At 40.6% G+C, this 144,179-nt stretch overlaps 4 protein-coding genes and 1 long non-coding RNA gene across 9 annotated transcripts; 2 read left to right on the top strand and 3 right to left on the bottom strand.

Moving 5' to 3' along the window:
- Positions 1–20,921: 20,921 nt before the first annotated feature.
- LOC133629989 (uncharacterized) lies at positions 20,922–24,853 on the bottom strand. The gene is made up of 3 exons (XR_009821177.1): positions 24,808–24,853; positions 24,189–24,265; positions 20,922–21,065 (listed from the first exon to the last, which is right to left on the bottom strand). It is a non-coding gene; the product is annotated as an uncharacterized LOC133629989 (long non-coding RNA).
- A 37,950-nt stretch (positions 24,854–62,803) lies between these two features.
- On the top strand, positions 62,804–100,433 carry LOC133629986 (uncharacterized protein K02A2.6-like). Of its 5 annotated transcripts, none has more exons than XM_062021168.1 (13): positions 62,804–62,975; positions 81,037–81,261; positions 97,418–97,459; positions 97,549–97,623; positions 97,729–97,755; positions 97,874–98,064; positions 98,267–98,384; positions 98,539–98,630; positions 98,746–98,823; positions 98,913–98,985; positions 99,085–99,225; positions 99,429–99,499; positions 100,161–100,433. In XM_062021168.1, exons 6-12 carry the CDS (start codon positions 97,902–97,904, stop codon positions 99,433–99,435), a joined length of 672 nt encoding a protein of 223 aa, XP_061877152.1. In that variant the 5' UTR covers positions 62,804–62,975; positions 81,037–81,261; positions 97,418–97,459; positions 97,549–97,623; positions 97,729–97,755; positions 97,874–97,901; the 3' UTR covers positions 99,436–99,499; positions 100,161–100,433. The 5 variants fall into 5 exon arrangements, with proteins under 5 accessions (XP_061877152.1, XP_061877150.1, XP_061877151.1 ...); XM_062021166.1 differs by having other exon boundaries at positions 100,177–100,355; XM_062021167.1 differs by lacking the exons at positions 62,804–62,975; positions 81,037–81,261 and adding an exon at positions 91,388–91,706 and having other exon boundaries at positions 100,177–100,355.
- On the bottom strand, positions 99,899–102,780 carry LOC133629987 (uncharacterized). Its single transcript, XM_062021169.1, has 2 exons — positions 102,609–102,780; positions 99,899–102,377 (listed from the first exon to the last, which is right to left on the bottom strand). The coding sequence occupies exon 2, from the start codon at positions 102,208–102,210 to the stop codon at positions 101,293–101,295; it is 918 nt and encodes a 305-aa protein (XP_061877153.1). The 5' UTR covers positions 102,211–102,377; positions 102,609–102,780; the 3' UTR covers positions 99,899–101,292.
- A 17,857-nt stretch (positions 102,781–120,637) lies between these two features.
- Positions 120,638–122,992, top strand: LOC133630426 (beta-1,4-galactosyltransferase 1-like). The gene is made up of 2 exons (XM_062022006.1): positions 120,638–121,054; positions 121,957–122,992. The coding sequence occupies exons 1-2, from the start codon at positions 120,674–120,676 to the stop codon at positions 122,662–122,664; spliced, it is 1,089 nt and encodes a 362-aa protein (XP_061877990.1). The 5' UTR covers positions 120,638–120,673; the 3' UTR covers positions 122,665–122,992.
- A 14,797-nt stretch (positions 122,993–137,789) lies between these two features.
- Positions 137,790–143,474, bottom strand: amer2 (APC membrane recruitment protein 2). The gene has a single exon (XM_062021163.1). The coding sequence runs from the start codon at positions 143,349–143,351 to the stop codon at positions 141,363–141,365; it is 1,989 nt and encodes a 662-aa protein (XP_061877147.1). The 5' UTR covers positions 143,352–143,474; the 3' UTR covers positions 137,790–141,362.
- Between the last annotated feature and the right edge of the window lie 705 nt (positions 143,475–144,179).

Genomic DNA, 144,179 nt, shown 5'->3' with positions numbered 1-144,179 from the left:
TATGGCATTTATCCTGAAAAAAAAATCACCTACATATGCACACACACATATATATATATATATATATATATATATATATATATATATATATATATATATATATATATATATATATATATATATATATATATATATATATATATATATATATATATATATATATATATACATACATATATATCAACGCGGTCATTTATTTTGTTTGCGCTGACAGCTTTTCAAGAGTTCTTCTTCCCTATGCAAACGAGCCGACTCTCTCCTCACGCTGAAGTGATATGAACTGCTGAATATAAATGATGGGGATAGGGAGGAGGTGGGTGGGGGGATAGAGAGGGGGGGGGGGGGGTGTCGGCGTGATTGATAGACCCTCCCACTCGCCACCCTGCTAGACAGATAGAGATTCAGACAGACAAATGCATCGCTCTTCCTCTTTTTCCTCGACAAATCTAATCAGCGCCGGCATCAGCCATACATTATAAAAATGCTAATTTTCAGCAAATTAAAAAGCTCCAATCAGCCACTCAAACGAGAAGGCCTCAACTCAATTTCCCGTTGCAGAAATCACACCTTGCTTGCTCAACGCCACATGAATAAATCTATATCCACTGGCAGTAAGTTGCTGCGGCCATTTTTAAATTCCTCAACTTTTCTCCGCCGCGCACCCTCGACGTGTGATGTGCTAAAGCAGCCTGATTGGCAGCGCAGCTCGCACCTTCCACGTTAGCAGGAAACAAGGAGCAGGGGCCGCGCGCAAGAACGACATCATCCAAGTGCTGTTCGTAAGCAACGTAGACAAAAAGCAGGCTTTCAACAGCATGCCAAATATGTGCAACAACAAAAATGTATTTACCGTCCGCTCGCCTCTCCCCAGTGCCCGCCTGGCCAGGTATGTCAGTGCATGTGAGCTTCTGTGTGTGCGATTTTCTTTCAGACGGGGAGACTAGAAATAGGGTAGAAGCCATTACGCTGGGAGAATCACCCAGAGCACCCCGAAATGAGGGGCAGGGGCCTGTCAGCAAGCAGGGATGTGTATTTGTGTGTGCATGTGTGTGTGTGCGTGTGTGTGTGTGTGTGTGTGTGTGTGTGTGTGTGTGTGTGTGTGTGTGTGTGTGTGTGTGTGTGTGTGTGTGTGTGTGTGTGTGTGTGTGTGTGTGTGTGTGTGTGTGGCGGCGAACAGGGTCCAGCCGGTGACCTTGTTCCAATGAGCCCTCCGTGATTTATTTACCGTGCCCTTATCCGACCTCTCCTCCCTCGCACATGATCAAGTGTTCTGGTGATAAGGTAGAATCTGCTAATTATTTGGAGAAAATGGCGTTTTTGGTGCAAGGAGAGGTCTGTCACCCCGTCCGGGCTGTGTCGTATAGCATCTTATTTCCCCCTCCATTTTTCTGCTCACTTTAGCTCCATCTCCTGAGCCAATATGTCTGCCTCGCCTCCCTCCCTCCCTCCCTCCACCTCACACATCTTGTAGTGAGGATAGATGCTATCTTTATGGTGTCTTTTCCATCTTTTCCGTGTTTCTCCCTCCTTCAGCCACCCGATTGGTCAGAACTGGCAAAAATCTTGAGAAACACCTTTTTTTTTTCTTTTTTTTTTGTGGGACTGTGCGCGCATATGACCATAATTGCACGCCTCCCTATTTCTGCCCCTCACGTTTCCGTCTCCCGGCAGAGCGGCAGCAGGCTATAATTTGAACCAACGGAGCCAATTATGTAGATTAGCTCGCCCCGGGTTGACCAATGACCTCCCCCCCCACCCCCCACCCCCACCCCACCACCGCCGTTTACAAATGCGTACAATATGCAGATGATCCCCAAAATGCTTTCCCGGGGAGTCAAAACAGCGCTTGGACTAACATTGTTACAACGCCAACCAACACACTTCTGATAATGACCTAACCCTCCAAATGTAAATAATCCCATCCTCCATTTTGCCGGGTTTTCCTCCTCTTTATCCCTCCCTCCCGCCATACCGTGCTCACCTCCCCTGTCGTTGCAGCCGGTCTGTCTAATTAGCCGTGTGGTTTACCTTGGCTCAGTGGGGCCTTAGCCGGGTTTAAACAGGGAGATGGACGCTGTAACCCTAGACTGTAATTAGAGAGCGGCGCGCTGAGGGCACAGCACTGCTGACACAGAGCCTCTGTTCCACCGCACACACACACACACACATGCACACACACACCAAAGCTTGGGAGGCATGGAGACAAAAGGTTTGGGCATCAAGTGCAACCCATCCATGACACGCTTACTGGAACACAAACAGTTTGCCTCCATCTTCGTCCGTATTTCGAGTCTCAGCCGTGCGGTTGTGTTGCAGCGAGATGTCCCCAACAAACACACTAGCAATTATGTCTTCTCCCCTCACCTCATCTATTCTTACACGCCTGCTCTTTTTTTAAACGCCGCCTCTTGCTTTTTACCATAATGTTGCCACATGATTTATTACCGCTTTCTTCTGATTGTTCCAGCTTTTTTTTTCTTATTTTTGCTGCGGTGCCCGTTTCTATTTTCTCAAAACTTGCACGTCCAGAGCTGATTGCTCTGCAAAGTGTTTATCCCCCTGCACCCCTTGCAAAAGTTAACTTCATCAAAGCCAGAAACAAAGAGAGCCCCAATCAATGAAATTCATTAATGAAAGCTGAAATGCATTTGACTCGTTTCTAATTACACGCATTGTAGCTCATAATTGAGTGGGGTGAGTTGAGATTACTGTACTGTATGTGAATGTGCAGTCACAAAGATGGCCGACTATAGCCAGTACAGTGAATGTATGGTGTGACACTGCCCCCCTGTGGCCAAACAGCAAACTGCACGCACTCCCATTCACTCTGAACTTGTCCCATATCAGCACAACCCAAACAAGACTTTGATTCGAGTTCATAGTTAGACAGTTGCGACTAGATTTGCCTGACTTTACCGGCGTCCCCGGGGTACACGTCTTGGCAGTAAGTTCAACAACAAAGAAGAAGCGTGTGAAGCAGAAGCACAATTGACTTGATTCCCTTCTCCTCCACCCCATATTTATTCTTTCCTTTTTTATCTGTCTGAAAACATGAGGTGTTTTGTCAGGAATACATGTCAGCGCAACACTTCTGCTGCGTTCGCAGCTAAACGGTGATTGTAGTTGCACAGATTAGAGCGGAGCGTGACAAAGAGAGCGCGCACTTAAAGGTGTCAGTGTTGTTATCTGTTGTGACAGCTCTGTCGTCGGCACCGAGCGTGAACAGTATACTCCAGATATGCACTGCACAACCTAGCTGACCTTCACCTGGGCCCGAAATGTACACTTGCATCCATACTGCACACACTTCTAGTTAGGAAACATCCCAGAACAATGTGACTTACAATGGTACCTCAACGTAAGAGTGTTTTGAGATAAGAGCTGTTACGCTTTGACTTACAAGCATCCCCGCCATGAGTTGGCGTAGCAAATGTCACAGTGAACCCCGTAAGATCCGCCCAAGACATCTGGTCTCACTCACTGGCATTAGCTTCTAGCTAGAAATTGACATCACTTTGTTTTTCCTACCATGGCAAGTAGTGTTGTGGTATCGGTACCAAAATTATTTAGATACATTTTGGTACTTTTCTACAGAGCTCCTAAAGCAGGGGTGTCCAAACTTTTTCCACTGAGGGCCGCACACAGAAAAAATAAAGCATGCGGGGGCCATTTTGATATTTTTCATTTTCAAACCATAACAAAATATATGGATTTTTTTTTTTTTTTTACCTTTAGGGCTTCCAGGGATCATAAAGGGTCTAAGTCATTAAAATGTTTAAAAAAAAAAGGCAAATTATTATTATTTGTATTTATTTAACGCTTACAGTAAATCTCTACAGTGCCTTTTCTGTCAAAGACAACTTTGTTTTTTTATAATAAAACTGAAATATGCAATATTTCCCCCACTGCCCAAAACATTCAGAAAGTAATGTTTGATGTGAAGTAATTAGAGCCTTAAAAACATCAATAACGCGGGACACCATTGATTTTAATTAATTATTATTTTTGAGTAATCACAGTGAAAAGATAAATAAAATCCCATTAAATTTATTTGGGATCCAAAAGGTGCCCCACTCATATAAAGTGATACATTTTTATTAGTTTTTTGTTTTACTTTCAAAACTTAAGTTACAAGATCCACTTCAGATATATCTGTCGACTTTACGTTTGAACTATTATTTTTTTTGTTTTATGCTCTTTTGTCAAAGAAAACTATGTTTTTGTATGGCAATCACACAATATTTTCTGCAATATTTTCCATATAAAACATTTTAAAGTGACATATTTGAAATAATTGGAGCCTTGAATAGGTCAATAATTCATTATAACATTTTTATTTTTTTATTTTTTTAGCAATGGCAAAAAAGAGAAAAATAAAGAAAGACAAAAGGAAAAAAAACAGCCTGCATGGCAGCTTTGTGTCAACATTGCAACTTTTTCTAGTTAGATTTCACCTCATTCCACATTTTTTAATGTTTTTTTTAATTTTTGCAATAGCATTTCCAGAATGTGTGGCGGGCCGGTAAACAATTAGCTGCAGGCCGCAAATGGCCCCCGGGCCGCACTTTGGACACCCCTGCCCTAAAGGGACATGGGAGAATTTTTTTTTTTTTACATATGCATCTCATGCTCACGCAAAAGTTTCTTGTGCGCAGGAGATGTTTTCCCATGAGCACAAGAAACATATACTTGTATATACATACTGTATACATGTACATGTCATGTACAACACCTACTCAGTGGCCTAGTGGTTAGAGTGTCCGCCCTGACATCGGTAGGTTGTGAGTTCAAACCCCGGCCGAGTCATACCGAAGACTATAAAAATGGGACCCGTTACCTCCCTGCTTGTCACTCAGCATCAAGGGTTGGAATTGGGGTTTAAATCACCAAAAATGATACCCGGACGCAACACCGCTGCTGCCCACTGCTCCCCTCACCTCCCAGGGGGTGAACAAGGGGATGGGTCAAATGCAGAGGACAAATTTCACCACATCTAGTGTGTGTGTGACAATCATTGGTATTTTAACTTTAACTTACCGTATTTTCTGCACTATAAGGCGCACCGGATTATAAGGCGCACCTTCAATGAATGGCATATTTTAAAACGTTGTTCATATATAAGGCGCACCGCATTATAAGGCGCTGGGGTTACGTTATGCATTATGCATCCATTAGATAGAGCTGCGCTACAGGGAATGTCAACAAAACAGTCAGATAGGTCAGTCAAACTTTATTAAAGGCCTACTGAAACCCACTACTACCGACCACGCAGTCTGATAGTTTATACATCAATGATGAAATCTTAACCTTGCAACACATGTCAATACGGCCGGGTTAGTTTACTAAAGTGCAATTTTAAATTTCCTGCAAAATATCTGCTGAAAACGTCTTGGTATGATGACGCTGCGGATGTGACGTCACGAGTTAGACAGGACATTTTAGTCCAGCACCGCGGCCAGCTTAAAGTCGTCAGTTTTCATCGCAAAATTCCACAGTATTCTGGACATCTGTGTTGGCGAATCTGTTGCAATTTGTTTATTGCATTATGGAGAAAAGAGCTGAGCAAGCAAAGAAGAAAGTTGTCGGTGCGAAGCGGAGTATTTTGCGAGGGAAGTCAGCAACACAACACAGCCGGCGTTTCATTGTTTACATACAACAAAGATGCAGTCAAGATCGAAGAACTCGGACAACAGAGACTCTTACCAGGAGGACTTTGACTTCGATACACAGACGCCTGTAGAGAACTGGGACAACACAGACTCTTATGCCTGGTTCACACCAACGGCGCTTGCCGCGCTTTAAAGCGGCGAGCAAAGCGCCGTAATTTTTGTCAATTTTTCCACGAATATCCCGATCACCGAAGTAATGTTATGCTTTGATACGCTCTGATACGAATTCTTTCCCGCTTTGTTACCGTTCCTCACGATTTGATGCCGCTTTGATCACGCTTTGATACGTTTTATTACGCTTTATTGAACTTTATTAAGCTTTGATGCGATTATTATTTTGTGAATTTGATGAATAAATTGCGTGCGCACACATAATATAATAAAAAAGAGAAATTTGACAAAAAAATAAGAAAAAAATGTGAAAAACTCAGTATACTAAGTTTTCCCCACATTTTTTAGATGTATCTATTTATTTGATTTCTCTTTTTCTTTTATTATATACAAGATAAAACACATAATGTAATAAAAAAAAGAGAAATAGGATAAACAAATAAGTAAAAAAAAATGTGAAAAACTCAGTATACTGTTTTCCACACATTTTTTATATTCATTTATTTTTTTCAATTTCTCTTTTTTTTCCGTTATATTATGTTTTATATCTTCATTTATTTTATTTCTTTGTCATCTTAATAAATATCTATCTTTAATTTCTTATGCTAGTTGACAATAATAAAAGGCATTTCTTTTAAATGTAACATATTCTCTTTATTATTAAGGAAGATGTTATCAACATGTACAGCAAGCAACAACAAAAAAAAAAAAAAAAAAAAAAGCACAAATAGTATCACTGTTCACCAATCAGGTTACATAATGTGGGGTTCATATGACAAAGGGTACATTATGTTGTATGAGATGATACAAGAGAGTGGATCAACATTGTCCACAAAGTAGAAAGTTAAGAACCATTTTTGTTTACATTTGCATACAGAAAAATTATAGACAGTAATGTCAAACTGTAACATCAAACAGCAAACTCACAGAAGTACAGAAAAAATTATCATCGTATAAAAAAGGCAATGATGCAAAAGAGAATGGATTTGTAATCCTTTGTTGGTTTTACATAAAGTTTCAATGTCACTAGTCAATATCACAGTCACTTCCTATTTGTAGTCGTAGACTGGGGTCCGCGCTTTGAACCAAGATCTGTTAAGCTTTCCTACGTTTTTTGTCACGCTTTGCTGAGCTTTCGGCGCTTTATTCCATTCTTGACAGAGCGCCGAATTTTTTTAAACCATTTAAAAAATTTTGGCGAACTTGCCGCATGTCCCGCTTCACTACAAGCTTTCCCACGATCCATTACGACCCTCACGCTTTAATCACGCTTTGTTACGCTTTAACGCCGCTTTGCATGCCGCTTTAAAGCGCCGTCAAAGCACCGTTGGTGTGAACCTAGCATTACCAGGATTACTTTGATTTGGATACACAGACGCAGACGTGCTACCGTGAGTACGCAGCTGCGCTTCCAAACATTTGATCGCCTGCCCGTACGTGCGTGTCACGTACGTAACTTTGGGTAAATATATAAGCTTTATGAACCTTGGGTTAGGTGAACGGTCCTTTGGGCTGAGTGATTGTGTGTGTTGTGCAGGTGTTTGAATTGTATTGGCGGGTTATATGGACGGGAGCTAGGAGATAGGAGCTAGGAGCTAGCATAACAAACACCTAGGTCAGGGGTCGGCAACCTTTACCACTCAAAGAGCCATTTTGACGAGTTTCACAAATTAAAGATAACAATGGGAGCCACAAAACTCTTTGAAATTTAAAATTAAATAACACTGCATACAAAGCTTTTTTTTTCTTTAGGGCTATGTTTAAACCAGGGGTCTCAGGCACACGCCCCGGCCCGCACCTTATTATAACAATTTAATGTTAGTACGGCCCGCTAGTTTTACATTAACGGCGCTTGACAGCGTCATACTTGCCAACTCTCACAGTCTTTCCGGGAGACACCCGAAATGTAGGGCGTGTTGGCACTGCCTTTAGCGCCCTCTACAGTCTGTACACACAGCGTACCCGCTCGGCCACATGTTAAATGCAGCTACTAGGGATGTGCGTATCGATCCTGTGGTATCGATATATCGATACTCACACGCTACTCATTTGGCATCACTTTTCTGAAAAAAGTATCGATATAAACCAAAAAACGGCGTGTGGGGGGTGCAAGCATCACTTTCAGATGTTTTTGATGACTTACTTAACTTACTATGTGCTGGGACACCCCTGTACCTGGCAGAGTATAGAGCTGGCCCAGTCACGTGACAGGAGACAGCGAATGAGCGTCGTCAACGGCAACACACACACAGCCAGCCGACAGCGATGCAGCCAGGCATATCCAGTGTTGTCCAATTGTTGACTTAAAACAGGCATTGTTTTTTTTTTTTTTTTAGTAATGTTTACTGAATATTTTTGTTTAAATGATTATCCTAAATTCAAATAATTTCCACACATGGGAATTTACTGTTAGTTGAAAATTTAAAACAAGATAAGAAAGAGATACAATTTGGAGATTCTTCATCTTTGCATTACAGTTTTATTTTTTTCCAAGAAAATCTTGAATATATGATTGAATGTGATTTTGGTTTTAATCTGTTACATGATTTCTTACATTTGGAAAACATTAGCCTATTTCATATTTCATTAATTGCTAATTATATCACAAACTTTAAAAAATAACTGCAGCTTCCTGCAATTTGGATTTGACTGTTAATTGGAAAGCCCTAATATTTAATTATTATTATATATAATACATAGTTATTATTATATATAATATTTAATTTATTTTTCATATTTATGTTATTTATTTTAATTTTACTTTTATTATATATTGACCATAGTAAATGTGGTATAAATGGTCTGTATTTGTCTTGTGATTTGTCTTAAATAATAACAATAGTAATAATATTTTTGACTGACAAAAAATTGCCAATAAGAAATTATTGGTATCGGTATCGGTATCGATGAAAATGCAAGAAAAAGTATCGGTATCGTATCGAATCCTAAAAGTGTGGTATCGCAGCTACTGCTTTCACACGAAAGTGACAGCAAGGCATACTTAGTCAACAGTCCCACAGCTTACACTGACGGTAACCGTATAATTTAACACAACATTAACACTGTTACGTTACAAATATGCGCCACACTGTGAACCCACACCAAAAAAGAATGACAAACACATTTCTGGAGAACATCTGCACCGTAACACAACATAACACAACACATCGAATACCCAGAATCCCATGCAGCCCTAACTCTTCCGGTCTACATTGTACACCCCCGCTACCACCAAACCCCGCCCACCTCAACCGACGCACGAAGGGGGGTGGGGAAGGGGGTTGATGTGTGGGGGGGTGGTGGTGGTAGCGGGGGTGTACAATGTAGACTGGAAGAGTTAGGGCTGCATGGGATTCTGGGTATTCGTTCTGTTGTATTTATGTTGTTTAACGGTGCGGATGTTCTTGTGTTTGTCATTCTTTTTTGGTGTGGGTTCACAGTGTGGCGCATATTTGTAACGTAACAGTGTTAAAGTTGTGTTAAAGTTGTTTTATACGGCTACCGTCAGTGTAAGCTGTGTGGCTGTTGACTAAGTATGCCTTGCTGTCTTCTACGTGCGCAAGTAAAAGCTACATACACCATGTGGACGGGCTGGCACGGCGTTTGTACAGGCTATAGAGGATCAGAAAATGCAGTGCTATCATGGCATGCCCTTGATTAAGTTGTTAGGGTGTAAATTGGAGAATATTTGCCTTGGGAGATTTTAATTTAGTTGTAAGGGTGAAAACTGGAGAATATTTACCCCGGGAGATTTCCAAGAGAGGCACTGAGATCCGTAAGTCTCCTGGGAAAATCGGGAGGGTCGGCAAGTATGCAGCTGAGCCGCATCAGAGTGGTCAAAGAGCCGCATGCGGCTCCGGAGCCGCGGGTTGCCGACCCCTGACCTAGGTGTTTGTTATGTGGGATTAATTTGTGGCATATTAAATATAAACCTGGTTGTGTTGTGGCTAATAGAGTATATATATGTCTTGTGTTTATTTACTGTTGTAGTCATTCCCAGCCGAATATCAGGTCCCACCCGCCTCTCACAGCATCTTCCCTATCTGAATGGCTTCCACTCCCCACTAGTCCTTCACTTGCACTTTCCTCATCCACAAATCTTTCATCCTCGCTCAAATTAATGGGGAAATCGTTGCTTTCTCGGTCCGAATCGCTCTCACTTCTGGCCGCCATCACTGTAAACAATAGGGAACTTTGCGGAAATGTTCAACTGACTACGTCACGCTACTTCCGGTAGGGGCAAGGCTTTTTTTTGTCAGATACCAAAAGTTGCGATCTTTATCGTCGTTGTTCTCTACTAAATCCTTTCAGCAAAAATATGGCAATATCGCAAAATGATCAAGTATGACACATAAATAGATCTGCTATCCCCGTTTAAATAAAAACAATTCATTTCAGTAGGCCTTTAATAGATTACAAACCAGCGTTCTGACAACTCTGTTCACTCCCAAAATGAGTAAACAGCTGTTTTATTATTTTCCCCTAGGTAAAGTCAGTAATGTGGTATTTTGTTTATCTTTTAACAACAGCAAGGTATAACATGTAGTGCAACATTTATATCACATAGTGGAGGGAAACTTTTCCCTGATTCAATAAACACGTAAAAAACAGTGATACTGTTACGGTAAATCAAACGTTAGTGCAATCACAATATAGTAACACTCGAAATAGTGCAGAGCAATAACAATATATCAATAACTCAACATTGCTCAAACGTTAATGTCACACAACACAACACACAAAATAAACATGTTAAGCTCACTTTATGAAGTTATTACTCATCCACGAATCCCTCAAATTCTTCTTCTTCAGTGTCCGAATTAAACAGTTGGGCGGATACGGCATCCAACATGCCGTCATTAATCGAGTCAGTGTTGCTGCTGCTCTATTCCCGTGTTCTACTGCGTGACTGATCGTCTTAAGTCTAAACTCTGCGTTGTAAGCGTGTCTCTTAATAGGAGCCATTTTGGGGTCTTTACATAAACAAACAAATGGAAATGAAACGGCACGCCTCGCGCAGTCATATATCCCAGCATGCACCGCGCGCTTCTTCTTCTACGGGGGCGGCTGCTTACTGTAGAAGAAGAACTTATTCACAAGTAAGTCTCAGGTCTTTGCCCTCAAGTCAAGTCCCGAGTCAAGACAGGCAAGTCCCGAGTCAAGTCCAAAGTCAAGACTGGAAAGTCTCAAGTCAAGTTCCAAGTCCTGCATTTTGAGTTTCGAGTCCTTTCAAGTCCTTTTAACCACAGACTAATATATTTACACAGACTGTGTATGCTTTTAAAACACTGTATTTATTTATTAAAACAAGTGCATTTGAAGTTGCAGGGAAAAAAATAGTGCTGACATTGCACTTCATAATAGCACTATTAACAAGTCATTTTAAACATGTAACTCATTCCTTTACAGAATAAACACATTTGAAAAAACAAGTGCAACTGTACTTATTTGCACAAAAGTGTTAACATTGCATTTCCATGGCATATTGCATTGTAACTAGTTCCACAGCAATTTATATCCTGTTCTTACTTTATCTCATTGATCTCATCTCATACTGTATGTGTGTTGATGTGTGCGTACACATGAAAAACATAACACATACATGAACATAACAATAACAGAGTGGTACTTTTTATATGTCAGGGCCCTATGCAATATGTACACATATTCTAAATATAGTATACATTTTAACTGACCTTTATTTGACTATGTTTGTCATTTTGTAGGTGGCTAAAATACTCTGTGCTGCTGACCGCCGTCTAACGTTACGTTACTGTGTGTGATACATTGACAAACGTAACGTTATGTATAGGTACCTCATGCAACCCTGCTTAAAAAAAACACTTAACAAAAAGTATGAATAAGGTAGCTAACTGCAGTGGACGCAACAGATTGCCGTGTTTGTAATGACGTTATAACCATAGACATCTTATTAGCAGAGGTGTGGACTCGAGTCACATGACTTGGACTCGAGTCAGACTCGAGTCATGAATTTGATGACTTTAGACTCGACTTGACAAAATGTAAAGAGACTTGCAACTCGACTTAGACTTTAACATCAATGACTTGTGACTTCACTTGGACTTGAGCCTTTTGACTTGACAAGACTTGCGACTTTCCCCAAAACCCAAAGATTAAAAAGTTATTCAGAAGCGCTCCGTATCTTTCATTTTGTACATGTGTCTATCTATCAGCGTGTGTGCTGTCAGTCAGCTTGTGTGCTCTCAGTACAATAGCCAATCAAATTAGATATATGTTGTTTTCATCCCACAGCATTGATCCAATCAAATTGCAGGACAACCACCGAACAAGAGTTGTCAAACAACGTGCTAGTGAAAAAAATTATGCCAAAGTTGGCTTCGTTCGGGTATAAAGACTACGACTTGGTCAACAAATAACAAATTGCAGTATGCAAAGCATGCAGTTTGAATATTACAGACGGAGACGCAACAACTTCCAACTTCGTTCGACATTTGAAGTTGCACTAAGAAGGGTAAGTTTTGAATGTAAGCTAACGTTTATTGGCTAAGTAACGTGACTTTTATTTGCTGTGTAGTTAAATCAGTGAGGCTGTAAACTCACTGCTAACGTTATAACCATAGACATCTTATAAGGGTACGCAGCATCGAGCGCTACTGCCTACTGGCGCTGACGAGACGCGGGGCCGCCATCTTGGAGTGGTGATCCGCTCCACTAGTGCAATTCATTTGGCAGGAGCAATGAACTGTCAGCGCATTTAATTCATTTTACCTCACTGAATACCACTGATTTTCACACAGTTTTTTGTCATACGTGTAGCTATGATAAAGGACACATGTTTTGGCGTGTTTTATTATTCATAGTTTGCTTAACAGTAATAGAATATTCTTATATGCTATAAGTGACCAGATGTCCCAGATCAAAACTGGGAATATGATCCCAGAGAAGGGGGAAAAAAACGGTCAGCTATTTTTAAATTGAAGAAACAATATGATTATGTTATATATACACATGTGTATATCCTACATAAACAATGGATGAATACATTAGATATCTATATATCTTAGGGACCTATATACTGTATCTCTGTTGCTGCAGCAGCAGAGAGTTTATTCTGTCTTGACACTTTGTATTGATATTTTGTATCACATTCTTCCCTTAAATGATGATGTTTACAGTGATTGTTTAATATGTATTTTTTTATGTATGTCGCTTTGGATAAAAGCGTATGGCAAATATATAAACATAAACATGTATGAACACCTGAAAGTCTTTATATCAGCTAAAACCACCAATCTGTTTCACTGGATTCAGAATAAAACCAAATTCTGTCTTACCCAACAATGTTATTATTTGAATATTGTTACTTGAAGACTTATTCCTGGTTACAATTATACTGTTAAAAAAGTATTGTCTTATATTTTGCCTAAAATGAGAATGCCTCATAATCAGTGGCGGCTGTTGAATTTAATTTTAGGTGGGGCTGAAAGTTTGTAAACCAAACCCCTGTAGGAGGGTCATCCTCCCCCAGAAGATTTCTTTGTGATTTTCACATACAAATATTGAAGATCTTTGGTCCTTCTCAACTCTGTGGTAATGTTCTTTTCACAAAATACAACCAATAGTATGTTAATGTTAAATCTTACTTGTGAAAAGTAATCCCCCGATTCCTATTTTCAACAGTCCGCTCATTTGAGCAGGAAAACGCTGAACACCAGCCCGGCATCTTTGTTTTCTACCTGTCAACTGTCAGTTTAGAATGCTCGCCGGCTCCTCATCACCACTTCAAGATGGCGGCCAAATTGCTCGCGTCACAGCAGCCAATGCTGCGTCTACTTATAAGATGTCTATGGTTATAACGTCATTGCAAACATGGCAATCTGTTGCGTCCACTGCAGTTCGCTACCTTATTCATACTTTTTGTTAAGTGATTTTTTTTAAGCCGGGTTGCATGAGGTACCTATACTTAACGTTACGTTAGTCAATGTATCACACACAGTAACGTAACGTAAGACGGCGGTCAGCAGCACAGAGTATTTTAGCCACCTACAAAATGACAAACATAGTCAAATAAAGGTCAGTTAAAATGTATACTATATTAAGAATATGTGTACATATTGCATATGGCCCTGACATCTAAAAAGTACAACTCTGTTCATTGTTATGTTCATGTATTTGCTATGTTTTTCACGTGTACGCACACATCAACAACAATACAGTATGAGATGAGATCAATGAGATAAGGTAAGAACACGATAGAAACTGCTGTGGAACTAGTTACAATGCAATATGCCATGGAAATGCAATGTTAACACTTTTGTGCAAATAAGTACAGTTGCACTTGTTTTTTCAAATGTGTTTATTCTGTAAAGGAATTAGTTACATGTTTAAAATGACTGGTTAATAGTGATATTATGAAGTGCAATGTCAGCACTATTTTTTTTCCTGCAACTTCAAATGTACTTGTTTTTATAAATAAATACAGCGTTTTAAAAGCATACACAATCTGTGTAAATATATTAGTCTGTGGTTAAAAGGACTTGAAAGGACTCAAAACTCAAAATGCAGGACTTGGGACTTGACTTGAGTTTTTCCAGTCTTGACTTTGGACTTGACTCTGGACTTGCCTGTCTTGACTCGGGACTTGACTCGAGACTTGAGGCAAAGACTTGAGACTTACTTGTGACTTGCAAAACAATGACTTGGTCCCACCTCTGTAGAGTGGTACCCCGGCTTAGAGGTGACTCAGTTTACAAACCTTCTGGTATACAAGCGGCCTCTCGGCTAAATGTTATGCTTTAGATTGCGAGCAAAAATTCAGGCCAGCAAATGCTACAGTGGACGCCCTAAAGCCCTAATGATACAAGCAAACTGGCTTACTCGCTAGCATTAGCTTAAAGCTAGAGATCGACATAACTTTGTTTTTCCAACTATAGGAAGGGAGAAACCGGGTGTGAGGGACAGTGCTGAGAAGAAGAAGCGGATGATAGTCATTGAATTAAAGAAAGAAATCATCAAGAACATGGCAGAGCAATTCAAGTGCATCGATGCTAGTTTGCATTGTACTGAAGCAGAATGAGTAACGCCAGCCAAAAATGTTAAAATAATATCTAAACAGCGGATATTTTTCCTTGAAAATATGGAAAATCTGCTTCTGGGTTGTTTGACGGAGAAGCTGTTGGAAGGAGATCCTGTAGAAGTCCACTCTCCAAGGTAAATGCTGTACATTATTTTAGAAAACTACTACTTGCATTGTTTTTGACAATATTTCTTACCTGAAAGTTGTTTTTCTTGATTTGCCTCGATTCTAGTGTGGTCAGTATAGAGTCATAGCCATAAACGCAATGTTAATAAAAATTGGCATAATTTATTTCAGGGTTTCAGGTTTCGGCCTTGGTTTCCTCATTTTCGATTTCAGGCAAGAATTTTAATTCGGGTGCATCTCTAATATACAGTGGTTCTTCGGCTTAAAAAGGTGCCTCAGCTTACAAACTTTCCGGTATACGGACCGTCTCCCAGCTAATTGTTATGATTTAGATCACAGGCAAAAATTTAGGTCACGAGCCTCCCCAACACTAGTTGGCCTCGCAAATGCTACAGCGAACGCCCTAAAAATACAACCGGAACATCCGGTGTCTTAATCACTAGCATTAGCTTATAGCTAGAGATTGACGTAACTTTGTTTTTCCTACCACGAGAGGAAAGAAAGTGAGTGAAGCTGGGAAGTGCATTCATTGAATTGAAAAAATAAATTTTTAAAAACATGCAATTCAAGCGTATCAATGCTCATCTGCACCAGGGTTGGGGACCCTTTGGGACTGTGTGACAAGGGGTGGCACTTTCGTGAATTCTGCTGTGCTTTTTTGTGAACTTCTGGATCTGCCTCCCGGGAGCCTTTTGGCCATGGAGACCAGCTGCTGTGTCTCTGCCACACCAGAGTCCGTTTGGATGGACTGGAGGAGATGCGGATGAAGAGACAGGGCTGCGGAGCTGGCGCTGAGTGCCGGGACGGACAAGCTTCACAGTGTCTTGGCTGAATGAGCAGGTATTGGACACCTCGGTCTCCTTGGACGTATCCTCACTCATCCATGCGGACTGGACACTGGCCGAGTGTTGGTGGGCGGCCGAGGGTGGAGTCGGCTCTCTTGGTTGCTTTGTTGGGTCTGCTCCTGTCTCTGGCCATGCTCCCTCCACCCCAGCAGACGACGGCGTGGAACACCGCAGAGGCCACCACAGTTTATGTGTTTTTGTGGTTGTTGCCTTTTTACTTTTGTGGCTGGTTGCATCAGCTATGCCCTTTTTAATGTCTTTAATGTCCTTTGATGTTTCCCTCTTACACGCGTTTATGTGTGCTATGGCTATGAGTTTTTTTCCCCATTGGCCTCAGTCTGGACCACATCTCCAGGGCCCCAGGCTTAGACTGAGTATTTTTATTTCCCCCCCCCCCCCTCCCCCCCCAACGTTGACCTTTTTCTCATCTTTTTTGAAAGGGGCGCCGGAAGTTGGCAGACCCGTCAGCGATCCTGTTCTGTCTCCCTGTAATGTTTGTCTGCTCTTGAATGGGATTGTGCTGAAAATCTTAATTTCCCCTCAGGGATTATTAAAGTATTTCTGATTCTGATTATATTTGACGTCGACAGGTTTCTCATAATGTTGAAAAACACATTTAAAAGGTCGTCAACAGGTTTTTTATGCTTTAGCTCTGAAAATATTTGATTTGTAATAAATGATTCGTACTTCGAGGAAATTGATTTATTGCGGTCATGTATAGTTCTGTGTAATACATTTTATTGTATTGTTTTTATACAATATTTATTGTCTAAAAGTTTGATTTTAAAAGACATGTTACATGGTAAAAGGGTGCTGTTTTGAGGGGTCAATAAACTTTATGTCAATGCATTTCATTGGGAAACGATTTGAGATACAAGTGTTCTAAATTAAGAGCTCCGTCTCGGAACCAATTCTCGTACTTGTAAAGCAATGCTGACCTATCCAAAGTTGTGTGGGACTTAGCAAACTAGTAGTACATCATTATGCTCACTCAGAAACAAACCTAACGTCCTAAAGGGGAAGTAATGATTGCAGAAAGGGAAACGTGCGTCCTGGATGGAGTGCGTGATTGCGAGTGTGCGTGAGCGAGTGGGCATGGCTCCTCATCTCGCTAACCTGAGCTAACCACCCGGCAGTAACAAATGTTCCAGCTCTCTGATAGGGCAATTAAAATCAGCAGGGGCACCGTGCTGACGGGTGAGTGTGCGACATCCATCATCTGAAACAATCAGGCCTGGCGAGTGTGTCAGTGCGTGTGTGTGTGTGTTTGTGTGTGTTTGTGTGTGTTTGCGTGTGTGTTTGCATGTGTGTGTGTGTGCAAAGCCACAGGCCGTTCTTAATACAGCGAGTCCCTGTGACTCTCTAATAACTCCATGACATCAAATCATACAAGTCCTTATTTCCCAGGTACTGCACAGGAACTGCTGACATTAAAAGGCCAAGAAAGAAAATGTCCAAGGGACCAACCAGGAAATTGTTCGGAGAAGGCCTGGTCTTGAGATTAATATGAATACATTTTGTTGTGAATGTAGAATTAATTGCTCAAAAGATAGGGGTGCCCCGATACAACTTGTTCACTTCCGATACAATACTAATATTAGAGCCTTGCATATTGGTTGATACCAATATTAATCCGATGTAATATCAGCACGAATTACGGTACATACTTTTATTGTTTTGTAGTGTGGATATACTCCGAGAACAAAGATAGGTATGAAAAACACTTTAACAACAGATTAGACAAATTCATAAATGAAAACGAAACACTCCCAGATAACCAACACGGATACAGAGCCAACATCTCATCATCAATGACATTATAAATAAATAATAAATGATAAATGGGTTATACTCGTATAGTGCTTTTCTACCTTCAAGGTACTCAAAGCGCTTTGACGGTATTTCCACATTCACCCATTCACACACACATTCACACACTGATGGAGGGAGCTGCCATGCAAGGCGCTACCAGCACCCATCAGGAGCAAGGGTGAAGTGTCTTGCCCAAGGACACAACGGACGTGACTAGGATGGTAGAAGGTGGGGATTGAACCCCAGTAACCAGCAACCCTCCGATTGCTGGCACGGCCACTCTACCAACTTCGCCACGCCGTCCCGAAATAACGGAAGAGATCACAAATGCAATAGATAGTAAACAGTGTGCTGCTGAGGTGTTTATGGATTTAACAAAAGTGTTTGACACAATTAATCATAGCATCTTAATAAACAAACTAGACAGGTATGGAATCAGAGGGTTGGTCTTGAACTGGGTAAGAAGCTACTTAACCAACAGGAAGCAAGACGTGAAGATAGGCGAACACACTTCTACAGAGCTGAAAATATTTGTGGCATACCCCAGGGATCAATACTTGGACCAACATTGTTCAATCTCTATGTAAATGACATTTGTAAAGTTACAAAGGACTTGAAGTTAGTATTATTTGCAGATGATACAACTGTGTTTTGTTCAGGAAAGAACACACAAAAGCTAATACAAATAACAGAAGAAATGAACAAATTAAAAACATGGTTTGACAAAAACAGACTATCTTTGAATCTCAGTAAAACTAAAATAATGTTATTTGGTGACAGCAGAACACATTTTTGTGTGTAATAATAAATGATAAAATAAATTTGAAATCTCATGTTAAAAATATACAACATAAAGTAGCAAGAAACACATCAATAATTAATAAAGCGAAAATATGTTCTAGACCAAAAATCAAAAACCATATTCTTTACTGCTCACTAGTGTTACCATATCTGAGTTATTGTGTAGAAATATGGGGAAACAACTACAAATGTGCGCTTCATTCACTAACAAAAAAGATCAATTAGAATAATACATAATTTATTTATTAAATCACAAATATTGAAATTCAACGATTTGGTGCATTTGCAAACAGCTAAAATGAAGTACAAAGCAAACTATAACCTGCTACCCAAGAATGTACAACAATTCTTCTCAACTAGAGGAGAAATATAACCTTAGAGGAAAATCTAATTTAAAACATTTGTATGCATGTATACCTTCAAGACCTTTAGCATATCAGTATGTGGAATTAAATTATGGAATGGATTAACCAAATAAATCAAACAAAGCACCAATATGATTCAGTTTAAGAGACGAGTCAAACTACAAGTGTTCACTAAGTACACAGAACAAGAATTATGATGAACATCTTGAACCCCTTTTTTATTTTTTTTATTTTTATTAAGACAAAAATGATTTATGTATTTAATATTTGTTTGCTTACTATGATATATTATTTATGTATTATTTATGTGTTCACTGTTCTGTTACAGAGAACACGGAAAGTGGATACAATTGCTATAATAGGAAAAGGGGTAGGATTAAATAAGCTCTGCTTCTTCCTACTCCTTTTCGGACTTGCTGTAATGAAACAACTGGAAATGTGTGATGAATTACATTGTATTGTATGCATGTTCGAAATAACCTGAAACTGTACTGAACTAACCTTATGACAGATTTACGATTTTTAAGTGGAAACTTCATTTCGTTATGCGAAGCTATGAGAAGTGGACGGACTCTTAAACGTATTTACGTATTTACGGAAAAGTATGAGGCCGGACTCGAAGAACTGACCTTAGCTGCTTACTAAGCTGACTTTGTTGGATAAATGTGAAAAAAGGAGGTAGCACACGAGTGGAACAAAGGTAAATGACATAAAATTTTAACTATTTACTTTATATGTTGTAAAAGTAGTCAGTGACACTCATTTGTGTAGTTATTAGCCTCAACCTGAGTGAACAGAATGCTAACAAGCTAACGCTAAAGCCAACGTCTTCATGTTGTCGGCGTGGAATAAACACTGACACTTATTATTTATATTTTGTTTATTTATAGATTAAATGGACTAAAAGGAATCACCTGACCCTCATGAATTCATCATTTACAGAGAGGAAGGCTTTCTGACTGTTTGCGGACAAAAGCCTGACTTTTTATGAACAAATTGGTACTCTATATCATTTTGTATATGATTGCTCTGTATTCAATTTACTGACTTTTTAGTAAAAGAACTGTGACCTAATATTGTCTGTTTATTTACATGGCATCAGTGTAGAAATATACTAAACCACTCCTCCATACGTCATCAGCCGCATTTGTATAAACTACCCTGAACAGTGGAGTGCGGTGGAAACACAAACCACACACTTATACAGGAACCTATAGATCCAGGAACTAGAAGTTCCATGAACCAAATGTTCCTGAAGTTTTGGTGGAAAAGGGCCTATTATTTGATATTACTAGGGACTATAGTGCACCGGTATATTAGCTGCACCCGCTAAATTTGGGGAAAAAAAAGTTTCCCATGTATTAGCTGCACTGAACTATAAGCCGCAGATTGATTTGCTTCGTGGTATTTAGCTGAACCATAAAATTTAGTACACACCTTTCACAGCAAAATGTTATATTAGTTAATTCAATTAATGTGTTGTGTTAAAATCTACCTGAGTTTATATATTTCTCGCGGATTTTGAGTTAAAGTTAGACTTTTGACAGTGTTAATATTTTAACTAGCGATCGACCGATTTTCTGCACTGATTTTTGGCATTTTGACATCATTGTTTTTTTGAACAACTACAACATAACTACATCAGCAGATACAATATGTACACATATGATACCAGCATTCAGTATTTAAAAAAACATAATTAATGCCCCAGCACCAGCCCGTTTGCCCTGCATGAGAAGAGTTCCCTGTTTTAATTCACTGCAGCGCCCCCATGCCAAAAAATATTAAATTTATATGAATTAATTTCAGGGGGTGACGCTGTTTTACAACATGAGTTTTTCAAGGTACAAGAACCACTTAACTTATAAGTTTGGGGCACCACTATAATAGATTACATGTCTTCCAAAGCACTTTGACCATACCACCTATACAGTGTTTGTCTTAAAGTATGGAGAGAAAAAAAAGAGTCAGTCAATAAGTGCGTGAATCAGCCAAAATCCGACTTTAAACGGGCTTAATTAGCCATTTTAAAAAGGAATTGATTGGAAGTGCAGAGTTGATTTATTCAAGTTGTGATAATTGGGGCACATCATCAATTACAGTGGAGAAATTATAAAAAATAAAAAAAAAATGCAGATTGAACAGTTCTAAATGTCTTTTTTCCGAGTTGGTATTTGCTGATTCCAGCCTGGTCCAGAGGGGAATAGTGCGACAAGGACAAAACATTATGCATCTGCGCCAACAGGCCCTTTGCCTCCGAGTTCAGAGTATCAATGACCTGTCAAGCATGCACACCATTCTTGATGGAAAATAGATAAGAAACACTCACAAATAGCAAAGGTGTGTTGCTTTAAGCCAAGATTTAATTATTGACATATGCTGTCAAACGTGGCCCGGCGGTGAGAAAAGCGCACTACGAATCAGTGGCAAAACCCCACGACACATGAGTGACAATCATTGCTAGGCAGTCTGACAAGGTGACACTGAAGAATGTCTGACCGGTGACTGACATTCAGCACTTAGCTAGGCGCTACACAACTGTGGTTCATTTCAAATTAGCTTATCCATCAAGTTGGAAAGTAGCTGACTCCGAGTTTGGAACTTTCTTGAATGTCCTTTTGCTATTTATGCAGTCATATTAGTGTGGTTGTGCTGGAGTTTCAGGGTGCGTTCACAAACAAAACTCTGGATAGTTTTCTCTACTGGTGCAATCTGCATGGTCCAGTGCAGGGGTGTCAAACGTACGGCCCGCGGGCCTGATCCGGACTGCGAGATGAGTTTGCTTAGTATGAAAATGAGTGGAAATGTTTTGAATTAAATGAACTGCTGTTCTAAACTGGATTTCGCAATAGCAATTCTTTATATCCCCATGCCGCGAGAGCGCGTATGACTTCAGAGGGGGCGGAGCTATGTGCTTTGTTAAGATCGAGGCAACACTTCCGTGTTCAGACACTACCTATTTACACTGCTAATTTGTGATGGTATACAAAATGTGGATTGTCACGTTCATGCCTTTATTGTCAAATATGTTGTTGGTAATGTAACCTGTGACATTTATACCAAAATAAATGCTATAGATAATTTGTACATTCCGTGTTGTACTTATTATGACTGGGGACACATTTTCTGGGTGCACATAAATATGCTGCAATAATATGTATCCCCGTATAACTTCATGTGCAGATAATGACATGCGTCCAAAGTCACAAGTTCTATTGTAGATGATGCTACATAGAGTATGTACAGAATAAACCACATCATGTTACATAAATTAAGGAACATTTGTAAAATATATTAAAGGCCTACTGAAACCCACTACTACCGACCACGCAGTCTGATAGTTTATATATCAATGATGAAACCCTAACATTGCAACACATGCCAATACGGCCGGGTTAACTTATAAAGTGCAATTTTAAATTTCCCGCTAAACTTCCGGTTGAAAACGTCTATATATGATGACGTATGCGCGTGACGTCAATCGTTGAAACGGAAGTATTCGGACGCCATTGAATCCAATACAAAAAGCTCTGTTTTCATCTCAAAATTCCACAGTATTCTGGACATCTGTGTTGGTGAATCTTTTGCAATTTGTTTAATGAACAATTAAGACTGCAAAGAAGAAAGTTGTAGGTGGGATCGGTGTATTAGCGGCTGGCTGCAGCAACACAAACAGGAGGACTTTGAGGTGGATAGCAGACGCGCTATCCGACGCTAGCCGCCGACCGCATCGGTGATCGAGTGAAGTCCTTCGTCGCACCGTCGATCGCTGGAACGCAGGTGAGCACGGGTGTTGATGAGCAGATGAGGGCTGGCTGGCGTAGGTGGATAGCTAATGTTTTTAGCATAGCTCTGTGAGGTCCCGTTGCTAAGTTAGCTTCAATGACGTCGTTAGCAACAGCATTGTTAACCTTCGCCAGGCTGGAAAGCATTAACCGTGTATTTACAGGTCCATGGTTTAATAGTATTGTTGATTTTCTGTCTATCCTTCCAGTCAGGGGCTTATTTCTTTTGTTTTTATATGCAGTTAAGCCCAATGCTATCACGTTAGCTCCGTAGCTAAACTGTTTCGCCGATGTATTGTCGTGGAGATAAAAGTCACTGTGAATGTCCATTTCGCGTTCTCGACTCTCATTTTCAAGAGGATATAGTATCCGAGGTGGTTTAAAATACAAATCTGTGATCCACAATAGAAAAAGGAGAGAGTGTGGAATCCAATGAGCCAGCTTGTACCTAAGTTACGGTCAGAGCAAAAAAAGATACGTCCTGCACTGCACTCTAGTCCTTCACTCTTACGTTCCTCATCCACAAATCTTTCATCCTGGCTCAAATTAATGGGGTAATCGTCGCTTTCTCGGTCCGAATTGCTCTCGCTGCATTGAAAACAATGGGGAAATGTGAGGAGCCTTTCAACCTTTGACGTCACGCTACTTCCGGTACAGGCAAGGCTTTTTTTATCAGCGACCAAAAGTTGCGAACTTTATCGTCGATGTTCTCTACTAAATCCTTTAAGCAAAAATATGGCAATATTGCAAAATGATCAAGTATGACACATAGAATGGATCTGCTATCCCCTTTAAATTAAAAAAAATCATTTCAGTAGGCCTTTAATAACATCCTGTAATTTGATTTTGATATCATTAGTCATTTCATATTGTGATAGACAAAAAATTACACCAATGGGAGCATTTTAAAATTCCGCCAGACTCAATTTCACCTATTTGACTTATGAACATTATCACATCATTTATTCAGAAAGTATAAATAACGAAAAATTAAGATAGAATACTTACATACTTACTTACATACTTACATCATCTAAGTGTAAAAAAAAACATATGATTTGTTCATTTTCAGTATGTGCTTGTGCTATTTTTAAACAAAAGAAAACAATCGGAAGTTGTCTTTATTTTTAGGTTATCATGCCATGATTTTACCAGTTCGGCCCACTTGAGAATACATGTTCCTCCATGTGGCCCCTCAGCTAAAATTAGTTTGACACCCCTGGTCTAGTGTGAACCAGACTTGTGCAAAATTCCTGAGATTGTCTCTCAAATGAAATGCCATCCATCCATCCATGTTCTATCCCACTTATCTGTATTAGGGTCACGGGTAAGCTGGTGCCTACCCCAACTGACTTTGGGCAAATGCAATTTCATGAATTTAAATTGAGGTTGCAAACAGGAAGTAGAATTGCAATTCAAATCGGGAATTGAAGGAAGTACAAATTCTGTGAAATTCCAGTTTTGATCTATTCCAGAATCATGCTTTACAGTACATTCCATACACGACTGTTTTACATGTCATTAAATCTTACTACAATGAACCTCATGTACACATTATATGCTCAGTTTCATATATTTACATTCAGTTTGAGGTATGATAGATGGATTTGTTTTACCTTATGTTCTGGCAGCGTTGCTTGTAACATGACCCCAAGATGCAGAGATGGGAGGCGACGTGCAGGTAGGATGGTCCCTTTATCAGGTAGGGCGGCAAAAATCCACACAGGTAATGCGGAAATTAAGGAAAACACTGTGGCATCAACATGTCTGAATTGTTCACCAAATACCCTTTCTGCTCTTGTATATGACTTCCCATACTACCTGGCATGCGCCATTGTTACCCACAAGTTTGCTTGCCAACATAATCAAACATATCTACACGTCAAATAGTTAGCCTACAATAGCGTGTCGTCATAGTGTGAAAATAAAGGAACCCAAAGATAATATTGCTATCTAACCCTCATATCTCTCTGAACCAAACCTAGGATTAATCTAAATGGGAAAACAAACTACCCCCTGGGAGTTGGTATGATCTGATGTTGTCTGTGATGACATCATCAACCTCACAAAACCAGGAAATACCTGGCGGCTCCGCCCCAAACATTTCTGAAGATGAGCTTCCACGACTTGTAAGTATCTTGCAACAGGTATTTTAATACATTTATCTGATACAAAATGAAACCAGTACTCTTTTTAAATGCTAGCAAACCAATAACATAATGACGTGAATCAGACCTGTAGAGGCGAGTGATGAGTACCAAGTTCATCCACTCTGTCCCAGGCATGCAGAAACCATCAAAGCACACAATGCTTGGAGTAGTACAGCAGGTGTGTGCCTGATTGGCAATCAGGGACAGGTGCGGCAGCCAGCGCTCAGTGGCAGACAAGGAAGTCCACAGGAGGTGGAAACTCGAAATAGCGCTCGAACAGAAGTAGCACCAAAACAGAAAAATAGTAAACCTCAGTCCAAACAGTCATGGAGAATCTTAACAATATTCAATCTGAAGATAGTAGGGGTGGGCGATAATGCAAACTTTCGTATTAACTTTATTCCAAGTAAACATAAGGCTAGTATTGCTGATACTGAAACTTTTTACTTGAAAATCTTCAAGATGAATCAATAATGTTGTGCTTTTACTTTTCATTTGTTGATCGTTATCTGAATAAAAACATATATACTGTATACAACTAGAAAACCAGGCCCTACCTAACAAAAATAAAAAAATTTTGAATACAGACAGTAATCCGGATCGCCCCCAAAATGTACGTAATTTCCAGACTATAGAGCCGCACCCAATAAATCTTACAAGAAAACAATGATTTATATAATAGCAGCACCGGACTATAAGCTGCAAATACGTTTTGAAATGAGTTATTTCCATGGAAAGCTTTTGTAAATGTGTTATTACATACCTTAATTGTTTGCAAACGGTGCCTGTAACACGGCAGTAAAAATTTCTGATCAAACAAAACAGAAGTCATGGTCATGGAGCCACTAGCTGCGGAAGCTAGCTCTCCAATCAGCTAAACAGACTCAATAACTCCACGGTGACGTTTTGGTGGATTTCTGGAGGAATTTGTGAAGCTGAAACAATACAAAAAGAACGCAAGTGTAAGTTAATAATACTAACACAGACACTTGTTAAATGTGTTCGCATATTAGCTAATGCTAATGACGCTGGCTTCATTACAATACAATAGCACGCACAAATATGCATGAAAGCAGTCTTTCAGACATCACACACGGCAGGGTTGGGTAAGTATGAGTAGTTTTAGTTATATTGTGAAATCTACAAACTTTGCTTGGTGTGATGAATGAAGAATCCTTTCGAGCAGAAACGCTATGGACTGTTTTACTTTCGGTTCAAGGCAAAACAGGAAGTACATTTTCAACCTGCAGTGCGAACTCGTCCAAAAGGTGTCGCCATAGCACAAACATCCATTTTTCCATTTCCTACCGCTTGTCCCTCTCGAGGTCGCAGGGGTGGCTGGAGCCTCTCCCAGCTGCATTCGGGCGGAAGGGGGGGGTATACACTGGACAAGTCGCCACCTCATCGCAGGCCATAACACACAATTAAACTTTGGTTTAATTGAAACTATTGAACACCAAACATTGAGGCTGTAAGGCAAAAAAAGTCTGAAATTACTGTTAATTGTTTCTTTTCACAACATCTGTCTATAACTTTTTGAGCTATCCATAGCAGAATAAACAACAACGGAGCGAACACTTTAGTTTGTCTCCGCTATGTTTGTCTCCGGGGGGGCCGCTAGCACACACATAAACACACACACACATAAACACACACACACACACACACACACACACACACACACACACACACACACACACACACACACACACACACACACACACACACAAAAACTGAAACTCATAATGTAAACATATGGTAACCAAAAGTAAGGTAACCTCAATCCAATACTAATTACCCTTGGTATCGATATTACCAATACTTGTGTCAATCTGCCCATCCCAACCAGATAGCCACAATATTTTAGTAGCTTTTTTTAACATTCTAAACTGGTAAGAAAAAAAGAAAACATAGTGGAATATTTGACTTTTGCCACATACACTATTTGTATTAAAAAAATTAAACAAAATATATATATAAAAAAAAATAAAGCACATGTTCTTTACTGCCCATTACGAAATGCAAAAAAACTCTTCATTATGTTTTTCTTTTTACTATTGGTCTTACTGCTAGAGGGAAAACAACCTTGACAAAGCAATCATGACAAACCACGTTTGCTGACTGGAAAAGGTATTTATTTTATATTTAAAAGTCAAAAAAGAGCATTACAGACACCAACATATTTTCCTTTCAATTTTGCCTTCAACAATGTTCACAGATTGAGTCATGAACAATCTGAAATTAGTCCACTTGATCACCCAAAGTACCAAAAAAGAAGAAAAAAAACTGTCACTGTAAGCTGATGAGTCCTTATTATAGAAATTGTGGGTTTCAGGGAAAATAAACAGAAAGACATCATATAAGCCTATGCAACTAATTTGACAAGTTGTATGTGTCTCTTTGGTATTCAAAAGATGTACTATATTTAAATGAACGGGGGGGGGGGGGTTTCTGAGTTTTCATTTGCAAGCAGGAACGAAGCTTGGCATCAAAGTGGCGTCTTATTCTTAGCTGTTGATTGTCTAAGAGCGTAATTAATACAGTAGCTAATCCAACATGCCATCTAGCCAACCCAGAAATGTCCAATCAAATTTAGTGCTTCCACCGGGCCGCTCAAAGTCCACATCCGAGCGGCTTTGAGACCACCGAGTGAGCCGCCGAACCGTGACACCATTAACTAGAAAAACACTTGGAATTAGTCACAAGAGAGGAAAAGTTGCGGGCCTTTTTGTTTCGTTAATTCCCCGTTGACAGCAAAGTGCCTGGAGAAACTTCCCGGGGCGGAAAAAGATTACTTTTTATCCCTAATTAAGGCAGCTTATTTGCATAGCTCACCAAGTCATACTATATGCTAATGTCCATTGGAGAGTGCTGCATGGGCACTTAATGTGGCCTAAATATGTCCATAACTACATATTAATGGTATTTTTAAGCCTGATCGTGCATCTTATATTATGTTGGGATCGGTACTTCATTGCATCCACACACTGCGTGTGTGTGTGAGTTACGACTAATTGCATGAGTTTTAAAATGACACAATGAAACGAGATAACATTATGCCATAGCTAATACAGATAGTATGCTAATGTGCCGCGATTTTACAATATACAGGGCTCGTACACCTTTTCCATGGCCAAATTCAAGCACTTTTGAAGGACTTTCAAGATAAATGTTCCAGTTTTTCCAGTACCCTTCAAAAGGCGAAAACCAGTGTGAATCAATCCATAGCCTTTTTGTTTGAGGTCACCAAATGCTGTCTGTAGGAAAAATACGGAACATCTGCTAAACTTTAAGCCTAACATTGAACCAGCAGTTATCATTAACTGAATGGGGCATAGAAAATGAAGCAGTGTTTCTGTTAGGGTTGTACGGTATACCGGTATTAGTATAGTACCGCGATACTAATGAATCATTTTTGGTACGAAACCGTCTCTGAAACGTACCGGTCCCGCACCCCCCCTCACCCACGTCAAAGTCACGTCGTGTCATTGCTGGTTTACGAGCAGAAGAGCATGTTCGGCAGCACACAATCACAGAGTACTTACAAGCAGACAGTGTGTAGACAGAAAAGGGAGAACGAACGCATTTTACCTTAAAAACTAACGGTGTCTAAGGTGAAGTTATAACACTGAAACGCCCTCAGGAAAAGGTGATTCAAGACATGGCTAGCTGGCTAGCGGATAATGTCCATCCGCCGCCGGCAGTGTTCTAGCTACTTCTAAATCACTAATCCTGGTCTCCATGGCGACAAATAAAGTACGTTTCTTACAAGTATCATCCCTGCAGGACAAGGAATAGCTAAACATGCTTCACTACACACCGTAGCTCACCGGCATCAAAATGTAAACAAACGCCATGGGTGGATCTACACCTAACATCCACTGTTGTCATGACGCGGAGTCGAACACGCGTTTCCTCTGCAGCTGGAGCTGCAGGCACCTCTGCTAGCCCCTCTGCTGGCAGCATGCTCAGACACGCCTCTGCTCGCGCTGAGCACAACACACCCACACAGCAACAAGCCTGCAAACAATCACTTATCAGCACAACTGGACTTGACGAGGGGGAGCGGCATAAAGACCAGCGGACCCGAGGAACCTTTGCCAGAACGTCGCTAATCTTCCCAGTAAGCATCACGTCTGGCATTCCCTCCCCTGTGCTTTGCTATTTGCTCTCTCTCCGTGTCTCCCTTGTTCATGTCCCTTGTGTCTTCCGCAGTGACTGACTTCCTTGATCCACGACCTCCCTGCTCGGACCCAGACCACGCTGCCTCACTCCTGCCCTCGACCTCTTGCCTGTTCACGAACTGCCTCTTTGCCTTGCCCCTCTGGACTCGACGAAAGTTACAACCAACACTCACAGACAACAACCCCTGGTAACATTTACACTATTAATATTACACATAGTCTACACTCATTCACTTTGAGTAGCATACACACGCCACGTAATCATCAAAGGTTTGAATAAACCTTGTGAACCGCAGTTGTGCCCTGGTTGTCGCCTCTTTCCCTTCTCTGTACATAACAACTGTAATTATATCAAGTACAGGCATGTATCTATTCGATACTACTATGATTACGTCGATATTTTTCTGACATCACAACATCTTCTTTCGTTTAAAAAAATGCATATTATGTTTATAAACTCAGGAAATATGTCCCTGGACACACGAGGACTTTGAATATGACCAATGTATGATCCTGTAACTACTTGGTATCTGATTGATACCCAAATTTGTGGTATCATCCAAAACTAATGTAGAGTATCAAACAACAGAAGAATAAGTGATTATTACATTTTAACAGAAGTATAGACAGAACATGTTGAAAGAGAAAGTAAGCAGATATTAACAGTAAATGAACAAGTAGATTAATAATAAATGTTCTACCTCTTGTCCTTAATAATGTTGACAAAATAATAGAATGATAAATGACAATATGTTACTGCATATGTCAGCAGACTAATTAGGAGCCTTTTTTTGTTTACTTACTACTAAAAGACAAGTTGTCTAGCATGTTCATTATTTTATTTAAGGACACACTTGCAATAAGAAACATATGTTTAATGTACCGGTACCCTAAGTTTTTTTGTTAAAATAAAGCCAATAATGCAATTTTTTGTGGTCCCCTTTATTTAGAAAAGCACCGAAATAATTGTATTATGGTTGAATGTGGAAATACTGTCAAAGCGCTTTGGGCTCCTTAAAAAGGGGTAGAAAAGCGCTATACAAGTACAACCATTTACCATTTAGTACCGGTACCAAAATATTGGTATCATTACAACACTAGTTTCTGTAGACTATTCAATGTCATTGGTGTTTGCAAACGTTGTTTACTTGTTTGTTTGTATCATAATTCATGTAGACATAATTCCTTACAAGAAATAACATTATTGTTTACTTGTTTGTTTGTGTCATAATTCATGCATACATCATGTTCATTAAAACGACAACCTCCCGGCATGATGAACCGATGCACCACTGTCCTCTTGGGTGCGACACAGAGCCGTATGACAACAACCTAATGTAAGGGCTCGTGCAAAGCCTACATATCAAGCGTGTAGCTTTCATTTTTGAGGAAACTGTTTATTTTTTATTCCATTTTAGAATTAGTCTATTGAGTCAGACTGCCGACAAATATGATGAACATATTCCAAGCATTTACAAGCACTTCACCCAAAATTCCATCATTTTTCAAACCTTGAAAACACAACATTAAAATCCAAGCATTTTGAAGGTTTTTAAGCACTTGTACAAACCCTGAATACAACAAACAAACAAAAACTTTTGCTTATATAAATAGTTCTGTATGAATCCATCGTTTTTACCCTTCCAAATGACCATTTTCTAATCACTTTGAGTCAATAGATTGGGCAACTTCCAGAAATAAAATGGAACCCGGCTGCACCTTATGCATTCCGAGAAGCACATCACATTAGTAACAAATAATGATCTATTCTACACCCTTTCAGTTGAGGGCAATCATATGTATGAGGCAAGCAAATTGGCGGGAAAAAAGGGCGGAAAATCTATAAAAAGAGATACCTTTTTAAATTAAAAGGGTGCAACAGAGAATTGCAGGTGGCTGATACTAATTGACTCATTCTATCCTGCCGTGGGTCTGGATCGTGGCTGCAGTGAAATGGATGCAGTGTCTATGATCTTTCACTTTTGTCTGGCCATTTGCAAGCCTCACTTATCCTACTCCGTGTGATTTCATTTGGATTGGAGTGCTTTCCAGGCAAGAATATCAGCAGATGGGGTCAACCTGCAAACCAGGAGGCTCCACATTTCATGCGCTTCTTATGGATATTAAGTGGCAAGATGTAAAACAAGCAAGGCTCTCGACAGCGATTGCCAACGCGTTAAAAGCCCGGCTGTGCGTGTAGGTTTTGACACAAAGAAAAGCGAGGCGGGGAGGCGGAGAGCGGCAAATGTGGCCGCACATTTTCTTTCAGTAGGAGGTCGTATGTAAGAGTGGTTTTCTGGTAATTGGGGTTTACAAAAAGATAGGGTGATTGAAGATTGGAGAAACTTTGTTGGGTGAGCGATAGGGACATAAGCCTTCAGTTTTCTCCTCCAGTTGCCTCTTGTTTCGTTACCCTGACTGCCTCCCACGTCTTTGACGGCCTCTAAGCAAGTGATTCTCAATTATCTTCGATCATGCCCCCAAATGACAGACTTTTTTCACGCCCCCCATTGAATTGAAATACCATTGGGATGTGCATTTTTATACTGACACTAATACAAATTCCAAAATGCCTGTTTCTCAATCCCCTCAACACCACACCACAGATCAGTGACGTGCAGTCAGGGGAGGCAGGTGAGGCGGGGCCTCACGTGCCATCATGGAAAGAAAAAAAATGTAAAAAGAAAAAATAATAATTGAATTGTTACATGTATCCAGTGATTTTACTATAAAGTTATTTTCCATTTAACTTCACCAGTTTTAGATTATTTTTATTCAAAATCGCTGAATTTTCATATTTGCCGTTCAAATACTGAGAAGAGACTTGCGGTGAGTCACCAGACAGTTGAGGCACGTCACTGAGTTGAGCCTCACCATGGATTGCACAATGACTCGGCTAACTGCTGGCCTGCTGTGCAGTGAGACCATATTGCTATATGAATTATAGTATACATTCCCATAGTTTAGTTAGCTGAGGTATATAATGTACAGTGTATTTTGTCAACAACTGTATGTGTGTAACGTATTTCTTGTGCTGAGCAATCATAAAACGGCTGCAAAAGACGCACTGTGTGAGGCTCGCAGTAATCCCGCCTCCTGGTGGTAGAGGGCGGTAGTGATCCCAGAGATCATTCTTGCGACTACTCGGCTGCAGAAGAAGTGACAACAAGCAGCAACAGTTAGAAGCGATCGTTTATTTTTTCCTCTTGCCTGTACTATTAACATGGAGGATTACATATCTAAAATAAAACAGTTTTCTAAACTGGACTTTCAATCGAAGCAGGAGGTAATAATTAAAGGATCATCTCCATCGAGACAGAGAGACTTTTAAAGCTGAAGAAAGATAAGGAAGACTTCTATAAACAAGTTATCGATGCTTTTGTTCAAAAGGAGCTGCGCATGGACTTCATTTATAAGTAAAGGTAAGACCATAATAGCGTTTTTTTATTAAATGTGCTTTTTTGTGTGCTACAGTTTGTATGTGTAAAGTTAAGTTAAAGTACCAATGATTGTCACACACACTAGGTGTGGTGAAATTTGACCCATCCCCTTGCTCACCCCCTGGGAGGTGAGGGGAACAGTGGGCAGCAGCGGCGCCGCACCCGGGAATCATTTTTGGTGATTTAACCCCCAATTCCAACCCTTGATGCTGAGTGCCAAGAAGGGACGAATGCTGGTATGAGCTTTTAAACATAACCCGTTAACTGCTGCCAATCAAATGGTGAATAAGATACTCTTTAGGGTTCATATGTTTGTAAATCTGACTGTGATGAAGTGAGTGCCTCACCAGCCATGAACCTCACCGCACGTCACTGCCACAGATGTATTCACCATTTTTATATAGCTACTGAAAGTGTCTGTCCCGCCCCCCTCAACACCTTTTTTACATGCCGCCCCTGAGTCAAAATGCTTTTTAGAACCTGATAATATTGATGTATTTACTTGTACAAATTATTGTATTGGTTGCATGCAATCACCTGATTATCAAAAAAATAATAATCAAATGAGCTGAAAATCACGGCCTCCCAACACCCCACTGCTAGAAGCACAGTGTTAAGCAATCATTTCTGCAGCATCATGGTTGTGCAAGGGTTGCACCTGTGTCTGGTATGTAATGGACATTTGTGCTCAAAATACTTTGGAGGACTTGATAGCTTACATGTGATACAGATATTAAAGTTGTATAATCATTAGACAAACAATCAATGACTTAAGCAATTGGTTGCTAAGTCTAAGATGGTTGGCTTAATGGCGGTCAAGTCTTTCAACCAATTTTGCTCAAATTTCACGAACATTTGCCTGTCAGTGCCCTACAAGCATGGACTCAATTATGTGGTGATTTGGTTTAATAGCCTAAAGCACAGGTGCCAAACTCAAGGCTTGGGGGCCAAATCTGGCCCACGAAATGATTTCATTAAGATATGATGTGAATATGGTGTGGCTTGACGTTTCATTTTATGTGGTCCGCCGCACTATTTTATATGGCCCGCCTTGTCATTTTATGTTATATGCCGCTTCATTTTAATGTGGCCCGCAGCGTAATTTTATGTTATATGCGGCTTCATTTTATGCAATCCACTGCACCATTCTGTGTAGCCCGCTGCATTGATTTACGTGGTCTGCCACATCATTTTATATGGCCCGCTGCATAATTTTAGGTGGTGTGCCACATCATTTTATGTGGCCTGCCTGGTCATTTTATGTTATATGCGGCTTCATTTTATGTGGCCCGCCGCAACCATTTTGTGTAGCCCGCCGCATTAATTTACGTGGTCAGCCACATCATTTTGCATGGCCCGCTGCATCATTTTATGTGGTGCGCCACATCATTTTACGTGGCCCGCATCATCATTTTACAAACCCAAAACCAGTGAAGTTGGCACGTTGTGTAAATCGTAAATAAAAACAGAATACAAGTATTTGCAAATCCTTTTCAACTTATATTTAATTGAATAGACTGCAAAGACAAGATATGATTTTTTTTTTTTTTAAATAATCAATAACTTGGAATTTAATGGCAGCAACACATTGCAAAAAAGTTGGCACAGGGGCATTTTTACCACTGTGTTACATGACCTTTCCTTTTAACAACACTCAGTAATCGTTTGGGAACTGAGGAGACCAATTTTTTAAGCTTTTCAGGTGGAATTATTTCCCATTTTTGCTTGATGTACAGCTTAAGTTGTTCAACAGTTGTCGTATTTTCCGCTTTATAATGTGCCACACATTTTTAATGGGAGACATGTATAGACTACAGGCAGGCCAGTCTAGTACCCGCACTCTTTTACTATGAAGCCACACTATTGTAACACGTGGCTTGGCATTGTCTTGCTGAAATAAGCAAGGGCTTATCATCACAGATTTCTTCCCCTCCATTTTTCTGCATTCTTTTGTATCTGTAGTTATCATTACGTATATGTATTGTTGCATTTGAACAACTGTATTGTTGATAATAGAGGTAAATGATTGGTATTGTTCATTATCAATAGCGCTATTTCTATTGGTACGGTATTTGTATTGCTCCATTTGTAGTGTAAAAGGGCTCATTGTCATTTCTGTATTATTATTTATTTCACTAACTGTTTTTTTGCTATCACTTTTACCATCATATTTGTACATATCGTATTTGCTGATGTTGCTCTATTGTTGTTGTTGTTGTTGTAATTGTTGTGTTTGCTGTTGTTGTTTTTGTCTCTCTGTCTAATCCCCCTCTTGTCTCCACAATTTCCCCCTCTGTCTTCCTTTTTTTCTCTTTCTATCCCCTCTTGCTCCAGCCCGGCTGCACAAAAATGATAATATAAATACATTTAATAAAGTCAAATACAAATAAGGCAACAAGAGAAGTATCCCACACTTCTCTTTTGTAAAGTAAATCTGAACAGCCGATATGGGCAACAATATGATTTGCCTGAGAAGCTGGACAGGGAAAAAAAAAAAAACAGATGTGTAAGTTACCCATGCCTTGGGCCCTAATGCACCCCCATACCATCACAGATGCTGGCTTTTGGGGTGGCATAGCGTAGTAGGTACGGGGGCGGTGCCACAAACCTGAGTGTTGCAGGTTCGCTCCCCGCCTCTTACCATCCAAATCGCTGCTGTTGTGTACTTGGGCAGGACACTTCACCCTGTGCCGCTCACACTGGTGAATGAATGATGAATAAAATGATAGGTGGTGGTCGGAGGGTCCGTAGGCGCAAACTGGCAGCCACGCTTCCGTCAGTCTACCCCAGGGCAGCTGTGGCCACGAAAGTAGCTTACCACCACCAGGTCTGAATGAATGATGGGTTCTCACTTCTGTGAAGCGCTTTGAGTGTCTAGAAAAGCGCTATATAAATATAATACATTATTATTATTATTTTGAACTTTGCGCTTATAACAATCCGGATGGTTCTCTTCCTCTTTGTTCCGGAGGACACGACGTCCACAGTTTCCAAAAACAATTTGAAATGTGGACTCGTCAGACCACAGAACCCTTTTACACTTTGCATCAGTCCATCTTAGATGAGCTCGGGCCCAGCGAAGCCGGCGGCGTTTCTGGGTGTTGTTGATAAATGGCTTTCCCTTTGCATAGTAGAGTTTTAACTTGCACTTACAGATGTAGCGACAAACTGTAGTTACTGACAGTGTTCCTGAGCCTGTGTGGTGATATCCTTTACACACTGATGTCGCTTTTTGCTGCAGTACCGCTTGAGGGATCGAAGGTCCGTAATATCATCGCTTACGTGCAGTGATTTTTCCAGATTCTCTGAACCTTTTGATGATATTACAGACCGTAGATGGTGAAATCCCTAAATGCCTTGCGATAGCTCATTGATAAATGCTGTTCTTAAACTGTTAGACAATTTGCTCATTTGTTCACAAAGTGGTGACCCTTGCCCCACCTGTTCCCAATTAGCCTGTTCACCTGTGGGATGTTCTAAATAAGTGTTTGATGAGCATTCCTCAACTTTCTCAGTCTTTTTTGCCACTTGTGCCAGGTTTTTTGAAACATGTTGCAGGCATCAAATTCCAAATGAGCTAATATTTGCAAAAAATAACAACGTTTTCCAGTTCGAACGTTACGTATCTTGTCTTGGCAGTCTATTCAATTGAATATAGGTTGAAAAGGATTTGCAAATGATTGTATTCTGTTTTTATTTACGATTTACACAACGTACCAACTTCACTGGTTTTAGGTTTTGTATGTAAAATGCCACATTATTTTATATGGTCCGCCACATCATTTATGTGGCCTGCAAAAAAAGGCTGGAAATAATAATAAAGCACATTATGACAAAATGCGTGTATTATATTTTCAATTTTGATAGAAAACTGTACAAATTGCATATGTTGTTCACTTTAATATTATCTGATCCTGCAAAGCAAGTTATCTATCAATCTGTTAGTATACATTTTAGTAACCAAAAATAGTTTCCTATGCAAATTGTGTAACACGGCTATTATACATTTGTATGCATACTGTATATATTCACTGTTACATGCAACCCTCTGACGGCAGCCATAATTGCGAAGTGGCCCTCAATAAAAACAAGTTTGACACACCTGGTAAAGTCTTTCATGGAGTGCTTTGATCTTAGGGGATGGAACAATAAACACTATTACTGATAACAGCAGTAAAACTCCCGATGGTTAAAAATAATGATAGACAGCACAGGATGAATGCATTTTTTTCCAAATGTTCACCACTGTATGTGCATCAGTTCAGAAGTATAAGAGTTGACTTTTAATGATGACATATGAATACATACATACTGCACACATATGGCTTTAAATTGTTACACACAACTTTGTCAATACTACTTTAGCCCGTGCTCCCAAGTCCAAAACACACGGTGGAACCACAGAATGAGTCACCCACACATCCGCCCCCACTTTCATCAGCTTCCTTGCAGCCCCTTCAGCCTGCTGGCACACCTTGCCTAATGGATTTTCGAATGCAGGTACACAATTTATTTTCAAACTTGACAGCTATTTTCTTTTGCATTCACAGACGGGAGCTCGGTCACCGAGTGGTTTGCTCGTGTTGGAAACAAAGCATAGACACTCCGCCAGAACTTGATTGAAAAGGTCAAATGAGAGCGTTTCCCCATGGAGGATTGTGAAAGGCAACCAAGCATTATTTCATTCACACCATCTTTTGTGCAGTTTTTTACCGACACTATGTACTGTATTTCTATTTTTGAAGCAGTGTCCACTCAGAGTACAAGTGACGTGCATATGAAGGAATGGGATTTACATTATTCTACCAGTGTTGTAACGATACCAATATTTTGGTACTGGTACAAAACTTTTCGGTGCTTTTTTAAATAAAGGGGACCACAAAAAAATTGCATTATTGGCTTTATTTTAACAAATAATCTTAGGGTACATTAAACATATGTTTCTTATTGCAGTTAAGTCCTTAAATAAAATAGTGAACATACAAGACAACTTGTCTTTTAGTAGTAAGTAAACAAACAACGGCTCCTAATTAGTCTGCTGACATATGCAGTAACATATTGTATTATTTATCATTCTATTATTTTGTCAACATTAATAAGGACAAGTGGTAGAAAATGTATTATTAATATACGTGTTCATTTACTGTTAATATCTGCTTATTTTCTGTTTCAACATGTTCTATCTACACTTCTGCTAAAATGTAATAATCACTTATTCTTCTGTTGTTTGATACTCTACATTAGTTTTGGATGATACCACAAATTTGGGTATCAATCTGATACCAAGTCGTTACAGGATCATACATTGGTCACATTCAAAGTCCTCATGTGTCCAGGGACATATTTCCTGAGTTTATAAACATAATATACATCTTAAAAAAAACGAAAGAAGATGGTGTGATGCCAAAAAATATCGACGTAATCACAGTAGTGTCGACTACAGGTAGATACGTGCCTGTACTTGATACCATTACAGTGGATGTTAGGTGTAGATCCACCAATGGCGTTTGTTTACATTTTGACGCCGGTGAACTACGGTGTGTAGTGAAGCATGTTTAGTAGAGGTGTCCGATAATATCGGCCTGCCGATATTATCGGCCGATAAATGCTTTAAAATGTAATATCGGAAATAATCGGTATCGTTTTTTTTTTTTATCATCGGTATCGTTTTTTTAATTGATTTTTAATTTTTTATTAAATCAACATTAAAAACACAAGATACACTTACAATTAGTGCACCAACCCAAAAAAACTCCCTCCCCCAATTACACTTCTTCACACTCATTCACACAAAAGGGTTGTTTCTTTCTGTTATTAATATTCTGGTTCCTACATTATATATCAATATATAACAATACAGTCTGCAAGGGATACAGTCCGTAAGCACACATGATTGTGCGTGCTGCTGGTCCACCAATAGTACTAATCTTTAACAGTTAATTTTACTCATTTTCATTAATTACAAGTTTCTATGTAACTGTTTTTATATTGTTTTACTTTCTTTTTTATTCAAGAAAATGTTTTTAATTTAGTTATCTTATTTATTTATTTTTTTTAAAAAGGACCTTATCTTCACCATACCTGGTTGTCCAAATTAGGCATAATAATGTGTTAATTCCACGACTGTATATATCGGTATCGGTTGATATCGGTATCGGTAATTAAGAGTTGGACAATATCGGAATATCGGATATCAGCAAAAAGCCGTTATCGGACATCCCTAATGTTTAGCTATTCCTCGTCCTGCAGGGATGATACTTGTAAGAACTGTACTTTATTTGAGACCAGGATTAGTGATTTAGAAGTAGCTAAAACACTGCCGACGACGGATGGACGTTAGCCGCTAGCTAGCTAGCCATGTATTAAAGCACCTCTTCCTGAAGGCGTTTCAGTGTTATAACTTCACCTTTATCGTTAGTTTTTAAACCAAAATGTGTCCGTTCTCCCTTTTCTGTCTACACACTGTGTCTGCTTGTAAGTACTCCGTGATTGTGTGCTGCCGAACATGCTCCTCTGCTCGTAAACCAGCGATGTCACGACGTGACTTTGACGCGGGCGCGGGGGGGTGCGGGACCGGTACGTTTCAGAGACGGTATCGTACCGAAAATGATTCATTAGTATCGCGGTACTATACTAATACCGGTATACCGTACAACCCTATATTGTACTATGGTATAAATATATTATACGAGGCTATTCTGGTGTCAGGTGAGCAGGGTTTGAATCATGTTACAAGCAGCACGTAATTGACTGCGATTTCCTACTGTCCTCCCCATGCCACAGCGGCAGTGTCTTCTAATTAACTACAGAGCTCTTGACAGCATGTTGCCACCTCCATCTGGGCCCCACTTGAAAGGAGCGCCACATCTTGAAGGTTCCTGTCACAATCACTGTTCTGCGGACGGTGCGACATGTCCGCCGTTGGCGCCGCCATTTTCTTCCAATCAAGCTCAGAGAAGTCGGTGAGGGACAGCTTTGGCTGGACATGTGTATTTTGGAGGGATCGACGGACAAGAGTCAAAGCGATGCGCCGAATGGAGGAAGTAACAGCATGAGAGGGAGAGAGACGGAGAGATGTTGATAAGACCGTTGTCTTATCTGCCACGCTCGGCTTTATTATCTGCCTGGCTTGGAGAGTGATGTCTTCCTACAACAGAGCCAGAGCCCGAGGGCGGCTGTCTTATTGCAGCGCTCATTTCTCATCATTTATTACAAAGAAAAACACGCACACAGACAATTAAAAGAGTCTGAGTTTGACAATGTAGTGGGTTTGTGGTGGATGAACAAAACGGCCTCATAGTAGAGCTTACAGTGGATAGAATTGCATCATGCTAAAAAAAAAGGTCCTTAAAGTGTAGGTCTGCAAGGAAAGGGTAGATTCAGACTTAGACAAACTTTAATGATCCACAAGGGAAATTTTTCCACACAGTAGCTCAGTTACAAAGGATGGAAAGAGTAAGGATGGAAAGGATAATGCAGGTATAAAGTAGACAAAAAATGTACCATAGTAGCAATATAACATATATGTAATATTTACATATTACATATACAGTATATGATATATACCAGGGGTCGGCAACCCAAAATGTTGAAAGAGCCATATTGGACCAAAAATACAAAAAAAAATCTGTCTGGAGCCGCAAAAAATTAAAAGCCATATTACATGTGTCATGAGATAAAAATTTAATTAAGAGGACTTAAAGGAAACTAAATGAGCTCAAATATAGCTACAAATGAGGCATAATGATGCAATATGTACATATCGCTAGCCTAAATAGCATGTTAGCATCAATTAGCTTGCAGTCATGCAGTGACTAAATATGTCTGATTAGCACTCCACACAAGTCAATAACATCAACAAAACTCACCTTTGTGCACTCACGCTCGACGTTAAAAGTGTGGTGGACAAAATGAGACAGAAAAAGTGGCATAAAACACGTCCTAGAAAGTCGGAGAAATGTATACATGTAAACAAACTATACGGTGAGTTCAAGGACCGCCAAAATAAGTAGGACAAAACGGCGCTCGCCAAATACTCGAATGAGTGAAGCATATTTAATATAAACAGTGTGATTTATAACAATTAGGGAGGTTTGTGTCATGTTTGTCCTCCTACAGAAACCATACTAAAACAAAAAAATACATTTTTTCCCCTCATCTTTTTCCATTCTTCATACATTTTTGAAAAATCTCCAGAGAGCCACTAGGGCGGCGCTAAAGAGCCGCATGCGGCTCTAGAGCCGCATGCGGCTCTAGAGCCGCGGGTTGCCGACCCCCGATATATACTGATATATTATATTTTGGGTAACACTTTAGTATGGGGAAAACATATTCACCATTAATTAGTTGCTTATTAACATGCAAATTAGTAACATATTGGCTCTTAATTAGTCATTAAGTACTTATTAATGCCTTATTCTGCATGGCCTTATTATACAACCAGTAAGCCATTAACTAAGAGTCTTCCCTCAATAACCTCAGAATTATTGCTTATTAGTAACCCTAACCCTAACCCTTATATGTTCCCCTCGTGTCCAAATACCGCATTTTTCGGACTATAAGTCGCTCCGGAGTATACGTCGCACCGGCCGAAAATGCACAATAAAGAAGGAAAAAAAACATATATGTCGCACTGGAGTATAAGTCGCATTTTTGGGGGAAATTTATTTGATAAAACCCAACACCAAGAATAGACATTTGAAAGGAAATTTTAAATAAATAAAGAATAGTGAACAACGACGCATAAATAACCAACTGAGAACATGCCTGGTATGTTAACGTAACATATTATGGTAAGAGTCATTCAAATAACTATAACATATAGAATATGCTATACGTTTACCAAACAATCTGTCACTCCCGATCGCTAAATCCGATGAAATCTTCCTCCCCGGTGTCGCCTCTGGTATGCGCCGTTTCCTTTCTTTCTGCTGCTCAATCGCAGTTCTCTGCTGCATATTTCACTACGTCCAGCTTGTAATCGGCAGTATATGATTTCCTTTTCGGTGCCATTTTAGTTCCGCCCTTCTCAGTTTTTATAAGTTACCTCCATTGTTGAAATAATCCATTTTAATAGCTACGGATGTAGCAGCAGTTAGCATCCCATGACCCACAATGCACTTCTGCCATGACCCGCCCCCGCCGAATTCTTATTGGTTGACGTGTGTGACAATGGCTGACGTGTGTGTGACAATTGCGGACATTTGCTTCGTCTCTTACGCGAATGAGATAAATAATATTATTTGATATTTTACGGTAATGCGTTAATAATTTCACACATAAATCGCTCCGGAGTATATGTCGCACCCACGGCCAAACTATGAAAAAAACTGCGATTTATAATCCGAAAAATACAGTAACTCTAAATGAAGTCTTTGTTACTTTATTAAGCAACTAATTAATGGTGAATATGTTCCCCATACCAAAGTGTTACCATATTTGTATATAATATATACAATATATAACAAAAATGACCATGCACAATATTACAGTATATGTAACAGTTGCAGCATAAAATAGAGAGTAGATCCAGCAGAAAATTGACATTATAAACAAAGAGAGCTAGCTAACATTAAAGTTGAAGTACCACTGATTGTCACACACACACTAGGTGTGTTGAAATTACCCTCTGCATTTGAACCATCCCCTTGTTCCACCCCCTGGGAGGTGAGGGGAGCAGTGAGCAGCAGCGGTGGCCGTGCTCGGGAATCATTTTGGTGATTTAACCCCCAAATCCAACCCTTGATGCTGAGTGCCAAGCAGGGAGGTAATGGGTCCCATTTTTATAGTCTTTAGTATGACTCGGGTTTGAACTCACAAACTACCAATCTCAGGGCGGACACTCTAACCACTAGTCCACTGAGCAGGCTGAGCAGGGTACTGGATTCAGTACTTTCATAGGTTCTGATCGAAGCCCAAATTGCCAAAGTGATTTGTGCTATGTGGTGAGTAGAAACTATGATACCATACAAATATTTATGGATTTTTTTTACTCCAATAACAATGTCCCTATTTGTGCATAATTGTACTCAGCATATTTTAGCGTGTGCTCTTCATTTTCTATGATGTGCGATATGACTGCTTCTACACCATAAGGAGACGCATCACACGCTTTTGGGTGCATAAGTCTTTTTGATTTCTCAAGTGCCTCTTCATACATAGTCATCCATTTCCAAGGGCTTTCTTTCTTCAGTAGAGTGTACTTGGGTTGCAACGGTGCGGATGGATCTTTTAGAAATTGTCAATAATAGTTCAACGTGAACAAAGTTCAGTGAATTATGTATGGCTGGGAGGATTTATTATGCCTTTCACTTTTTGGTGTGTGGGGTGGAGACCTTCACGTCCACAATGTGTACACCCTTACGCCATATCTTTCCAGATGACTTAAGACTTCACCTAGATTTTTTCAATGGTCCTCCCAGGAGCCAGCTGTGATCAGGATGTCATCCAAGAAGCAGGTCACATGGTCTAAGCCATGCAGGATCTGGTCCTTCACTCCCTGAAAGATAGATGGACAGATAGACAATAACTTTTTTTTTTATACATGAAGAGTTCATGCAAAAAAACTATAAACTCCATTCCGCCGATTTTGAGCTGTGAGTACCATTAAATAGTCTACACTAGTGTAACCAATATTTTGGTACCGGTACCAAAATTATTTTGATCATTTTTGGTACTTTTCGATACTTTTTTAAATAAAGGGGACCACAAAAAAATTGCATTATTGGCTTTATTTTAACAAAAAAACTTACAGTAGATTAAACATCAATCATTGGCACTTTAACTTTGTTATTGCAAGTTTGTCCTTAAACAAAATAGTGAACATTCAAGACAACTTGTCTTTTAGTAGTAAGTAAACAAACAAAGGCTCCTAATTTAGTCTGCTGACATAAGCAGTAACATATTGTCATTTTCCATTCTATTATGTTGTCAACATTATGAGGGACAAACTATAAAAAAATATTATTAATCTACTTGTTCATTTACTGTTAATATCTGCTTACTTTCTGTTTTAACATGTTTTATCTACACTTCTGTTAAAATGTAATAATAATTTAGTCTTCTGTTGTTTGGATGCTTTACATTAGTTTTGGATGATACAACAAATTTGGGTATCAATCCGATACCAAGTCGTTACAGGATCATACATTGGTCATATTCAAAGTCCTCATGTGTCCAGGGACATATTTCCTGAGTTTATAAACATAATATAAATAAAAAAGAAGACGTTGTGATGCCAAAAAATATCAACGTAATCAGTAGTATTGACTAGATACACTCCTGTACTTGGTATCATTACAGTGGATGTTAGGTGTAGCTCCACCAATGGCGTTTGTTTACATTTTGACGGTATATTACTGAATATGATTCATTAGTATCGCGGTACTATACTAATACCGGTATACCATACAACCCTAGTCTACACCATTCTCTACCAGGAGATAATATCACATTTTCCGCAAAAGCGACTCATATTTTGTATTTCAATGTTGAATATTCTGTTTTACTTCAGAAACCGACAAGCGAGTTGGTCTCTTTGTGGCAAAAACAGACAACTCTATCAGGACCATTGAAATTTGATGACGTTATTCCACATCAGCGTCCATGTTCGCTTCCTTCATGTCTGTTTTGCCGTGATTATAACTAAATTAAAGCATCATTAATGAGTAACTTTGATGAAATCAGTGTGCGTGTGGTGCCCTTGCCTACTGGTTGCATAAGGAGATGCTGTCCTGATAAATCTGAGTGGTCTATGAGCAAGAAAGGTCGACACGGTGCCATCAGAAAGATCCTGTCTATTGCCTGTGTACAGGATGTACAGGATCCGTGTGTATAGCCACTATACTCTCTCGAATGACGAATTGAATGAACTGTGTGTTTAATCTGCCGTATTTGAACACTGATAAGGTAAAACAAGATGCCATACTGTTGTCCCACATGGATCATCCAAAATAGGTGTTTGTTCGGATAAAATTAATTCATTACAATGATGCAATAAGTATTTCTCTGCAAAAAATTATCTGTTTTCACTAATTTTTTAGGGCCAGGCTGGCACCATAATATTAAAGTTGTTTGGAATTATCCGTTGTTGCTGAACATTTTGTACAAAATGATCGAAGTCCCCTTTTTGTAATAAATCAGATTTTGTTAGACACGATTCAATTTCAACCCATATTAGTTACATAAAAATTTATTTACTCAAAACAATGAACATGAATTTATCGGTTTTGTGCCTGAATGGATTCACGTTGCTTCGCCTCGCTATTGCGCGATCAGTGGCCACCAAGCATGGTGGAACATCGTAAAGAAATAACATGATCAGTGAAGCATAAAGACATAAACATGTAAGAAATGTGGGTTCGTACATACGGAATACGGTGTACATTTTATCGGTATAATTACATATAATCACACATAATTAGGATGAAATTATATGTGTTTTCTGTGATTAAAAAACAAAACAAGTAATTAAAAAACGCAAATCTGCTGGTTGCAAATGCTGAATCAAGACTGTACTGTACAAGGATCCACAATTTAGTTTTCTTTTAGTTAGAGCAGGGCCGAATAGGTTTTATCCGGCCCTCGGGATGAGCTTGCTAAGTATGAAAATGAGCCGAAATTTTGGAATGAAAGAAACTGCTGTTCTAAATGTGTCCACTAGATGTCACAATAGCAATTCTTTGTATCTTTGTAGATAATAATAATAATAATAATAATACCTGGGATTTATATAGCGCTTTTCTAAGTACCCAAAGTGGCTTTACATGTTAAAAACCCATCATTCATTCACACCTGGTGGTGGTAAGCTACTTTCATAGCCACAGCTGCCCTGGGGTAGACTGACGGAAGCGTGGCTGCCAATTTGCTCCTACGGCCCCTCCGACCACCACCTATCATTCATTCAACATTCATTCACCGGTGTGAGTGGCACCGGGGGCAAGGGTGAAGTGTCCTGCCCAAGGACACAACGGCATGGTAAGAGGCGGGGAGCGAACCTGCAACCCTCAGGTTTCTGACACGGGCGCTCAACCCACTACGCCATGCCGCCCCATGATGATGCTACAAAATGAGCAAACTACATAAATAACATCCTGTAATTTGATTTTGTTATTTTTTTATTTTGATAGATTGAAAATTAACACCAATGAGTTTGACTGATGAACATTATCACATTATTTATTTAGAAAGTATAAATAACGACAAATAAAGATAGAACACTATTAACCGCAACATGTAAGTGTAAAAAAAACACGACATTATGATTTCTACATTTTCAGAATGTCTTGTTGTATTTGTAAACAAAGAAAACAATCTGAAGTTGTCTTAATATTTAAGTTATCGTGCCGTGATTTTACCAGTCCGGCCCACTTGAAAGTGGATTTTTCTTCATGTGGCCCCCAATCTAAAATGAGTTTGACACCGATGAGTTAGAGCCATGGCTGAAAATATGCATATACTGCCCCCTACTGTTCCAAGAGTATTTAGCATGGCCTCTCTTAATCTACTTTACATTATTTAAAAATTATAATAATAATATTGAAAAAACACACAGACATTAATATTAATTGTTGGATATCCACTATACAGTCATTGGCCAGCCACAGATACATTTGGATAGATGTGGTGCTACCTGTTCGCCCTCACAATATTAACACCTTATAATGGGACTGTTTGTAAATGTAGCTTATCGTTACAACGTCGAACTGTAGGTGGCAGTATGCATTGTAACTCCATCCAAGGCCATGTCTACACTAAGTCGTTTAACCCCTTAAACGAATAATTATTTAGCCTAAGCACCGTTTCAGCCACACTAAACCATCGTTTAAGGTCCCCCTGCTCGGACATTTTTTTACACGGGTAAGTCAGCCGTGTATTTCTTGAATCTCTGGCACTTAGCTTTGTACGGACTCATTCATCGTTTACAAAGTGAGTTCGGAGAGGAAGTGACGCCAGAAAGACCGCGCCCCACACAGGAAGTGACATCAGAAAGAACACGCCACAGCCAGCTTCATAAGAGAGATGGAGGCGGATCATCCAGACATGCCTGTGTTTCTACTTCTTGTACATGTACAGGCGCTTTTGGAAATCACGAATCAATACCTTAAGAGAAGGCAACGGGCGATTGTAGCTATTTCGGATACTACATATCTCAGACGGCAAGAGAACTTTCGAACAGTCGGCTATGATTCTATTTACCGGAAAACTTGGTCCCTTCCTCCCGTGTATGTGATCGTGATAGGCAGTGTGTGACTACAAATATTGCTTTATGGATGTGACTGTGAAATGGCCAGGCAGCATGCAGGATGCCCACATCTTCGCTAACGCCGCCATTAGCGCGCAGCGGAAAGATGGAACCATCCCCTCGTGTCCCAAACTGTTTACCGCATTGTCTACTTTCTCATGTCGAATTAAGATTTGATTAATTTGTGATGGCTAAGGTGCGATTAAATACAATAGGGCCCCACAGCACACTGGATTCTAGTTAATTGAAATACCACAACACTGGATATTGTTCAAAGGAGATACCTTTTAATTTAAAAACTTGCACACAAAACACAGCAAACAAATGTAAAACACACAGCAAACTATTTACAATATAGCTCTTTTAGATAACTTCCCAGTGAAGTAAAGTCATCTACTGGAGAGCTTGGAGCAGATGGAGGCTTTTTTTTGTTTGTTTTTTCGTGCATACGTACTAGGTCTTAAACGGTGGCATTTTTGTGTGTGGACACGGATAAGGTTAGGTGTGATTTACCCTGGATAACCCTATCCTGCTTAGTGTAAACGGGGCCTTAGGCAGCTTAGTCTCGTGACATTTTAAAAAATGCCCAAAAGTTGTTTTTAGTACAGTGACTACGCTAAAGCAGTGGTCCCCAACCTTTTTGTACTTGCGGACCGGTCAACGCTTGAAAATTTGTCCCACGGACCAGGGGGGGGGGGTTGGGTAGTAAAAATTATTATTATTTTATTTATTTTTTTTCTCATAAAGAAATACAATCATGTGTGCTTACGGACTGTATCCCTGCAGACTGTATTGATTTATATTGATATATAATGTATATATTGTGTTTCTTATGTTGATTTAATTTTTAAAAAAAAATGTTTTAATTTATTTCTTGTGCGGCCTCGACCCGGTACCAATCGGTCCACGGACCGGTACCGGGCCGCGGCCCGGTGGTTGGGGACCACTGCGCTAAAGTTCATCCATCTCTAAAGTATTGTGTCTTGAGAAGATTCAGTAGGATATACTGTAAGTGCTGCTTTAGTCGTTCAACTACAGGCTTGAATGGCTTGTCAAAAAAACCTTTAAGACTGGCTCATAAGATTTAAAACGGTCCGTTTGCTTGTCAACATTGTCACTTTTTTCATGTTGCTTCTCCATTAGTTACATTCTGGCATACTGCCACGAACTCGAAAAACAAACAAGCGTTAAGCCTGCATGTTACACTTAAGTTTAGACATGTTTGAATTGCACTCACCCATAAACCGTGTACAGCCTGTAATTCTCAACACTTTTGTCCTTTGCTGACAACTGACTTCTGAATTCCCCCTCAATTACCCTTCACTAAACCTGGATTTACAGAAAGACAAGTGTCACAAAACGGCAACAACACCCCACTGAAGCAGAGGTATTAAGCGCGGTGTGCTAAATCTCTGCGCCACGCCGCGGGATCCATCTTGTAGTGTGAGGTGCATCACAATCAGAACTAATTGGACAGGTGTTTGCATGCCATTATGATGCTAAACCCTCGTGTCAGCAGAAGGGCCCCAAAACAGCACGACACCCCCCAAAAAGAGCAGCACGCGGGATTAGCTCGGTGGTATGGATGATCGGGAAAGCTTTTGCATGTCATAGTTGAGAGAAATTCAGACGGGGGGGTGTGAAAAAGACAGACAAAGAAGGGGGAGCAAGATTAAAGAAGAGAAGCACTCTCAGTGTGGGGTAAGCGGGACTCATCTCTTGTCAGCCACCCCTGGTGGAACTATATGTGCCCCACACAGAGACACTGATGCTCCGCCCCACTTGAAAACTACTCTCATTTAGCCTGAAACTGGCATTCGCTCCCGTTAAGATAATGCCAGGCAACTAGGAATGGCTTTTGAGACACTCAAAAGAGCAGTATCGATTTCAGTGAAGCAATCGAGTGCTGCAAGGGTATCTTATTCATGCTCTGTCAACAAATACGCCAACCTTTCCTCACCATAGTATAGAGGTGGTGGCAACGTGGTTGTGTCAGAGCTATGCCGTCTGGAACTTCGGTTCCTAGTTGTAACGGTACAGTGGGAGAAGGAGACGGCACGGAGACAGGGACGTTGTTAGCTTGCAGCGTGTTTATTGGATTATATAAAGGTATACAGGTATGAAGTGTGTGATTATCGATGATGGCTGAGTAGAACTGCACCAGCATCTCGGTAAGGTGCCGACCGAGATGCTGGTGCAGTTCTACTCAGCCATCATCGAGTCCATCCTCATCTCCTCCATCACCGTGTGGTTCCCCGGCGCCACAAGTATCGACTGCAGCGCATGGTATGTGCTGCTGAGAAGGTTATTGGCTGCAAGCTCCCATCCCTCCAGGACCTGTTCCCCTCCAGGACCAGGAGGCGTGTGGGTCGGATCACAGCTGACTCTTCTCACCCTGGACACAAATGATTCTCCCCTCTCCCCTCAGGTGGGAGACTACGGTCCATCCAGACGCACACCTCCTGCCACCTGAACAGTTTTTTCCCCTCGGCCATCAGACACATGAACAATAACAAGATCTGATAACTCAGTTACAGCTCATTTTATTACCTATTCTGTGTTATATGTGTTTTATGTTGCACGATTACACCAAGAAAAATTCCTAGTTTGTGAACCCGTTCTCAAACAATGGCAATGAAAACTATTCTGATTCTGATTCTGATTCAACCAAACGTATACGGTGTGACTATGTGTAGCAGGTATATGAGGAGTGTTACCAGGTGGTGTTGACGGTGCGTGTTGAGATCGGTGCGGAAGTCCAGAAAGGTCAAGGCAGGCTCGGAGGTCCAGGGACAGGCAGGAGGTCAGGGGCTGGAGCGAGGCGTCGCGGTCCAAAGGCAGGCGTGAGGTCGAGATCCAGGGAGGCAGCAGAGAGTCCAGAGGGTATCCAGGGAGACGAGACACACAGCTCGAAACCAGGGGATGACGAAGGGTTGTGTACAAGTACAAGTAGCTTTGATTGATTGATTGAGACTTTTATTAGTAGGTTGCACAGTGAAGTACATATTCCGTACAATTGACCACTAAATGGTAACACCCGAATAAGTTTTTCAACTTGTTTAAGTCGGGGTCCACTTAAATTGATTCATGATACAGATATATACTATCATATATACTATCATCATAATACAGTCATCACACAAGATAATCACAATTAATTATTTACATTATTTACAATCAGGGGTGTGGAGGGGGTGGGGGGGTTAGGATATGGACATCAAGTAGTGGACATAGAGAGAGAGAGAGAGATCAGAAGGCATAAGAAAAAGTATCTGCATTTGATTGTTTACATTTGATTGTTAGCAATCCGGGGAGGGTGTTAGTTTAGGGTTGTAGCTGCCTGGAGGTGAACTTTTATTGCGGTTTTGAAGGAGGATAGAGATGCCCTTTCTTTTATACCTGTTGGGAGCGCATTCCACATTGATGTGGCATAGAAAGAGAATGAGTTAAGACCTTTGTTAGTTCGGAATTTGGGTTTAACGTGGTTAGTGGAGCTCCCCCTGGTGTTGTGGTTATGGCGGTCATTTACGTTAAGGAAGTAGTTTGACATGTACTTCGGTATCAGGGAGGTGTAGCGGATTTTATAGACTAGGTTCAGTGCTAGTTGTTTAACTCTGTCCTCCACCTTGAGCCAGCCCACTTTAGAGAAGTGGGTAGGAGTGAGGTGGGATCTGGGGTGGAGGTCTAGCAGCTACGTTCTGGCATTGGAACGCAAGACGCGCCGGCTTATGAAGGCAGGATTCTCATCAGCATCAGCGGAGCGCACAGCAGAGTGAGAGGCGGAAGGTTAACTGTAACATTAGTAGGGCCACCCATGGCCGAAAGGGTTTGACACTCAGCGGTATTAGGGCCGAAATCTGGCTAACAGGGCTCTGGTGAAAACCCAGGAGACGTCAACCCTCAGGAAAAAGCGATTTCTGGTTGTTTTGCGCCAAGCAAGGTCGGCGCCTTCGCAAATGGAGTAAGTATTTATTATTAGCCTTTATTTAACCAGGTAAAATCCCATTGAGATCAAAGATCTCTTTTCCAAGGGAGACCTGGCCAAGAGGGCAGCAGCAAGGTTACATTAAAAACAGTAAACAAATACATAAAACATCACATTTACGACATTAAAACTTGCTCACATAACACATGTGCATACAGACAAGGTAGACTGCAGTCTTTTCACAGAAGCTTTAAACTCATTCAACGTAACAAGGGTTTGAAGTTTAATATTCGATTGTAGGTTATTCCAAGCCTTCGCTGCTGAAAACCTAAATGCTTTCTTGCCCAGTTCAGTTCTTACTTTGGGGACGACAAATTGCAGAACATTCATTGAACGAAGATTGTGACTTCCTTGTTTCTTTGTTAAAAGACAAGACAGATAAGATGGAGTAATACCCAGAATGGTTTTGTAGATGAAAACATACCAATGATTGAGGCGTCGAGCACATAAAGATGTCCAGTTAACCATTGAGTATAACACACAATGGTGAGTAAGGGGAGCGCAGTTGGTGATAAATCTCAGTGCACCGTGGTACACACTATCCAGCTTGTGGAGACAACCAGCAGTAGCATTCATGTACAACACATCTCCATAGTCAATAACAGGTAAGAAGGTTGTTTCCACCAATTTCTGTTTCACAGTAAAAGAAAAGCAAGACTTGTTTCTATAATAAAATCCCAGTAAAAGTTTCAGTTTTTTTACAACATACTGAATGTGCTCTTTAAAACTCAAGTGGTCATCAATTAAAAATCCTAAATATTTAAAAGCACATACTAACATAATGTGTTGCCCATTTCTTGTTAAAATGTTCTCACACAGTGCTGATCTTACAGTTTTTGATGTGGTAAAGAACATACACTTTGTTTTCTCTGCATTTAAAACCAGTTGAAGATAGCAAAGTTGTTCTTGTACTCTGTTAAATGCATGTTGTAGATATTTAAAGGCCTCAGCAGGAGTGGGTGCTGTACAGTATATGACAGTATCATCAGCATAGAAATGGAAAGTTGAGTTCGGAATATTCTGTCCAAGATTATTTATGTAAATAGTGAATAATAATGGGCCCAACACAGAACCTTGAGGGACACCCTTTTTCACTTGCAGTACGTCCGAGGAGGAACCTTCTATCTGAACAGCCTGAGTTCTACTTGTGAGGTAATTTGCAAACCATCCAACTGCTTGCTGAGAAAAACCAATAGCTGAAAGACGTTTGATTAAAATGACATGATCAACAGTATCAAATGCCTTTAAAAAGTCAATAAAGAGGGACAGACAGCACTGCTTCTTGTCAAAAGCTTCAGTTACATCATTTATAAACTTCATAGCAGCAGTAACAGTACTGTGATTTCTGCGAAAACCTGACTGAAATGGTGACAGGATAAAGTTGGTGTCCAAAAAGTCTTTTATCTGTTCCCTGATAAGGGATTCAAGCACTTTTGCCAGAACAGAGAGTTTAGAGATCGGTCTGTAATTATTTAGATTACTAGGGTCACCTCCTTTTAATAGGGGGATTACAAGGGCAGATTTCCAATCCAAAGGGATTTCATTTGAAATTAGAGTAAGGTTAAAAATGTGAGTCAGTGGTTCAGCTATAATTTCAGCTGCCAACTTTAAAAAGATCGGCTCCAACTTATCTGAGCCAGCTGGCTTTCTAGGTTTAAGTTGCTTTAGAGCCCTCATGACCTCTGTTGTGGTAAAGGGCGTAAAGTTAAAAACCTGGGTATTAAGTAAGTATAACAACGTCGCTGTAACCACCATTCCTTTGCAAGAGTCTCCCAATTTTCGTTGCTGCTGTCGGCGTCGGAGATTGACCTGCAGGTCTTACGAATTGCTATGGTCTAGGAGCAGGACTTCAAGCAGGCAATCTTTGCGAGTCCTGTGCAGAGGTCCGAATCACAACAAACAACATCCTGTACAACATTATGGTCTGTCGCATTCTTTAAGTGGCTCGCCTTGTTTTTTTATGTGGCCCGCCAAATCAATTTTATGTGGTCTGCCACTTCATTTTAAGCAGCCCGCAACATATTTTAAATGGCCCGCCACATCAGTTTATGTGGTCTGCCACCTCATTCAGGTGGTCCGCCAAATAGTTTTTTGTGGTCCGCCACATTTTTATGTGGTCGGCCACCACATTATTTTGTGATACACTACATCATTGTAGGTATCCAGCCATATTATTTAATTTGGCTCATCACATCATTTTAGGTACCTTGCCACATTATTGAAAATTGCCCATCACATCCTTTAATGTGGCCAGCCTCTTTTTTTGTAGATGAAGACCTTGTTTTAGGAATGCTAGTTTGTTTGAATTATGTGGAGAAACAGTTTTGGTTTGTTTTCTTTAAAATATATTGGTGGGAGGGAAAAAGTAATATAGCGTAATACATACAGTCGCAATCAAAGTTTACATACACTCGTAAAGAACATAATGTCATGGCTGTCTTGAGTTTCCAATACTTTCTACAACTCGTATTTTTACCAAAAGCGCCTTATTGCAGTGAAACTTGCCAAGGGACCTGTAACCAAATATTAACATTGCTGTATGTATACTTTTGACCCAGCAGATTTGGTTACATTTTAGGTAGACCCATAATAAATACATAAAAGAACCAAACTTCATGAATGTTTTTGTGACCAACAAGTATGTGCTCCAATCACTCTATCACAAAAAAATAAGAGTTGTAGAAAGTATTGGAAACTCAAGACAGCTTATGTTCTTCACAAGTGTATGTAAACTTTTGATCGAGACTGTATAAGACTTACAGGGAGTCAGACGCTGTTTTTAAACGTTATTACTGACCATAACACGCCAACAACAGTGTCCAGCCCTGGCCACAAGAGTGATACAGCACTTCCTACTCATAAATAAATTAAACAAACTAACAATTGAGCAAACGGGGGCTACTCTATTCCACCCACAAAGCCATCTAAACACCCACCCCAAACCCGCCAATAATACTCCACGTGTTACCTTTAATTAACCAAATATTAGCAATATTGTGATTATAAGCGCTAACCCAGGCAAACTATTCTTAAGTGGCGCATTGATCACAAAAAAGTAAACGACTAAAGGGTAAACGATTTTTTTAAGTAGAAGGAAATCTAAACCAGAGCTGTACGCTTACCTTTTTCATCAGTAACACCGGTGCTAAAAAAAAAAAAATAGTAGCACAGTATTTTTTTTAAATTTAGGATCCCAACATAAGATATGTTTTGAGATAAGAAAAAACAAAAAGCCTTGCAAATAATATAAGAAAAGTCAAATATAATCTTTAATCTTCTTTAAAAAAAACAACAACATTTAGTTATGCCCAATTCTTCAGCTACGAAAAACACAAAATAACGAAATGTGAAACAAAGTTCCCTGGTTTAAGGGGACATGTTTAAACATCAGCAGCAACATGAGCATGATTCACCTTTAATAATGGTGTTTTTATAGGTAAACATTATTATAGGACATACACACAAAGATGTTAGCCAGGAACACCAACCTGCCATCTACTTCATGATGCTGTGCTGTGTTCTGAAAATTACTTTTAAAATGTCATTAATTATAGTTACCCGTTACTTTACCATAAAGGTAATTGAATTACTAACATAACTACTCTTTAAAAAATGTAGTAATTCATTACTAGGGAAAGTAATTAATGAGTTACCGTATTTTCCGCACTATAAGGCGCACCTAAAAACCTCCAATTTTCTCAAAAGCTGACAGTGCGCCTTATAATCCGGTGCGCCTTATATATGGACCAATATTGAGCCACAACAGGTCTCGCAACTACAGTAAGCAGCCGCCGACTTCATTTTCCCCCGTAGAAGAAAAAGCGTGCGATACATGCTGGGATATATGACTGCGCGAGGCGTGCCATTTCATTTCCATTTGTGTGTTTATGTAAAGACCCCAAAATGGCTTCTATTAAGAGACACGCTTACAACGCAGAGTTTAAACTCAAGGCGATCAGTCACGCAGTAGAACACGGGAATAGAGCAGCAGCGAGAGAATTTAACATTAACAAATCAATGGTGAGGAAGTGGAAAAAGCAACAAGATGTGGATCGTAAATGCCTGGGCTGATATATCAGTCTCAACTGTGGTCCGAGCTTTCAGGAAGGCAGGAATTGTCACTGAACTGCTAAACAACAGCAGCGACACTGACTCGATTAATGACGACTTCATGTTGGATGCCGTATTCGCCCAACTGTTTAATTCGGACACTGAAGAAGAAGAATTTGAGGGATTTGTGGATGACGAATAACTTCATAAAGTGAGCTTTACATGTTTATTTTGTGTGTTGTGTTGTGTGACATTAATGTTTGAGCAACGTTGAGTTATTGATATATTGTTATTGCTCTGCACTATTTCGAGTGTTACTATATTGTGATTGCACTAACGTTTGATTTACCGTAACAGTGTCAGACTGTTTTTTACGTGTTTGTTGAATTGAGGAAAAGTTCCCCGCCACTACGTGATATAAATGTTGCGCTACCATGCTGTTGTTAAAAGATAAACGAAATACCACATTACTGACTTTACCTCGGGGAAAATAATAAAACAGCTGTTTATTCACTTTGGGAGTGAACAGAGTTGTCAGAACGCTGGTTTGTAATCTATTAATAAAGTTTGACTGACCTATGTGACTGTTTTGTTGACATTCCCTTTAGCGCAGCTCCATCTAATGGATGCATAACGTAACCCCAGCCTCTACTGTAACGTCTATTCTATGTGCCTTATAATGCGGTGTGCCTTATATATGAACAATGTTTTAAAATAGGCCATTCATTGAAGGCGCGCCTTATAATCCGGTGCGCCTTATAGTGTGGAAAATACGGTACTTAAAAAAACAACTAAAAAGATGTCTGGCCGAAAACAGTTGAGATAAGTCAGAGCAGTGTGTGCATCTGTGTGTGTGCCTTTAAAAGGTGGTGCTTCTTGCCTAGAGAGTGTGACGTCAGCAAGTCTGTGCTCAGACTCTTTAGCTTCATCTGTTTTTTTGTTTAGCTTAGCAGGCTAGCAGCGGTAGTTTGTCTGACGGCAGCTCTTTTGAATCTTTAGCTGGTTTGTGTTACCTCGGCTTAATAAATAGATTGAATGTGCCTCCATGGCTGTATGTTCTTGTCAACAAACGGATGGCAACTTGGCAAGTTTGTCACTTCAATCATTCATTTGGTGTTCAAATTCCCTTCGACCCTCGTAGTCACTAGAGCGCAGTGCAGTTTGTGTCAAGTTTTCAGGTGGTGAAATAAACGTTGTCTTTTACTGACCAGTAAGGCCATGTGTACATACATATATAACCCCTTAAACAAATTATTATTTTGCCTAAGCCCCGTTTCAGCCACACTAAACCATCGTTTAAGGTCCCCCTGCTCGGACAAGTTTTTACACGGGTAAGTGCGCCGTGTGTTTCTTGAATCTCCGGCTCTTAGCTTTGTATGGACTCATTGATCGTTTACAAATTGTTCGGAGAGGAAGTGATGCCAGAAAGACAGCGCCCCACACAGGAAGTGACGTCAGAAAGAACACGCCACAGCCAGCTTCATAATAAAGCAGTTTCGTAACTTGGAGCTAACCACTGGAAATATGGAGGTGAGTCATCCAGACATGCCCGTGTTTCTCCTTCCGTCTGTATAGTCGCATGTGGAAATCACACATGAATATCTTAAGAGAAAGCGATTGCAGCTATTTCAGATACACTTTTCAGACGGCAATAGAAATTTCGGATGTCAAGGTCAGCTGTGATTCTACTTAGCGAAAAACTTTGTCCATTTGTCGAAGGAGAGTCAACAAGAATGCGGGCTCCTGTGGATGTGATAAAAAAAAGGTAACGTGTGTCATGTTCGTGTTTGAAGGATGAGGCTGTTGATAGCAAGTAACTTAACTTTTTAATCACTCACGTTCTCAACAACATACATGTCTTTCATGCAGTCTTGTTCTACCACCCTGGTGGCACGGTAAGCAGCATACTAACCAGTACTGCTCCCTAGCGGTCATACCTGTAATAACATCTGATCATAACATCCCCCTTTTTCTAAGACAAAATGTATTGACATAACTAATCACATTAGCTGGGTCAGTTATTTTAACAAATTGTCATTTACTCTTGTTGAGTTTTAGTCCATACTTTTGTATGCGTTGCATAACTCTGTTCAGTCTTTCATTGTGCTCTTGGGCTTTGGATCCCCATATGATGATGTCATCAATGTAGACTCGAACTCCATCCAAGCCCTCGATGATCTGCTCCATTGCTCTGTGAAATATTTCAGGTGCTGACTTTATTCCAAAAGGCAGTCTGAGAAAGCAGTGCCTGCCGAAGGGCGTATTAAAGGTACAGTACTTTATGCTGCTTTCACTCAGTTTCAGCTGCCAGAAGCCTTGTGAGGCATCAAGCTTTGTGAAGTAGCTGGCACCTGACATTTCACTGATGATCTCTTCACGTGTAGGTATTTGATAATGTTCACGCTTAATGCTCTCATTTAGATCTTTAGGGTCCATACATATTCTCAACTCACCATTCTTTTTCTTTGTGATGACCATTGAGTTGACCCAGTCTGTAGGCTCATTAACCTTTTTGATCACCCCCAGCATGATCATTCTGTCGAGTTCTTTCTTTAGGCTGTCTTTCAGTGGGGCTGGAACTCTGCGTGCTGCATGCACAACTGGTTGGGCATCTTCTTTCAATTGTATTTTATATGTGAAGGGCAAAACACCAAAACCCTTGAAAACATCTGAAAAGTTCTGAACAATTGTTTCCATAGAGTCATTTGTTGGGATAATGCTATACACTCTTTTCACAAGTGCTAGTTCTTCACAGGCTCTGTCACCCAGAAGTGATTCACGTCCCTCATTCACAACAAAGAAGCATAGGTGGTGCACTTTTCCTTTAACTGTGACACTCAACCTGCATGTGCCCAAACATTTAATTGGTTGTCCATTGTAGTCTTTAAGTCCAGATTATTGTCTTCTTATTTGTGGCTTGTTTTTCATTGCCTTTACATCACTCATGCTTATGAGAGTTGCTTTTGCACCCGTGTCCAATCTCATGGTGACTAAAGTCCCATTTATCATTAGAGGAGCTATCCATTTATCTTCTTCATTGTCTGGTTTACTTATTTGTTCACTTTCCAAATGTACCATGCCAACAAAGAACGTGTCACTGAGATCAGGCTCATCTACTATGTTTACAGTTTTTCCTTTCTTCCCCTCTTTCCATTTGGAGAAGCACTGTTTAGCAAAATGATTCTTACCTTGGCAACTTGAGCATTGCTTACCAAACGCCGGACATTGTCGAGGCTTGTGCTTTGTGCCGCAGCGCTTGCAGCTTATCATCACGTCCTCCGACTGCCGTGCAGTCCAGGTCTGTGTACGCTGTCTCCGCTGATACGACACCGCTCCTACCGCTGCCGCGCTGTCGCTCTGTGCCGAGGCGACTGCAGACATCTCGCTGAACGTCCTCACGTGCTTTTGGGACAGCTCACTCGCCTGGCAGATCTTAATGGCTCCCGGCAGCGTCAGCTCCATCTCTCGTAGTAGCCTCTCTCTGACCTTTTTATCCTCCACGCCGAAGACTATCTGGTCCCGGATCATGGAGTCCTTCAGCGTCGCGAAGTTGCAGGACTGCGCCTTTAGCCGCAAGTCCGTCAGGAAGCTATCGAATGGCTCATGCTGCCGCTGCGTACGAGACCGAAACACGTACCTCTCGTACATCTCGTTCTTCTTCGGAGAACAGTGAGCGTCAAATTTGCTAAGCACTACATCCAACTTTCCATTATCGTCAGGAGTGTCAAACACAAACGTGTTAAATACTTCTATGGCCTGTGGCCCTGCTATTGTTAGCAGCAGCGCTACCTTTCTCGCCTCCGGCTTTGTCTCGTGTCCCATAGCCGCAATGTACAGGTGAAACTGCTGTTTGAAGGTGCGCCAGTTCTCGTCGACATTCCCCGTTAGTTTCAAACTCTCCGGTGGTTTTAAATCCATGTCGTCAAGTCGAGCTTACTCCTGGTACCATGTCATGTTCGTGTTTGAAGGATGAGGCTGTTGATAGCAAGTAACTTAACTTTTTAATCACTCACGTTCTCAACAACATACATGTCTTTCATGCAGTCTTGTTCTACCACCCTGGTGGCACGGTAAGCAGCATACTAACCAGTACTGCTCCCTAGCGGTCATACCTGTAATAACATCTGATCATAACAACAATAATAGCACCTCCTGGTACCCTAGCACTTCCAAAACCCTCAAATCTAAACTCCAAACATCTCAGAACAAGCTAGTCAGGTTACTTCTAGACCTCCACCCCAGATCCCACCTCACTCCTACCCACTTCTCTAAAGTGGGCTGGCTCAAGGTGGAGGACAGAGTTAAACAACTTGGACTGAGCCTAGTCTATAAAATCCACTACACCTCCCTGATACCGAAGTACATGTCAAACTACTTCCTTAACGTAAATGACCGCCATAACCACAACACCAGGGGGAGCTCCACTAACCACGTTAAACCCAGATTCCGAACTAACAAAGGTCTTAACTCATTCTCTTTCTATGCCACATCAATGTGGAATGCGCTCCAACAGGTATAAAAGAAAGGGCATCTCTATCCTCCTTCAAAACCGCACTAAAAGTTCACCTCCAGGCAGCTACAACCCTAAACTAACACCCTCCCCGGATTGCTAATAATCAAATGTAAACAGTCAAATGCAGATACTTTTTCTTATGCCTTCTGATCTCTCTCTTTCTCTCTCTCTATCTATATGTCCACTACTTGCTGTCCATATCCTACCCCCCACCCCCTCCACACCCCTGATTGTAAATAATGTAAACAATTCAATGTGATTATCTTGTGTGATGACTGTATTATGATGATAGTATATATGATAGTATATATCTGTATCATGAATCAATTTAAGTGGACCCCGACTTAAACAAGTTGAAAAACTTATTCGGGTGTTACCATTTAGTGGTCAATTGTACGGAATATGTACTGTACTGTGCAACCTACTAATAAAAGTCTCAATCAATCAATCAAATCAAACGTGTACGTTATATTACCTGGCCGTCGAGGGAAAACTACGGAAAACAGCAAATGTTTTGGACTGGCAAAGCAGACTGTATCAGTTATTGTCCGCCATGTATGTCGCGGTCTCAACGTCTAGGTCCAGACTATATAAAGTCATCAAAAACGAATGGACAATGAAGGTGAAGGCAAAAGAGTGAGGAGTGTCCCGACCAGATATCTAGATCCCTAGTTTGATTGATATAAAATGTTCTTTTTTACATTGTTTACGTGTCTAATAAAGATTCGATTAATTTATGATGGCTCCGGTGTGATTCACTACAATAAGGCCCCACAGCACACTGGATTCCAGTTAATTGAAATACCAAAACACTGGATATTGTTCAGATAAGTTAAATTTAAGAATTTGCACACAAAGCAACACTGGAGGTGACTATGACGTGCGCATTTTCCGCGCATGCTTATTAGGTCGCGTTGCGCCGGCGGACGGAGGGGGCAGGGTGTCTTAAACGGTGGCATTGTTGTGTGTGGACACGGATAAGGTTAGGTGGGATTTACCCTGGATAACCTTATCCGGCTTAGTGTAAACGGGGCCATAAGAGTGTGTGGATTAGGAGGAATGGGGCTCCAGCCTCACCCCCCTATTTGCATAGAGGAGAAGGGACATGCAGCTTTCAGCACACACAGAGTGATCAGTGACACTTCTGCATCAATCACTTGTTCATTTGGTAATGGTTTAAGTTTATTTCAAACATGCTATATAGATGGGTGTAAATTGTACTCTAATTTGATCAAATTCGATTTTAGGGGCAAAATGCTATTTAGTAAGTTAAAATCTGTATTTGCACGTGTGCTACTTTTTTTCCCCCAATACTCACACAACCTATTTATAGTCGCAAATGTGACTAAAATGCTCTCACTATACAGTGCCATCCAACCCATACTTGCCAAACCTCCCGATTTTTCCGGGAGACTCCCGAAAATCTCCCGGGACAACCATCCTCCCAAATTCCTCCCGATTTTCACCCGGACAACAATATTGAGGGCGTGCCGTGATGGCACTGCCTTTAGCGTCCTCTACAACCTATTGTGGCGTCCGCTTTTTCTCCATACAAACAGCGTGCCGGCCCAGTCACATGTTGTATACGGCTTCTACAGACACACGTAAGTGACTGCAAGACATACTTGATCAACAACCATACAGGTCACACTGAGGGTGGATGTGTAAACAACTTTAACACTGTTACAAATATGCGCCACACTGTGAACCCACACCAAACAAGAATGACAAACACATTTTGGGAGAACATCCGCACCGTAACACAACATAAACACAACTGAACAACAGAATCCCTTGTAGCCCTAACTCTTCCGGGCTACAATATACACCCCCGCTACCACCAAACCCCGCCCACCTCAACCCCCCCTCCAATTCGGAGGTCTAAAGGTTGGAAAATATGATCTAACCTCCATTTTAATTGTTGTCACTTCAACGATAATAGGTAATTATGCTGAGGCCATTAGGTTTGTTAATAAATTTCACATAAAGCACCCTGTCATTTATTAATTGACAATTTACCTGAAATGTTTGGTTCTCAATGGTGTCTCACGTGTTGGGCTCTGCCCTGTGAATTCACCCCTGTCACCCGCTCCCGTCCTGGTCCAACATAACGTTAACTAAACACGCACACAGCCATAGTAATGATACAAAAGCAAAAGGTTTAGTATCTCACTCATCAGTTTAACAGCAACACAGCAACCGTTTCCAAATAATTTATTTCACAAGTATCTCTCTCCTGTCAATGAAAAGCCCCTAAAAGTCAGTGGCCGCTGGGCTGAAGCCCATGTTAGCCTTTGCATTAAGGTGTGCCTGGCCACAAGATGACAGTATTCCTCAGCAAAAAATGATTCAGAGTGCATGAGATAATGGAGAAGAAAATACAGCTAACTTTGACCTAGGGTTGTACGTTATACCGGTATTAGTATAGTACCGGGATACTAATGAATCATATTCGGTACTATACCGCCTCTAAAAAGTACCAAAATGTATACAAACGGCATTGGTGGATCTACACCTAACATCCACTGTAATGATACCAAGTACAGAAGCGTACCTAGTCGATACTACTATGATTACATCAATATTTTTTGGCATCACAACATCTTATTTCGTTTTTTTTTTATATATATATTATGTTTACAAACCCAGGAAATATGTTCCTGGACACATGAGGACTTTTAATATGACCATTGTACGATCCTGCAACGACTTGGTATCAGATGGATACCCAAATTTGTGGTATCATCCAAAACTAATGTAAAGTATCAAACAACAGAAGAATAAGTGATTATTACATTTTAACAGAAGTGTAGACAGAACATGTTAAAAGAGAAAGTAAGCAGATATTAACAGTAAATAAACAAGTAGATTAATAATCCATTTTTTTACCACTTGTCCTTAATAATTTTGACAAAATAATAGAATTTAAAATGACACAATATGTTACTGCATATGTCAGTAGACTAAAGTAGGAGCCTTTGTTTGCTTACTTATTACTAAAAGACAAGTTGTCTGTTTCACACCAACAATTTAGAAGCACAACATTTTAAAGCACAGGCGGAGCATAAAACTGCACATAATGTGTAAAATACAGAAACCAGGTGTTTATTGCAAAGTGCGTCAGGGGGTTGCCTCCAGCCACAGCAGTTAATGCCAATGTTCATGTCTATTCCAAATGACTGTTCCTAATGTTTTTTCAACAGGTGCTATTATTAGGCAGGTATGATATCCGCAAGGTTTGCTTTTAGCACGCTATTAATCACGCAGCTGCTTTCCCCGTGGATTTAGACTTCATGGTAGTCCCACCATGATGCATTAATTTCCTTGTGTATGCGAACAAACACATGCAGGGCTGTCTCTGCATTGGGTACAGTGTGTGTGTGGGGGGGGGGGGGGGGGTGTCACTAGGGTCATTACAAAGAGGAGAGAGGGATAGATCAAGGCAGGCACTTTGCATACTTCTTTCAGTTACAGCATACTGTGTGTGTGTGTGTGTGTGTGTGTGTGTGTGTGTGTGTGTGTGTGTGTGTGTGTGTGTGTGTGTGTGTGTGTGTGTGTGTGTGTGTGTGTGTGTGTGTGTGTGTGTGTGTGTGTGTGTGTGTGTGTGTGTGTGTGTGTGTGTGTGTGTGTGTGTGTGTGTGTGTGTGTGTGTGTACATGTACATCTCCTGCACAAGCTTTGATGCCGTAAGCTTGGTCGGTTAATGTACTAGGGATAAAAAATACTACACCATGTAATCTGGCATTTATCCCTCGAGAGAAGGAGCCAAAATGTGACACATGTCAGGAGGGAAGGCGGCAAAGAAGAACAAGTGGGCGCAAAGAGGAAGGGTAATGGAGGTAAGAGACTCACGCAGGCTACTTATGTTATGTCTCACAAGAAGACCTCTCGCACTGAAGTACTGTAAATAAAAAATAACCAGTCGGCTGCTTGATCCTTGCAGACTTCCTACCAGAAAATGTTACTTTAAGTTATGACCAACTGCATGCATATCAACAATACAACAAGAAGATGTGTAATGCATTGAGAGATTTGAGAAGCAATGCTCCTCATCTAATAAATATAATAACTATCAGAGAGTGCAGACCGTTGCCAGGCTCTATCTACTAAAATAGCAAAGAGTCCTTTTTTACAAAAATATCCTGACCCCAGATAGAGATCCGGATCACCCCCAAAACCTAATCACTTGTTTTGTTATGCATTTTTTTTACATTTCCTTAATGTTTCATTAAAATCCACCCATAACTTTTTGAGTTATGTCATTTTAATGTGTAATGTGAATGTAAATTGTATGTGTAACTTTGCTGCCTCTTGGCCAGGGCTCCCCTGAAAAAGAGGTTTTTAATCTCAATTGGATTTTTCCTGGTTAAATAAACAATAAAACAATAACTACTAACACACAGACAGACAAACGGCGGCAAATACATATTAAAGCAGACTTGTCTGAATTAAATAAAGACTATATATAACTTAAAGGCGACCTACAGAATTAAAATGTTCCTCTCAAATGTTCCTAATAAATGTTGAATACTTGTGTTAAACAATGACAATGCAACAAATCATAAGGTTCATGCGATTGGTCATGAGCTTGCATGCAGTTTTAGATGTCTCTGACCGTTGTGTTTTGCAGTCTTCTTTTAAAGCTGGGTTACCTAAATTATATTCTTTAACTAAAAAAAAAAAAAAATCATATTAGCATCACACAGTATACCATAACCGTAATAATTTCTGAAAAAAATAGTACGCCTGCATGCTGTCTGTGCCTTATAATTAAGTATTTTAGTAAATAAAACTCCGGAAGACAAAATAATTTGTCTTCCTGGCGGTCAACCCCTCCAGATCCAATCACAGGATTTAAAGAAGGGGGCGGGGGGACGAGCAGAGCCCATGAGGGAGCCTCCTTATTGGCTGACACAATATATAGTGAAGAGTGTGCACGGTGCAAACTTATTTGTAGGCTGCCAAACACCCACCTGGAAAGATCGTAATTCCTGCGCTTGCTATTACAGCATATGCTGCTTAAAAACCCCAAAAAGAGGAATTTCGAGAAGGACGCTGTACGTCTAAAAAACCAAAGAAGAGCAAAAAGTCAAATAAATATTGGTCCGGCGTATTCAAGATGGAGTGCTATACGGGCCAGTCTTGGACTAACTTTGGACGTGCAAGTGGCTTTTTTCCTTCTAGACAGGTAATCTAATGTTACATTTTCCTATATTTTGTGTATCCTTTTGCATGGCGACGTGTGTTACCGATATTCTGCAACAAAATACAAACTTGGGTATCCTTCGATGCAACTTTAGACTGTCAGTGGAGCTTGGGATTTACAGTTTGAATTCTGCCTGGTGACACAAGATTCAAGTACCCCAGCTTTAGCTGTGGGCCATTTGTGATGTCACAAAATGACAGACATACTTATCTGTATGTGGGCATCGTAGTATCTGCTGTCTGCCAGTCTCCTCCCCCTCTGCTGGTGTTAATTCTTGTTTCATGCCCTCCCGCCTGCTCTGATGTTTATAACTTACCTGTATGTGGGCATCCTGGTATCTGCTGTCTGCCAGTCTCCTCCCCCTCTGCTGGTATTAATTATTGTTTCATGCCCTCCCGCCTGCTCTGATGTCGATAAAATCAAATTTAAAAAATACATTTTATTTAAATATCACTTTTCATGCAGAGGAAAGTTGCAATACAAAGTGCCTTCCACCGCAAAAAACAACAACACACAAATGCACGCATGAACACCCAGCACTATTGACAATAACAAGGCATGGCTTTCGGCGCCAATACTAGAGAATAACTAAAAATAATCTAGAAAATAAATGTAAAAAAAAAGAAATATAATTAATAAATAAAACAAAATTGTGAGAATATTAGTAATGATAACTGAGATAAATAAAACAGAAAATAAATACTTACAAGTGTATTTACCCACAACTCTTTACATGGGACTGTTTTGTCAAGATTGACCAGCAAGGCTCCAATTCCAGGCTACATTGGGGCCCAAAGCAGAATATTATTTATTATCGTCCTAAAACAAATGAATGGATTTTTGTGTACAAAATAAAAATTCTAACAACATTGACTCAAACCTAGTACACTGCCTTAGGACACAAGCACTAACTGTTAGGATTAGGTGAGCCATGCTTGCGACATGAATGACCCCATGGTGCAGAAGACAGCAGATGGCAGGCAGGTAAACATCTATTTAATGGCAACAGTGAAGTGCACAGGAAGAAGGGAAGAAACAATTACAGACTAAGCAGACTACCAAGTAATGATCCATCCCTGTTCAATGGGCAGGGCTGCCATATATAGCAGTCTGATTGGCAACAGGTGTGTCTGAAATGTGCCAATCAGAGACAGGTGAGGGAGTCAGCGCTCAGGACAGGACAGAGGTGCAGTGAAGGGGAATAGAAACCAAAATAAGAGAAATTTGCCATTACAGTCTTAAACTTTTATATTATTTTCAGTGACGGAGCAGGAAGCGGCTCTGAATTAATTTCATAATAAGTGCCCTGTCATTTATTAATTGATATTTTACGTGGGCTTCTTCACACAAAACGCACTGCGTGTGACAATCTGCGGATAAGGAGTAAGTACTAGTGAGTACAAAAGTTGGATTGGCCACTAAATTCTGGCAGAAAAGACGCCGCTAATATGACATTACTTGGTTTGAGAATTTAATTTGCAATCTGAAGGGTGCACCAAACGAACTGTTTTGCAGACCGACTCAAAAAGTGGGTTGTAAATGTGACTTTGAAGCAAAATTTACACCAAATTTGCACCAAAGCATATTAAATGCACATCATCTACACCAGGGGTGCCCAACCTTTTTTGCACCACGGACCAGTTTAATATAGGTATTACTTTCAGGGCTTTCCACTTGTGCCAGATAAATACAGCAAAAATAAGTGCACAAAAAATACAACTCACTATAACGCTGAATTAGTGGGAGGCCTGGGCTTGTTTCTTTGCAATGACATGAGACAGCAGATGAAAATCATTTTTTGGCTAAAATCTGTCACATTTATATTTTATAAGGTCATTAATGATATGTTGATTGGCAACATGAAAATTGGCCATAGTGTGTGAATGTGAGTGTGAATGTTGTCTGTCTATCTGTGTTGGCCCTGTGATGAGGTGGCGACTTGTCCAGAGTGTACCCGCCTTCCGCCCGAATGCAGCTGGGATAGGCTCCAGCCCCCCCGCGACCCAGATAGGGACAAGAGGTAAAAAATGGATGGATGGATAATGTGCATCGTATCATGTCAAAAAGTTATAAAAAGTATAACAAATGGCAACTTCCTATGAGTAGTTTTATTGTACATCTATAAACAAGCTTATTGGTGGCAAAAGTTAAGTCGGAGAAAAAGCAGTCGTTTATAAATGATTTAATGTTTCTCTGTGGCCCTGTCAGCAAATGTGTCACGGACAGGTACCGGTCCCCGCACCGGTGGTTGCGGACCACTGATCTACACCACAAAGAACTGTGTTAAATGCTGACTAAAATTACCTTAAAGGGAAACTGCACTTTTTTGGGGAATTTTACCTATCGTTCACAATCATTATGAAAGACATGACGACAAATGTTTTGGGGTTTTTTTGCATTCTAAATATTAAATAAACTTAAATAAAAGTCTGCTTACAGCGGAGCCAGTGGGGTCCTCTATTATGCCTTTTAAACCCAATAAATAACCACCCAAAAACCACCAACAACACTCCCTTTACATTTCATGAGTTGAATATTAACCAAGTAATAGTATTATTGTTATTATAAGCGCTAACACAGACAAACTATTTGTAGCAGCGCCGTAATCACAAGCTTGTGTGTTCATTTTGACATAATAAACTGGTGAGCTGTTTACTTGCTTCCTTGCTCCCTGGAAGTTTATTGTACAAAACCCAAAATCAGTGAAGTTGGCACGTTGTATAAATCGTAAATAAAAACAGAATATGACATGCAAATCCTTTTAACTTATATTCAATTGAATAGACAGCAAAGAAAAGATATTTAATGTTGAAACTGAGAAACTTGTTTGTTTTTTTGCAAATAATCATTAATTTAGAATTTAATGTCAGCAACACATTGCAAAAAAGTTGGCACAGGGGCATTTTTACCACTGTGTTACATGGCCTTTCCTTTTAACAACACTCAGTAAACGTTTGGGAATTGAGGAGACCGTTCTCTGTTGTCGAATTTTAGGCTTCATATTGCGCCACACATTTTCAATGGGAGACAGGTCTGGACTACAGGCAGGCTAGTCTAGTACCCGCCCTCTTTCACTACAAAGCCACGCTGTTGTAACACGTGCAGAACTTGGCTTTGCATTGTCTTGCTGAAATAAGCAGGGGCGTCCATGAGAAAGACGTTGCTTGGATGGCAACATATGTTGCTCCAAAACCTGTATGCACCTTTCAGCATTAATAGTGCCTTCACAGATGTGTAAGTTGCCATGCTTTGGGCACTAATACACCCCCATATCATCACAGATGCTGGTTTTTTAACTTTGCGCCTAGAACAGTCCGGATGGTTATTTCCCTCTTTGTTCCGGAGGACACGACGTCCACAGTTTCCGAAAAAAAAATTGAAATGTGGACTCCACAAAACAATTTTCCACTTTGCATCAGTCCATCTTAGATGAGCTCGGGACCAGCAAAGCCGGCGGCGTTTCTGGGTGTTGTTGATAAATGGCTTTCGCTTTGCATAGTAGAGTTTTAACTTGCACTTACAAATGTAGCGACGAACTATAGTTACTGACAGTGATTTTATGAAGTGGTCCTGAGCCAATGTGGTGATCTTCTTTACACACTGATGTCGCTTTTTGATGCAGTACCGACTTAGGGATCGGAGGTCACAGGCATTCAATGTTGTTTTTTGGCCATGCCGCTTTCCTGTAGTGATTTCTCCAGATTCTCTGAAACTTTACATGATATTACGGATCGAATATGGTGAAATCCCTAAATTCCTTGCAATAGCTGGTGTTCTTAAAATGTTGGACAATTTGCTAATGCATTTGTTCACAAAGTGGTGACCCTCGCCCCATCCTTGTTTGTGAATGACTGAGCATTTCATGGAAGCTGCTTTTATACCCAATCATGGCACCCACCTGTTCCCACTTAGCATGTTCACCTGTGGGATGTTCCAAACAAGTGTTTGATGAGCATTCCTCAACTTTCTCAGTCTTTTTTGCCACTTGTGCCAGCTTTTTGGAAACATGTTGCAGGCATCAAATTCCAAATGAGCTAATATTTGCAAAAAATAACAACGTTTATCAGTTTGAACGTTAAGTATCTTGTCTTTGCAGTCTATTCAATTGAATATAGGTTGAAAAGGATTTGCAAATTATTGTATTCTGTTTTTATTTACTATTTACACAAAGTGCCAACTTCTCTGGTTTTGGGTTTTCGTAGATCATAAATAATGCCCCTCATCTTGATAGAGGAAGGACAATGACATATTCCGACAAGTTGTTACAATTTGAAAAAACACAAAAAGACGCTTGGTTCACCCCCCTTTTCTTCGTGAGGATTATGAGTCATTCTTCACCTAAATATATGAACATCCCAGCAGTCGGCATCCTAATGACAACAGATCTTGTACAGTAAGTGATTTTTTTTAATGTTTCTTGGCTCTCATAAAGTCTGCAATGAGTAATAATCAGTGATGAAGAAAAAAAAAAGCAAAAGCTGTGATGCGTTTTGGAAATGAATGTTCCATGTATGCTTAAAACGAGCAAAATATGTAAATATTAAATGTTATTATAAAAGTGCCTGTTACAAAAATACTTACATCATGTATATAAACCTTAATGGAGGTGTTTAGATGTTTTTAAGGGCTTTATAGGCGGAATAGAGTGACTCCCACAGGCTTCATTGTAAGCTGACTTTTGATCGCATCTAATTAATAGTTAGAATGCATTAAAAAGAGAAAAACATGTGTTCTTGTCTTACATAAGGATTGTGGAAGATAAGTGGGTTGCATATGACGTCATGACCGTTTTTCTTCTTTGCGACCTAATTGACACAATGGTCAAGCAGCTTGAGCGTAGTAGCATTAAAACAAGTGCGAGTGAGAGTAGAGTTTGATCAGAAAATGCCATATTGCTCTTCTTGGGTGTTCCAGTTGTTAAAATAAATAAAAAACCAAAATAAATGGATAAAGTCAGGAAAAATCTCAAGTGTTTCAAAGTAAATGGCTCTTAAAAATACGACACGGATGACCACATTATAGCGTCTTTGGTGATATTTGTTGGCATCAAGAAGTTTATTAATAGTATTAATAAACTAGAAGAATAAATCGCTCATAGGATCAACAGCATATACTATATATTGATATCGCTAGCAAACATTCATGTTGAACAACAGGGAAATCTATAGCTAAATAATGACACAAAACATGAACTTCACACCATAAAAACAAATGAAAACATGAATTGTAGATGAGACTAATATCTATAGCAGGAAATCAACTGCAAACAAACATATTATTTTTCTCATTAGTGTCACGATCATAGCAGCACGGCACTCGTTATGTCAATCAAATAGGTTACTTAGCGATGCACAAAGTTCAACTTTGTCTTTTACGGATTATTGCTATATTTGTGGACCCCTCAGATGTAAATATTTTCTTCTTTAAATACAGTAAGTATCAGATGAAGTGTTGTGGTAGCAAGCATGCCGTCTTGGTTACCATAAATCGTTTAAATCTTTCAAAAATATATTTTTTTCTTAAGAGTGTAAAAATACACTCCATCCCATTTTAAATATTTATTTCATGGTTGCTTTTATATTTGCCTCTAATCCTTACAAAACGCCCTGCACTGATTCAAGTAACTAAACAGCAGCCTAATGGGACTCAGACCATTGCCTGAAACCTAGAAGTGCCTGGATGTGCCTCTAGGTCACGTGATTGCAACCCAGCAATAGGCCAAATTCCCCCCAAAAAAGTGTCGTTCCCCTTTCAGAGCTCTCTTTTTTTTTTTATGGGGGGGGGTGGGGGGGGCGCATTATAAAGAATTATATATATATTTTTTTAAACTGCTAGTCATGTTCTGCATTACAGACAAAATATATACTAATCGTGTTTCCACCATTATTTCCTGTTTAAGACTCTTATTTTGTAATTTCTGATTCCTGTTTGCCATCATATGTTTCACCTTTACTAGTGACATGCGATACCACTGATTTTTCTTCCGATCCAATTTCGAGTAAAAGTCTTGGCGATACCGATCCGATACTGCTACTTTGTGCAAAAATTGCTTGGATTTTACTGCCGTCATGTCCGACTCATGTCCTGCCCATTAAATACGCGTGGTGGTCAAGCTAGCTCTGTTATCAATGGGTACTAGGCAGTGGCGTGCCGTCACTAGAGGCAGGGGAGGCACGGCCTCACCTGCCATCATGGAAAGAAAAAAAAAAGTAAAAAGAAAAAAAAAAAGTAAATTGTTATATGTATCCAGTGATTATAGTAAGGTTATTTTCCATTTAACTTCACCAGTTTTAGATTATTTTTATTTTTATTTTCACATTTGCCGTTCAAATACTGAGAAGAGACGGTGCGGTGATCAGCAGCCAGTTGAGGCACGTCACTGATTTGTGCCTCAACATGGATTGTGCACAATGACTCGGCTAACTGCTGAGCTGCTGTGCAGTGAGACTGTATTGCTATATGAATTATATTATACATTTCCATAGTTTAGTTAGCTGAGGTATATAATGTACAGTGTATTTTGTCAACAACTGTATGTGTGTAACGTATTTCTTGTGCTGAGCGATCATAAAACTGGAGGCTCGTCTCATAACCCCGCCTCCTGGTGCCAAGCACCTCCGCCGCAGAATACACCCCCGACGACGGGAGCGCCGCGGCCACACCAACCAAAGCCCACACCCAAACCCTCCACGTGCAAGACCGAATCCACCCAAAAAAAGTCACTTAACAAGAAGCCAAAAAGTGCAAAAACAACAATGCTCGCGCGGCGCGCCGGAGGAGCAGTGAACAGGGAAACAACATTAGGTACACCTGCAGACGGCAGCGCGGATTTCATATTTCATTCATTCACAACTCTTCCAACAGGAACACCACTGTTCCCGCACTTATAAGTAAAGGTAAGACCATAATAACGTTTTTTTTAATTACACGTGTTTTTTGTGTGCATGCTACAGTTTGTAAGTGTCAAGTTAAAGTAAAGTACCAATGATTGTCACACACACACTAGGTGTGGTGAAATGTGTCCTCTGCATTTGACCCATCCCCTTGTTCACCCCCTGGGAGGTGAGGGGAGCAGTGGGGAGCAGTGGGGAGCAGTGGGGAGCAGTGGGGAGCAGCGGCGCCGTGCCTGGGAATAATTTTTGGTGATTTAATCCCCAATTCCAACCCTTGATGCTGAGTGCCAAGCAGGGAAGAATGCTGGTATGAGTTTTAAAACACAACCCGTTAACTGCTGCCAATCACATGGTGAATAAGATACTCTTTACGGTTCATATGTTTTGTAAATCTGACTGTGATGAAGTCTGTGCCTCACCAGACATGAACCTCACCGCACGCCACTGGTACTAGGAGCATTTAGCCTTTTTCTCGAAGAAAAAATGCCCTATGCTTATGTTGTTTTTGGCTGTACGAATCCTTCAAATGGCGAAGAGGCTACACCTTTCTTCAGAGTTCCTCCAGTGGTCATCAATAAGAGTGCAATATTTTACAAAACGACGAGAAAAGCAGCACACATTCCAGTCCAAGGGAGCATAGCCGAAGAATGCATGAGGGATCACTTATTTAAGTTTTTTTACTTTTAACGTTTACTATTTCCCATTTAAGTATTATCTTGATATGATTTGTATTTCCTAAACACATGTTTGCTATGAGTGTTTTGAGATAAAAGCAAATGTGAGCAAAACCTAAAAGATATTTTATTATTTTATATATATATATATATATATATATATATATATATATATATATACATATATATATATATATATATACATATATATATATATATATATACATATATATATATATATATATATATATATATATATATATATATATATATATATATATATATATATATATATATATATATATATACAAATATATATATATATATATATATATATATATATATATATATATATATATATATATATATATATATATATATATATATATACAAATATATATATATATATATATATATATATATATATATACAAATATATATATATATATATATATATATATATATATATATATACAGTGTTGGGTTAGTTACTGAAATCCAGTAACTAGTTACAGTTACTAGTTACTTTATTTCAAAAGTAACTCAGTTACTAACTCAGTTACTTACACCAAAAAGTCATGCGTTACTGTGAAAAGTAACTATTTAGTTACTTGTTTTTTTTTCCCTTTGTTTTTTTAAGGCTCCCATTAATGCCCTTTTAGCCTTCATTTCAGTACTGTTATTGCACTGGAGAATAATACAATCTGTTGATCAACTTGACATGCATTTGCATCACTGAACTCTGCTAAGCAATGTGGTCTACATACAACACACAAAGACAAAGATATGTTTCAAAGGGCCAATTTATTTCAGGCCAGAAAAAATTGACAAAACTATTTTAAATAGCTGCTGCAACATAATGGCACTTTAACTTTAACTTTAAGTAGATAGGATCTTTGATCCAAGACACAACTTACATTGAACTAAAATGTTATTTTCTTGACAAAAGAAAAGTAGTGAGAATGTTAAGACACTCGACTTCTGGCTTCACCATGATGTCATGTTAGTTGTTATGAGAGTAGCGTATGTGTGTGTGTGTGTGTGTGTGTGTGTGTGTGTGTGTGTGTGTGTGTGTGTGTGTGTGTGTGTGTGTGTGTGTGTGTGTGTGTGTGTGTGTGTGTGTGTGTGTGTGTGTGTGTGTGTGTGTGTGTGTGTGTGTGTGTGTGTGTGTGTGTGTGTGTGTGTGTGTGTGTGTGTGTGTGTGTGTGTGTGTGTGTGTGGCCCTTTAAAATATGACAGCGTGTGAGGTGAGTGACGTCAGTGAGTGAGTGGGCGAGAGAAGTGAGGGACCGGCGACAGTGAGTGAGTGCAGGTGCTCTAGCTTGGTGGATGGCTGCGTGCAATAAAGTCACAAAGTTGCAACAAACCGCCGGCCTCGTCATTCACCCTCAGCTGTAAAGACCCACTTCCGGGTAAAGTGAAGGTTGTTAGTACAGAACGTCTCCCCTGCGCCCCTCGACTACGGTATGGGAGCCCCCCCCGCCCCCACCCACAGAAAGCGCCTCTTCTTTTCCACCGCGGTCCGCAGCTCTGCAATAAAACACACTCAGATCTTCTGTTTCTAGCCGATACTACATAAAAAATAACGTAAAATAACGCAGTAACGCATAATGTAGTAACGGTAACTGAGTTACTGAATATAAAAAATAACGCGTTAGATTACTAGTTACCGCCGAAACTAACGGTGTTACAGTAACACGTTACTGTGTAACGCGTTAGTCCCAACACTGTATATATATATATATATATATATATATATATATATATATATATATATATATATATATATATATATATAATTTAAATATAAATAAATGTATTTTAATAAAATATATTAAAATATTTTAAAAAATTAAAATTAAAATCAAATTAAATTAAAAAATCTAAAATATAATAAAAAATAAATAAATAATAATAATAATAATTAACAATAATAATAATAACAAAATAAATACAAATAATAATAATAATAAATATAATATGTTATACTTATTATTTTATTGTATCTTTTAAAATCTTTTACCAAAGTCAACAATCATAAATGTAGCTTTCGGCACATACGCAATGTTGACATTGAGAGTTGTATTTAGATAAAGATGGAGAAAACAGGGTACTCGTAAACGACGTGTGCAACGGCAACAAACATGGCAGTCGACACAATAAATCATGAAATGCAACCTTAACCGAGCAAAAACGATGCATGATTTATCTGGGAGAGTCTTGATACCAATTTCCTCGACCCAGCCACACGCAAAGAAGTTGTACAACTCCATGCGTTTCCAAGTTTTCATCCGTTTTGTCGTGTAGAATGTTGACTCGACAAATCTTTTTTTTTTATAAAGTACCTATTCCATTGCATAGTTAGATTTTTTGCTCGTATCCGCTTTTTGCAGGAAGATTTAAACATATTTTGTATGCAGATAGTTTGCGCTTTGTTTGCTGTAAAAGACAGCCATCTCAGCTTGGTCGACCACCACTGGTTTTCATTTCCGGGAAGAAGTCACATGTCGGAATACAAGCAATTCCTGTGTCTGGTAAAAATGAAAAAGAAGTGTATTTTAAGTGTTGCTGCTCCTGGGGAATCATCCTCAAACAATGTAAAATCACAGGGCGAAACGAATGATGCAATTTTTCTGTATTGTAAAAAAACTTATTAATTTTAAACTCTGTACGGTACATTAAAAGGATACGAGGAATAGAGCAATTTGACGACGAAAGATGCAACAAGTGATGTTCCAATCGATTGGCAACCAATCATTACTGGCCAATTTCTGTGGAAAAGTTTGTGAGCGCCAGATCCCAATCAATACCTCTCATTGCTGAGCACAAAAAATGATCACTTGTGACTCATACCTTGCAGCTTGGTCTTTTTGTTGACAGACATAGCTACTGTGAGCATCTACTGCTAACTGTGTTTATTTCCATTCACAGTATAGAGCGGCCCCCCTACTTTCTTACAACTTTTAATGTCACTGTGGAAAAGTTAGTACAGTTTTTTACTTTTTCTTTTACTTAGTAAAGTTTACAAAGTGTGGATAGAACCGTGTTACAGCAAAAAGTAAGCAGATATTGACAGGAAACTACTAAGTAGATTAATAAGAGCCTATAGAGAGAATAATATTCAAGCAACAGAGGCAACTGTCGTGTGGCTCGAGCTATAAATCGATGCTGTTGATATCAAGAGTAATAGCAGTACTGTATATGATTGATACTAGTGATCAGCTGGATATTCTATTTTAACAAAATCCTTTTTTTTTTTTTTCTTAGTTTTTGTTGGTTCAAAAATTCAGGGAATTCAATCCCTGGAGACAAGTGGATGTATCTATATTGCCTAAACAATTGTATAAAATAAAACACAATAAGGAAATAGTTCAAATATTTAGTTAATAAACTTCATGTGTTTTTCTGCTGATTATAATTGTGATTAAAAAATAAAAAGCCATATCATTTTGTGATCTTAAATATTGTAAATTAACATTTATTGATATCCAATACAGCCCCTGTAAATAGGATTGATACCCACATTTGGAGTATCACCCACTACTCGCTCACTTTCCAAAAAAAAAGGTTAAGTTTATGGTTCCTTTCACAGATCATGGAGTCCAGTGGTTCTCAGAATTTTTTCACAGAGTACCACCTCAAAAAAATCTTGGCTCTCTAAGTACCACCATAATGACAACATTGAAATACAGTAGCACAGTAGGCCTAAGTATTCATTTAAAAGCATGGCGGCGGTTTTATTTATGAATATGTTTGGCCACTGTAACATTACACACAGTTTGAACAGTAACACCGTGTTTAAATATGGGAAAATAAAACACTGTACTTCCATCAAGTGATTCTTTTGCATACTATTAGATCAGGGGTCGGCAACCCAAAATGTTGAAAGAGCCATATTTGACCAAAAATACAAAAAACAAATCTGTCTGGAGCTGCAAAAAATGAAAAGCTGTACATACGTCTTATAATGAAGGCAACACATGATGTAAGTGTCTATATTAGCTATAATAGCCTACTATCAAAATGACTATGTGTCGCAGGCTGACGCAAAACTTTGTTGACAGAAATGCTAAAACGTAATATTTATTCTACACATTTTTACAACATTAGAAACCATTAGTAAATCAGAGGCTACTTAGAAGGTGAGATAACTCCTGGAAATTACTGGCTTTTAATGGCCAAAGGTATGGATGTGTGTGTCCAAGTTAAAGTAAACGGCAGGCTGTCTTCTTTTAAAAGATGTATTACAATCTTTGCAATCTGGGTAACGTTTGCTGTGGTCTGGAACAACATGGCCCCTTTGTGCATTCACGCACAGCATAAAACTTTTGGTGGACAAAATGAGACAAAGACGAAGTGGAAGATTTTACATGTAAACACAAACTGTTGCGTCACAGTCCATACTATGGTGAGTTCAAGAATTTTCATAATACTGAAAAAATAATCAATAGATATTATTTTCATAATACTGAGTGACTCATTTTATTTTCCAGTAATTTTCATAAATAAATGATGGACTGAATGACATGAATGACAGCACAGTGTGCCGCTGCGCTTGCACGTTACATACAGTACTTACCTAGGCGGAAGAAAAAGTAGTTCCCACCAACCGCCTTTCATTTAGGCAAGATTTCATTGATTGAGTTACTTTACACTGTGTTCCTGTTCATGATGTACATTATCTCAAATAACTTAAGTATCAAAAGTATCGATATTTTGATTTGAGAATCGATATCAAAGCATCAAGATCTGGTGTCAGCTGTATCGATATTTCAGTATCGATCCGCACATTCAAAACGTCATTTACTTTTCTAGGAGCTTTAATCATACCTGTTTTCTATTGTTAATTAAGATTGTATAAAGTTCAGTTTGGTCCTCTGCCTTAGTTGTTGGTGTGTTGCTGCATTTTGTGTGAGTTTTATTGTAGTTTCTTGATTATTTTCTCAAATTAAAATACCTTTTGACTGTACCAGTGATTATTATTCGCATGTAATGGGGTAACTGTTACTAGCTAGCCTGCTAAGGCTAACGTTGTCTGGTAAAGTTAGAAAGATATTGGCACATTAAAAGTAACAAAACCTCTATAAAACACAAACAATTCCTCTTTCTAACCAGTGTAAGGGAAACAAGCTGATTTTCAACCCAATACTTTGTCACAGGAGCAGGAAATATACCGCTAGTTCTTATGAGCCTCTCACGATGCAGCAGTGCACAGCGTCTTTCTAAAAAGTGCAGCTTTCGAAAATTAGAACGTCATCATTTTACACACTCTACGGTCTCAAAAACATAGTCAGATATAGATGGCCTCAATTTGATAAAAACCTATTAATATTACGGACGGATCATGTTTTGTATATTTTATTAAAATATATTAAGTTATTAATACTCAATAACTTTATGATGATACTTAATAAAGTGAAAACATAGATGACGTCCGGTTTCTTCTAGGTTCTACTACAAGTTTTATTTCGTACAAAAATATTTAGCTACATTTTCAGTCTTATTCTTAGTTTTTTCAATAGCTTCATAAATATGCATATCGTCTTTAAAAACATGTGAAACATAGATAGTGTTTAGTTCAGTAAACTAAGTCTTATTTTTCAACAGCTTTATGAATATACTTGTCTCAAAACAAACACATGACACATAAATGGTGTCTAGTTGAATATACTACTATTCTTACTTTGGACAAAAATGTATTTTGCAGATTTTTCTGAAAAAGTTTTAATTGTCAAAAACACATGACACATAGATTGTACTGTACTGTATGATATTGTAAATATTTTTTTTACGTAGATGGTCTTATTTTTGGAGGGGGCGGGGGAATCACTTCAGTTATATTTAAAGGGAAATTTCACTTTTTTTGGAATGTTGCCTATCTTTTACAATCATTATGAGAGACAACAACACACATGACTTTTTCTAGGATTCTAAAGATGGTAAAAAAAAAACGCTTGCCACATGCGGCTAATGGGAGTCACTGTTGTAGCCTTCAAGCCCCCGAAAAAAGCTTCAAAACCCTCTTGCAGTGTGTATGTAAAACATTGATATTGTGTGTCTATATATATATATATATATATATATATATATATATATATATATATATATATATATATATATATATATATATATATATATATATAATGTAAAAACATACACGTTCATAACAATATGTATTATTGTTATGCCAGAGTTTTATTGTCCCATGTTGCACAGTGCACATATTGGTGTATTGGTGGAAAGTGGGTAAAATTGAGTCCAAAGAAGCATGATTAAAGTGACCCGAAATGAGAACGAGGGCATCGGGGTGTTTGGTCCCTTGCCTAGCAACAGCGGCATGGATGGTGTCGACTGGGGAGCTCCCTGTCGGATACTGTTGTCAGTGGTGTAGGTGCTCCACAGGGGACTGTCCTGTCTCCTTTCCTGTTTACCCTGTACACCTCAGACTTCCAGTATAGTTCCAGGTCCTGCCACCTGCAGAAATACTCTGATGACTCTGCTGTGGTCGGGGAGGGACAGGAATTGGAGTACAGGCCACTGATCGCTGACATTGTGGAGTAGTCTCAGGCGAACCATCTGCTCCTTAATGTGGACAAGACCAGGGAGTTGGTCATCGACTTCAAGAAGAAAATTACCCCTGCGGAGTCCATCAAAATACAGGGATGGGAGGTGGCAGTAGTGGGGTAGTATAAGTACCTGGGAGTCCACCTGAACAGCAGACTGGACTGGAAGGACAACAGCAAAGTTGTATACAAGAAGGGCATGAGCAGACTCTTTTTCCTGAGGAAGCTTGGGTCCTTTAATGTATGCAGCAAGCTGTTGGAAAACTGTTTTCAGTCTGTTGTGGCCAGTGCCCTGTACTTTGCAGTGGTTTGTTGGGGGAGCAGCACCAGCAAAACGGACCTCAACCGGATTGACAAACTGATCCGAAAAGCCGGTCAAACTATTGGCATGCAGTTGGAGACGTTTGTGTCAGTGAGGGACAGGAGGACACTGGACAAACTGCTGGCCATCATCGACAATCCTGCCCATCCACTCCACCAGACAATTGAGGGACAGCGGAGCTCATACTTCAACAGGTTCCTTCAGCTTCATTCCCACACTGTTCTATTCAAGAACTCCTTCGTTCCGCATTCCATCCAGCTGTATAATCACTCGCCATACAGCAATAGATGATATTTGTCTATTACCTGGCCGCTTCTATGTTAGCTACCTCTCTATTTTATGCTGCCCTATTTTTATTTATATTTTTTTTGCTGCAGCTGTTACATATACTGTAATATTGTAGATGGTAATTGGGATGTTATATATTGTATATATTATATACAAATATAATATAATATAATAATATAATATATCAGTATATATAATATACTGTATATATAATATGTAAATATTACATATATGTTATATTTTATATTGCTAATATGGTACATTTTTAGTCTACTTAATACCTGCATTATCCTTCCCATCCTTACCCTTTCCATTCTTTGAAACTGAGCTACTGTGTGGAACAATTTCCCTTGTGGATCAATAAAGTTTGTCTAAGTCTAATGTACAATATTTACCGTATTTTGGTAATTGTCAGCAATACAGGAACTTATTTCTTCAGCACATGCATTTCTGTTTCCATAGCAGCGCGCTTCCGACTTCCAGCAACAAATGTGTGTTCCTGCTTCTGGAAACAAATGCGAGTGTGTTCTAATCATGGCAGACTTGGTAGCAGACAACAAAGATAACTGTTTTTGGACAAATGAATATTCACAACCTTATCTTTTGGAAGCCCAAAGTGTTGACTTAAACATGTGGACAATGCCGAAGAAACAAGTCTTTGTCAGAAAACCAAAAATTTAGCTGAACTGCACCAATTTTATCAAGAAGAGTGGTCAAAATTCAACCAGAAGCTTGTGGATGGCTACCAAAAGCGTTTTATTGCAGTGAAACTTGCCAAGGGACATGTAACCAAATATTAACATTGCTGTATGTATACTTTTGACCCAGCAGATTTGGTCACATTTTCAGTAGACCCATAATAAATTCATAAAAGAACCAAACTTCATGAATGTTTTTTGTGACCAACAAGTATGTGCTCCAATCACTCTATCACAAAAAAATAAGAGTTATAGAAATGATTGGAAACTCAAGACAGCCATGACATTATGTTCTTTACAAGTGTATGTAAACTTTTGACCACGACTGTATGTACTAGGAAAATATGAAATGTGGGCTAATAGTTTACAGATAATGTAATATGATTGTTCATGTTTTTCAGTCAGTACAGATTGGTGTCCTATCACACTGTTGTGCATTACAAACTCAAAAGCCATTCAGCTGCTGACACAAGAAGCGAGCTTAGCTAATGCCGTCGCAAGGCAATATGTTACTACGCTAGAAAGAGAGTTCCTCTGTGTTCGTTCTTACAATAACAATGTCGCTATAGCTTGGTTATTATACAGGTTACGGAATGTAAATGAGGTATTATTGCCAGTATTTGGATACATTTTTCAAGTGATTTAGAGGCACAATGGATTGATCCCATTAGCTGCATTGCTTGCCATCTAGAACAATTATTACAAACCAGAATGCAAAAAAAAACAAAAAACATAAAAACCTTTTGTCTTCTTTTCGTATTGTGAACAATTGGCAACATTCCAAAAAAGTGCAGTTCCCCTTTAAAGGAAAAGTAAATGAGTATGGTGTGAGCCCAAACCCGGTTGGTTCGCTGACCCCCACATTGCAAAACCCCTGCTTTAGTGCATATTTCCCCTTATGTAACCAATTATATTTGGGCAATTAAGTACTGTAACAATAAATCCCGAACCACTCCATTTTCAACATGCATTTTCTGCAGATAACCTGGCAGTGCTGCAGAAACACGTGTCACTCCACATGGTGGAAGATGTGAGCCAAGCTTTCAAAATGGTGTCAAGTGCATAAGAATGTTGCCGCGTGAGCTGGGAAGAAGCCATAGTTAATGACGAGGGAAATAAGAGTACATGATGGTAGTGTGTGTGTGGGCGTTTGAGGTTGCATGACACCTGCAGGGGGTGAAATTTGGTGAAGCCTACATGTCAAAAGACCCTAATTGTGCTCTTCTTTCTTTCTTCTCCTCCCTGACATCCCCCAGGTCCTATTGGGAAAACGCCAGATTCACGCCACCTTGGAAAGGTAGAGCAGTGGATAAGACGAGCAGAAGATGATGCTTCCTGTTGTTGCTTCCTCCAGCTCTCTGGCAACGTCAAGGCATGACGTTTCTCCAACTTTTGCAATCTCAGCCTCTTCTTAACCACTGCGACTGGGCATAGCCTGGAGGTTTAAGTGGCAACAAAAGTGCCGGATCAAACGCCTGAATGTAAGTTTTTACAAGGTTTAGGAAGGACCTACAACCGAGTTTGGAATTATTTCTAACAAAAACGACAAAAGTGATGTTTCGGTATCACCCCCATTTTCTGGTTTAAATCAGTGGTCTTCTCCTGGATTTGTAAGTAAAATGCCGTTCATCCGGCACAGTCCAACTCTGAACAATCTAGGCTTGAACCAGCAACCACAAAATTGAGAATTAATGGAGTCACATTATGATTTTTCCTTGTGGTCTACATAACATGTAATGGTGGTTCTTTGGTCAAAATGTTGCATAGATTGTGTTTTACAGACCATCTTCAAGCAGCATTCTGACCGTCTCTTCAGGATTCGCCTTTTTGTGGGCGGATTTATTTTTGTGTCTTCACATCGACGGCCTCTTCTCCCTGTCATCCATGTTGTCGTTTTTAGCGCTTCCATATCGAGTCTACTGACAGATAAAAGTTGGAACTATACGCTATTAGAAATGGCAACAGCAGACGATGCATGTGCATGTACTAGCCAGTCTGCCTCACAACAAGAAGATATCGAAAACGAAAGAGTTTACTGACTACAGTACAGACTCAGGCAAAGCTCTTCTGGTAAATCTCTACCATATACAGTACAGGCCAAAAGTCTGGACACACCTTCTCATTCAATGTGTTTTCTTTATTTTCATGACTATTTACATTGTAGATTGTCACTGAAGGCATCAAAGCTATGAATGAACACATGTGGAGTTATGTACTTAACAAAAAAAGGTAAAATAACTGATAACATGTTTTATATTCTAGTTTCTTCAAAATAGCCACCCTTTGCTGTGAATACTTTTTCACACACTCTTGGCATTCTCTCGATGAGCTTAAGAGGTAGTCACCTGAAATGGTTTTTACTTCACAAGTGTCATAGTTGTGATGCCTTCAGTGGCAATCTACAATGTCTTGAAAATAAAGCAAACGCATTGAAATGAGAAGGTGTGTCCAAACTTTTGGCCTGTACTGTATATATATAGAGAGAGAGATATTTGCTGACATCACAACTGGGAAAAATGTCAAAAATTGGATAAATTCCAAACGGTTCGTTTGGAGGAAGTGTGAAGAAAGGCAAGATTGTTTTATGAATATCTCCACTAAGTCTCCATGGTTTGATTTCAAATTTTCAGAAGTTATGCAGATCCCAAATAAACAAAAGCAGGTATCAATAGGTAAGAAAAGTTGGTTCCCCTTAAAGTCGAGCAGTAGTAGAACAGCGACCGTGAACTCCCCGAAGAATGAGCGTTAAAGGGCACCTATTATGCAAAACCATCTTTTCTTACCTATTGGTACCTATTTTGGGGCGGTATAGCTCATTTGGTACAGTGGCCGTGCCAGCAACTTAAGGGTTCCAGGTTCGATCCCCGCTTCCGCCATCCCAGTCACTGCCCTTGTGTCCTTGAGCAAGAGACTTTACCCACCTGCTCCGAGTGCCACCCACACTGGTTTAAATGTAACTTAAATATTGGGTTTCCCTTTGTAAAAGCACTTTGAGTCACTAGAGAAAAGTGCTATATAAATATAATTCACACTTCACTTTACTTCACTATTGTTGTGTGTTTGGGATCTGCATAAATCCTGAAAATTTGAAATCAAACCATGGAGGCCTGGCAGAGATATTTATAAAATAATCCTGCCTTCCTTTCTACTTCCGCCAAACCAGCTGTTTGGAATTCACACAATTGGTGATGTCACGCATTGGGAAAACTGTCAGCGGATTATCCATATATGGAACAAATGTACCCAGAGTGCCTTGAGCGTGTCCGCTATTGTGATCCATGCTGTAGTCAATAAGCTCCTTATTTTTCTCTTACCTCTTGTTGTGGGGCAGACTGGCTTGTACATGCACATGCATCCTTCACTGTTGCCATTTCCAATACAAAAAAAAAGTGTATATTTCTAACTTATATCAGTCAGTAGACTTGCTACGGAAACGGTAAAAACTACAACAATGTGGGCGGGGAGAAGACGCAGTCTAAGTGGAGCCACGTAAATAAGACCGCCCATAAAACGGCGCATCCTGAAGAGACGATCAGAAAGCGATTTGAAGACGGTGTGTAAAATATAATCTATGCAACATTTTGACCAAAAAACACCATTACATGTTATGTAGACCACAATGTAGTGTTTTAAATGTAGAAAAAAATCATTATTATGACCCATTTAGGTACAATAGCGTTCGGCATTGACCTAAAAACTAGGGATGGGAATCTTACAACTCAAGATGCGATCTACAATCAATTCACAATTAAATACGATTCTCGATTGAAACCCATTCTTGCAACATACTATTCGGTATAAAGATTAGAATAAAACCTTCGGCGAGTAAGCACAGAGATGGCTTAAAAAAGTTAATGATTTAATAAGTGTCATTTATAAAAATACCTAATGGAGTGCTTGATACTTTAAATACGCCGACATGAGAGTGGTGGTGGTGTGGGTGCCATGATCTCATTGGAGCGTTTTCGTTTAGTAATTAATGCATAATTAATGTCTAAAATGCAATTTTAATGTTGATGATGTGTGTTTGTTAGGAAAAAAATGGGAAGCATAAAAATACTTTAATTCAACTATTTTCCCTAAAATACCCATACAGGCTATAGTGTGTTTTGTACGATTACTCGAATAATCAATTACTAAAATAATCGATAGCTGCAGCCCGAGTGGTTTACACAAGGTACTATTGCACAGCCACCCCAGCTGGCGTCCGTTTCACTAGCCAATGAGCTAAAACCAACCAACAGTCTGTCACCTCACTGTCCAGCACATCTCTTCTTATCTCACAGCCATACAAGCTGCCATCCGTCACATAAGTATTTATGCAGACAATAAACATATGCTATGGAAACTGAGATAATACTAGAGAAATAACACTTAGGTCTAATATAGTAACTTTAGAGTAGTCCGTGTACATGTTGTATAGCTGGATAGAAACAACTGAGAACTGTGGCTCTATATTTCTGAGAGAATGTGTGTGTGTATATATATATATATATATATATATATATATCCATCCTAGAAAAAACTATTCAAAATACACAACACACATTGTCTAAAATAGCTGGCAAGCATGGTTGTGGTAGTGTCCTGTCTGGGGCTGCATGAGTGCTGCAGCAATGCGGTTCAAACATGAGGTCCAGTGTGTGTTCCAACAACTGTGACAGTGTTAAATAATACATTTGATCGTAATGGTTTGAACTCAATGTTTTAAAAAGGCTCTTAGAGCAAAACAACTGCAATACATATCATCCATCAGTTGGACGCATGAAAGCTGAATAAATCAGGAAACAGATTTTGTCGTACCATTTGCGCAACGAGAAGCAGGTGTAGTGTACTGTACAGTGAATGCTACATGCGCACACACACACACACACACACACACACACACACACACACCCACACACTCATATTGTCATGCACACAAACTACTTTGTTCCCCCGGGTAGAGCCGTCAAAAGCACTCTGATTTTGAATTAACACTGATTGGCTGTCATTTGCAGCGTGGCCCATGCAGCTGAGACCACTCAAAACGACACACACACACACACACACACACACACACACACACACACACACATACACACACACACACACACACGTTCTTTTATGGTCAGGGCATCATGTTTCTATAAACTGCTGTGTGGTTGTTTTAAGAGCGGCGGTAGAGGATAACTGTGTCCATTTGTGTGTTCACATCTGTCTGCATGACTGCTGTGGTTGTACCAAAAGAAGGGGGGAAAAAAAGGTTTTCATATTTTGGGGATGGCGGGGGCGTGCATACTTTCTGTAGTACTGTTTCTAATTTACATGAAATAGTGATCTGAAAATGTGAGACATTTTGATGTTAGAAAACCTTCAAATCCATTCACTGAGTTAGTATTTCATGTGTGCCTGCTTTGACCTGATCTGGTTTTAATCAAAATACTGAGCTGGAATGATGCTCAGTCCACTTATGTTTCTGATGTACAATTCTTTACACTTAATACCCACTAATATAATAACGCCGGTGAGCGAAATCCTGAAAGCAGACCCTTTAAACGACAAAAAGTTTTCCTTTCTTTCCATTTTATTCCTGTCAGGTTTGCAAAAATGTCACAGGGAGGCCACAAGCATGCATCTTAAGTCAAATGTGGGTTTAGAAAAGCAGCCTCACCCAATTCAGGATGGAATGACAGTGCCAACGAGGATTCATGCCCGCCCAGAATGGCTTGAAAAGTCCCTCCAAGTGGCCTACAGCATATATATGCATGCAAATGGGTCTCAATAAGCTGAATATCAGAAAATAAGCATAAAAGCAAAACGGGGGCGTAACAAAATAAATTATACTCAGGTTTTTAGTGCATCCATAAAGGCCTGCTGGATCAAGTTATTGTACAAATAGCAGGCCATTTACTCAAAAGTGTGTGGTTGCAATAGGAAGCAGAGTGTGTGTCAGATTCCAGATAAAAAAGGAGTGGAGCCTAATTCCAATTGATGGTGCATGAGCAAACTCTAGTGGCCAGATGCGATACTGCATTTATTAAGTAGGGGATGGGGTCAGTTACTCCATTGCCGTTTGCTTATCACTAAATATCTTTAAAAAGTCATTGCTGCATTAAATTGAAGCTTAAGGTGTTGGTTGGAAATGTGTACACCTCTCATTGTGACAACATTAACTAGCAACTTATAGGATAATATAGGATGGGATATAGGATGGACTTTATTTGTAACCTGACTCTTGCCAGATCCTTGTAGTTCGCTGAGCTCCACACAAGGATCTGGGACTTCTCAAAAGGAGATGTATTTCAGAAGGCGTGGCCTTGTAAAAAAAATAATTGTATGTGATTGGATAAACCACTTGTCCGTTATCTTGAATGACGTGCTACTTCAACCACTCACATTGAAATCAACCCGTGATTAAGATTAAAGATTAAAGTACCAATGATTGTCACACACACACTAGATGTGGTGAAATTTGTCCTCTGCATTTGTCCCATCCCCTTGGGGAGCAGTGGGCAGCAGCGGCGCTGCGCCCGGGAATCATTTTGGTGATTTAACCCCCAACTCCAACCCTTTGTTGCTGAGTGCCAAGCAGGGAGGTTATGGGTCCCATTTTTATAGTCTTTGGTATGACTCGGCTGGGATTTGAACTCCAACCTACCGATCTCAGGGCGGACACTCTAACCACTAGGCCACTGAGTGCTGATGAGAGCGACGTTGGGAAATCCAAAACAGAACAGCTGACATATTGGATAACGACAGAGCAAAAAGTTAGAGAACATTTACTGAAACAACGCAGCAATGTCAGTAGACGATCGATGTGGACACTATGATTGTGCGATGTCAGTCAGCATTGTTTCAAATAAAATAAAGACACATTAGTGACAATTGTAAGGTTTTTAACTTACCATCTATACGTGACGTGAACCTCGTCGACAACGATTCCCACTAGGTTATTCTGGTATACCTGTGATGTAAGCATGGTTCGCCATTTGTCGTTTAGCCACGACTCGGGACTACCGAATACGAGATGGCAACGTTCTTGGAGAATTTCGTTCTCGTTTCTTCCTCCCTGCTGCATGCCTGTTACCCCCAATAATCCAGCCTCACGGATCTGATTTTCTACCAGAGCAATCGGCGGGGAGACAATTGTAACGACTGGTTTTATAAGGTAAAAACGCATGAAAACAAGAGGGAAACATCGAAGGACATAAACGACATTAAAGAGCACAGAGGTAATGCAACCAGCTGGCACTTCAGCGGCGCCATTTCTTTATACAGCTTCGAAAGTTAAACACAAATAAAAACCAAAAAATTAGCTGAAAATAATATATGTTGCGCACATATGATTGCAACATTCACAGACAAGGAACGAAACAAAAACACAATTTCTTACACCACTTACACCGCGGTGGCCTCAGCGGTGCTCCACGCCATCGTTTGCTGGGGTTGGACAGGAGCAGACCCAACAAAGCAACCAAGAGAGGGCGTCCTGGGCTGCTTACTAGCCCCCGGTCAGTGTACAGTCCGTGCGATTGAGCGAGAACCTGTTCAGGGAAGTGTCCCATACATGCTCACTTGCTCATTTAGCCAGGGCACTGTTACGATTTAGAAGGCCTTGAAGGATTACTTGTAGAATATTCAAGCATAATATTGGCAACACTAAATTGGCCCTAGTGTGTGAATGTGAGTGTGAATGTTTGTCTTTGTTGGCCCTGCGATGAGGTGGCGACTTGACCGGGGTGTACCCCGCCTCCTGCCCAAATGCAGCTGGGATAGACTCTAGTCTACATATTCCGTACAATTGACCACTAAATGGTAACACCCGAATACGTTTTTCAACTTGTTTAAGTCGTGGTCCACGTTAATCAATTCATGGTGTGACCCATAACAGGATCCTCCTCTTATGCGAGACTCCAGGTGAGCTTCGGGGTGCCTCGGGGTGAGCCCTGTGAAAGTCTTTGATAAGGTATGGGTCGGCGATATAAGAGGCCGGTACCCAGGATTTATCCTCAGGTCCATAGCCCTCCCAGTCCACAAGGTAGACCCATCCCCTCCCCTGTCGCCGGACCCTGAGAATCTCCTTGACGGTCCAGACATGGTCCCCATCCTCGAGGACCCTAGGAGGAGGAGGAGCAGGGGTGGTGGGGGGGGGGGGGGGGCTGCTAATTACTGGCTTGATTTGGGAGACATGAAAGACAGGGTAAGATCTCATTGAATGTGGAAAGTCCAAGTGTACTGCGGCAGGGTTGATTTTGGATTTGACCGTATAAGGTCCAACAAAACGTGGTGAAAGCGTCTGGGAGGAAATCAGAAGGTGGAAGTCCTTGGCCCGAAGCAGCACCTGCTGTCCGGGCTGGTAGTCGGGAGCTGGAATGCGCCGCCGGTTTGCGTTGCGACACATCTTTTCAGACGCCTTCAATAGGGCAGCGCAGGCGGACCTCCACACTCTGCGGCATCGTCTCAGGTGGGCCCGGGTGGAAGGAGCTGCCACCTTGACAAGGGAGGTTGAAACCCCAGCCAGCACTCAAACGGGACATACCAGAAGCTGCACAGGTCATGGAGTCAAAAGAGTACTCCACCTATGGAACAAATTTACTCCAGGAGTTGGGCTGTTGAGCAGCCATACAGCGCAGCATAGTCTCCACCCCCTGGTTGGCCCTCTCTGCTTGACCATTGCTTTGGGGGTGGTAGCCGGAAGTCAGGCTGACCATGGCCCCGATCCCCTTGCAGAAGGCCTGCCAGACCCGAGAAATGAATTGAGGGCCACATTCAGGCCACAATGTCGGAGGGGATCCCGTGAATCCTGACCACATGCTGGACCAGCAGGGCCATGGTCTCAGCAGAGGATGGGAGTTTGGACAATGGTATGAAGTGTGCAGCCTTGGGAAACCTGTCGATGATGGTGAGGATTGTGGTGTTACCTCTAGAGGGGGGAAGTCTCGTGATGAAATCATACATATATATATATATATGCATATATATGTATGTATGTATATATGTATGTATGTGTGTATATATACACTGTATGTATATATATATATATATATATATATATATATAAATATACATATATATATATATATATATATATATATATATATATATATATATATATATATATATATATATATATATATATATATATATATATATATATATATACATATATATATACATACATTGTCCTGGGCATGACGTTAAAGTGCATCCGGCAGTGGAGGCTCCTCTAAGGGGTCTTGGGCCACTAGGAGGTTAACCCCTTTACTACTGTTACTCCAGGTGGCCCTTGGCAAAGGCCTAGTATCTAAATGCCCCTTATCCAGGGATACGGCGGAGCAGGTGGAAGACGGTAGATGTAAGAACCACCACAACGGCTGCGATGGTGAAAGAAGGCACCCCCACATCCATGTGGGCCCAGTTATGGGGAAATAACAACCCAAGACCTCAACGATGGAACAGGCGGAGGATGATTGCTAACCCTATGGAGCGTCACAACGGCTGGGATGGCGGATGAAGGCTGCAGCAGAAAAGGGTCCCCAGTCGTCTTGGACTCCATGCAACTGGACCCTGACCCGGATCTGTCAAGGATCGTGTGGTGACTGTCTGTGCACCAGTCTCACCACGTTAAACCAAGTCACGCACAGGCATCCTCCATAAAGGGATACCCCCCTACCAGGAGGATCGTCATACTCTCTTCGAGTGACCGCCGATGATGATGATGATGATGATATATATATATATATATATATATATATATATATATATATATATATATATACACTACCGTTCAAAAGTTTGGGGTCACATTGAAATGTCCTTATTTTTGAAGGAAAAGCACTGTACTTTTCAATGAAGATAACTTTAAACTAGTCTTAACTTTAAAGAAATACACTCTATACATTGCTAATGTGATAAATGACTATTCTAGCTGCAAATGTCTGGTTTTTGGTGCAATATCTACATAGGTGTATAGAGGCCCATTTCCAGCAACTATCATTCCAGTGTTCTAATGGTACAATGTGTTTGCTCATTGGCTCAGAAGGCTAATTGATGATTAGAAAACCCTTGTGCAATCATGTTCACACATCTGAAAACAGTTTAGCTCATTACAGAAGCTACAAAACTGACCTTCCTTTGAGCAGATTGAGTTTCTGGAGCATCACATTTGTGGGGTCAATTAAACACTCAAAATGGCCAGAAAAAGATAACTTTCATCTGAAACTCGACAGTCTATTCTTGTTCTTAGAAATGAAGGCTATTCCACAAAATTGTTTGGGTGACCCCAAACTTTTGAACGGTAGTGTATATATATATATATATATATATATATATATATATATATATATATATATATATATATATATATATATATATATATATATATATATATATATATATGAGTGTTTGTGTCAATGTGTATGTGTATATATAAATGTGCGTATGTATGCGTGTCTGTACATATTATAATAAAGTAATTGATATGTAATTAATAACTATTATAATTTATTATTAGAGTATGTGAAAGTTCATCTCCTACATAGTTTACTTCTGTGACGACCTGTTTAAAGCTTTGTAATCAATCAGAAATATTGGTTTGGGTTGCATTAATCATGAAATCTACAGGATGGTGACAAAATGCCACCTGGCTGACTGTAATATTAAAACACCCCGCCCGGGTAGTTTTTCTATTGAAATCCTGCCAGTCTTGCGGGTGTCCAAACTATGGCCCGTGGGCTCTATAAGAACCAATGGATTTTGAGAATCATAATTTAAGAAAATATTTTTAAAGAGTGGCAATTACATTAAGACATGAGTTCAAGAGGAAGACACTAATATGCAATACAGAACACAGACAGAGCAGGAAGAAGTATAAGGGGTATGACTGGCCGTTAGGGACATTATTCAGAATTACCTCTTACATACACTACTGAAATGCTCTCACATAAACTGAAATGTTTTTTCTCTCACACACACTGCTGAAACACTCTCACACACACCACTGAAACACTCTCATACACTACTGAAACACTCTTATACACACTACTAAATGCTGTCACACAAACAACTGAAATATTTTTTTTCTCACACACACTACTGAAACACTCTCATGCACACTACTGAAACACTCTTATACACACTACTGAAACACTCTTATACACACTACTGAAATGTTTTTCTCTCACACTACTGAAACACCAGTGGCGTGCGGTCACTAGAGGCAGGGGAGGCACGGCCTCACCTGCCATCATGGAAAGAAAAAAAAAAGTAAAAAGAAAAAAAATTAATTAAATTGTTATATGTATCCAGTGATTATACTAAAGTTATTTTCCATTTAACTTCACCAGTTTTAGATTATTTTTATTTTTATTTTCACATTTGCCGTTCAAATACTGAGAAGAGACGGTGCGGTGATCAGCAGCCAGTTGAGGCACGTCACTGATTTGTGCCTCAACATGGATTGTGCGCAATGACTCGGCTAACTGCTGGCCTTCTGTGCAGTGAGACTGTATTGCTATATAAATTATATTATACATTTCCATAGTTTAGTTAGCTGAGGTATATAATGTACAGTGTAGTTTGTCAACAACTGTATGTGTGTAATGTATTTATTGTGCTGAGCGATCATAAAACTGGAGGCTCGTCTCATAACCCCGCCTCCTGGTGCCAAGCACCTCCGCCGCAGAATACACCCCCGACGGGAGCACCACACCAACCAAAGCCCACACCCAAACCCTCCACGTGCAAGACCGAATCCACCCAAAAAAAGTCACTTAACAAGAAGCCAAAAAGTGCAAAAACAACAATGCTCGCGCGGCGCGCCGGAGGAGCCGTGAACAGGGACACAACATTAGGTACACCTGCAGACAGCAGCGCGGATTTCATATTTCATTCATTCACAACTCTTCCAACAGGAACACCACTGTTCCCGCACTTATAAGTAAAGGTAAGACCATAATAACGTTTTTTTTTATTAAATGTGCTTTTTTGTGTGCTACAATTTGTAAGTGTAAAGTTAAAGTTAAGTATACCAATGATCAGGGGCGCCGCTAGGGATTTTGGGCCCCATGAAAATAATCTTTACAGGACACCCATTATTTTTTCTGTATTATAATTTCATCATCATTAGGGGCCTCCCTGGGCCCCCCTCCATCATGGGCCCCTAGAATCCGTCTCCTTTACCCCCCCCCCCCCCCCCCCCCCTCCTTTTCGGCGCCCCTGCCAATGATTGTCACACACGCACTAGGTGTGGTGAAATTTGTCCAGCTGCATTTGACCCATCCCCTTGTTCACCCCCTGGGAGGTGAGGGGAGCAGTGGGGAGCAGTGGGCAGCAGCGGCGCCGTGCCTGGGAATCATTTTTGGTGATTTAACCCCCAATTCCAACCCTTGATGCTGAGTGCCAAGCAGGGAAGAATGCTGGTATGAGCTTTTAAACATAACCCGTTAACTGCTGCCAATCACATGGTGAATAAGATACTATTTAGGGTTCATATGTTTGTAAATCTGACTGTGATGATGCAGTGCCTGTGATATTTAGATTTACGCTGGCTGCGTGATGACGTCATCACGCACTAGTGGACAATGTGAGAACAGTTATGCCTGATCCATGAGACAGGTGCATGCAAGCGAGGTTGATGATTAAAGCATCCAAATCAATCTAACCGTCTCAATATTGAACTAGCAACAAAGCACACCTACAAACATTACAGTGGCGACGAGGACTCAAATGGATATTCGCGTGAAGACTGTCCAAAAGGAAAGGAGGAAGTTCCGATGCTGAACATTCACAACTCGCAACGTGAGTTATAAAGCTAAAAGCTAACCAGTTAGCACTTACAGTGGATGCTAAGAAACTAGCAAGGTAAAAATAAAAATGCTGAACTCTGCCATAGCAAGCCATGCCGCTATCCTGCCGTTTGACACGGAGATGGATCCAACTTCTGTCGGGACAAGATGGAGTAAGTGGATCCAACGATTTGACAACTTTCTAGTTGCAATGAACATTGTGAATGATGGAAGAAAAAGGGCTTTGCTTCTGCACTTAGCTGGGGAACGTGTGCATGACATATATGACACGCTTGCTGGCGAAGATGATGATTTTGAAACAACAAAAACGAAACTTGATGGATACTTCACCCCTAAGAAAAACACTCAATATCTTGTGTACAAGTTTAGGAAAGCCACACAACAACCGGGAGAAAATCTGGACACATATCACACGAGATTACGCATGCTATCCAAAGACTGTGAATTTATCGATATGGACAGTGAAATAAAAGCACAGCTCATTCAGAGCTGCACTTCCTCGAAAATCCGCAGGAGGGCGCTCAGAGACCATGAAATGACGCTGGAAGCGCTGCTGAATTTTGGGAGAATGTTAGAAATATCAGAACAGCAAGCAGAGAGCATAGAACAAGGTGCATCTACTGCTGTTAACGCACTTGATCACAAGTATAAACCACAAGTAAGTGATCAGAGGGGAAATAAAAATTATAACAAAGACACTGAATGCAGAAACTGTGGGGGGAGATATCCTCACAGAGGAGACTGTCCAGCAAAAGGCGAGGACTGCAATGCATGTGGAAAACCAGACCATTTTGCAAAGGTATGCCACTCAAATCAAAGAAAATCAGCTCAAGACAGAAATATACGTCATGATCACAATAGATACACCACATTTGGACAACAGGAAAACACAAGACGTGTAAATCGAGTGACTGCATCAGACTGTGGTACACGCAGGGATTCATCAAGCAGTGATGATCAGTATGTATTTTCAGTAAATGGTGAAGCCTGCCCCAAACACCCCAGAACACACATACTGCTCAATGATGTGCAAGTTGAAGTGTTGATTGACTCTGGAGCAGCAGTTAACATTATTAGTGAAAACATATACAATATGCTCAAGCCACAGCCAAAAATGAGTGCGGCCAAAATCAAGATTTTTTCATATGGGTCCAAACATGCTTTGCCTATTATTGGTGTTTTGAGTGTTGTGTGAAAGTAAAGGGCAGAAACATGCAAACAACCTTTTATGTGCTGAAGGGCAGTGGACACTCTCTTTTGAGCTATGACACAGCAAGTAAGCTTGAATTAATCCATATTGTAAATGCTGTGGACCCCACCATCAGGAGTGTGTCAGATCACCTGATTGACAGTTATCCAGAACTGTTCACTGGGATAGGAAAGCTCAAAGATTTCAGTGTGAAGCTACACATTAACCCAGATGTACAGCCAACATCTCAACCACACAGAAGGGTGCCATTCCACATCCGACAGAAGGTCGAAAAGGAATTACGAAAGCTGGAAGAGGACGACATAATCGAAAGAGTGACCGGATCGACACCTTGGGTCTCTCCAATAGTTACCCCACCTAAGCCTAAAGACCCGGATCAAGTAAGGATCTGTGTTGACATGCGTCAAGCAAATGTGGCAATACAACGTGAACGTCACCTCACGCCCACGATGGACGACGTGATCCATGAACTAAACGGTGCACGTATCTTTTCAAAATTGGACCTCAACAAAGGCTACCATCAGCTAGAGCTACATCCGGATAGCCGTTACATCACCACCTTTACAACTCACCTAGGCCTGAGACGGTACAAAAGACTGAGCTTTGGCATATCGTCGGCTGCTGAAGTCTTCCAGAACACCATCTGTCATGTATTGCACGGCATCCCTGGTGTCAAGAATTTAAGTGATGACATCATTGTGTACGGCTCATCCCAGAAAGCCCATGACGATGCTTTGCGAGCAGTTTTTTGCAGACTCAAAGAAAGCGGCCTCACACTGAATCGCAACAAGTGTGAATTTAACAAGCAAAGACTGGAATTCTTTGGCTTCATCTTCTCAGCTGACGGCATCTCAGCTGACCCTCGCAAAGTGGCAGCTATACATCGAGCATCAGACCCCAAAGACCCTGCCGAGATCAGAAGCCTTCTCGGCATGGCAAACTATTGCTCCAGGTTTATCAAAGACTTCTCTACCATTACTGCACCGCTCAGAGAGCTCACCAAGAAAGGAGCACCTTGGACTTGGGGTTCTGAGCATTCAGTTGCGCTACAAGCACTCAAAGAGCGCCTCACTAGTGACACTACCATGTCTTACTTTGATCAAAATAAGGACACTGAACTTGTTGTGGACACCAGCCCATGTGGTTTGGGTGCGATTCTTTTTCAGACAGACAAGGGAGAGAAGCATGTCATAGCGTATGCCAGTCGGGCACTGACGGAGGTCGAAAGGCGCTATTTGCAGACAGAACGAGAGGCCCTAGCGATTATCTGGAGCTGTGAGCATTTCCACCTATACCTCTACGGTAATCAGTTTACCCTTGTGACTGACCACAAACCGTTGGAGCTGATATGGAACAACCCAAAGTCAAAGCCACCTGCCCGGATAGAGCGATGGGGACTTCGACTTCAACCCTACGACTTTAAGATTGTCTACAGGAAGGGAGCTGACAATCCTGCTGATTATATGTCTCGACATCCGCTTACATCTCAGACTTCCAGAAACACGAGAGCTTCCAAGATATGCCAACTTCATATCGCAGTTGGCTACGCCCAAGGCAATGATGCTGGACCACATCAAAGCAGAGACACTGAAAGATGACATTCTGCAACAGGTCGGTGCACATATTAAGAACAATTCATGGCACACAATCACTGACAAAGTGCCGCATGCTGTTACACTTCAGCAGTACAGACATGTCAGAAATGAACTCACACTGTCAGCAAGCGAGGACCTCATACTCAGAGGCTGTAGAATTGTAATTCCATCATCTCTACAACGCCATGTCCTTGAACTTGCTCACGAAGGCCATCAAGGCATTGCCAAGACAAAGGTATTGCTCAGAGAAAAAGTGTGGTTTCCAGGCATTGATCAACAAGCAGAGACAATCATCAAAACCTGTCTAGCCTGTCAGGCTAACACTCCAGTCACCAGGACTGAGCCACTCAAAATGTCCAAGCTACCGGAGTCACCATGGCATTCAGTAAGTGCAGATTTCTATGGACCTCTCCCATCCGGAGAATACCTGATGGTGATTGTAGATGACTACACACGGTATCCAGTAGTGGACATTCTACATGCAATTTCGTCTAGTGTGGTGATACCCCGCATGGATAACATCTTCTCAATGTTTGGGATACCACGTGTCGTGAAGACAGACAATGGACCTCCATTTAATGGTTCCCAGTTTTCCCAGTTTGCTCAACACATGGGATTCCATCACAGAAAAATAACACCACTTTGGCCACAAGCAAATGCGACAGCAGAAAGATTCATGCGTACGATTGGGAAGGTGATTCGTATCGCTCCGATGCAAGGCATCCCATGGAAGCAACAAATAAACATCTTCTTACGTGAGTACCGAGCTACACCACACTGCACGACAGGAAGATCTCCGGCCGAGTTGATGTTCCAACGACGCATGAATACAAAGATACCATCAGCCTGCTCAGCAACCATTAGTGCTGATGAAGAAGTGCGTAAAAGGGACACTGAGGAAAAAGCCAAAATGAAGTACCGTTCTGATGAGCAACGACATGCAGCACCATCTTACATCAAGCCAGGTGACATTGTGCAAGTTCACAACACCGTACAGCAAGGAACCCCTCACAGTCACTAACGTGAAAGGCTCCATGGTGACAGCTGAACGGAATGGCCATACCATCACTAGGAACAGTTCGTTCTTCAAGAAGATCCATCCCATGGCGCAGCAAGACCAACTGCCACCACTCGACTACGACCTGGATCCTGATCCTAATGATGGCAATGATCACCCAGAACCAGCACCTACATCGCCTAGATATCCAGTCAGGCAGCACAGGCATCCTCCAGCCTATCTGCATGACTATTTTAGTGTTCTCGTGAGACGTGTAGAAACGCCACTCAACACCAAGCCAAACCGGAGTCAATGAAGAGAACGTCGTTGTAAGCTTGACCATTTACTTTTGACAATTCTTCATAGACAAGATGGTGAAAAACTAAAAAGAACAAAGAGACACAAACACACTTAATGTCTCTGTACATATTTGTCAACAATGACATATGAAAATGTAACTATAATGTCCCAAAATGTCCAGCAGAGGGAGACTCCCGTCTGTCTGAATGACTTGAACACATTGTATCTAGTTCGACAATTATATTTAACATATCGGCACTATTACACTTTTTAACGTGTCTGACATGTTAACTTATTAAAGACAACTTACGGCATTGCTTCTTCGCCGCTTTGTGTAGAAAGAAAGAAAGAACCACAGAAGACCGCAACATGTATGACTTGCTTTCGAACGAAGTCGACCAACCGGAAGTAATTTAGCGGAAGTGACATCATCTAACTGCTGTTTACCGATTATAGCATATACAATAAATATAAACAACTTTAGCTCCAAATTAAAGCCTTGCAGTCTATAATACGGAAAATATTATCAAGTAATTATGTAAAGAATATTAACAATTGACTTTAGGACAACACAACTATGAATGGACTGTTTAGAGTTACGGAGACACGCAAAGAAAATATATCCTTTCAATATCTTGTTTAGCCAGGTTGTGTTTATGAATGTTTAGCATATGTTCTGCATCAACCAGTGTATGCAATGTGAAATATGATGTTGATATTTTGAGTGTCCACACTTGTGATTTCAAGGTACTTGTCAACTTGACTCCTCAACTGGAGATAACTTTCTAGGTAAAGACTGATCTCTAAAATAATATCTCAGCATCCAGTAACCATGGTTAATAGATCACAACCATTTAATACCAATTTATCTCCCTCAGCACCTCACCATGGGGAAGGATGTATTCATATGCCTTCACCAGCACATGCATTTAACATGCAGAGAGTTACACAAGGTAGGGACTGATCTCTGTATACACTACACCCATAATTTCAAACCCTACTTTACGATTGAGCTGAAGTTCTGACTATTATGACCTGTACTTTTACCTTTCTTATAGTTCTTACCACCTTGGGGCACCATTCAGGTAAAATCTCAGCTCATCTTACTTGCTTATTTGTATACACTAACACCTGTGCATGCTTTTGTCCACGTTGTTCCTTTGACGATGAATAAATACCCCTTTTCTTTCTTTCTACATTAAGGGTGCCTTTTCATCTGATTAAATTTATAATGAACAGGGACATTGCGGTTGTCCCAAGTGGATGGTATGATGATAGGATGGTTTTCTGGCCCAGCTATAAAAACACCGACAGAATTGAAAGGGCCGCTTTAAATGAGGAGCAGCATGAGCCAAACTGGCCAAGATTTGACGTTTCTGTTGTCCGAACTTGTGGTATGCAAATTCATAATCTTCTTGTTTAAAAATAACGTCATAGTTGCTTCTCTTTATGCTTGGAATAACCTATTGTGTCTATGTTCTGACCAGGTCTCTTGTAAGAGAGAGACCTGATTTATCATCATCAATAATAATAATATTATGTTCAGCTCTACAGCTAATTTGAAACTCATGTTCATTTTAACATATTCAATTTTAGACAACTACAAAGACGCATTAAAAATAATGCAACAATATGGAAAGGGCTGCAACACCTCAGACCTGCAATCTGAGGCAGAGAACGAGGAGCTGCCAGAAAAAAGGAACAGGAAGCCAGTGTAAGTGTGTTCCGTCTTGTTTTTTGTCATGTTTCTACAGTAATAGGAAGGTTATTTCCGGTAGCATTCAAAAATAGACCAGAGATGCTTGTACTATATGTATATTTGGCAATTTTGGTATTGCAATAATCCTAATGATATGGTTACCCAACAGCCATCGTCTCGGGGACTCAGATGATAGCGAAGAAGACCCGGGAAATAGTGACCTCACATCTCTGGGGTTGGCAAGCCAATTGCACAGGCAGAGTAAGGAATAATCTCTTAACATCGAAAACAACAAAACCACCACATTAATATTAAAGATATGGTTAACATTCTTAGTGCTAAAGATATTCCCCTCTCCTTGTATCCCTTCTCCCAGCTCCACCGTCTCGCCGAGTGCCAGCAAGAGTCATGAGTACTTGTCAACTTGACTCCTCAACTGGAGATAACTTTCTAGGTAAGGACTGATCTCTGAAATAATATCTCAGCATCCAGTAACCATGGTTAACAGATCACTACCATTTAATACCAATTTATCTCCCTTAGCACCTCACCATGGGGAAGGACGCATTCATATGCCTTCACCAGCACCTGCATTAAACATGCAGAGTTACACAAGGTAGGGACTGAACTCTGAATTATTAGTGTATAGATAGGCCCCTTGGGTATTACCAGTCATGGTTAACTGATGGCTCTCTCACAATGCCCACCTCACTAGGAACGGCAGTCCCTCCTCGACTCCCTCCACCCCCCTCACCAGCAGCCCTCAACATGTGGCAGACCCAGGAGCCTGGATCCAGCCTGGCCTACAGGCCAACATGGCGAGGGGGAAGAATGGCCGACAACATTTCCTGCTCTGGTGAGCAATAACTGACAAATACCGGATGGTCATTCTGTGCCCCAAATTTTGGAAAAAATTCAAATTTACAAGCAATCACATATTTTCTTCAAACTTTGTCAATAACTTTTGTCATTAACTAAGGTCAATAGCTAATGTCAGGATTATGAGTAATGAGGATAAACACTGAAACATGTTAATTTTATACTGCTGTTTGTCAACAGCGCCTGAGGTAATCCAGATCCTTAGCCTGCTGGAAACTATTAAGCACAACCAAGACCAGCTGATTGCGAAGGTAAACTTCTTAAGCCTTGAATAGGTCAATAATTCATAATGACATTGATTTTGATTCATTATTATTTTTTAAAGAAAGAAACAGCCTACATGGCAGCTTTGTGTGATTAGAGTAAACATTGCTACATTTTCTTGTTACATTTCACCCGTTTGCTCTTTAAATACCACTTTTAATGTTTTTTATTTATTTCGATCGTATTTTTAAAAAATGTGCCCTGGGGCCGTTAAAAAATGACCTGCAGGCCGCAAATGGCCCCCGGGCCGCACTTTGGACACCCCTGGCCTACACGAATACAAACATAGAATGATAGTACAAATATAATAAGAAAACAATGTCAACCTCCCAAAGTTGGGTTATGGATATTTATTTATGCCCCCCACCCCCAACCCCCAGCCGCCGTCATCCAACAGAGCCAAACAAGTACTCTGATCAAGGAACCAAATAACGATATTGTTTAAACATTTTGGATGTCTTGCACACCTATACCCTGATCACAAATTCATAGTTTACGCACCTTATTTTAACCACCTCCAGTAACTTTAAGTCTTTTTTTTTTTTTTCAAATGTAATCTCCTTAATACCTATCACATATTTTGTATTGTGTAAGCATACTTGGCTTTGGATGCTTCCTACCATAAACATAAACATATCTGTCTTGTAATCTTGTTTGATTACAGGTGCTGTGAGTAAAAATGTGTTGACAAGGTCAGCCACGGACGCTGAGGTCACCAAACACGCCATCAGGTGGTTCAACTTGGCGGGGGATCGGGCAACGAGGAGACGAGTCCCGCTTCCACCTCCTCAGGAGGAATAAAGATGTATATGTATAAATAAACAACCTTTTATTGGACTTCTTGTCATTCACCAGTTATTCATTTTCTGATATGTTAGCTGTGCATGGAGCAGTGTTTCCTTGAAGTTGTAGCCTAATAGATTAAATATGTATATTTACTTTTTAAATATATATTATATATATTTACTTTATAGAGTGTATTGACCATTTTCTGTTTCTGCCTATTGACAATATTGTTAGTTTAAAAATACAAGGCAATGCATATGTAAGCCTATATTGCTGTAGTAGGGCTTAGTGAATTTTTTAGTTTCCTATTTTATCCTACAGCAAGCACAGAAGGGATTTTGAAAATAAGATAAAGGGGTCCAAAACGGCCAGATGAGCCAGGGTTTTTATGAGTCCGTTGCTGGTCCGCGGCGGGAGGTTAGGCTTTGATCTTGGGTGCGGAGCGGATGCAGCGCGCCGTCACGGCGCACCCGCCGCGGAAATAAGGCTTTGATCATGGGTACGGAGCGGATGCAGCGCGCCGTCACGGCGTACCCGCCGCGGAAATAAGGCTTTGATCATGGGTGCGATGCGGATGCAGCGCGCCGCCACGGCGGATCAGCTACCCGCCGCCGCGGCGGATACGTTCCTGAGTGCAAATGGACGCCGATGCGGGTCCGTTTCGCGGTTCCGTTCCGGAAAGCGCGATACCTGCGCGGGGGATCCGCCGCGGAGTGTTTTTGCTGTGTGGGTATTATGTTCTTTGTACAAAAACCCAGAAGACGTCCATTTTTCCTGAAGGCTATAAGGAAGCTTGTCCACAATAGGCCTAATTCCTCGTGACGTATCCAGATAGGACAAGCCGGTGACATAGCCGTCCTCCTTGAAACCTTGAATTTCCATGAGCAAATCTCCCAGTTCACGTAGCTTAGCGTTGTCTTTATTAGAAATTTTGGGGAAATTGTCCAGCCGATCAAATAGTGATTTTTCAATGATTTCAGGAGCAGCATAACAGTCACGCTGTCTCTCCCATGCTTTGTGTAGAGCCAGTTCTGGATGGTTTACATACATTGAGCGGATGCGTCTCATGTTCTCCAGACTCCTTACCAAGCCACTTTGTCATGAGGTCTAGTTCTTGAGTTGTTGTGAGGTGAGCACCGCTGACCGCTGTAGTGAATGACGACTCCCATGCGCGATAATCTTCTGGTTTATCGGCGAAGTAGTACAGTCCTGAGGTGATGAGATCTCGTGTTGCCAAATAGTGGGCCAACGATTCAACTGAAGACGACATGCTGGCTTGTGGAAACTGTCGGGGAACATAGGGCGGAGCATGTATGTTTGAGCCAGGTTGTCTTTTTTCTTCAAAGTTTGTCGTAGCTTTAACTGGCTTATTTAAGTTTGGTGTGGAAAAGTGGGATTCTTTATCGCTCTTAAAGTTTGTTTTATTAGGACTGGGTTGCATATATGGAGTATTTTCATTCAGATGCCAGGCGTTGATGGTAGCTTGTGTTAACGGACACGGTTGCTTATTTATTGCTGGACACAAGGCAGCTGGTGATGCCAACAGCTGTTGAAGGTCGATCTGTGATTGAACGTATTCACTGGTGCGTTCAATTTTTGCCTTTTCAGATTCAGTTTTCCTGTCATCGCCTGTGGATTGTGCTGCCGTAGCCTCCTCCCATACTTGAGCTTCCGCCTCAGCTGCATCTGCTTCTCGTTGTAGTGTAAGCACTTCTAATTCTGTGCTTATTCTCGTTGTTTCTAATTGATTATGAGCCTTTTCCAGTTTTAGCTTAGCTTCTTCCATTTTTAGCTTAGCTTCTTGGCTTGCGTATGACGCTCGCACTTTGGCGGCTTCTGCTTTAGCTCTAACAAGAGCTGCGCTTGCTGTGGATACTGACGTTTTGCTGCTTCCACTGTGACTTGTCGCCATGTTGATACCGTAGGGCAGCCGAAACGTGCCTTTTTCACTTTAGTGTTCTCGTGAGACGTGTAGAAACGCCACTCAACACCAAGCCAAACCGGAGTCAATGAAGAGAACATCGTTGTAAGCTTGACCATTTACTTTTGACAATTCTTCATAGACAAGATGGTGAAAAACTAAAAAGAACAAAGAGACACAAACACACTTATTGTCTCTGTACATATTTGTCAACAATGACATATGAAAATGTAACTATAATGTCCCAAAATGTCCAGCAGAGGGAGACTCCCGTCTGTCTGAATGACTTGAACACATTGTATCTAGTTCGACAATTATATTTAACATATCGGCACTATTACACTTTTTAACGTGTCTGACATGTTGTTAACTTATTAAAGACAACTTACGGCATTGCTTCTTCGCTGCTTTGTGTAGGATGGCAACAGAAAGAACCACAGAAGACCGCAACATGTATGACTTGCTTTCGAACGAAGTCGACCAACCGGAAGTAATTTAGCGGAAGTGACATCATCTAACTGCTGTTTACCGATTATAGCATATACAATAAATATAAACAACTTTAGCTCCAAATTAAAGCCTTGCAGTCAGCAATACGGAACATATTATCAAGTAATTATGTAAAGAATATTAACAATTGACTTTAGGACAACACAACTATGAATGGACTGTTTAGAGTTACGGAGACACGCAAAGAAAATATATCCTTTCAATATCTTGTTTAGCCAGGTTGTGTTTATGAATGTTTAGCATATGTTCTGCATCAACCAGTGTATGCAATGTGAAATATGATGTTGATATTTTGAGTGTCCACACTTGTGATTTCAAGGCAGTAATTTTAAGTGTACAAGAATAACTTAAGTTGTATGAGAACCTGTGTTAGTGTCCATTTGATAGACAGGTTGTCTTTAAAAAAAAAAAAAAAGAAAAAAAAAGAGTGATGTGATATTTAGATATACGCTGGCTGCGTGATGACGTCATCACGCACTAGTGGACAATGTGAGAACAGTTACGCCTGATCCATGAGACAGGTGCATGCAAGCGAGGTTGATGATAAAAGCATCCAAATCAATCTAACCGTCTCAATATTGAACTAGCAACAAAGCACACCTACAAACATTACAGTGCCTCACCTGACATGAACCTCACCGCACGCCACTGTGAAACACTGTCATACACACTACTGAAACACTGTTATACACACTACTGAAACGCTCTCATATAAACAACTGAAATGTTTTACTCTCACACACCACTGAAAAACTCTCATTCCCACTACAGAAACACTCTTATACACACTACTGAAATGTTCTCACATAAACAACTGAAATGTTTTTCTCTCACACACACTACTGAAACGCTCTCATGCACACTACTAAAATATTCTTATATACCAGGGTTTCCTGGTATATAACAACAAAGAGCCACTGCTTAAAGGCCTACTGAAACCCACTACTACCGACCACGCAGTCTGATAGTTTATACATCAATGATGAAATCTTAACATTGCAACACATGCCAATACGGCCGGGTTAACTTATAAAGTGCAATTTTAAATTTCCCGGGGAACTTCCGGTTCAAAACGCCTTTGGAGGATGACGTATGCGCGTGACGTCGCGAGGTCAACGGAAGTGTTTGGACCCTATTGGACACAATACACAAAGCTCTGTTTTCTTCGACAAAATTCCACAGTATTCTGGACATCTGTGTTGGTGAATCTTTTGCAATTTGTTTAATGGACAATGGAGACTGCAAATAAGAAAGTTGTAGGTGCGATCGGTGTATTAGCGGCGGACTACAGCAACACCAGGAGGTTGTGTTTGAGCTGGATAGCAGACGCACTACGGTGAGTACAGCTTTGGCTTCCAAACATTTGATCGCTTGCCCGTACGTGCGTGTCGATATGTGCATGTCACGTACGTAACTTTGGGGAAATATATGTTTCTTGCCGACTCTGATGGCGGCCGGGGTGTCGTCGAAAGCTACAACGCCCGCCGCCGCCGCAGCTAAGTTAGCTTCTATTTTTTTAGCTTCGCCAAGCTGAAAATTATTAACCGTGTATTTACATGTTCATGGTTTAATAGTATTGTTGATCTTCTGTCTATCCTTCCAGTCAGGGTTTTTTTTTATTTTGTTTCTATCTGCATTTGAGCCTGATGCTATCACGTTAGCTCCGTAGCTAAGTTAGCTTCTATTTTTTTAGCTTTGCCAAGCTGAAAATTATTAACCGTGTATTTACATGTTCATGGTTTAATTAAATTGTTGATCTTCTGTCTATCCTTCCAGTCAGGGTTTATTTTTATTTTGTTTCTATCTGCATTTTAGCCTGATGCTATCACGTTAGCTCTGTAGCTAAAGTGTTTCGTCGATGTATTGTCGTGGAGATAAAAGTCACTGTGAATGTCCATTTCGCGTTCTCGACTCTCATTTTCAAGAGGATATAGTATCCGAGGTGGTTTAAAATACAAATCCGTGATCCACAATAGAAATAGGAGAGTGTGGAATCCAATGAGCCAGCTTGTACCTAAGTTACGGTCAGAGTGAAAAAAGATATGTCTTGCACTGCATTCTAGCACTCTAACGTTCCTCATCCACGAATCTTTCATCCTCGCTCAAATTAATGGGGTAATCGTCGCTTTCTCGATCCGAATGTCTCTCGCTCCATTGTAAACAACGGGGAATTGTGAGGAATCCTTCAGCCTGTGACATCACGCTACTTCCGGTAGGGGCAAGGGTTGTTTTTATTAGATACCAAAAGTTGCGATCTTTATCGTCGTTGTTCTACACTAAATCCTTTCAGCAAAAATGTGGCAATATCGCGAAATGATCAAGTATGACACATATAATGGATCTGCTATTCCCGTTTGAATAAAAAAAATTCATTTCAGTAGGCCTTTAAACTAAAGTCTTAACAAGCTGCTACACTTCATACTGCCTCTGCCTGTCAGTACGTCTCTGCAGCACCCAGCATTGTCCCACCACAGAACCATCTGATTGGTTACACGCAGAGTGGTAACAGCCAATCAGCAGTGCATATTCAGAGCGCATGTAACAGCCAATCAGCAGTGCGTATTCAGAGCGCATGTAACAGCCAATCAGCATTGCGTATTCAGAGCGCATGGAGTCAGTGCTCACGGCACAGGCAGAGAGGAGAGACGGTGGGATGAGCAGAAAGGTGTTTAGCAGGTGAGCATAAGGCATCACACTCTCCCCAAATTATAATAAACACCTCCTAGTCAACTACTAGTAACATCACTATGAGCCTGTTGACGTTCTAGAAACATAAGCGGCAGCTTAGCTTGCTCGCAGTCCTTGAGGTGAAGGCTAATTATCTTTTAGTATAACGTTAGCTCACTGTGCGGTGTCTGTGCGTGCGTGCGTGCGCGTGTGTTACGGACGGCAAAGCCCTGTCTGTCTGAGAGAAAGAAAAGCATTATTGACCAACAGTTAACAACTAAGTCATTTCACTTTACCTTTTTCTGTGTTGAAGCAGCAAAAAACGACAATATGTTAAATGAAGAGTTTCCTGAAGCTGTCTCTGATAGTTTATATAATAATGTAACTGCATCATAAAGCCTACATGAACTCCATGGTGTTCAGGGATGAATAGTCTCTCATATTGCTATTGTACTATTTTTTCAGCTGTAGTTACATTCATCATTAGTAATGTAGCTGCCTAGTTTTGAATGGCAGGGGCCCTGCTATCACATGTTGATAAAAATATAACATTTACATAATAAAAATCGACTACAGGCTTCCCAAATGCTGTAATAAATTAAGCATGATGAGTTGAGCATATGTCAGCATGTGGCCCCACTTTTAACTCTTTTTTTCAAACACTTATTGCAAAAGCTTACTTACAGTAAGTCATTAATTTGACTTATTAAGTCATTATTTTGACTTAGTAAGTCATTATTTTGACTTAGTAAATTAGTAAGTCAAAATATTGACTTACTAAGTCATAATAATGACATATTTAGTATATCAGGTAACTAGGACTGTTTTGTGTATTGTTTTTACTTTACAGAAAAAATATCGAGATATATATATAGTATATTCATATTCAGCATACGGAGCGGAAAACACAACCAAAAATTGTAGGCTTCCTCACGCGACGAAGCCGGCCTACTTCACGGCAGTCTGTAGTCTATGGCTCCCCCATGCTGTGGTGGCAGCGATGAGATGGACACGTGATGGTGACAGGCCGAGTTACGCTGTTCCTTACACCCACCCACCCCCTACCCCCTGGAGAGACACCACCTTAACTAACAAATTTTCTGGGGGAAACACTGTATACACTAAATGCTCTCACATAAACAACTGAAATGTTTTTCTCTCACACACACTACTGAAACACTCTCATACACACAAAATCAATCTTTTTTTTACTACTTTATTTACATTAAACACATCAATTCACAATACGGATCGTTTAAAAGTCTAGTTTGTGTTACACCACAGATATAGATTTTTGTTAAAGTGCGTTTAAAAAAAAAAATCAACATTTAAAAAAATAAAGTAGCGCCCCTGTGTGTAATTTATTGCAATGACAGAAAAGTAAAGGTGTTTTTTTTTTATCTACCTTCTGTTAATGTTTATATTCTTGTTCCCTTTTACTCATTGATAAGCTATAGTTTTATAGAAAACATTAACAAAACATTTAAATAACACAGAACATGACGCAGCAGACTCCGTCGTAAAATTTTCAAGTCCCGGAAGTGACGTAGTCTACACGCATGTGTGGACAGATTGTGTTTTCTTGTATCAATCGAGTAGTGTGCTGCAAACTTAGCAAAAGGATATGTACTTCACTGTTTGGAGGAAAACAAAAGGCCATCTAACGGAAGTGACTACAAAGGCACATTTTTCCTCAAAGTTATTTCCATAACAAAGATATTTGAGCAATCTGAGAATACATTTTAAGATTAAGATTAAAGATTAAAGTACCAATGATTGTCACACACACACTAGATGTGGTGAAATTTGTCCTCTGCATTTGACCCATCCCCTTGGGGAGCAGTGGGCAGCAGCGGCGCCGCGCCCGGGAATCATTTTGGTGATTTAACCCCCAACTCCAACCCTTGATGCTGAGTGCCAAGCAGCATTAAACATTTTAAAATTAAGTATTCACAAATTGTTTTGTCATCATTTTCAAACATTTAAAATATATATTTAAACAACACTAACAAAAAATGTGAGTAATAAGAGTTAAAAGTATAAAACTAAAAGCAAATAAAAGCATCATATTACACATTACATATTGTTTTTTCTTTGATGTAATGTTTTTTATAATGTCCCGAGAGGTACAAGCGGTAGGAAATGGATGGATGGTTAGAAAAATGAAAAACTATTTGGTTTGCATGACATAGCATTGGATTTATAAATATGTAATACTCCTAGTAGACACAACAGTTTGACAGCATACTCAAGTTTTTATGAAATTTACCCTGTGAGAAAAGAACCCTTTCTTTGAACTCAAAGAGTATATTGTAAATACTAAACAGTACAACAGAAAGTTCAGTCCAGAATAATTGTGAGATTGGACATTCATAGTTAAATTGACTCTTTTTCAATGTGACAAAAAAAAGCATTCTAAAGAAACAGCCTGGAAGAAGGGTAAGGGGTAACATTTGTGACACGGTTTTTACTTTATTTGGGATAAGAAATCTGTTATGTTTAGTCCAATATTTTTCAAAATGAATATGAGGTAAGACGTTTCTCTGGGAAGCAATACCTTTGGGTGGACAAGTTCTATCAGAATTAATTGTGTTCATTATGTGTCATTATTACATTTACTAACTAATAGTGAAGTGAAGTGAATTATATTTATAAAGCACTTTTTCTCTAGTGACTCAAAGCGCTTTACATAGTGAAACCCAATATCTAAGTTACATTTAAACCAGTGTGGGTGGCACTGGGAGCAGGTGGGTAAAGTGTCTTGCCCACGGACACAACGGCAGTGACTAGGATGGCAGAAGCGGGGATCGAACCTGGAACCCTCAAGTTGCTGGCACGGCCACTCTACCAACCGAGCTGTACGGTCCCAATAATAAGTTTATTTTAGCAATCATTAAGCTTGGAGAAATTTATTCAATCTTTTAATCCCGTAGAGAGGACTTTAAGAGCTGAAGAAGCTGGATTGTAATGCCATTTATCAATATTTTATAATCAATAGGATTCATGTCAATATTACATTTTGTGTTTGAATGAAAGTCCATTTCTGTCAAAAAAATTGAAAAAGAGGATATATATTTTTTCTTTTTTAATTTTCTGTGCCTGCAACTTAAAACCATAAATTAGAGACTGCTTCAATCTAGAAAAAAATATAAGGCGCTGAGATCATTATTCATGCGTTCGTTACGTCTCGTCTCGATTACTGTAACGTATTATTTTCGGGTCTCCCTATGTCTAGCATTAAAAAATTACAGTTGGTACAAAATGCGGTTGCTAGACTTTTGACAAGAACAAGAAAGTTTGATCATATTACGCCTATACTGGCTCACCTGCACTGACTTCAAGGTTTTACTACTTACGTATAAAATACTAAACGGTCTAGCTCCATCCTATCTTGCTGATTGTATTGTACCATATGTCCCGGCAAGAAATCTGCGTTCAAAGAACTATGGCTTATTAGTGATTCCCAGAGTCCAAAAAAAGTCTGCGGGCTATAGGGCGTTTTCTATTCGGGCTCCAGTACTCTGGAATGCCCTCCCGGTAACTGTTAGAGATGCTACCTCAGTAGAAGCATTTAAGTCCCATCTTAAAACTCATACAGCCCTTTGAGACACTTGTGATTTAGGGCTATATAAATAAAGATTGATTGATTGATTGATTGATTTGTATACACTAGCCTTTAAATAGACCCCCCTTTTAGACCAGTTGATCTGCCGTCTCTTTTCTGCTCTGCCCTTCGTGGAGAGGGGGGGCACAGATTAGGTGATCACAGATGAAGCGCTAGCTGTTCAAAGTCGGGACCCGGGATGGACCACTCATCTGTGCATCAGTTGAGGACGTCTCTGCGCTGCTGACTTGTCTCCACTCAAGATGATCCCCTGCTGGCCCCACTATGGACTGGACTCTCACACTATTAACTAGATCCACTCGACCTCCATTGCACCGGTCGCCCGGGAGGGGGCTGGGGGGGTCCCCACATCTGCTGTCCCCTCCAAGGTTTCTCATTGTAATCCCATTGGTTTGAGTTTTTTTTCTTGCCCTGATGTGGGATCTGAGCCAATGATGTCTTTGTGGCTTGTGAAGCCCTTTGAGACACTCGTGATTTAGGGCTATATAAATAATCTTTGATTGATTGATTGATTGATTGATTGATTGATTGATTGATTGAAGGTGGTGCACTTTTAAGTCGAGGTACTGCTGTTTACAATTAGCTTGAAAGACGAATAATAATATAATATAGTATCACTCCAGTCTGAAGAATTTCAGCAAACATGCACAATAAAAAATCATAGTCCAGCAGAAGACTGATCTTACAGTATGTTCAGCTGCCAGCGTCAACATTTGCCCACAGCTATGAAAACAAAAAGTAGTCCTATGGTAGACGTAACGTAACCCATACTTGCCAACCCTCCCGGATTTTCCAGGAGACTCCCGAAATTCAGCGCCTCTCCCGAAAACCTCCCGGGACAAATTTTCTCCCAAAAATCTCCCGAAATTCAGGCGGAGCTGGAGGCCACGCCGCCTCCAGCTCCATGCGGACCTGATTGAGGACAGCCTGTTTTCACGTCTGCTTTCCCACAATGTAAACAGCGTGCCTGCCCAATCACGTTATAACTGTGGAATGATCGAGGCCGAGTTCTTGGTTTCTTATGTGGGTTTATTGTTAAGCAATTTCATTAACATCCTCCCAGCGCGGTAACAACACACAACAACAGCAGTCACGTTTTCGTCTACCGTAAAGCAGTTTGTCTGGCGTAAACAGCAATGTTGTGACACTCTTAAACAGGACAATACTGCCATCTACTGTACATGCATATGTGACAATAACATCTACGGCTTTTAGAGAGTGCAGTGCACAACTGCGCACACAACAAGGAGACAAGGCAGAAGAACAAGGAAGATACAGCCATGGTGACGCCGACGACGAGTAAGATGAAGAAATACGCCTGTAAGTTCCAAGCCGCAGCTGCAATTGGACCTGGATAGCCTCCGGGAAGAAGTAGTGGACTACCAAGTGCTTGGCAGTGAAGATCTTCCTCAGGAAGCAATAGTCCTTGGCAGTGAAGATCTTCCTCAGGAAGCAAAGATTGACCGGTTTTGGGTCATGCTAGGGAGAGATAAAAGATTCCAGACTCTAGTGCATTTGATGAAAGCACTTTTGTGCGTGCCACACAGCAATGCATCATCAGAGGAGGGAGGGTGTTCAGCATGGTTAGAAATATAGTGACAGAGAATAGAACAAGGATGGACAATTCAACCCTTAACTCAACAATGAGTAGATGAGTGTTATGTGTGTGTATACGTGTACATAAATGAACACTGAAATTCAAGTATTTATTTTATTTATTTATATATATATATATATATATATATATATATATATATATATATATATATATATATATATATATATATATATATATATATATATATATATATATATATATATATATATATATATATATATATATATACCTCCCAAAATCGGAGGTCTCAAGGTTGGTAAGTATGACGAAACCCAGCAAATTGCTTCGAAAGTGCAGCATCGGCATATAGTTCTGGGAAAACATGTCATTTAGCGCCTCGTTTGTGATGACATGGCAATGATTGTCGGTTGACTGTTTGACCCGAAACGGCACATCACTGTGACATTGGAAGCTTGTGACTTTGAAAGCTTTGTGACAAGTGCGCTTTTACACGCTGGTCGCTAGAGGGCAGTGTTTGACAGCAACCAGAAATGTTGACTCTTCCTGTTTGTATTGTCCGTCCATATTCTGCCCTTTGTCCCTTTCGAGGTGGTGAATGCAATAATTTTGAATAGTTGACATGTCTTATTATTTGTAGCGTATAAGTTAAATCTCAATAGAAGCGCATGTATGTAAAATTAAACATTTCTTGGTTACAACTTATGCTTTTACCTTACACGGGGCAGCATGACTCAGATGGTAAAGTAGCCGTGCCAGCGACTTGAGAATTATTGGTTCCTATTCAGCTTCCGCCATCCTAGTCACAGCCGTTGTGTCCTTGGGCAAGGCACGTCACCTACCCATAATTAGCGCCCTTCATGGCAGCTTCTGCCATCAGTGTGTGAATATGTGTGTGAATGGATGACTGAGATGTTCGGGTATCGTCCCAGGTAGGACTGGGCGACATATCAAGTTTGTAAGATATATTGATCTTTTTTTAAACAAGATATGAATTAAGAAAATATCGTAATATCGATATAATTTATTTCACGTTAAAATTACCAAACGCCGCTTATTTGTTGTGTTCCTTGTTCTTTCCCGCTCCCCCCTCCATGGGCTACTAAACCCCTCCTTTTACTTCTTCCTTTACTATGACGAGTCACGATTGGTTATGGACAGGCCAATCAGAGGCAAGATAGGGCGGGTCATCGAACCAGGAAAAGAAATCACAATGTTTTTTATTTTATTTTATTTTTTATTTTTATTTTTATTGAACAACAAACACACGTCAAGAATTTACTCAACAGTCAAGGGACTTCCAACAACAAGGACATACAACAAAAGCAAATACAGATAGCTAATTAAATAATAATTAATAATAACAAAAAAATTAAAAGACAAAAAAGGCTACCTAAATCAATTGAAATGTTTTTAACAAAGATATCAATTTAAGGGCTTTTGTACTCTTAATCATTCTCCAAGATTTGATTGATGATTTTAAACCATTAAGCGTTTAGCCTCGTGGTTAGAGTGTTCCAGCATCAAGGGTTGGAATTGGGGGTTAAATCACCAATATGATTCCCAGGCGTGGCCCGTGCTTCTGCTCACTGCTCCCCTCACTACCCAGGGGGTGAGGGTGATGGGTCAAATGCAGAGGATAATCTCACCACACCTAGTGTGTGTATGACAATCATTGGTACATTAAAGGCCTATTGAAATGATTTGTTTTTATTTAAACGGGGATAGCAGATCCATTCTATGTGTCATACTTGATCATTTCGCGATATTGCCATATTTTTGCTGAAAGGATTTAGTAGAGAATGACGATAAAGGTCGCAACTTTTGGTCGCTGATAAAAAAAAGCCTTGCCTATACCGGAAGTAGCGTGACGTCACCGGAGGAAGGACTCCTCACATTTTCCCATTGTTTACAATGCAGCGAGAGAGATTCGGACCGAGAAAGTGACGATCACCCCATTAATTTGAGCGAGGATGAAAGATTTGTGGATGAGGAAAGTGAGAGTGAAGGACTACAGCGCAGTGCAGGACGTATCTTTTTTCGCTCTGACCGTAACTTAGGTACAAGGGTTCATTGGATTCCACACTTTCTCCTTTTTCTATTGTGAATCACGGATTTGTATTTTAAACCACCTCGGATACTATATCCTCTTGAAAATGAGTCGAGAACGCGAAATGGACATTCACAGTGACTTTTATCTCCACGACAATACATCGCCGAAGCTCTTTAGCTACTGAGCTAACGTGATAGCATCGGGCTCAAATACAGATAGAAACAAAATAAATAAATCCCTGACTGGAAGGATAGACAGAAGATCAACAATACTATTAAACCATGGACATGTTAATACACGGTTAATAATTCCCAGCTTGGCGAAGCTTAACAATGCTGTTGCTAACGACGCCATTGAAGCTAACTTAACAACGGGACCTCACAGACCTATGATAAAAACATTAGCTATCCACCTACGCCAGCCAGCCCTCATCTGCTCATCAACACCCGTGCTCACCTGCGTTCCAGCGATCGACAGACGGACGAAGGACTTCACCCGATCATCCGTGCGGTCGGCGGCTAGCCTCGGCTAGCGCGTCTGCTATCCAAGTCAAAGTCCTCCTGGTTGTGTTGCTACAGCCAGCCACTAATACACCGATCCCACCTACAACTTTTTTCTTTGCAGTCTTCATTGTTCATTAAACAAATTGCAAAAGATTCACCAACACAGATGTCCAGAATACTGTGGAATTTTGAGATGAAAACAGAGCTTTTTTGCATTGGATTCAATGGGGTACCAATACTTCCGTTTCAACGATTGACGTCACGCGCATACGTCATCATACATAGACGTTTTCAATCGGAAGTTTAGCGGAAAATTTAAAATTGCACTTTATAAGTTAACCCGGCCGTATTGGCATGTGTTGCAATGTTAAGATTTCATCATTGATATATAAACTATCAGACTGTGTGGTCGGTAGTAGTGGGTTTCAGTAGGCCTTTAACTTTAAACTTTAAATCGACATTTATGTAGAAACATTTTTGCCTGGAGTATAATAATGTTAAAAAACATTTCTATGTTACAGTCCTTTATAAAAAATACCAAATTTGATACCTTCTATAGTGAATGGGGACATTTCCACACCCTTGTTTCTTAGCCAATCTGTGATCTCCTCCCAAAACACATGTACACTCTCACATTCCACAAACAGATGATTGACATCCGCTACAGCTCCACAGATATAACAGCCATCAACCTCCATGTTAGTTTCAAAAAATCCTTTGAATGGTATATTCCATTAATAATTTTAAATTGTATTTCTTTAACTTTGGGAAGACTTGGGTATGTAATATATATTGTCCTTATTTTCCTTAGCTCAACTTTTGTAAACTCCTTCAGGATATATTGTCTATGAACTGTGCCCGTAAAATATTATTTCACTAAAACTGCCCTCATAGATTTGTTGGAACATTTTTCATCACAGAAATGAACATCTTCAATATTAAGGTTTCTCAGACAAGGGGAAGGGAAATCACAAAGTGCCTGCCTGCAAATGTATTATTGTATCTGAGTTTGATACATTTTGTATTATTTGCACAGCTATGTTATTTATTTTACGTAGGAATAATATTTTTCAATTTTATTTATGTTATGTAATTCTGTACTACTTAAACAGTTGATTTTCTGAGCTGTTAATACCCATCTTGACTTAGTTAATAAAAGTGCCACTGACTGTTTACAGTACAGTTGTCATTCACTTCAATTTTACTGAATATCGCTCAAAAATTAATATCTTTATATGTATACTATCACCAAAAAATATATCGAGATATATATTGAATATCGAGTTTAAGTAAAAATATATCGAGAGATACTTTTTTGTCCATATCGCCGAGCCCGAGTCCCAGGTATAGTAAAGTGTAGGGATGTAACAGTTGGGGTAGTGACCTTGTGTGTCAGCATGTCTGTGATCTTTTAATTTTTTTTTTTTTTATATATTTAATTATTTTATTTTATTATTATTATTTTTTAAATATATTTTATTAATTTTTTATTTATTTATTTTTTTTCCCCCTACCTCAGGGGGGGGACTCGGCGGGGCGGTTGCTGGTTGTTCCATCTCCATCGTTGGGGTCCCTGCGGGTGGGGTGGGTGGTTCCCGTGGCCCCGTGCTGGGTGGTCCTGTGGCGGCCGACTTGGGTGGAGTGGCCGGGGGCTGGCCTCGCCGCGCTCTCCGGGGGTGGGGGGTTGGCTCGTGGGGGCCCGGTTGCCGGTGAGGCGGGGGCGGTCTTCCCGTCCGGTTGCGGGGGGTCTCCGGGCCCCTCGGGCGGGGCGTCCCGCCTTTCTGCCCGTGTGGGGTGTGGTCTCTCGCTGGCTTGGGGTCTGGCTGTACCCTGCTTTTCTCGTGCCTTGTCCTCTGCCGGGTGCGTCTGTCTGCGGCCTGCTGTTGGCCCTTCTGGGCGGCGCGGTGGGCCGGGCTCTGTGGTTCCTGTCACTGTCCGGCTTAGCTGTGTGGGGGCGGTGGTCCCTGGTTCCCTGGGCACCACACCTAATGTTTGTGGGTCGGGCTCTCGGGGAGGCTGGGGCCGTACTCTGGCTCCCACACACACTGGGAGTCAAATGTATTGTACACACAAATTCACATATACTCACATACATACATACACACATACATAGTTACCTACGCTCCCACATACATATACAAATACAGTACATATTTACATACTCAAAGTTCATACATCCACACGCACATTCATTATACAAACATACACATACACATACTGTACATATACATTCACTGTACAAACATACATATACACATACTGTACATATACACTCACTGTACAAACACATATACACATACTGTACATATACATTCACTGTACAAACACACATACTGTATACACATACTGTACATATACATTCACTGTACAAACACACACATACACATACTATACATATACATTCACAGTACAAACACACATATACACATACTGTACATATACATTTACTGTACAAACACAGATATACACATACTGTACATATACAAGTACATATGCACACATACACTCATGCACATAATCACGTTTCATCAAACATATATTAATGTTGTTGCCCTAGAGTAAACTGGGTATAACACATGGCACTCTGACAAAGCTTAACCTATTGTTACTATAACAATCTACAAGGTTAATCTAGGTTGCTTCTCTTTCTTCCCCTCCATTTTTCTGCATTCTTTCGTATCTCAAGTTATCATTACGTATATGTATTGTTGCATTTGAACAACTGTATTGTTGATAATAAAGGTAAAGTATTGGTATTGTTCATTATCAATAGCGATATTTCTATTGGTATTTGTATTGCTCCATTTTTAGTGTAATAATGCTCATTGTCATTTCTGTATTATTTTTTATTTTCGCTAACTGCTTATTTGCTATTACTTTTACCATCATATTTGTACATGTCGTATTTGCTGATGTTGCTCTATTGTTGTTGTTGTTGTTGTTGTTGTGTTTGCTGTTGTTGTTTTTGTCTCTCTGTCTAATCCCCCTCTTGTCCCCACAATTCCCCCCTCTGTCTTCCTTTTTTTCTCTTTCTATCCCCTCCTGCTACGGCTCGGCTGCACCAAATGATAATATAAATACATTTAATAAAGTCAAATACAAATAAGGCAACAAGAGAAGTATCCTACACTTCTCTTTTGTAAAGTAAATCTGAACAGCCGATATGGGCATCTACATCAACTATATGATTTGCCTGAGAAGCTGGACAGGACCAAAAAAAAAAAAAAAAAAAAAAAAAAAAAAAAAAAAGGGATGTAACAGTATCACATCTCACGGTACGATATTATCACGGTATTAGGACCATGGTACGATATTGTTGCAGTATATGTCAAAAAAAAAAAAGTCTCAAAAATGTTATAGCGTGTAAAATCAAGTGGCAGAAATGTTTAGGATTAACACACTTACTGTAATTGAACACAAACATAATGCTAAAATGTTCTAATCATACTTATTTTTATTTTCCCAAGATGGCGCCGCTGTAGTGGCTGCTGTTGGCAGGAGCTCTGTGCTCTTGTGTCATCCTTTTGTGTTTCCCTCTTGTTTTCATGTGGGTTTTTTTTGCCTTTTGGTTCGGGACCCTTTCGTGACTTCTGCGGTGCTTTTTTGTGAGCTTCTGGATCTGCCTCCCGGGACCCTTTTTGCCATGGAGACCAGCTGCTGGGTCTCTGCCACACCAGAGTCCATTTGGAGAGACTGGAAGTAGGGCTGGGCGATATATCGAATATACTCGATATATCGCGAATATACTCGGGTTTGTCTCTGTGCGATATAGAAAATGACTATATTGTGATATTCGAGTATACGTTCTCACGCAGTTGCTTTTAGCTGCGGGCATTACACTACAGACCTTTATCACTCTTTGTTGTCTCTGCTTCTCACAGAGACATAAAACAAGCGCACTTTCTTACATACATCACATACGTATACGCCCTCGCGGAGCAGAGAGGAAGCGGCATGGGTAACGTTAGCTGTGGTGCGAGTGGTAATACGAAAGAAAGAAGGTGCAAATCTGGTAACAAATGAAGGAAGACTTAATTCCCAAGAAAAACAGCACGGGGTCCATCGTCTGGCGGTGGTTTGGCTTCAAGCGGGAAGATGTCGAACAGACAACCGTAATTTGTCAAGTGTGGGGCAAAAGTGTTGCTACAAAAAGTAACATTACTGCTTATGTGTAGCATCATTTGAAAAGTCAGCCGCTAGAGAATGAAGAGTGCTTGAAACTCCGCATGTCAACATCTCCGTTCGGTGCCACACCAACAAAATGCAGAGGCAACCATTTCCACATCAAAACCGTATGAAAAAAATAGTCAACAGAAGGAGATAACGTCCGCAGTAACTAGGGTTGGGTATCGAGTATCGAGTATCGATTGGAACCGGGACTAACTTTCCGATTCTCCCGGAATCGTTCAAAAGTTTATATTTCGATTCCTATTTTCGATGCTGTCACGCCAATTTAGTCCGCCGACCGGAAAAAAATATGTCCGCCGAAACGGAAGAAGAAGCCGCTGAACACCAACGAAGAAGCGCCCATCCCCGGAAGTGTTAGCATAGCCGAGCGAGTCAGTCAAGCTCAAGCATGGATAGCGGGCGTCGGCGGTCGAAAGTGTGGCTTCACTTTACAAAAAAAATTGAAATAACCGCGAAATAACAGAGCTCCATGTCCATCAAGAAACGAGTGGAGAGAGAGCTGCAGATGTACCAGGACGTTCCACCGATACTTATGTCTGACGACCCTGCTGCATGGTGGTGGTCCGGTGGAACCAACAAAAAACTCATCCTTTGCTGTCATATCTCGCTTTCTCCTATTTATGCGTTCAAGCTTCTTCCACACCCAGCGAACGTGTATTTTCCACAGCAGGAGACACTATCTGTCCAGAACGCTCACGCATCCTGCCTGAGAAGGCGGATATGGTCATTTTCCTAAACAAGAACTGTCTCTGATTTTATACTGTACCTGCTGCTAATCTGGACTGGGTTTTGCAAGTTGTTTCTTATTGTTTATTTGCTTTTCTGCACCAGGTTAGCCCATCAGTGGGAGCACGGTAACATTTTTAAGTACCTGCAGCATCATACACTTGTGTGTGTAAATGTGTTTTCATGAGGTTTTCAAAAATAAAGCTCTCTTGAGGAAAGTGTACCCCTGGGAAAATGTATTCATAATTTATAATATTTATATTCAAGTTCATAGATTTGATATTTATATTCTAGTGGAAAACAGCCCTGTGAGGAATTTATAGTAAAGTTCATAAAATGTTAATAGAATTAAAATTGATGGAGAATGTCAGACTATTTCATTCAGAAAGACTGTAGGTTAGCCAGCTCATTTAAAATATCCTAAACTTTTTTTTGACCCTGCCTCTTAAAAGAATCGGAATCGAGAATCGTCAGGAATCGGAATCGAAACAAAGAATCGGAATCGGAATCAGAATCGTTCGAATTCAAACGATACCCAACCCAAGCAGGAACCTACCACATAGTGAAGGACATACACCATTTGATTTCCAATTATGCAGCTAATTTTTATTTGGCAGTTATTGAAATATCTTGTGTGACATCATGCACAAAAGTGCACTTTATTTGTTTTTAACTATTGTAGTGGCGTTCTGTACAAAAAGTGCACTTTAATTTAGTGTTGTTTTGATATGTCATCTTAGTGACATCATGCACAAAAGTGCACTAATAGCTTGTTTTAAAGTGTATCTGACAATATTGCACTTTCTGTTTTGAAATGACTTGAATGTTTGTGCCACTGCTTAATAACTGTTTAATAAATACAGTTTTGGTCAATTGACTTAGTTGTGATTTCCCTCTCTGCATGGAAGTTTAAAATGAGCATATGTTAATGCAGTATGAACAAAAATGTTTTAATGTAGACACATAGAATCATCATACTGGTGTGATTATATGCATCAAGGCTAAGGCAAAATATCGAGATATACATCGTGTATCGTGACATGGCCTAAAAATATAGAGATATTAAAAAAAGGCCATATCGCCCAGCCCTAACTGGAGGAGATGCGGATGAAGAGACAGGGCTGCGGAGCTGGCGCTAAGCGCCGGGACGGACAAGCTTCACAGTGTCTTGGCTGAATGAGCAGGTATCGGACACCTCGGTCTCCTTGGACGTATCCTCGCTCATCCATGCGTACTGGACACTGGCCGAGAGTTGGTGGCCGGCCGAGGGTGGAGTCGGCTCTCTAGGTTGCTTTGTTGGGTCTACTCCTGTCTCTGGCCATGCTTCCCCGACCCCAGCAGACGATGGCGTGCAACACCGTAGAGACCACCACAGTGTGTATGTTTTTTGTTGTTGTTGTTTTACTTTTGTGGCTGTGTGTAGAAGTGGCTGGTTCATTCAGCTCTGCTTTTTTTATTGTCTTTAATGTCATTTGTGTTCTATGATGTTTTCCTCTTACACGCATGTTTATGTGTGCTATGGCTATAATGTTTTTTTTCCCTTGGCCTCAGTCTGGACCTCCTCTCCAGTGGCCCTAACCTGACTCTCACTCGCTGAGCCCCACACAAGAATCTGGGAGTTCTCAATAGGAGATGTATTTCAGTAGTGAAAGTGAAAAGTGAAAGTACCAATGATTGTCACACACACACTAGGTGTGGCGAAATTATTCTCTGCATTTGACCCATCACCCTTGATCACCCCCTGGGAGGTGAGGGGAGCAGTGAGCAGCAGCGGTGGCCGCGCCCGGGAATCATTTTGGGTGATTTAACCCCCAATTCCAACCCTTGATGCTGAGTGCCAAACAGGGAGGTAATGGGTCCTATTTTTATAGTCTTTGGTATGACTCGGCCGGGGTTAGAACTCACAACCTAACGATCTCAGGCGGGGCCTTGTAAAAAAATCATTGTATGTGATTGGATAAACCACTGGTCCGTTATCTTGAATGATGTGCTACTTCAACCACTCACATCGAAATCAACCCGTGACGCTGATGAGAGCGGCGGTGGGAAATCCAAACCCGGTCGGAAAAAGAACCAAAACATCCTTGCCACCAATAAATGCCTTCACAACCGTTCTCTGTTCATCTTTTAAATAATGAATCGATCGATGTCGCAAAACAGTTGCAATAGCAGAATCAATGTCAGCACATGACTCTTCGCTGCGTGCTGCCATTGTTGTTTGAATCAAACAGTCGCTTCGGCGCTACGTCACAACTATGAAATCCCGCGAGGCGATCCTGATTGGTTCATTATTTTTTGCTATCTGGAAGGAGTTTGCAATGCCTTCGAGCCCAGACCCTTGTGTTGAGCTCAGCAAACTACAAGGGTCTGGCGTGTGTCAGGTTGCAGTGGCCCAGGCTTAGACTGAATTTTTTTTTGCTCCTGAATCAAAATTGAATCATGAGGTGTCCAAATAGTCCCACCTCTACAAGCTACGTTGAGTAACTGTAAATGGGTTTAACAAGGAGGCAAGTCCAACAAAACCTGTCTGGTGACTCTTACCAAATCCCTTCTTTCAAGAAAGAGGCAGGCAATGATACACACGCTCTTTTTCTACTCAGCCAAAAATGATGTTAAGTAAATTAAAACGCGTTTCTTTATTACTGATACTCTTTGTTGCCCTGGCTGTGACGTGGCTTGTCCCCTCGGCCTCCAGTTGGTTAAGGTTTTTGTCAAAGCCAGATGTTTTTTTGGAGGCTATCGCATACCCGCAGACGCCTCATGAGGAACCTACAGCGACACATTTCAGTCAAGTGGAGGCTGTAAACCTGAGCGCTGGGAACAAGACTTTGAGAACCTGTCCTGACACGCCGCCGAACCTTGTAGGTCCTCTGTATGTGGCGTTTAACAGTCACTTGGTTCTGGAACAGGTTTGGAGGGTGGTTGGGAGTCCTGCTCTACATATAGGTGGGCGATACAAGCCACTTGATTGTACCTCACAACACAAGGTAAGCAATGCAAATAAATGCAATTTACTCTGACATTCGGTTAGTCAACCAGATTATGTTAATAGTTTGACGTCCAGCCAGGAAAATATTAGTTGGGGAGAACGAGGTTGGTCGCCAATAATGGTTTTCTTGAGTGTAAGACAACCAAACTTATAAGGGGGAGGACTTTTTGTCTTTTTTTAATGTGTAACGTGTTTAGGCTTGTCCTCCAGTGATAATGTTAGCTGGTAATGATACTTAAGATACCACCATATGCATGCTATTTGCCGCAATAGAGGTGATTATTATTGACTCAGGGATGCGACTTCACACTGTGTATAATGTGCACACAATTAGCTGCTATGTTGTCAGCAGCTGGACTAAAAATGAGTACAGTGTCAGCCAGAGAGGATCTGTATTTGCGATTGGCATTAAAATACATAAATCGGCAATGGTGATCACATACTTTTCCAGGTAATACTAATTGGTGGCCGATCGATCTGCACATCCCTAGTTTTTAATGTTTTCATCCATATAACACATACAGTAGGCTGGCCTAAATATGTTTCCAGTTCATGTTTCTTATTAATTTTGTGTTCAGATGGATTCAGTTCACTTTCTAATTTAGCTATGCCTTGTCTTGTTTTAAAAAGACTCTCCCAATTAAAATGACATTGTGACAACCAACCCTTTGGTATTATGGTAACTACCTCATTGTTACGACTTGGAAAAATAAGAATTGATTGATTGTTTGATTGGTTGAATACCCATTTCAAGCCAAAGATGTTAAAGTGTAAAAGAAGTGTGACAAACAACCCCGTTCTACATTACACTGTGTTAGCTCAGAAAAATATTAAAGATTCTGGAGTGCAACAGCACTAAAAATGCACTAATGAACCGAATCCTCACTTTTTTGCAAATAGGTGGCGATAATCATCCCATTCCGCAATCGACAGAAGCACCTGAATAACTGGCTTTTTTACCTCCATCCCATTCTGATCCGGCAACAGCTGGACTACGGCGTGTATGTCATCAACCAAGCCGGAGAAGGATTGTTCAACCGGGCCAAGCTGCTCAATGTAGGCTTTGTGGAGGCACTGAAGGATTACGATTACAACTGTTTTGTCTTCTCAGATGTGGACCTAGTGCCTGTGGATGACCGCAACTTGTACACATGCTTTGATAGTCCCAGACACTTGGCTGTGGCGATAGATAAATTCCAATTCAGTTTACCTTACAACACTTACTTTGGCGGCGTCTCGTCCTTGTCCAAGGAGCAGTACTTAAAAGTCAACGGCTTCTCAAACACTTTCTGGGGTTGGGGCGGCGAGGACGATGATATTTATAACCGAATCATCTTCAAAGGGATGTCCATTTCACGACCGGACATGGTGATCGGACAATACAAGATGATCATACATGACAGGGACCTGCACAACGAGGCCAATGAGTTGAATTCGGTCAAAGTCAACCAAACCCTACAGACGATGGATCACGACGGTTTTAAATCCCTTAAGTACACTGTTGTTGGTGTTGAGAAGAAAAAACTTTATAGTTTTATTGCTGTGGACATCGAAGCTCCTTCATCTTTAGATTCTACCTTTGAAAGGTCCCTTATCATGCAAAACTGACTTTAAGAGCGTACTTTCTCCCCCCCACCATGTCTAAGCCCACTCGTTCACTGACATTTTTTTAAAGGCTTCTTTACACATCTTAAGATGAAGCCAGGAACCTTGCTAAGTCTCTGTCACTCATCCATAGACATGGGACCTGTAAGTTTGATCATTTCAACCCAGCATGACAGCCTACAAATGGAATGTATAGTTTTTACAATAACAATATACATTGTTACTGTCAATCAAAACTGAGCATTATTGTGGTTGTGAGGGTCTAATATCATTTTCAATCATTGGGGCTAACTTTGTCTTGGGATTTTCATGTCGAATCTGATTTGTTAGATTTAGCCCATTGTTGGCTAACAGTCGAATCTATGACATTGTTTTTTAAAAGAGAAAATAAACAGATTGTGATTGATGGTACCATTTACTGACTGGTCACTAGGTGTTAGTATGAGGCCAAATGCTGTACATCTAGCGCTACAAGGTGATTATTTCAGATACTTATAAAAAGGAGTGCAGTTTTTCATTTAGGTGAACACAATAGAGAACTCATTTGCACATTTTTACACTTAAAAAAAAAGGCTAAACCACAATAAAATAAAGAGTAGAGATTGAATTGTTTACTGACAGCTCTGCTCTGGTACTGTTCTGACAAGACATTAAAACTTGACTAAATGGAGGAATTAAAAGTCATAACAAAGTTTTTGTATGTGAACATGTATACGGTTTATTACCTTATCCAGCCAAGAGCTACACCTCTGGGGCGAGGCGGCACGTCCAAGTGCGGAGAGCTTTGTATGTGACTGCGACGTGTCCCGGCGAGCCACACTTCCCCCATGTTAAAACATTTTCCCAACATTATTCGTGAAATATTCTTGTGTGCAGACAAATAGTTTTTAGAGAAAAGAGATGAGTGAGGCCAAACACGCCGCCAGCAGTTTTGGAAAAATATGGAAATAACACGAGAATGTAACATTTAGTAACGTGTGGTACATCGCGGTGTGGTGGCCTGCAGACTGGGGTGTAGGACCAGCTACCAGCTCACCATAGCTTGCAGGCCATCCAGGGCTGCTACAAACTGGGCTACTTAGCTTAATGTGGCTAATGCTAGCAAGCGTCTCCATGGCATCTAAAGTTACGAAGTTAGGGAGCGTGGGGCTTGGGACCGGGGATAGTTTAGCTCTGCCAGCTTAACAGCTAGCTAGCTGAAAGTGAAGCGGTGGAACAAAAAGAGAAAGTGATTTGTAAATTTGATAAGACCACAAAATGTGTTGGGGAAGGGCTAAAGAAGGCTATACAATATTGAGAAGCACACAAAATAGAAAGATAGCACTTAGCTTTGACAACAACGAAGGAGCACAGCCGAACCAAAAGCACTGTGAACAATTGTTTTCTTTGTCAGAGAAAAAATAAAATTCTATATTACGTGATCTCGGGAATAACGCGGTCTTTGAGGTCCATAAAATACAGATAGCATTATCCCGAGATTGCGTTGCATAGAAATCCTTTTTTTCCCCCAACAATGAAAATAATTTGTTCACGCTGCTGTTGGTTCGGCTGTGCTCCTTCAAACTTTGAGTTTATTTCATGCTTTTATTTAAAGAAGTTTTGATGATTATGGCTAACAGCTTACGAAAATCTTGAATTGAATTGGTTGATCGGGAGAAGGCCACCGACGATAAAAGTGCACCCATAGTCTCCATTATGGACAAGCTGTGTGGCTCACCCGTCCCTGTCGTCTGTTCTTTTGGGGCCGCCAGAGTCGATGAGATGCGACATTCGCCAGTTCCCTTCTTGCTCCCTCAGCCGTTCTTGGGAGTCTGGAATCCGTCCCTTGACGGAAGTGGCTGAGGGCTCAGCAGGTACTTAACTCTGCTTCCCTCCCACTAAGGGATCAATTCTAAATATATCATTTGAAAAATCATATCACGGTTCTTCGCTGTTTCGTGTTTGACAGCGGCCTGTTCATCAGTAATATGCACATTTAAGCATATTTGACATATTTTTGTCCTAAATTGAACATTTTCAAGTTAATCCATTCATCCATTGTTTATACCGCTTACCCTCACTGGGGTCGCGGGTTAGCTGGAGCCTATACCCCAGTTGACTTCGGGCAAGAGGCGGAATACAATCTCGACGGGTCGCCAGCCAATCACAGGGCACATATATAGACCAGGGGTACCTGAAGTGGTTTTGTTTGGCCCACCAAAATGTGGCTTCCCAAAATGAATACATATTCATACTGACCTCTTTCAAGGAAAAATATTAATGACATGTCCTCAAGGCTAACCAGTGATGTGATGATTTTCACTACCGGTACCTTATACATGGCAGTATAGGGCTTAACTCCTCACTTGTGGTGCTGCTGTATACTTAAATTCCCTGTTTTGCTGGCAACCCATTGGCATATTTTCACTTTGGCCCTTGGAGGCAGAATGTTTTGGCCCCCTGGTTTAGACAATTATTCACATTCTCATTTCATATCTATTGACAAATTAGAGTCTTCATTTACAAAAATATGCATGTTACGTTAAAATGGCTAAATTAACTTAAATTAACAAATCTAAGGTATGTAGTGTATTACATTGCCGATATTATCGAACAAGTTGCAGTATTTTTAGGTTGGTTGTGTTTCAGAACTGTGTGTGTATGTCTTAAAAGCATTACACGACAGTATATGTCTTACTTTCTATTATGTCGACTATATAGGGTAAAACAAGTGTAAAAGTGACTCTGTGTTATTCCATTTCAACAATGCTCTAAAAATGTTAAAAACGTATTAAGAAAGTCGTAAACAGGTTTTTATGCCATATGAAAATAGATTCATAAATAAGAATTCCTATTCCCCGGAAATCCATTCATGGGTTGAGTCTGGAACCAATTAACAGCGATAAATGAGGGATGACTGCATTTGACTATTTGGTCTGATTTGCAGTTGTATCCCCTGTACTGTAGAATAATTAATAATTGACTATAAATATTAAATATTTGCTTTTCTTATATCCTGCAATGCAGGAGAAAAACTAATTATTGACAGATAAATTGGTTATACTTGAGTTTCTACCTTCAAGTTACTCAAAGCACTTTGACACTATTTCCACATTCACCCATTCACACACACATTCACACACTGATGGCGGGAGCTGCCATGCAAGGCCCTAACCACGACCCATCAGGAGCAAAGGTGAAGTGTCTTGCTCAAGGACACAACATATGTAACTAGGATGGCGGAAGCTGGGATCGAACCTGGAACACTCAAATTGCTGGCACGGCCCACTCTACCACCCGAGCCACGCCGCCCCATTGAAGAATAACAAATGTTTTCCAGGATGTTTTCGACAACACTATGTTACTAAAATATACAGGGGTCCTTGCCACATCACACTTTAAAGTTTACAGCTTCACTCAACTGCAGATTTCTTTAAATGTGTTCTATATATTTTTGGCATAAATTAAGTATTTTCACGCACAAAATTGCTAAATGTGTACTAAAAGTATACATATTGCAGAATAGCCAATAGATGAGGCCATAGCTCTTAAAGTCAGTACAGTGGTGTTTACTTCAAGTATATTGGAGTGTGTTGGAAGTCTAAAGGTAAACATGTCATTTCATAATGTTAAAAGCATATTTAGCAGGTCATAAACAGTTTTTTTATGCTTTAGCGCTGAAAACATTTGATCTATACTCAATAATTCATATTTAACAGAATGCATTGACAATGGTCAGGCCCAGAACCAATTAACAGCGATAAACGGGGATGACTGTACTTTTATTGGGCAATATTGTGACATACCTAATGCAACTCAACGACCGCTTCCAGCTTTTTCTGCCGGTTTTTGCAATTAATTTAATCGCCGGTGCGTGTTTTTGATCTGTGCAATAAATGAGGAACAAGAACAGATGGTGTGCAAGGGTGATGGGTCCGTGTATGTCGCGGTCATTCGTTTTTCGTTTGGAATAGAAAAATAGTTTCACGTAAAAATTCACTGCTCAGATAATAAGGTAGATAACTACTTACACTCAATGTGGTCCTGTGCTCCCGTGAGTAACTTTTGGCTTGGAGTGTGCGAGAACCTATCATTAGCGTTAGAGATTCCTATTCCCATATCCCCCGCACTCTGCCTGTTGGGTGATCTCTCCGCAACTGACCTTGATATAAACAAAACATACCTCCTTATAAATGCATTAGGCATCGCCAAGAAAACTATTTTCATGAATTGGAAAACAAAAAATAATTTATGTATAAACCTTTACAAAAACATTTTATTAGATTATGTAGTTATGGAAAGAATGTCTGCTGAATCAAAACAACAACTGACAGAATTCAGATCTCTTTGGGCACCGCTAATTAATTTCCTGACCTGACTCCCATGGGGGCCGGGGCTGGGGCTCTGTCCCGGGGGTCTTGCTCCGTGGGTGGGGGGTCGTGGGTGCCGGGGGGCCCGTGTGCCGCGGGGTCGGGTGGGTCTGGGGTGTGTTCCCTGGTGCCGGTCTGGCGGGCCGATCCGTGGGTGGTCTGGGGGCCGGGGATGGATGGGGGTGCCTGGGCGGGGGGTTTGGGTACAGGTGGGGCTGTTGGGGCGGCCGTCTTGGGTTGGGCGGGGGGCTGCCCCTCTCGTGGGTGGTTGGGTGGGGGGTTGCGCCCGTGGGGCCGGGGCCTTGCCGCTGTCGGGCGGGGGTCGGATCGTGCCCCTCTGGCTTCGGGTGTCCGTGGGCTTCCTCCTTCCCCTGGGGCGCGGGGCGGGGTCTGCCCGGGGTCGCCCTACGCTGCGGCTGTGCGGGCCCGCCTGGTGCCGGGTTGGGGAGGCTGCTTGCCTCCCTTGTTGGGGCCCCGGCGGTGCTGCCCGACTGCCCTTATTTATTTATTAATTTTATTTATATATATTCTTATATATATTTTTTAATTATCTATTTAATACATTTTATTTATTCTGTTAAATTATATATGTGTATATATGGGTGCGTGTGTGTGTGTGCGTGTGTGTGTGTGTGTACGTTTGTATGTATGTGTGGTGGAATCTGTGTGTATGTATGTGGGTACATGTGTGTGTGTCGCTGCCCCGGTGTGCATTGCTGATCGCGGCACCAGGCCTGCTGAGATGCCATGGCATGCCGGCTGTGGGCGCGGGGCTGGGCCCTTATGGCTTTTTGCCGGATGGGGTGCCTGGTGGGTGGTGGGCGGGGGGCCTGGACGTGCGGGAAGGGCTGCGGGGTTTGGTGGCGCTGGGCACTGTTGGCAACCAGGCCTCTTGTTTATTTTTATTTATTGTATTTTATTTAAAGGGTTTATTTTATTTTATTTATTATTATTATTATTTATTTATTTTTTATTTTATTTTTTTGGTGTATGTATGTGTAAGTGTATATGTGTGCATATGTATATGTATGTAGGTGTATATATGTGTGTGTGTGTGTGTATGTGTATATGTATATGCATGCATGTGTGTATGTGTATGTATATGTATATATATATATATATATGTATGTGTGTGTGTATGTGTGTATGTATGTGTGTATGTATATGTAGGTGTGTGTATGGGTGTGGATGTCCGGTGGATCCATTGGCCTGTATGTGGATGAGTTGGGGTAGGTGGGTTGGTGGCCTCTGTGGTAGCTGGGGGTGTGCGTTGTTATGGTTTACAGGGTCGGTCGCTTTTTTTTGTTTCGGTTTCGGCGGCCGCGGGTGTTTGTACTGCGGACGGGCGGTGGTGGTGATGGTTGCTGTGGTACTGCCGGCGGTTGGCGTCGCTGTGTTGGGTTGGAGTGGTTGGGGGACTGTGGCTGGTGTCTGTGCGCTTGTGGGGTTGTGGGACCTGGCTGGCGTTGGCTTGCCGGCTGGTTTGGGGGCTGGCGTGCGGACGGGGTGCATTGACTTCTTCCCCCGTTGGGGGGCGCCGTCCCCTGGCCGGGACTCGTATGGGTACGTTGCTGTGTGGATGGCCGGGATGCGGTGTTTGCATTGGGCATGGGGGCTGTGCAGTTTTTCTGCGTTTGGTTGCTGATATGGGCTCTGCGGGGTTGGGTTGAAGCGGGCGGGGGCTGGCTTTGTTTGGCGGGGGGTGGGCTCGCGTGGCGTCACGCTAAATTGGTCTGGTGTGGGTCACGGGCCGTGGGGGGGGGGTGGCGGCTTCCTGGCCGTAGTTCCTGGTTGTCGGCCGCATGGACTGGGGGGATGTCCGGGCCCTCTACTCCTCCTACTTATAGCACACAAAGTCACACAAATATAGGACTTTGGGGGATTGTCCTGCGGGGAGGCGTGGCGGGGGGTTGAGGATGCCTCCTATGGGGCTCCAGTCCTCCTGTCTTGTCCCCTGCTCATCCATCCCTCAATCTTAGCTGCATATTAGACACTTAGGATTTGGGGGTCTCGGCTTGGTTGGGGCTCACCAAGACCTTGATGTCCCCCAATTTTAATCGCATTATTAGTTCCCACAAGCATACATATCTCACTCACGCTACAGTACACAAATCAATAGGGACTGGAGGTCGGCTGTAATGGCTGACCTCCTAATTTTAACTACACAGTAGACACTCTGGGGGCCTTGTACACATGCATGTGGGGGGGGTTGGGGTTCGGCGCACCCCTCATTGCCTCGTCGGCCGGCGCGGATTCCGGGGACTGCGTTCTGGTGGCCTGCCAGGCCTTTATTAATTTATTATTATTATTATTATCTTTATTTTTTATTTCTTATTTTTATTTATTTTTTATTTTTGTTTGCGTGTTGGCGTTTGGGCTTGCTGGCGGGCTGGCACTGGCTGGTCTCCGTGATCCTGTTGGCGTGTGGTTGCCGGTCGCGGTTTTTTTTTATCGCTTTGATTTGATTGGGTGGTGCTGGCTGTCTGGGGGTGTTGTGGCTGCTGTTTCTGCTGCCGTTTGTTTGTGGTGTGGGCGCCCGTGGCTGCTGGGTCTGGTGCAGGGGGGTGGCTGATGTTGTGACTGGTGGCAGCGCGCGCGTGTGGCGGTTGTCGGGGCTGACAAACTGTGTATATGTATGTGTATGTGTGTGTATGTATGTATGTATGTATGTATATATATGTGTATGTGTATGTATATGTAGGTGTGTGTTTGTGTACATGTGTATGTGTATGTGTATGTGTATGTGTATGTATATAGATATGTATGTATATTTCTGGGGGTTCGTTCTGGGCCTGCTTGTCGGGTGGGGGTCGGCGCCTCGGGCTACTGCATCCGGACTGCGTGTCTGGAGCTCCTGGATCCCGCCATCCATCCCTTCCGGGTGCCCGTCTTGGTTGGGGCCTGCTGGGTCTGGTCCCTGCGTCTACTGTGGTAGCTTGGTGTTGCAGGGTATTCCGAGGTGCTGCGAGTCGGCCAGCTGTTGGGGTAGCGACCTTGTGTGTCAGCATGTCTGTGATCTTCTTTTAATTCTTCTTTTTTTTTTTTTAATAGATTTAATTATATATATATATATATATATATATATATATATATATATATATATATATATATATATATATATATATATATATATATATATATATATATATATATATATATATATATATATATATATATATATATATATATATATATATATATATATTTATTAATATTATTATTATTATTATAATTATTATTATTATTTATATATTTATTTTATTTATTTATTTTCCCCTGCCTCAGGGGGGGGACTCGGCGGGGCGGTTGCTGGTTGTTCCATCTCCGTCGTTGGGGTCCCTGCAGGTGGGGTGGGTGGTTCCCGTGGCCCCGTGCTGGGTGGTCCTGTGGCGGCCGGCTTGGGTGGGGTGGCCGTGGGCTGGCCTCGCCGCGCTCTCCGGGGGTGGGGGGGGGCTTGTGGGGGCCCGGTTGCCGGTGGGGCGGGGGGTCTCCGGGCCCCTCGGGCGGGGCGTCCCGCCTTTCTGTCCGTGTGGGGTGTGGTCTCTCGCTGGCTTGGCTTCCCCCTGCTTTTCTCGTGCCTTGTCCTCTGCCGGATGCGTCTGTCTGCGGCCTGCTGCTGGCCCTTGTGGGCGGCGCGGTGGGCCAGGCTCTGGGGTTCCTGTCGCTGTCCGGCTTGGCTGCGTGGGGGCGTTGGTCCCTGGTTCCCTGGGGGCCACACCTACTGTTTGTGGGATGGGCTCTCGGGGAGGCTGGGGCCGTACTCTGGCTCCCGCACACACTGGGAGTCAAATGTATTGTACATGCAAATTCACATGTACTCACATACATACATACACACATACATAGGTACCTACGCTCCCACATACATATACAAATACAGTACATATTTCAAATTTCACCACATCTAGTGTGTGTGACAATCATTGGTACTTTAATCTTTAATCTTTAATATTTACACACTCAAAGTTCGTACATCCACACGCACGCTCATTATACAAACATACTGTATACACATATTGTACATATACATTCACTGTAAAAACATACATATACACATACTGTACATATACACTCACTGTACAATCATACACTCACTGTACAATCATACACATACTGTACATATACATTCACTGTACAAACCCACACATACACATGCTGTACATATACATTCACTGTACAAACACACATACTGTACACACATACTGTACATATACATTCACTGTACAAACACACACATACACATTCTATACATATACATTCGCTGTACAAACACACATATACACGTACTGTACATATACAAGTACATATGCACACATACACTCATGCACATAATCAAGTTTCATCAAACATATATTAACGTTGTTGCCCTAGGGTAAACTGGGTAAAACACATGGCACACTGACAAAGCTTAACCTATTGTTACTATAACAATCTACAAGGTTAATGTAGGTTGCTTCTCTTTCTTCCCCTCCATTTTTCTGCATTCTTTCGTATCTCAAGTTATCATTACGTATATGTATTGTTGCATTTGAATAACTGTATTGTTGATAATAAAGGTAAAGTATTGGTATTGTTTATTTTCAATAGCACTATTTCTATTGGTATTCATATTGCTCCATTTTTAGTGTAATAATGCTCATTGTCATTTCTGTATTATTTTTTATTTTCGCTAACTACTTATTTGCTATTACTTTTACCAACATATTTGTATGTGTCGTATTTGCTGATGTTGCTCTGTTGTTGTTGTTGTTGTGTTTGCTGTTGTTGTTTTTGTCTCTCTGTCTAATCCCCCTCTTGTCCCCACAATTCCCCCCTCTGTCTTCCTTTTTTTCTCTTTCTATCCCCTCCTGCTCCGGCCCGGCTGCACCAAACGATAATATAAATACATTTAATAAAGTCAAAATACAAATAAGGCAACAAGAGAAGTATCCTACACTTCTCTTTTGTAAAGTAAATCTGAACAGCTGATATGGGCATCTACATCTACTTTATGATTTGCCTGAGAAGCTGGGCAGGATATTATAAAAAAACATTTTTTTTTTAAAATTCACTTTTCCCTAGTTTTGGTTTAAAAATTTAAAAAACGGAAAAATCTGATATCCGATTTTGGGTTTTTTTCATCGAAAATAGGATCCCCGTTCGATTTGTATGGCTTGGATTGCACATGTACTGTGTCTCTCTTCAGATCCTCGCTTGTGATTGACCCGGAACAACAGAAGAAAGAAGACAAAGAACGGTGACAATTGTGTCGTCAAAACAATTACTGTCAAGAGTTCCCTTCTGCTTTTTAATGTCCAGAGACATGGAACGCGACACATTGGTTCTCTATCGAGAAGGCAAACGTTGCTCTTCTTCTGTTGTTTTCTTATGCTTTCTGATCTCTCTCTCCATGTCCACTACTTGCTGTACATATCCTACCAAGTCAGTCCTACACTGTTCCAATGTCCATTTCTCTGATGATGCAATTGTTGATGACTGAACCTAACCCCCCCCCCCCCCCCCCTCCACATCCCACACCCCGGATTGTAAATAATGTAAATAATTCAATGTATATACTGTGATGATTATCTTGTGTGATGACTGTATTATGATGATAGTATATATCTGTATCATGAATCAATTTAAGTGGACCCCGACTTAAACAAGTTGAAAAACGTATTCGGGTGTTACCATTTAGTGGTCAATTGTACGAAATATGTACTGCGCTGTGCAATCAACTAATAAAAATGTCAATCAATCAATCAATCGAATCAAAAAACAAATTTCGGGCCTTTTTTTTTCCATTTCTGAAACAAAAGTTGGACAACTATTTCAATGAGACTTTTTTAAAAACGACAATAGGACGCCTGCTGAACAAATATGTTCACGCTATGCTAAAAACATGCTAATCGCAAAGGACAAGCTAAAATACTGCTTAGGGTTCATTTTGTCATCACACAGATAACCACACATTTTTTCATTTTGGATGAACATTGTGTTGTCTGTCTAATTGTAATAAATGCAGACGAGGCGTGTTGGCTGAGTTCTCAAAGGTTTACTCACAGCGTGCTCAACAACATTCTAGCGGCTGGCATGGCTACATACAACAACACTCAACGGGGCCACAGCGCATGCTCATCACTACTGTGGCATGCTGGGTAGTGGAGTTCTTCTAGCTCATAACATCACAAACATACGGTATATTCGATTTTGGTGATATCTGGAAAATCCATAAAAGGAAAACATCACAAAATCCAAATTTATGGCAATATTTTAATTAAAATCAACCCTTTTTTGTTTGTTTTCAAATCTGCCATATATAATACAAATCGAAAAACGGCCCTATTTTTTTGCGTTTAAGAATTGAAAATAGAATGAACAGAAAGTACACGGACCCCGGATGCATGGGTCAGTGTATGTTTTGGTTTTTCCATTTTCCTTTTTGTATTTTAAAACGAAATTCGAAAAAACTGTCAATAATATTGATACACCAAAACCTACACTGACCGTGATGGCCTCATTTGGAGGTGATGGTGCTGTTAAATCAAGTGTTGTATGTGGGACTAAAATATATAATATATATAATTTACTGATTAGACTGAATTACACAATGATGATTTATTAATTATTTGGTATTGATCCGAGTCACATGTAAAATATTGTTTTCTATTTTAAAAACTGCCGTGACTTGACAACCATTAGAATGCATTTTTCCATCCTATGAAGTCATAGGCAGGCATGATGGCGGTTCAAAAAGTCAGCAGCCTGTCTGTCGATGAACTATTGACAAGTGGGTGTGTGAGCAAACAACGCCCCGAGAGCCCTCTCCAGTAACAAGTGTCACACAGCGTGACAGCTGCCGCCACCACGCTAAAAGGCGTCTTCCTGCCCAGCCCCCTCTTTTCATTGGTTGACCTAGTGCAGTTACTATGGCAACCACTGTGCAGGGATGACCATGCAATGTGGGTTATAGTTTTCAATTATGCCTATAGCTACACACAAACCTACCATAGATACACACACAAAACCCCACCTAATACTGACATATTATTGTTATATTATAATAACATTATTATAATTCTTAGTCATGCTAAAAAAAAAGACTAACAATGTGTCGAGTTATGTTTTTTTTTTACTGATTTTAAAGTTGAAATAATTGAAATTACACTGTGACTACATTTGTTTTCATATATATTGTATACATGTGTATTAATAATAATTTTCTGTAATAGATACATTATAATAAACTTGTTTTCGAACAACTTGTTTTATATTCATCTTAAAATAAAAACATTAATAAGGATTCATTATTAATTAATTAATAATATTAACATTTTAGATATTTTTCTAAATAATACATCCATTTTCTACCACTTGTCCCTTTTGGGGTCGCGGGGATCACTGGAGCCTATCTCAGCTGCATTCGGGCGGAAGGCGGGTTACACCCTGGACAAGTCGCCACCTCATCACAGAGCCAACACAGATAGACAGACACTCACATTCACACACTAGGGCCAATTTAGTGTTGCTAATAAACTTATCCCCAGGTGCATGTCTTTGGAGGTGGGAGGAAGCCGGAGTACCCGGAGGGAACCCACGCAGTCACGGGGAGAACATGCAAACTCCACACAGAAAGATCCCGAGCCTGGGATTGAACCCAGGACTGCTCAGGACCTTCGTATTGTGAGGCAGATGCACTAACCCCTCTTCCACCGTGCTGCCCTCTAAATAATACAAATAACTACAAAATATCATTCACTGCAATACTACTACTACTACTACTAATAATAATAATAATAATAATAATAATAATGTTATTAATTATAAAAAATATCCCTTCATCCATCCATTTTCTACCGCTTGTCCCTTTTGGGGTCGCGATAATATATACATTAATATTATGTCAAAACTGTAAATTACTGTTACCTTTGTTTAACATAATACTAATTACAACTAATATAATAATCACATTCGCTTTTCTGTTATAAAAATCATTATGAGAAACTTGTTTTCAAACATTATATACATTTGAATTCATATTTTAGTATACAATTGTTTGCATTGTTGGGTTTTTGGGTGGGACTTTGGGATGGACGTGGACTGCGCCATGGCCTGGCCTTCTCTAGGCTTGTGGCTGCATGTCCCTGGGTGTTGTTCGGTGCTTTCTGCATGTTTCGCTGTTTCCTAGTTAGGGGTTTGGGCAGCCAGACATCAATTGCCTGCTGGTGATGCTCAATGGAGCTCTGGGCTTAGTAGCCATTTTCCCCCGGGAAAGGTCGGTCTGGTCCCTTGCGATGGCGAGGAACTGAGGATCGATGACTATCGATCCTCAAGACGAACAGGATCCTCAAGACGAACAGGATCCTCAAGACGAACAGGATCCTCAAGACGAACAGGACTGTTCGAAGTGCCAATACTGACAGAGCTAGTAGTTTTGTTCGACCAGTTATGGTAGGCACACCTTGGATTTTTCGCCTGCCTGGATGCTTGGGGGGCAGTGGGATGTGTGGGGGGCGTCACGCACTGGACTTTTGGACATGTGCGGCCGGGGTTCGGGTTTGGGTTCATCTGTGCGGTTCGCCTTGAGATCCAATTGTGTAAAAACGTTTAAGTGGTGTATACTCAACACAAGGATTGAACAAAATTAGATCTATATTGCTCTGAGAATTGTTGTTATTTGGAGAAGGGGTGGGATTTTAATAAGGTGTGCTTTTTCCTACTCTTTTTTGGACAAGTTGAAATAGAAACTGTCAACCTTAGTTTGTATACAATTGCAAATTGTAATTGTAAAATACACAACTATTACATTATAGATTACAAGTGTCAATATTTATTATTTGTATTGTTTGGTAACACATCCAATTACTGTATGCAGTAATGACACCTAATATGTAACATGTTAAGATTGTACTATAATTATTAGCAGTAGTAATTGTAGTAGTAGTAGTAGTAATCATACTAGTACTACGTTTAGAAATGTTGAAAATGTGTGTATTGCCCACTGCTCCCCAAGGGAATGGGACAAATGCAGAGGACAAATTTCACCACATCTAGTGTGTGTGTGACAATCATTGGTACTTGAATCTTTCATCTTAATCTTAACATTACCATTATACACTTTAGTCATTTTAACATTTTAGATCTTTTTAAGTATAATACAAATAATTGTACAAAATATTGTTCACCCAAATACAACTACAACTACGAATGATGTTAATAATAACAATGAAATATAAATTCATATTATGTTAAAATAGCATGTTACTGTTTTACTGAATGTTAAAATGTTTGTTTAATATAATGATCAAATCAATGTTTTAGTCATATTTCCTTCTTCAGTACTATGACATATTTTAAAACAAATTTCATACAACAAAGATCAAACGAGTTCAAATCAAATGTAAACTACCATCCATTTTCTACCGCTTGTCCCTTTCGGGGTCGCGGGAGGTGCTGCAGCCTATCTCAGCTGCACACAAGTCACCACCTCATCACAGGGCCAACTCAGATAGATGTAAACAGTAACCCTAAAATTGGGAAAATGTTTTCCACTTTGTTTGTTTTAGGCGTTTCAGTTTCAGTTTATTTCGAACATGCATACAATGCAATGTAATCCATCACATATTTCCGACTTTTGCATTTTCATTTTGTCTGGGAATTTGCCTGTTTGAAATGATAGGTTGCTGATATATGTTGAAGGTTCTGAAATCTCTTAAATAACTTTTTTATCGTTTCCATATCAATTCCGCTACAATCTGTTGAACTCTTGGATTTAAATTTTTTCACAATATTGATTATTTTCTCTTTTGTCACACCTTTGAGGAACATAGAGTTGGGATTGGGATTACTGTCTATTGTGTCATTCAACTCCTCAACTGACTCAGGATCTGGAATCTTTTCCTCCCGATTTGGTCCAATGTTCACAAAGTACTTATTGAAGCTTTCATCTACTTTTGTTCATATTGTCATTTTTTACATCTCCTTCTGAGAAGAAAAATCCTTCTTAGCATGATTTTCAATCATGCTGTTTAGGATACCCCATGTTGCTCTCATATTGCTTTTGTTTTGGTCCAATAATTGACTTTAATATTCTTTCCTGCGTGTTCGTAGTATGCAAGTTAGCTTTTGTTCTCGTGCGTTTTGTACTTTTTTTCTGCCTCTGCCTTTGTGTTATAAATGTTCTATACAATGTATTCTTCTTGTTGCAAGCATATTTCAGTTCTTGTGTCAGCTATGGTTGATTGTTTTTCTTTTGCTTCTTACTAAGTTGTCATATTTCAGTTCTTTTGTCAGCCATGGTTGATTGTTTTTCTTTTGCTTCTTACTAAGTTGTTTCAATGGACAATGTTTGTCATTAAGCATCTCGAAAGTATTAAAATAATTTAGAGTGTCCGCCCAGAGATCGGTAGGTCGTGAGTTCATAGTCATACCAAAGACTCTAAAAATGGGACCCATTACTTCCCTGCTTGGCACTCAGCATCAAGGGCTGGAATTGGGAGTTACATCACCAAAATTATTTCTGAGCGCGGCCACCGCTGCTGCTAACTGCTCCCCTCACCTCACAGGGGGTGGAACAAGGGGATGGGTCAAACGCAGAGGTTAATTTCACCACACCTAGTGTGTGTGACTATCAGTGGTACTTTAACTTTAACTTTTAATTACCATATGCATCATCTACATAATTTTCACAGTATACATTGTCCCAACAGTCTTTTTTTTTTGGAAGAGTCTCAGATCAAAGTTGCAAATCATATTATCGCATATTTGCTACCCAGACCTAAAAATACACACTTGAACCAACTTTGACTTTATTTTATTGCCTCCCACCCTTATTGTCCACTTCAGTCATTTGCAAAACCGCTTTGTTGTCAACACCAAACCCAAGGCCACCTGTCGTGCACCAACAACAGAAGGTTCCGAGCACAAACACAATGAAGAACACTTAGAAGCAGATGAGGATGCTCATGTGCAAACCTGCAGCACGCATTTTCCATCACTCCAGCTTTGATGTGATGGGCTGGTACAAGTGATGGTCTTACGTAAGGTTTTTACATAAACCTCAGTGTGCCGAAACTGAACAGAGAGGGGAGAAAGGAGGGATTGCTGCACCATTACAAAAGGGATTTGCACTGCACCAATTCTGCCTCACGCTGCACCGACACCACAACAGAAACTTGCAATAATACCATTGATCATTCCATCAATCAGCTGGCGCCATATGTCAGACTTTTAGTCAGGTAATCAATGAGTATACTTGACCTATTGCTCAAAAAGACAAGTTGGGATTTCTCTATAAGTGCGATGTCATAACAATGTCATACTGAAGACAGTCAACAAAAGCTGACAGTTTTAAAGAGCGAAAATAATCATGCATTAGAAGTTAGCAAACACGTTTATTCATTAAATATGAAAAGTGGCGAGACTTCACAGCAAACAAATTAAAAAGAAAACTGTGCTTTTGCATTGCAGCATTACATATTTGTAGGCGATAAGGGCAGAACAAATGATCACTTCACAGAACAAGTCATATCTTGTGGAAACCAAAAAATCAGGTGATGCCAGAATGTGAAGAATAACAACATAAGTGAATATTCTCAAACTGTGCTACGTGGGCTCCATCAAATGCTATTAAAAAATAACCACCATCATTTGACATTGTTTATTTAAAATAAAATCACAAATATATCAATGACATGTGCTGTACGAATAAAATAAATGTTCAAATGTATGGATTTATTTAAAATATTTTCATTATCAATTCATTAAAAATCACTTGTAAATGCGGGGGCACTTGTAAAGCAAAGTATACATATTCCTTGAGGTGGTACCAAGTAAAAAAAAATAATTCAAATTTTTCTCTGTGGCCTTTGTGGTGGAATAACCACATTTTTGAGTAGAAACACTGTAAAGTGAAGTCCGCCCCTAACATCGCTCAAAAAACCCACTAAAAGCAGAGTGAAAGGGCTTTCATACTAAACAAATAAACATGACAAATAATGTTTGTTTCCTTACTGACCTCCCTGAAATGGTGTAAAGCTAAAGTATGTGTTTTACAGTCAAGGAGGTAAAGGGTATGCAAACCTGGAGTGGATCAATATTTACACTTTTAAGTGAGACGGAAGGGTTATTATGACCCCTTGGAGCAGAGAAAATGACTTTGCATTTCAAAAGCCCACAGTTTAACCGAGGGCAGAGGAACCAAAATGCTATTAAATTGCAAAAGAGTTTGTCCTGATCCTATAAAAAAAGAGACTGAAGAAAAAAGTCTGCAGACACACAAAAAATATGATCTGATTGATCTACAGCGATGTCAAGCTACATTCAGTTTTACACACACCTGCAGTAGCTCCTTGGGTTCTACAGTGTTTACCTATCCAGCAACACATCATGGCTTTTTGGGTATCGGTCCAACAATAGAAATATTTGCTATTTTGGGGTCACAGCCTATTTAAAAAGGATATTCAGGAAGAAAGGATGCCACCCTGTGAACCATTCACATCTACAGTATGTTAGCAGAAAGGATATTAGAAAGCTGGAGTAGTCACAGTTTTAAATCTGTGCAGATAGGATATTTAAAAAAGCACTACATATAGAAGTATTGTTTTTTGCAAAAGTCATTCAGTGGCGCTAGAAAAAATTTTTGAAGAGTGAGTTCCCTGACCTTTGTGCCTTGCATGTGTAAGCCCTGCATGCAGAGGGGAGTGCCTGTCGTGTTAGCGTGTGGTTACAATATCATCAATGTTGACATTCCCACCGGTGTAAGTCATAAATCCCAGAGATTGAAGAAACCTCCCATAATGCATTTGGTTTTGTGGGAGTGCAGAAATCAAAGACCGGCCATCCACAATTGAAAGTTCATGCCAAGTCCCAAAGAGATGCAGATGTTTAGTCAAATCCATAATAAAACAATTTTTAAAATGGCTTCTTTTTATTCTTCTTTTACTGTTTTGACCTAAACATAAGACGACCGTTTTTAGACATGCTGATTTGTGCAAGTGTAAAAGTCACCATTAATAAACAATTACCACTATTTATCTACACATGATTTTGTGTAAAGGGTCAAATAATCGTCATTGTCTAAAATTAGGGATGGGTACCTTTCATATTTCAATTGATATGGTACCAATTCCCGGACCTTCAGAATCGATACAAATAGGTACCAATTTTTGGTACCTGTGTTGAAATGTGTTAGTAAATATTAATTGTTTGAAAAAATATAAAATGTTTTTCCTCAACATTTAACACAGAACTGTGCTGTATAGTTGTTATCCTGTTTTCTTACACGTCTGTGTCTCATTTGCAAGTGTTATATAGTAGACTTTGCAAGCAGTTGCAATTCCAAGACCTTAGATGGCAGTAGGGTATAGACTACAGTGTGTTGCCTTAGCCAGGAAGTAGTCTTTGCCATTGAGTTGAATGTGCCAGTTTAGTCTTTTGTTGAGCCCTACAACGTGTTAAAAATGTATTACATTGTGCATCTTAGTTGTAGTTTTCATTACCATATTTGTAGGTGTCGAAAGCACATTGTAAAATCGTAATGCTAATCAGCAGCATGTCTATGGCAAATCCAATGTAAATTAGCATCGAGCTAGAGCATTTGAAAAGTGGAGCCTTACTGTACTTTTGAACGCCTCCCTCTTGCTTTGTTGACATAGAAAATTGTAATTGTAGTCCGCTCTGAGTGCTTGAATGCTTGTTTCCCGGCCAAGTGCTTAAGAAGGTGCCGAGTACGCAACCGGATGTGACGTCATGTGCAACCACGGTATTGAAAATAGCACCGTTTACATTTACGTAGTATCGATGGACTTCGGTTGTTACCTATAAGAGTGCCAAATTAGGTACCCATTTTTATCTAAAGTTACCACTCTCCAAAGGAAAAGGAAAGCTCAGATCTGCTCTGTGAAAAGTTCTCTTTTTTTCAGACTGAAATACTGTCTTACATTCAGGTCAATACAGTATTTAAGTAATGACACTTTGGCTCTAAAATCAAATTATTCAAAGGTCATTCTGTTCCAAACTGATCATTTCATAAAGTATTTTTAAAGAGCAGCTGTGGTTATGTTTGCTTTCAAATCAGACCCTGAGACTTTCAGTTTTCCCAGGTAGTTGCAAGATGAACTTCTCAGAGTTCATGGATTGTCAGGGTCAGCTTTCAAAGTAATCCAAGTTTTGTTGGTGTCTCTTTGCGACTTCTCCCAGGTGAACAAGCCTGCATTGTTCTGGCCTTTTTGAAAAGGGCGCTTTTAAGATTTGAAAGGAATTTCTAGGCTGTTAACTCCACAGCGCAACATTTTTCTTGGCTGGGAAAAACCTTTGGCTCAGCACGGAAGGGTCAGCCTCTCGAGTTCATGGAGGCGTGGGATTGAGTTGAAGCTACTTCTTAGAGGCAATAGTGGGAAGTCTGCTTGTGGCGCTAGGTTTGTTTCCGGAGCGACGCACGGGTACCTTGGATACGGGGATTCTGGTGCGAGTGGGAGGGGGTGCTTGGGTCTTTGGCGGCGAGGATTCAGCCTCCAGGACGGACGACAGCGCTGATTGGCTCGCAGAGTGCGGGGGTGTTGTTTGTCTGGCGCTTACTGGGATTTTGGACTCTCGGGGAAGACTGGTGCTGCCTTTCATGGACCGGAAGGAAGAGGAGGACGAAGAAGAAGGTGGACTGAGTTTGTATTCGGTTGACAAGGAGGAAGAACTGTTTTGGTCGTCGTCGCCCTCGTTATAGAGGTCGTACAGGTGGTCTCCAGAGCAGCTGTCGCGGGACATCTTGTGTTTGTGTTGTAGCCCGCTTTCAACAGGTGTTGCTGTGGGCGTTGCTGAGGGTGTATCCCAGTAACCTTCATCGCTGAGTGGTTCTTTTTCCCCAGGTGATGCTGGATTGCGACTGTGAGGTAGGTAGGGTTTTGTCGCCCGACTTCCTGCTCCACCAACCACAGGAATCTTACTGAGACCCAAAGACTTCACTTGGGGTAGCTTGGCTGATGGTTGATGGCTGTTGATGGCGTCAAGGTTGCGCAGGGGGTAAGTGGAGGTGATGGAGGAGGGTTGGTGAAATCGGGAAAGAGCAGGGGAGTTGTCCCCGTTGGAAGGCAACATATGCCATAGCCCCTGCATGTCTGCATCATCCACTCCCTCTGGACTTGCCATTTCCTCCCCGCCACCCATATAGGCCACCACTCCACTGCCCACTGGGGGTGGCTGAGGGGTGGACGTGACCCGGGCACGGGCAGGAAGAGAAGCTGACACTTGGCAAGAAGATGCAGTGAATATTGGTTGAGCCAACTGAGACGGTATAGAGGCCTTTGATGGGGAGCAGAGAGTGGCGGCGCTGGTGACACCCCGTGGCCTAACCACACCAGCTCCCCCTTCGCCGCCACCGCCTCCCCCGCTGCTGCTGCTACTGGTACCACTGCCCCCATTACCCACCGTCTCCTCATCTGCATCAGCAATGATGTCCCCGCAGCCGGTGAGTGAATCAAAGCTCTTGAGGGATGTGACGTCGTTGAAGAGATGCGAGCACAGGCGGTCCACCGAGGGTTCCGATGGTGGGTCACCTGCGCTGCAACGCTCCAAGGGGGGCGTGGCGAGGGAGGGGGTGAGGCTAGAAACGGAGGCTTTTGCATCGCTGGTAGTTGGGTGCAAAGGCGAGTCAGTGGGTTTGTAATGAGAGGGGGAATCTGGCTCACCAGATGGGCCTGGCACACAGTGTATGGGCGTCAGAGAAACACTGGTAATGTGAGCCTTGGCTGCTTGGGGGTTACATTCTGCCTCTGTCTTCCCATGATCCTCTCGGGGATGATGCGGTGTCGGTTCAAGGGTGAGGGTGACATCCTTTGCCCTTTCAGGGACAGCAACATCCCTGTCCTTCTGGCTTTCTAACTCTTCCCCGTCTCCCTCGTTTGTTTTGTCCTTACGTCGCCATCGCATGCTGCTGAAAAAGCCCTTCAAGCCCTTCCCTCTCCGCACAAGTCCGCCACCATTTTCACTTGACCTAAAACTACCACGTCGTAGCAGAGAGAAGAAACTTAGCGATTTACTGAGCGACCTCACAGTCCCTACCTCCAGCCCCTCCCCTCTCTGTGCATCAGTGTCATTGTTGGACCCAGTGAGTCCATCATGCGTTTTGCTCCTCACCAGCTCGACGGATGACATTGAACCATTCCCATTCACCGAAATCCCGGTGTCAGAATTCCCATTTGTCCCACTCAGCGTGGCTCCTTTGTTCCTGAAGGAGAAGAAGCTGGCCATTCCAGAGCCAGTCCGTCGCTTTCCGAAGAGCTTCATGGCAGCTTTGTTGATCTTCCCAGTGGGCTGGGGGTCACATTGAGGGGCTGCGGGAGGGTCTGCACACTCTGTATGCACCTCCATTGTGTAGCAATCTAAAGCTTCCAACTCTGTGACCTCCTGCTAGCACTTTAACTGCTTCCTCCTGGTTCTCTCTGGCTGGACATCCACTCTCTCTCCCTGTCCACTCTGCTTCCCACAGCTCGTTCACTCCCACTCTGGCTGCTTTTATCGCCTGCCTGCTGCTTTTCTCTCTCTCTCCCCTCCCTCTCTCTCTCTACTCCTCACTGTATCCATGGCAACTGGGTGGGCTAAGCAGCTTTCGTCAACGTTGGCGGGGTGCCAGTGTCTGTCCTCCACTCCCTCCCCCCCATTCACTCCCAGTCAATGGCGCACAATTGCTTTTTTTTTTTTTAAAACAGTCATTAGATGCTAGGTCTTAAAATTATGAATTTAAGGTATGCTCCACTTTACCTGCGACCCTAATGAGGATATTATAATGCTATAATATATATATATATATATATACATATATATATATATATATATATATATATATATATATATATATATATATATATATATATATATGTATATATATATATATATATATATATATATATATATATATATATATATATATATATATATATATATATATATATATATATATATATATATATATATATATATATATATATATATATATACTATAATACTATAATATACAGTAGTATAGAAAATAGATGGATGCAATGTAAAATGCGGTTACAAATATTTCATAAAAATATAATCGTATTGTGCTTTCTTAAAATATGTAAAGGAGACTGATCTCACCCAGTTTGGCCCCGATTGAGACGTGGTTGAATTGTGGATGATTGATGATTTTGTTTGCTTTTGTGTATTGCAACA

The sequence above is a fragment of the Entelurus aequoreus genome, linkage group LG15, assembly GCF_033978785.1.
Source record: "Entelurus aequoreus isolate RoL-2023_Sb linkage group LG15, RoL_Eaeq_v1.1, whole genome shotgun sequence".
NCBI lineage: Eukaryota > Metazoa > Chordata > Actinopteri > Syngnathiformes > Syngnathidae > Entelurus > Entelurus aequoreus.
This window is presented reverse-complemented; position numbering and strand designations above follow the sequence as displayed.

Excerpts from the sequence above, each read along its gene's own strand:
- LOC133629986 (XM_062021164.1), top strand. The coding sequence starts at position 95,336 with ATGATGCTGGACCACATCAAAGCAGAGACACTGAAAGATGACATTCTG.
- LOC133629987 (XM_062021169.1), bottom strand. The coding sequence starts at position 102,210 with ATGGCGACAAGTCACAGTGGAAGCAGCAAAACGTCAGTATCCACAGCA.
- amer2 (XM_062021163.1), bottom strand. The coding sequence starts at position 143,351 with ATGGAGGTGCATACAGAGTGTGCAGACCCTCCCGCAGCCCCTCAATGT.
- LOC133630426 (XM_062022006.1), top strand. The coding sequence starts at position 120,674 with ATGATGTTAAGTAAATTAAAACGCGTTTCTTTATTACTGATACTCTTT. Across the intron at positions 121,055-121,956 it reads ATTGTACCTCACAACACAAG|GTGGCGATAATCATCCCATT; the intron begins GTAAGCAATGCA and ends TTTTGCAAATAG.